Source organism: Salmo trutta, chromosome 39 (assembly GCF_901001165.1).
Source record: "Salmo trutta chromosome 39, fSalTru1.1, whole genome shotgun sequence".
NCBI lineage: Eukaryota > Metazoa > Chordata > Actinopteri > Salmoniformes > Salmonidae > Salmo > Salmo trutta.
In genome coordinates this window covers 17,771,099-17,892,994 of record NC_042995.1, presented here as the reverse complement: position 1 = coordinate 17,892,994, position 121,896 = coordinate 17,771,099, and the positions used below count along the sequence as shown (strand labels likewise).

The following is a 121,896-nucleotide window of genomic DNA, read 5'->3' as shown; positions in this document are numbered from 1 at the left end:
AATACACCTACATGTTTTGGAGTGGTGCAGGGGTCTGCCACACTGGGCACTCAGGGGGCTGTTGTTGTGGGGGAGGGGGTTAAGTGCCTTGCTCAATGGCACAATGGCATCTAGGATTTGATTCCAGCAACCCTCCGGTTACCAACTCACTTCCCGACAGATTTTTCCTGCCAGACACGGGATTGGAACTGGCAACCCTCTGGTTCCTGGCTCACCTCTATAACCAGGTTACCTGCTGCCCAGAACTGATTTCAAACATTTACCTTTTTAGACTTTTGGAATTAAAAAGACCAGTAACCATCAATCCCAGCACATGAGTAAGAAATAAACATTGTCAAGGAATACCATACTATTGTACGGGAAGTGGGGCCTGAGAACAAGCTTGGTTGAAAACATACACACACCACTAAAGCTACAGCCCAGATGTGTAAGTACTGTTTGGGCAAATATGAAAATAACGTTAGACTTCTGAACCAACACAGCACTGTCCCATTGAGGAAAAACCCTGTTAATGATCGAATTATAAAACCTATACTTCACAATAAGAATATATATCATTTGTATTGGAATTAACTACCTGAAATGTCAAGTCACCTGTAAATATTTAATAGGCTACAATAAATTACTAAAAACATCTTTCAAACACACATTATTAAAACAGAGACGCTCCGCCTCGTCTTGGGAATCATTTGAGAGCGTAGGCCTTACCGTGAGGCCTCACCAACATCCCTGAATCAAACACATTTAGTAAAGCAAGTTTCATCGATCTTAATTCATTTCCTCTAAGGAGCTACTTTAAATCCAGAAACGGGGTGTTTCTTCAGCACAGAAAAACAGCTCCTGTCTGTACTGTGGAACTGAAATGTAACAGGCTTCAAGTCAGTCAGTCAACTACAACAAAGCACACAGAAAATACTCCATCATATTCAAGTCCAACAGCGCCTCTCTGGGGCCCTCTAGTGGCCAGTCTGCGTCAGTACACCACATCGCCACTGTGGCCATTGTCAGAAGGAATAGACGAAATGAGACCCTTGGGACGTTCCAACTCTGATGTCACCCTATTGAATTTGAAAGGTTAGGGTAGGGGTTAAGGTTAGGGAAGGGGTTAAGGTATGGACATCCCAAGGATCTCGGATTGCACTAACAATCGTCAGAACAGCAGCCTCTGCTCCAACAAACTATCCAGCAGACATTTCAGCTGCTCCTCTCCCAGTTTGATCTTGTCCTCTAGCTTGCGCTGCTCAATGATGAGGGCTGACTTCATCTTGACAAAGTGCTGGTAGTCTGCCAGGCTCTCGTGGCTGAGGTGAGCAGCCATGATGCTGTAAACCAGACGCTCCCGCCGGTCAAGGTTCTCCTTGAGCTCTTTGGCGTCTTCGTGTTGTCTGATCAACAGCTTCCTCTTCTCTGACAGGGTGCGCTGAGAGAGGGAGGGCAGACAGAGGGGGCAGATCAGTAGGAGGGATACTAACAAATGCAGGCAAGCAACTTCCTGATTAACTTACAGTACACACATCAATTAATGTTGAACATGAATATTGTAAGTTGGTAAATGCAAACATCCCTTTACTCTAGTTTGTAATACCACTATAGCTTTGAGCTAATGCGGATGAGTGTTAACCAGCTAATCCTGCCTCACGAGTAGTGTGGAGAGTGAGCAATGTCTTGCCTTAACCTCCACCCTAACCCCTACCTTCTCTTCTGGTGTGGTGTCTTCCTCCAGACTGTTGAGAGCGTTCTCCACCCTGGCCAGTCGGCCGGACAGGGAGAGAAGCAAACTGACCACCTTGTCCAGATCTCCCACGAACATCCTGAACTTGTCCAGCTCGTTGGGCTTGCAAACCCTCTGCACCATGGCCTCCACCTCGTCCCCCAGAGAGTTGTTATCGTGGACGTCCTCCTGAAGGCTCTCCCTGGCCTCGCGCAGCACCTGCAGCTTCTTACCCAGGCTGTCAATCAGCTCTTGCTGTGGGGAGAAAGACAGGGACAGAAGAGGAGATGACATTCAAGAGAGCCATTTCACATACTGGATAGTACTTGAAGCACGATCAGACCTGCTAACCCTGTCCAACTTAGACAGGGTTAGCAGTGTAGAATGGAGATAATTATCTATAACTTTTTTCTTAGCACATGCCCCCAAGGTTAGTCTCTACAGTAGAGGAACTCTTGTCACCTTTCAAACTGGGCCAACCACTCGGGCCAGCTCACAAGTATGGCTTTTTAGACACGGTTCCTAGTCAACAGTAAAATCCTTTTGAAAAAAACAAATGATCGCACAGACCGCAAACCGACTACACAAAGCTTAAGTAGGCTACCGCAAAGGGAATCTGAACGCTGTTCTCTAGAAGAGTCCGCTGTTTCAGTGCCTATTGTATTTCTTTGCAGTGCATACATTTCAGATTTTTGTAATTGATAAAATCTCAAATTTAGTGCAAAGGCATTTTAGAAGCATTGCTTCTATAGCTAATACTGGACACTCATTCATTTTTCATCGAGCAGTCTTCTAATCTCCCGACTCCATTTAATGCCAAGATGTTTATATTTATTTTTTATTATACTTTTGTAATTCTTTTTGTGACGTGGATCATAATTACAGTCTATCAGGTTGCGTGATCCTCGTCATGTTACGTGTAAAATACAACTAATGGGACGCAGAATTAAATGTACATCACATTCGCACAAATGCGACCAGTTACTTTTCGTATTTGCATTTCATTTCTTTCACTAGCAAATGAACTGCTGGCACTTCAGAGCCCACTGAATGTCCATCTTATGTTCTCTAACGTTAGCTTGAAACCATTAGTGTTTACCTTCCCACAACACACGGAGTCCAAAAGGGATTTGTCCATGTGTTTACGTACAGCTGCCAGTCGGAGGGGCAGACACCGGGTAGCTACGTCCAATAATGATGTATTACTCTCCATGTCCGTTGACACAAACTCTGTACGTCTGTGTGTTGCAGCTCGAGAATTGGGATGTTAGTGGATATATCTTTATTAAAATGTAAATAAAATCAGGCCCTATTCATTACCTGCGTACACGGACGGAGAATTGCGTAGTTGGTACGCAAAATGCGTGCATGTTGGCAGGTCTGCACTATTCCTTAATCCTGGTCCTGGAGAGCTGCAGAACGGCAGGTTTTTGTCTTGGCTCAGCAGTGAACCACATTCAACTAACCAAAGTGTTGAAGATCACTTGAATCGTGTATTACGATGCTAAACTTGGGGAAAAGCTGCAGTCCTGTGACTCTCCAGGAGCTGGATTGATGATCAGTGATTGATATGGCATGAAACAGTCAGTAATAATAATAATGTTTTATTGTCACATACACCAGACAGCTGCAGTGAAATGTGTTGTTTTAGAGCAGGGCTCTTCAATCTTGTTCCTGGAGAGCTACTGTCCTGTAGGTTTTCACTCCAATCTTAATCTAGCAGACCTGATTCAATAATTACCTGGTTGATTAGATGAAATCAGGTTAGTTACAGCTGGGGTTGGAGCAAAAACCTACCGGAGGATAGCTCTCCAGGAACAGGGTTGGAGAAACCGGTTTTACAGGGTCAGTATACTACGCTGTGTCTCTGTACCTTCTTGCTGGCCAGGTCGATGTCCAGTTCGTCCTCTGAGTCTTGCTCCAGCTCCTCCAGCTCGTCCTCCTGCATGTCCTTCATCTTGTTGAGCAGCTCAGCCTTGGGGGCAGATGTACTGTAGTAGGTGGAGCTGGTCACCAGGGACCCTGTAGCAGCAGACATGCCCCCCTCCTCTCTCCTGGAAGGGATGGAGACAGACAGAAAGCAGAGGGTTATTTAACCAATAAGGCCCAAGAAGGTGTGGTATATGGCCAATATACCACGCCTAAGGGCTGTTCTTATGCACAACCCGAAGCAGAGTCCCTGGATACAGCCCTTAGCCGTGGTATATTGGCCATATACTCCAGAGGTGCCTTATTGCTATTATAAACCGGTTACCAACATAAATATAAAAGTCGTTTTGCGTCATTATTATCTGATACACACATCTGGAATTCTGTTTTAGCCAATCAGCATTCAGGACTCAAACTACCCAGTTTATAATTTTAGTTATTAGTACTACTGCAATTACTATCCTCCCGGCCGGCTCGGTCCTCCCCTCCTGCTCTGTGGCTTGACGACTCATTGCGAGCTCACAGAACAGGGTTCCGGGCAGCCGAGTGGAAATGGAGGAAAACTAGCCTCCCTGTGGACCTGGCACCTTTTCACTCCCTCCTCTCCACATTTTCTTCCTCTGTTTCTGCTGCTAAAGCCACTTTCTACCACTCTAAATTCCAAGCATCTGCCTCTAACCCTAGGAAGCTCTTTGCCACCTTCTCCTCCCTCCTGAATCCCCCCCCCCCCTCCCTCTCTGCGGATGACTTCGTCAACCATTTTGAAAAGAAGGTTGACGACATTCGATCCTCGTTTGTTAAGTCAAACGACACCGCTGGTCCTGCTCACATTGCCCTACCCTATGCTTTGACCTCTTTCTCCCCTCTCTCTCCAGAAGAAATCTTGCGACTTGTGACGGCCGGCCGCCCAACAACCTGCCCGCTTGACCCTATCCCCTCCTCTCTTCTCCAGCCCATTTCCGGAGACCTTCTCCCTTACCTCACCTCGCTCATCAACTCATCCTTGACCGCTGGCTACGTCTCTTCCGTCTTCAAGAGAGCGAGAGTTGCACCCCTTCTCAAAAAACCTACACTCGATCCCTCCGATGTCAACAACTACAGACCAGTATCCCTTCTTTCTTTCCTCTCCAAAACTCTTGAGCGTGCCGTCCTTGGCCAGCTCTCTTGCTATCTCTCTCAGAACGACCTTCTTGATCCTAATCAGTCAGGTTTCAAGACTGGTCATTCAACTGAGACTGCTCTTCTCTGTGTCACGGAGGCTCTCCACACTGCTAAAGCTAACTCTCTCTCCTCTGCTCTCATCCTTCTAGACCTATCTGCTGCCTTTGATACTGTGAACCATCAGATCCTCCTCTCCACCCTCTCCGAGTTGGGCATCTCCGGCGCGGCTCACTCTTGGATTGCGTCCTACCTGACAGGTCTCTCCTACCAGGTGGCGTGGCGAGAATCCATCTCCGCACCACGTGCTCTCACCACTGGTGTCCCCCAGGGCTCAGTTCTAGGCCCTCTCCTATTCTCGCTATACACCAAGTCACTTGGCTCTGTCATATCCTCACATGGTCTCTCCTATCATTGCTACGCAGACGACACACAACTAATCTTCTCCTTTCCCCCTTCTGATAACCAGGTGGCAAATCGCATCTCTGCATGTCTGGCAGTGTGGATGACGGATCACCATCTCAAGCTGAACCTCGGCAAGACGGAGCTGCTCTTCCTCCCGGGGAAGGACTGCCCGTTCCATGATCTCGCCATCACGGTTGACAACTCCATTGTGTCCTCCTCCCAGAGTGCTAAGAGCCTTGGCGTGACCTGGACAACACCCTGTCGTTCTCCGCTAACATCAAGGCGGTGACCCGATCCTGTAGGTTCATGCTCTACAACATTCGCAGAGTACGACCCTGCCTCACACAGGAGGTCCTAATCCAGGCACTTGTTATCTCCCGTCTGGATTACTGCAACTCGCTGTTGGCGGGGCTCCCTGCCTGCGCCATTAAACCCCTACAACTCATCCAGAACGCCGCAGCCCGTCTGGTGTTCAACCTTCCCAAGTTCTCTCACGTCACCCCGCTCCTCCGCTCTCTCCACTGGCTTCCAGTTGAAGCTCGCATCCACTACAAGTCCATGGTGCTTGCCTACGGAGCTGTGAGGGGAACGGCACCTCCGTACCGTCAGGCTCTGATCAGGCCCTACACCCAAACAAGGGCACTGCGTTCATCCACCTCTGGCCTGCTCGCCTCCCTACCTCTGAGGAAGCACAGTTCCCGCTCAGCCCAGTCAAAACTGTTCGCTGCTCTGGCACCCCAATGGTGGAACAAGCTCCCTCACGACGCCAGGACAGCGGAGTCAATCACCACCTTCCGGAGACACCTGAAACCCCACCTCTTTAAGGAATACCTGGGATAGGATAAAGTAATCCTTCTAACCCCCCCCCCTAAAAGATTTAGATGCACTATTGTAAAGTGGTTGTTCCACTGGATATCATAAGGTGAATGCACCAATTTGTAAGTCGCTCTGGATAAGAGCGTCTGCTAAATGACTTAAATGTAAATGTATGTACAACTCATCCAGAACGCCGCAGCCCGTCTGGTGTTCAACCTTCCCAAGTTCTCTCACGTCACCCCGCTCCTCCGCACACTCCACTGGCTTCCAGTTGAAGCTCGCATCTGCTACAAGACCATGGTGCTTGCCTACGGAGCTGTGAGGGGGACGGCACCTCCGTACCTTCAGGCTCTGATCAGTCCCTACACCCAAACAAGGGCACTGCGTTCATCCACCTCTGGCCTGCTGGCCCCCCTACCTCTGCGGAAGCACAGTTCCCGCTCAGCCCAGTCAAAACTGTTCGCTGCTCTGGCTCCCCAATGGTGGAACAAGCTCCCTCACGACGCCAGGACAGCGGAGTCAATCACCACCTTCCAGAGACACCCGAAACCCCACCTCTTTAAGGAATACCTGGGATAGGATTAAGTAATCCTTCTAACCCCCCCCCAAAAAAAGATATAGATGTACTATTGTAAAGTGGTTCTTCCACTGGATATCATAAGAGCGTCTGCTAAAATGACGTAAATGTGAGTAGAAAGTAGGCAATAGGATGTCAAGTGAAATGCAGGAGGTGACAGCTCAGTATCGATGGGCCAGAACAGCTCCTACAGTTGTAAAATCTCAGAGAGGTCGGTTCAAAATGCAGGTAAAATGGAAGGTTTATGCCCCTCATGCATTGTATTCAGTTGTAGTCTGTGATTTAATATAGTGCCAACAGGGGGCATCTGTGTAAAGTGTTTAGAATTGAAATAACGTGTTTTTGTCATGTATACATTTCCCTCTACTCATCCTCTCAATGGGAAGAAATATTAAACGCAATACCATAATGTGTTTTTTTTAACTCATCTGAACAAACACCTCTGAAGTGGGAGAGGAAGTCAGTCTGATAAAAATGTAACTACACAAAAATACACAGCACCATGTGTGATTATCTAGATGATGTTATGACTACCAGCTCAGTTCATTTGTTCATAAATGTTATATTTCTGGACTGCCAGGTCCCATTCCCAGTCAGCTCACCTGTCATCCATGCCCCTGGGCGGCAAACCCTGTTTGGGGGAGATTTTCCTCCTCTGGTGCCCCCCATCCAAGATCTGCTCCCCGTGGGGGAAGATCCCCTCCATCATGTCCATGGTGGTCTTCATCTTACTCTGGTCCAAGATGTCCACCAGGGACCTATCCTTGTCCATGATGTCTCTGGCCAGCTCCTCTCTCTTCACATCCTCCTCCGAGTTACTCTTCTGAGGCTGCTGGGGACCCATGACGGAGGTACCGGAGGGGCCGTTGGTCTGAGACCGCCCATGGGACAGGGCCTCTTCGGGGGCTACAGTGAGGGTTGGGTCCCTGGGGGGACTCTGGGGCCCATGGCGTGTGTAGGGGGTGTAGGCACGGAACAGGGAGTAGGGCTGCGGCTCAGGGGAGGGCAGGCTGGTCGGTAAGGGCGGGGGAAAGTCGGGCCCCTCTGAAACTCCAGGGGCCCCATTTCTCTCACTGTGCAGCAGGTACTGGCGGCTCTCCCTCTCTGTGGTGCTCTCAGCATGGACGATCTTCACAGGGACCTTCTTCCCTACACTGCTCATCTCCATCACAGCGTTTGTCCTGTTCTCTGGCCTGTAGAGACAACAGTAACTAGTCTTAACTTACAGTTAACCAATGTATTATGAGAAAAATTAGTGATAGATGTCACTTAAAATGACACAAATGATTATGAACACTTTCTTTAACCTTTAGTCTAATTTACAGCTCAGTTTACTGAAACAGAAATAGGATTTTATGTCAGGAACAAGGAGTGAGTCACATCTACCATATACAAGCTTACAGTCCATGTTACTGACTGACAGTGGACAGGTTGAGTCAACGGTAATTAAAGGGATGGAACGGCGCCGTTGCCAGAAAGGTCATGCAGTCAGTTACTCATATGACCAAATAAGATGACAGCCTTCTGCCCCCAGGCTTAATGTCCTGGCTACTGTAGCAAGAATACTGTGTGTGCCCCAATGCTGAGCAGCTGAAACCAAATCATTGGGAAATGGATCATAGGAAAACTCGAAACCATTGCATTCTGGTCTGTGGCACATCATACCATGTAATTCCAAACAATCTACCATAGCCTCCTCTATCAATGTGCTGCTACTACGACAAAGAAATGAGACTTCAAATCGAGCTGCCTCACGCTACAGAATCAGGAGATAGGCTCCTGCAACTAGGGGCTGTTCTGGCTCGGACAAGGCTTACTTACTGGAAGTAAAGCAACACGACACAGGACAACAATCCCCAGTTAGTTACGTAAGGCTGTACAGTAGTTTGAGGGAAGCTGAGGAGACAGGCATGAGAATGCCAGTTAAGTTGCTTAACGCTTACCTGATCTGGGCTTCATCCTGCATAGACACAGAGACAGGGGGCTGGTCCGTCAGCCTCTGTGGAGCAAACTGAGGAGAGGGAGAACAAGTCCCACATGAAGAGGGAACCGTCAAACTGGCAGGCTGGTAGGAGAAAAAAGGAGAGTGGGAAGAGGAGGAGGAGGGCGGCGGCTCTAGTGTTGAATCAGCTGCTCCCTCCTCCGTGTCCAGTCCAGCGGTTCTCCCAGGGGATGGAGAGGGAAGCTGGGTGGAGCCCAAGGAGCAGGCTTGGTTTGGGGCAGGATCCAGCTCTGTGCCATGGGGAGAGCAGCTGCTGCTGGATGATGGATCTACTGGGTCAGCCTGATGGGTGCAAGGGCCAGGCAGGAATTCCTGGGAAGACAGTCCGTAGGTGGAGGATGTGGTTGAGGGGGTTTCCAGGCCTAGGAGAGGCCAATGTGGCATGATGATGAGGCCTGTATTCTGGGGCTTGGGAGCCGGCGTTGGATGTGGTAGTGGTTGCTCAGACACAGAGCTGTGGGTGTGGTTGGAGGGGTACGGGGGGAGAGCGGGGAAGTTGTGGGCGGGGTCCGCAGAATCACATTTGTATCTGTGGTCGGAGGGGTGAGGGAGAGGGAGGGGGGCGGCCATGTCTCTGCTGCTGTGTGGCTCTGTGTCGGTCAGTCTTGGAATAGACGGTTGTGGAGGCTGTGGGAAGTGGTCGAGCTGGGCTGGCTGCTCTCGGCTCTCGCTCGGCCCTCTGGAAAACAGAACAGGAGAGGCAAATATAACACAACACACTCACACGAAGCACATATTCAACTGAAATGAGGAGCAGAGGCCTTGCTGAATTGATTTATTCACAAATTCAGCACTTACTGTACATTAAAATAAAAACATTTAAAGATCAACTAATCTCTGTAATAACACCCAGGGAGCAGCGAGTGGGTTTACAACCTGAGACCGGAGTTGAATGTGATAGGCTGAAACAGGATTGGTTTACACTTTTACCTGTAGCTTTACCTGGGCAGGGAAGTTCCCTCCCAAACCCTGACAACTACACCTGGGCTGAACTCAAACTGATATTGTTATTATACTGTAGTACACACTCATGTACATGTGAGTGTGCGTTACTGCACCGTCAGCAGATAAGTATCACCTTGAAATGTGTTCCAACAATAGGTGGATAGGTTACAACTGATCTGAGAGCAGAAACTAGAGCGGAGAAGAGAATAATGTGGAATGCTCACCTGGTGGTGTAACTGCCTCCTTGCTGGTCCTGTCTGTGATCCAGATTTACGTTTTCAACAGAGTCTCTTAATGGCACAGGGATCTTCTGAAAGAAAATGAAGAATACACTGAATTACCATAATACAACGCAGACTTTTATATCTTTAAACAAACTCATGCATGTCTGTGCATGTCTGTGCTAACGTAAAAGGAAGTCACGCAGATCACTTTACTACCACTACACTAAGAACCATTCGATGGAAACGCTCACCTGTGTGTAGACGTCTTGTGAGGGAGAAGATCTGGACCTCTCGTGGACACAGACAGACGTCTCCTCTGTTCCCTGGTCCAGGATGTTGTCAGCAGAGTGGTACCTCCCCTGGGGCTTTGTGTCTGAAGCCTTCCTCTGCATGTTCCAGGTGACCTGGTACTCAGTGAAGGTCCCCAGCCTCTGCTGCTCCAGTAGGGCCTGTCTGCCTGCGGGGCTGAGGGGGTCTGGGTGGTGGTCACTGGAGGTCTCACTGGCCAGGCCCGGCCTCCAGCACTCCTCAGTTTCTCCTGAGTGGGCTCTCCCTCTGGCTTTGCCCTCTCCATGCTCCAAAGTGCTGGAGGTGGTGCTGGAGCTCTGCTGGCCTGATTTGTGGATGGTTGAGACGGGTCTGCAGAAAGCAGGTTTAGCAGCCATTTCAAAGAACTTCCGCCGGTCTACAAATGACCGTGCTGTTCCAACAGGATGTTCTCCCTCACCCTCCACTCCCAGCTTGTTGATCTTGTCTGGCTCGGAGAACGAGTGGACCCTCTTGTTCAGAGGGAAACGCTTGCGGCCGCCAATGCGGGAGACTATGTGTGAGTTGGGTTTGGTTAACGGAGCCTCCGACCCTGACCCGGGAGGTTCTAGGTCTCTCCTCCTAAAGGAGGTTGCCTGGAGGACCCTAGCCTGAGCCTCCTTGAGGTGGTCCTTGTAGGAGGAGGAAAAGGAGCCGTCGGAGGAGGTGGACTTCCACCCCCCCGGGTCTGTCTCCTCCTCTGGCTCCTCCGTCTCGCTGGGGCAGGTCAGGGTGGCAGCGCTCCGGCTTTTCTGCAGCTGGGCCCTCTTTAGCTGGATCTCGTTGCGGAGGGTGGTGGCGTATCGGTCGCTGCGTCTCGCCAGTTTGCCCGTTGCCGTGTTGTCCATTAAAGCCTCCTGTATGGCGTGGTTGGCGTCTCCCCCGCCGTTGGATGGTGGTGGTGGTGCCGTAACAGGGTGATTCTTCTCCACCAGGCTCCTACTCTCCTGAGCCAGACTGTGGAGCATGGGTGTCTTTTGAGAAGAGATCTTATGGTTCTCCTGAGAGAGCCACGGGTATTCTTCTCTCAGCGGTGCCGCCTTGTGGTCCTTGGGCGGACTGGGAGAGTAAGAGCTTCTAAGCTGGGCCTCTGTAGAAGGTCTCTGGCCCTCACTCCTCCTCTCCCTCTCCTCAGTGGTAGGTTTACCAGATGAGGATAAGGAATTAGAGGCTGTGTGCTCGTAAAGCAGAACGTTGGCCGGTTTGACATTTCCATTCCGCTCCTTGCTGTTGGCGTAAGGTGGCTGAGGATGATACTTGACCTTGTTGGTCTTGTGGGAGGAACTTGTGGAGGCCCTGTCGTTGGAGCCCTTAGCTAGCTCCATGTCAGCCATCCAGACCTCTGATTTGCTCTGTCTAACACGGGTCTCAGGCTGGCCTGGCTGCTTGGTTGTGATGCAGTAGTACCGGATGTGTCCTCCGCCGTCATAGTTCTGGTCGATGGTCGAGGTGGACAGGGACGTGGTGGAGGACCTCACGTGGTTCCTGCTGTTACTGCGGTTGGTAGGGAGCTCCTGGAGGCTGTGGTAGTAGCTACCGACGCTCTGCGGCTTCGGTGGATGTGGGGCGGATCTGGTCTGCAGGTAGAAAGTGCTTTCGTCGCTGTACTGCCGCTGGTGGTTGGGCAGGCAAGCGAAGGGAGACTGACTCTGTCTCACGTCCTGGCTAGACAGCGAGAACAGTTTGCTTGGGTTGCTGAGCTGGTTGTGGTTGTAGTCAGGTGCTCCTGCTGCTATGTTTGGGTGGAGGAAGTCTTTCTTGTGAGGTGGAGGGTTGTAACTGCACCTGGGGTCTGGCCCGTTCTCATCGTGAGAGATATGTTTGCCCCGGCCTCTGTAGCTGCTGTTCTCTGGGGCCTCAGCCAGCCTGTCCACCCCTCGTTCCTGGGCCTTCATCTGGCCGTGGTGTGGAGCTCCAGGCCCCTCTGTGTAGGCAGGGTACACCTTGGTGGCAGCAAAGCTGTCACTGCGCAGGGGAGGAGGAGGAGGAGGAGATGGGGGGGCTGCTACCTTCCTCCTCTCTGGGACGTGCCACACAGGGCCTATGTGCGATCTGCCAGAGCCTGAGCTGGAGTAGCGGGAGTCAGGCTGCTCCTCTGGGGCTGTCCTGGGGCTCTCTGAGCCTCCGTCCCCCTGGGGCAGCTGGAGGTACCGACTGTGGCGCTGCTCACCCTGCCTTCCGACCTCACTGGTCTGAGTCTGGACCCCCTTATAGAACACGCTGCCCTCAGTCGCCGCAGTGTTGGTGAGGGCCAGCGCAGGCTCCGGGGGAGGGCTGGTAGAGGACAGGCAACTGAAGGCTGATTCGCTCTTCCCACCAGACCCTCCACTGCCAGGGAGAGGCTCAGCACTGCGGTGGTACCTGCTGGGGGAGAGGCATCCTGGTGGGTAGGGGTGTGAGGGACGCTCTACTCTCTCCATATTCCCCACGGAGCTGAACTGGCTGGATAACTGGCGTAGATTCGAGTCGTGGTCCCCGCAGCTGGAAAGGTCTTTTGTGGATGCACTAGAAATCAATACAAGAAATTGTGTTAATAATCTGGTTAGCAGTAGCTAAATTAGATATCTATTAGGTATTATTATCCATTTATTATGCCTTTATTATGCCTTCAGTGATTTCTTGTTCTTTGATAACTGACCTACTTTTATATACAATGAGTGGAGATGAGAACCAAATAAGAATAATGTCTGCCCCTACCTCTGAGGAGATGGAGTAACCATAAACTCTCTGAATGTAGCTCAGACACATTCTCTAGGAACTGGGACGACCCTAACGGGCAGTGTCTGAGTAACACTGGCACTAGGAGAAGGAGGTCATAGATTCTTCCAGCAGCTCACCTGACTTCATGTTTGACCTGCCACACAGGTGGAGGTGGGGGTGGAGGCTCGTTGTGACTCTCTGTGGGGTCGGGCTGGTCTCCTGTGAACTTGGAGGAGTGCCATGAATGGGGCCGGGAGACTGGCTCATTCCTCCTACGGAGAGAAGGTTAAGGAAAGCATGTTATTGAAATGCAACTAATTAAAAATAGAAGGTAAAAGAAAAACAATTCTTTCTCATTTCATTCTCACCCCTTGAAGCGGTTCTTCCTGATATGCATGTTGGCGAGAGGTAACAAAAATATCTAATTCAGTAAAAAAAAAAAAAAAATACACTACAAAAAACTTCTGATGTGGATTTTTTTATTTTACATTCATTGTGTAGAAGATATGAATCAAATTAATGAAATATAGACCTAGACAGATGAGACACAATGTGAAGCTTTCACTGAACAAATCTGACACATACAAGGACCACAGACAACTATAGTACTATACGCCATGTAATGTTGGAAGCAGGATGCAATGTTGTTGATGTCACCCAGAATGGGGTTGGGTTCAAACATTGAAAGTCACAAGAGATCACTGAAGGATGGATTTGGGATAGCTAGTGTACTGGAGGAGGTTGCTATTCCACAATACCTCATTGAACTTCGTAATATCTTGGTGAGAAAGTTCCTGGCCACATGTTTGTCAGTTTCTGATTCTGATGGCATGGTGGTCTGTGAGACAATATCCACCATTTTCATTTTCCTGTGGCACGCAGCAGAGGAACACATACAATATTGTCAAAAAATAAATAAAAATCACAAAAACAAATTCCTGGTCACTATCATTTTACATTTTAGTCATTTAGCAGACGCTCTCATCCAGAGCAACTTACAATAGTGAGCACATACATTTTCATACAGGCCTACCAACTGAGCTACAAAGGACAGAAGCTCCTAAGTATACTGTTAGTGACTGACCAACGAGAACAGTGCACCCCCTTCTGGCCAATAAGAGATTTATACTTTATAGTCATTGTATGATATGTAACACGGGTGACAGACCTTAATAATCAGTAGTTAATTTGGTCAACTAAGAGGTTCGATGAATCAGTCCTCAAACGCAAGAGGAAGCCGCCATTGCAGTAGTAATCTATGAGAAATATCTGTTATTTAGAAGAACAACACTGAGACAGAATAGAAATTACCTTTAACATGGTCTGTCTGGTGGTCATCCCACTGCCATATGGCTGTACGGCGACAGACAGAGAGAGATCCCTTGAGTGTAAACAGCATGGTGTAGGCGGGGGCTTAGCCTTTTGAATCAGTTAGAAAGATGAGATCAGTGGTTTCACACTATGTCCAAGCTGGCGTCTGTTCAACACAAACCTGGGTTCAAATGTTATTTGAAATATTTCAAATACATTTAGTGTTTGCTTCAACCTGCCTGGAGTGCTGGATGGGTGGGATTTGCACTTTTACAGCTATTCCATTGGTTCCATTGTGCCGGGAAAGCTCAGTCAAGCCCAGATAATGAATGTGAAATGATATTAAATAGTATTTGAAGCCAGGTATGGTCGAACAGGGCATTTTCAGTCCCTTTTCTTCCCCCTGACAAACACCTAGTTCACTCGACCAGAATGTACTAGACAAGACAAGAGCGACACATTGTGCACTACAGATACTGTATAAGCATAAGGCTAAGAGCCACCCACTCAAATCCTTAACCTCTCTGATCTACAATACAAGACTCCTACATTCCATCATGGGGCCAAAGGAATGTGAAGATGCGTTTTGATTGGCAGTCAGCCCCACAGGAGCTCAGTCTGAAGTGGGACATCAACGTTGGCAATCTTCCAAAAGTTCAGGCACTTGGCTCATGGAGTCAAGCTAATTTATGGGAGGGAGTCTGAGGGCAACCTGAGAAGCTCTCCTCCTCAATAAGAAGCATAAAAAGACAGAGAGCGTCACACACACACTAAGACAGACCACGTAGGCACGCACGCACACCGACACTCCCTCCCTTCCTCCTCCAGTCAGTCAGTGGTCCTGAGAGTGGTATGCTGCCCTAACAGAGCTCACAATGGAAATGCAAATAGTTTCTAGTCAGGAGTCCTTATTGTCAGGGTTACAGCTGAACTGCCACAGCTACCCAGAGGGGAGGAGGAGGAGACGGGGATAGTTTCAGAAAATCCTCCTCCGGTTTCTGTGAAAACGACATTCGAAAACAAACAGTAGCGAAACTGACCCAATTGGGTGTGAATATCTAGGCTATGCGGGCAGCAAGTGTGAAAAGTGTAACCTAAACTGTAGGCTTAGATAAAAACAGAATAAATCAAAAGGAAAGCTTTGTAAATATACATGGAGAGAATTAGCATTTCAAACTGAAAGAAGAGATTTATTGAAACCCAATTTTAAGTTGCTCGGCGTGGAGTTGACACAGCATTAGGTAGGGAGACGGATGAGAGAGGGAAGTCCAATGAGCTTAATAAGAAGAAATCAAAGTAAACTTACCAAAGAATTAGCAATCTCGCTGTGGCATTTCAGATGCGCTCTTTTGTCGTCAAGTTCTCTTTTATCAAATAACAGCGTCTCAGAGAGCACTGATAAAGCAGGCTGAAAATGACTGCTCCTCTCCTCAGAGCCTTTCTACGCAGTGCATTCCTTTGAGACACTTCAATGATCGACAAGGCACATCTACAGACCCTGGTCAGATTTTACAGCTTCTTTGGCAAAGGAACTATCTGTGCAAAGGAATTCTCCACATCCATAACTTCTGCTGTATCAGTCCAATCACAGAGCTCTCAAACACAGACAGAGAGCTCTTCTACCCTGCTCTTCACACAAACACTGACTGACACTTCATCTTGGTGTGGCTCCAACAAGTGTGTCCTCCCAGTGTTGTTGTCAATGGGATATTTCCTAGGGGATTGTGGGGATTTACCTCGGGAGGGGAGGGGCCAGGGTTATTGTCATGCCCAGTGTCCTTGCTGTAGATCAGTCTACGGCCCATTAACCACTGGAGTAGAGTTGAAAAAGTAAGATTGCTTGCATGGTCAGTCAGCACACACTCGATATTAGTCACGCACGGAATCCTGGCATGAGACAATCAATAGGGTTTCACCTAATTGCAGTTAGCTTGGACATGTAGATTAGTTCTAAACAGTTCCAATTCCAGAGGAATCTGTAAAGCCGATTTGAAGAAGGCATTACAAAAACAGGTCACTGGCAACCAACCAACGCGCACCACACAGTTGGCGTTGGGATGTACGCTATATCGTAGTGACCAGACAGAGACCTCCACTTAATTAACGGAGTCATAGGTCAGCTGACCATGGAGAGAAGATCACAGAAAAACAACTGATCGTACTCTCTCTTGTTAGTGAACACCGCAATGACCTTGATGGCAGAAAGACAAGGTAACTAACTACTTGACTTCTCTATCTGAATGATATCAGTCATGTTGGAAAACACAGGAACTTGATACAGACGTCCAGTGGAGATGGTTTAGTCCTGCAGTCAAAGAACAAGCGTCATTGGCAGGTACTCCGCCATTACATTCCAGAATGGCGAGGGGTTGGCGGTTGATGTATGTAAACCAAACACTGCAAGTCCCTAGACACAAATCGATCCCCGTTTAAAATAACAGTAAACATTTCTAAGAGAAGAGCTATTTCCGACTGGTTCAGATAACCAGTGACTCTAATAAGGAAATAGAACTGTTGAATCACCACCTTGCTGGACAGAAGAACCAAAACCCAAACAGAATCAGGCAGTGTGCCCTGCTACGCCCAGGTCCACTGAGCCCTGCTGCCTGGTGCCTGCTTTTTAAAAATGGGGGCTGAATGAAACAAGCGACACAATAGAAAAGTGCCAGCGTAATCACAGCTGGGCTTATCGCCTAACGGCTGGTTACAGAGAGGAGACCTCAGCATCAGGCTCCACACCCACGTTACATGCCGTTCTGTTCCTACAGGGTTCAGATACCAGCTGGTAAAATAGTGGGTATAGCATGTGGCATAGGGACGACGGTCAGTCCCCTTTACCCTCATTCTATAAAGACATCTGGAAGAACAAACTGATGGCCTAAGTCCTAACCCAGATCTGATACAGTCACCCCAAAAATATCAAGTGTCTGTCTCAGAGTATATGCTTACTCTAGAGTAGAACAGTTTGTCTTTGTGTGGGAGTGGAGGTAGAGGGGAGAAGAGGCCCTCACTGTCATGTTAACGGATCAGTGTTAATCCAGGGCATTGCCTGAGGATGAGAGACTCCCTGCCTGACAAGAGTAAACACTACAGGATCTTCCTCTCCCTCCTCACATGTTTAGGTTGACTATACAATACCCCATAAAGGACCATTTAACCACACAGCCCAATTCAATTAAAAGTTGTGGAAAAGTTGAAAAGACATGCCTTGTTTTATTTTGGCTGTCAGCAACCCCGTTTTCAAATCTGATAATGGAAGAAGACAAAACTACAGTGACATATCTAAGAATAAAGCAATATAGACAATTGTCATTGTGCAGCAAGATACACCACCAAAAATAACTATTTTTGAAACACTAAGAGTCCGACAAGACAACCTTTACAGCAGATAAAGGTGCAGTGCCCTCCTTGTCCTGTGAGTCTCACTTCTGGATAACTCTTTACCATTAAAGTGAATAACAGAGAAAAGCATACCTGAAATGATGTCTTCAGTGAATTCCTACCCTCAATCCAGGCATATCAAGGGAGATACAATAGCAACCACCCCCAGAGCCTGGCTGTCCTCATTTGACTACACTGCCTTCCCAAAGCAGAGCGAATGAAAACAATGAGCTCTAGTGAGACAACCTATCCCAACTAGCAATGTCAACTCACCTAGGCAACATGGAACATTCCACTTTCCAAACCAAGCGGGGGAGGCTAAATCTACAACACATTTAAAAAATAAATAAATAGTTAATACAGTAAAAGACACTCTATCCAGATACTCCAAACTATGGAGTCTACACCAGGAATAAAGCATATTTTACACTGGTTCGTATAGGATTTGCATAAGATTTAACCGTTTTTTTTACAGTGTTTACTACTTTGCCCTCTCTCTAAGCTGTGTGAGTTCATGCCTGTGGCTTTACAAGATGTAATAGGATTCAGGCATTAAGACGCTGGAGCCAGTCAGCAGGGACCTTGTATGATGTTATGAGGCAAGAGTTTACACTAAATTACTGTAAACATATTTAATTGGATTCAGATTCAATTTTTTATCAGTTTTATGCAAGTATATGCTTCAAGTATGGCCTACTAAATCACTAAAGCTGGAGACTCATATCTCCCTCACTAGCTTTAAGCACCAGCTGTCAGAGCAGCTCACAGATCACTGCACCTGTACATAGCCCATCTGTAAATAGCCCATCCAACTACCTCATCCCCTTACTGTATTTATTTATCTTGCTCCTTTGCACCGCAGTAGCTCTACTTGCACATTCATCTTCTGCACATTCTACCATTCCAGTGTTTAATTTCTATATTGTAATTACTTCGCCACCATGGCCTATTTATTGCCTTACCTCCCTTATCCTACTTCATTTGCACATGCTGTATATATACACACACACTTTTTCTACTGTATTATTGACTGTGTTTGTTTTTTCCATGTGTAACTCTGTGATGTTGTATGTGTCGAACTGCTTTGCTTTATCTTGGCCAGATCGCAGTTGTAAATGAGAACTTGTTCTCAACTAGCCTACCTGGTTAAATAATGGTGAAATTAATTTTAAAAAATACTATACTACAACACACTTGAACAGAAGAAACATGTTTATACGAACACAAAAAACACAGAGAGAAATTCAACAACATATAAAAAACATTCAGATTTTCATAGAGTACTGGGAGTTACGTGAATTCACGTGGCTTATATTACATAGAAAAAAGCAACTTTGTCCACTAGATGGCATGTTGTTGTGCCTCTTCTACTGATCCCATCCTTTCTGCAGTTGTTTGTTCTGGTTAGCAGCAGGGAGTTTGGAAGACCAGAGTCCGGAGAGATGAAATCACATTAACAGCAGAATACAACACAGAGGTGTGAATGTCGGATTGAGGAAATTCAATACTGGATGCCTAAATAAAATCAGGGTTGATCCATCATTGGCCCCCATTCAATTCACTGTGTGTGTGAGAGAGTTAAAGTCTCAAATCCACGGGGGGGGGGGGGGGTTCACAAAGAATTCACCTAAGAATACTCAGCATGCCTTCTAGACCAGCATATGGTCATTAGCTAGTTACTGGTGGTGCCAAAATGCAGCGGGTTGGCAGTTCGGCCGTGGTCTATTCACACACACAGTGGTCTTTTCACACACAGGGGCCCTGCCTGTTGAGTGGTGACAGTCCCCTACCACCACCAGCTGTCTCAGTCTATCTACGTCAGGGACAGCCAACGACACCGCCACAGCCAGGCAGCTAGACCAGCCAGCCAGGACCCTGGAATTCAGACAAAGCCCCTGGGACAGAGCGCTAGTTGGCCCTGGCTCCCCAGACAATGGCCCTAACTGGCCCTCTTTGTGTGATTGACAGGGTGCACTCACATGGAAAAATGGTTCCCCTTTTGTTCCGTGGTCCCGTCTCTAATGGTGTCATAAGGCTAGCTAGTGTATCACCCACACGTTTGTGGCCGACTGATAAACTAGATGACCGTCTCAAGTAGCATCATTGATTTACGTAAACTGAGGTTTACTTTCAATTGCCAAGTCATCTCAGAAAACCTTGGCATTGAAAGGGTAACATTCCTGAGTAATGAATGAGTCATAATGAGGAAGGGTTTGACCTGTAGTGGGGCAGTCGGAGCTGAAAGTCAGAATGATCAAGGGTCTGTCAATGGGATTTAAAAGTGTAAGAAGCATATGGGAAACAGAACCGATGGGTGTCTCTGGACAGAGTGATGTCTGGTGATGACAGAGAGCCGAGGTGAAGTGGGCTAAAGGTCTCCCATGTTCCGAAACTTGGCATATATCTCGCTCTCTCTGCCCCTACCCTCGCCCCCTACTCCCCAGATACTCCTCTGTGCCATTTAAGAGTCATTATCTAACCTGAAATAACAACCGTGACACAGAGAGAGAAGTCTGGACAATGGGTCCATTGTCTTCCTCAGCCAATGAGCAGGGAGGCCCAGTCAGTCTCTAAATGACATGCAGCCCCCCTGCCTAAGTCATGACATCGGCAGTATATTTCTGCTGTATACAACCTATATACATTCCAAACGGCACCCTATTCCCTATATAGTGCACTACTTTTGACCAGAGCCCTATAGGCCCTCGTGAAAAGTATTGCACTATAGAATAGGTTGCCATTTGGGACACAGACCCAGACAGCCAGCCAGAGGAGCATGAGAAAAACCACAACACTGGGGCTGTAAAAGTCTGGCTTTTCTAGTGTAAATATACACTCCAAGGCACTAGATATTAGTGCTGCACTGTATACCGAAAGTTCTGTACTTTTTCAATATTAGAACATGAAAAATGGTTTGGTACTAGAATTTGTTATTTTCGGTACTTCTGTCAAATATCAGCGTAGCCAAACCAAACGAGTGTGCTTGCATACTCCCTTAAAAAGACTAGAAAAAAAGCGGCAATAGTACTGTTTCTCCATTTTGAGCCGGCGTAGCCAGTAATACACTTCATCAAAATATTCAGTTAATCTAACTCAAGAAATCTGTCATTCATCTGATGGGGGGGGGGGGGGGTCCAAAGAGAGCTTAGTTGTGCAATTTTACATCTAACTAAGTATTTTCTGTGAAAAAATGTGCATGAAAACGAGTCAACTCTCTTTGTTGCTATTCAAAGACTTTATTGAAGAATCCCTGCAGTTGACCAATCGCCGATGAAGGGGCATAGACTTCAGCTCCGAACTTCGACTGGCCTCCAGAAAAAATGTTGTGCCCGAACAGCCTTAAAAAAAAATGTTTTAACTTGTCGAAGTCCAAAACGTCATCATAATACATGCACGAACTCTACCGAGCGGTTTCGGCTGTGAAGCATGCGGACGCCTTTATAACGCGAGCACACCGTGTCTGCTCTATAGCTTGCACTGGGAGTCTGGGCTGTTAGCTCATGTTAGCTCCCCACTCATGATGCATAGAAGTTTACACACTTGAATAATGTGACACGGCATGTAGAAATGTTGAAACGGTTAATTACTGTTCACAACACAATCTCCATACAGGCTATACAACACTTTACAATGCAAGAAGAAACCAGTAGCTTCCAGCTTTGACGTCTAACTTCCCTTTCTAGCTTACAACTGAAGCTAATGTCAATTCACTACTCTCTGGTACTTTGTTTGAGGAACCATAATGCAAAATATGCTGATTTCAAAGCAGATTGCCACCAAAACTTAATTCATTCACTTAAATCAAAGTCTCTCCCAGAGACAATCTATTCTGTCTCAGTTTATTGACTGAGTGTGAGAGAGAATAGGGCTCTCTCTTGCCTAATGAATGACGTCATTACTGGTTAAAGAGACTTTTAAAGAGCACTTGAATAAAATAAGTTACTTCTATGCAAATGTTGTTGATCAGTACAATAAATGGAAGGGAAACAGATGGTCATCTGTAGCCCGATGAAATCAGCCATAACAAGCTCAATCTTGACTTACCCAGTTTATCAAGAGATTTACCATTCAAATAAGTTCTGTAGTCAAACAAAGTCAAAATTATTGTATCATTTATTAATTAATGCATACATGGCCTTCTCTGAAACATTTACATACATAAGTGCCATTCTGTGACTTTGGCTAAAATGCCTTATTTTTTTTAATGTGGTATTGTTTTGGTATCGAGTATCATTATAGTATCAAGTAGGGTTGTGCCCAGTAGTCGGACAAAATGAGTATCGTAACGGATATGGGAAATTTTCCTGATACGATTATGATCCCAGTATTTTTTGTTATTATGTGTGATCTAAATAAATAAATAAATAAATATAAATATATATATATATATATATATATATATGGGTGGCAGCACGCATCTTTCAATCAAGTGCAAGGTACTATGTGGTCTAAATACCTCAACTGGATAGTTTGCCTGTCTGTGAAGAGAAGGGCGGGCTGTACATTGATCCTGTATTTCTCCATCCACTCGCTTCACTTCATAATTCCATCTGATCACTTCTCCTCGCATGTTTCGGTATGATCATTTAGATTGCTGCTGCCTCCCGTTTGCCTGCTACTATGATAAATCAGATGGCCGAGGACGTTTGCTAGCCAGCAAGCTATCAATGTGCATAATATCTAACAAGCGGCCGAGGGTAGAGAAAAAAGATGAACCGCCGATGCTCATTCTCTGACTGAATGACAGCAAACTTTTCTGCCTGTTGCAAGTTGAGGAAACAGACACACTTGATTGGTCTATAAACGTACAGGGAGATAAGTAGGATGTCAAAATACCTAGGCATATTAAAACACTTCCGTTTTTTGCCGATCTGACTATTAACTGTCAATTTACAGATACGATTAGGAATATGAGTACGGCCAGGTCGGCACACCACTAGTATGGAGTATTGTGATACTAAACCTGGTATGGAAGTCAACATTCTGGTGACAACACTACTAGATGTACACTCTCACAGGCCTAGACACCTCCACCCATCCTCCCACAGCTTTAAACCGCGTATCTGCTTTTCCTTCTTCACGTCACCCATCGGTGGTTGTTTAACAGCGTTTGGAGCTCAGACAATACATTTTACACCTAAGTCATTTAGCAGATGTTCTTATCCAGAGCGACTTACAGTAGTGAGTGCATGCATTTTCATATTTTGTTTTTACTTGTCCCCCCATGGGAATCGAACCCACAACCCTGGTGTTGCAAGTGCCATGCTCTAGCAACTGAACCACACGGGACCATAATGAGATTAAACACATCACATCCCACCCCATACTCTCTGGGCCTCCCATTCGCTATTGAGCAGTCTAGTCGTAAATGAACGAAGGAGATATTTGCTGGCATTGACACTTTCACACCTACCAGAGAATGTGTGAGAATGTGTTTTATGAACACGCCACGAAGTTCAGAGCATTCCTTCCCCTATAGGGCGGTCTTCAATGTTCTCTACACTGGCTTTCTCTACACTGTTGTGTGAAGAGCTTAGTTTGCTCACATCATTTAAAGGCATGTACTGCATCCCTTCCCTGTTGGGTAGATATCATAGATATCTGTAAAAAATGTAACTTCAAACTGCTTTACTAAGCATAGTAGATATCACGGATGAAAGAGTGTAAAAAAAAAGTGAAGTTCGTACCTCATCCTAGTGTAATCATAACAAGCTGTGGCCTTGCCCTTCGCGGTTTAGTAATGATCAGTTAGCATTCCACTCCTACAGTTCAAACTAAGGTATACTGTACTTTATGACCAAGCAATATTCTAAAAATGACATGCGTCTAGTATAATGACAGTCCAGTCTATGCATGTCAGTGGTTAGAGTTGCACCAATATACAGTCTCTGAGGCCATAAACATTGTCTTCACAAATACAGTACCAGTCAAAAGTTGGTTTGGGCTTAGTGGGACTATTGTTTGTTTTTCAACAGGACAATGACCCAAAACACACCTCCAGGCTGAGTACGGGCTATTTGACTAATTAGGATAATGATGGGGTGCTGCATCAGATAACCTGGCTTCCACAATCACCCGATCTCAACCCAATTGAGATGGTTTGGGATGAGTTGGACCACAGAGTGAAGGAAAAGCAGCCAACAAGGAACTCCTTCAAGACTGTTGGAAGAACATTCCAGGTGAAGCTGGTTGAGAGAATGCCAAGCGTGTGCCAAGCTGTCATCAAGGCAAAGGGTGGCTACTTTGAAGAAACTAAAATATATTGATTTGTTGAACACTTTTTTGGTTACTACATGATTCCATATGTGTAATTTCATAGTTGTGATGTCTTCACTATTATTCTACAATGTAGAAAATAGTAAAAATAAAGGAAAACCCTGGAATGAGTAGGTGTGTCTAAACCTTTGACTGGAACTGTACATAAAATATTCCCACCTGTTAACAAACCCCAGCAAAGGGCAATGTGTGGTTGCTTTACGTTTCATCCCAGCAGGTGAAAGTGGGTGAACTGATACACCTCCAGCTGGTTCTGAAATTCCCTTTCTGAATGCACCGACTACATTACACAGGACTCCTCGTTTCCAAGATAGTGTCTTTGTGGGTTAAGGTTAGCTTGTTTGACACTTTGCAGACACTTGAGTCCAGAGTGAAAGTCATTTGTACAAAAAAAACGTTCTTCCTGATATGCCCAACTCTGGTATGTCAGTTTCAGATAAAACAATATATTAATGTACATCCGTAAGTTTAATGTATACCATTTTAAACACAGGGCACTTCTTCTCAGCACAATGGGAGAGATGGTACGCAGCAATCACTCTATGATAGTACCCATTGAGACATCCTGTATTCAATGTCTGTCATATTCAATTCAATAGAAATGTATTGTGCCTGAGTGTAAGGGCAATTTAGTTGCAGCTCATAGCCCACCTTCTGACAACCAGGGCGAGGGTCTTGTGGGAGCTTTTGACCAGACAGATGGCCTCCTGTCTGGATCCACTGATGGGAACTGTGTTGATGTTGACGATCTCATCTCCCACCTGCAGGCTGACGGTCGCTGCCTTGCTGCCCTCCTCCACCTGAATCACACAACAGGAATGTTTAATTAAAGGTGTTAATAAGTAGTTTATACATCCTTAATAAAACAGCTATAACATACTGGGGAACATTGAGATTTTGGGACTGTTAACATTTCTGAAGTGAAGAGTATAAGAAAACAATTGCACACAGATAGTGTTGGCAGGGGAAAAGGGGCCCAGTCAAGGGGATGCTGTCTGATAGTTATGTGGATAAAATAACATCTTACAGACTTAATGTCTCTTAGTGAAGTATATTTTAATAACAGTTCACTTTCCATAGTTCATCAGTTTAGAAGAATATCACATTCCATCCACAGACTGTGTTGACAGGACCCTCTCTTCAACCCTGCCATGCTGGCATTGAGTCAACTTCATTAAAAAATGGTTCTATCATATCCACCCTTCCAAATCCCCTCTCTCCAGCCCCGTCTCAACGTTCAGAGGGGGACTAGCCTACTATTGACAAGCAAATGAAGCAAGTCAAAGTTCTATGAGATGTATGCTTTTGTAAATTATATCAATCTAAAATTAACAGAATGGATTGTTATTTCGTGTAGCTTCTGAAAGTGGCGACCTGAGAGCTCTGATAAAAAAATGGAACCATAAGCAACTTGAGAACGATTGGAGCAGACTTGTTGCACATTCCATCACTTATTCTCTACACATACAGGAGCACAGGAGAGGGGAATGGAAACAGAACGGAGAGCAGCATTGACTGAGCCAATCCTGGTTAGCCACTGCCAAACACACATTATCTTCACTTCTGCATTCCTAAACGGTTCCTGGTACTGCTGTGATGAGCATGGAAGACAGCCCCCCCACCCCCAAACACACATAGAACAAAACTTGTGGTGACTAGTAGAGATGTGCTCAAGACATTGGCCAGGGCAGAAGTTTAAATGTGAAAATATGCAACATACCAAAGGGAATAAAGGCATGGGAACAGCCCCAACTATTTCCGGACTGAGAAAACATGAGTGTTGGAAGAAACACACACAGTTAACCAATCAGGAAACTACAGTGATGTTACAGCTTTATTTTCATATCAGGGGAAACAGGAAAGGTGAAACCCACCCATGACAGTGGAGAAATAATTACATTTAAATTGTTTTTATTTGCACGATTGATCTATGGTACTTGTTATTGTTGTTTATTTGCACATCTGTTGTTAACTAGCGTGGCTAAAGTTAAGTCAATAAGGGTTCTCTGTATTTATCTTTCTTCATCCTAATCATTCATAGATAGATAGATAGATAGATAGATAGATAGATAGATAGATAGATAGATAGATAGATAGATAGATAGATAGATAGATAGATAGATAGATAGATAGATAGATAGATAGATAGATAGATAGATAGATAGATAGATAGATAGATAGATAGATAGGATACCTTGGTTATGCGCAGTGGTTCCCGGTGCTCCAGACCCCCTCTCAGAGTGAACCCCCAAGGCGCCCCACCAAACAGCAGGACATCCACAAATCTATATTCAACATCATCCCGAATCCCGTCCCCGAGACCCGTGAATCTGTCCGCGTCTAGGAAGGCTTTGACTTCTCTGGCTGACATCCTTAACTCGCTTCTGTAGTCGACGACGTACATAGTGTTGAAGAGGGATGGGAACTCTTGACAATCAGAAGTTCCCGATTAGCCCCCGTTTTATTTCACAAGAGAATGATCAACTAACTAGTCACTAGAATTTGCTGTCATATGTGAACACCTGCCATACTCCATACGCGATAATGCGTTTAGCTGATAAATAACGACTACCCTCAGCTTGTACAGTTGTCGTTTATCCCGGTAAGACGGCGAATCGATATCAATTGTCCTCTTTCTTTCCTTATGTTTTCCATCACGGACATCTTTACCCCGTCACTCATAGTAACCAACGGTGACGAAAAAAACATAGGCCTGCCCTCCTCTCCAACTGTGTCTATTCAACAGGCATAATTTGATACCTCACGCATCGTTTTCAACCAGCTGGCTTCTCTTTAAGCAGACAACAATCCAAAGTTTTGACACGTCTGAAAAAGACATGGTTAATGTTTTAGAAAGCAAAAAAAATATATACTAAAACAAATAGTTTAGGCAAGCCTACTTGAGGAGAACAGGAAAAGAATACGAAGTCAAGTGAAAACCCAGTGTTGAAGGTCTGTACTGGACAGGCACCTGCGATGAGACACCTGCATCGACAGAAATAGTAATGGCGTCTTTTTGTAGGCACTATAATCCCCCATGGTTCGTTCGACAAAGCCTATGGAGAAAATTAATGGCGTTTTTGGATAAACGCCGAAAATAAAGTGTGGTAAACACGGGTTTAGGCCATTTTATAGGTTTTATTCTATAAAATAATCTTCATCAGCTAACGTCACTTTGTGAGTTTTGACGAATTTATGTTTTTTTTTTAAACCCCACAAAGGCTTCATAATTCGCTGAAGTAATGTTAACTGAATGCTACCATATCATAGAACAAAACGTATAAACTCTCCTGTGTTAAACGCAGACTTTATTTTTGACGTTTATTCCAAAACTTTAATATTTCGTCATTCATTTTTCCCAGAGGAATGGCTAAACGAAGCAGGGTTGTAAGACCACAAGCTGGCGAGCCGCTCGACCGCCTCGAACTTGACTAACATTATTAATGATTATGATCTCTTGAGTTTCTCTCATGTGCAACATTTAATTAACAATTTTTATTCCATATGATAAACGCCTCTCTGCCACTAAATATATTTTTGAGATTGTACTGCCCCCCAGTGGGGAGGGAAAAAAACCGTTCAGGAACGTTTCTAAAACCGTGTCGGTTCTTGAATGCAGCCTATACGGCTGAAATCACTCATGTGACCAGTTCGGGATGTTTTGTATTTAGCAACGTCATTGTAATCAGACGCCACACGAAGACTTTCCTGCAGAAGGTGATTGTCGCTTGGTCTAACGTTTACATTTAAAAAATGGTGAAAGTAACATTTAACTCGTCCTTTGGACAACGGGATTTGAAGAAGGCATGCAATGCCGAAGCGCTTATTCCGGAGGAGAGGGTGAGTTGAGCTGAACTTAACCAATGTGGTTAATATTTGTTGCGAAGGCTGTTCGATGTGGATGACGTAACTTTGTAACAGTTTAAACAATGTAGAAACATAACTGAAACAAAGTAACGTCGATTAGAAACATGTATAGAGTCTTGATAATTCAAGCCGTGACCCGAGCGACGTCGGAAAATGTCTGTTAAGCGATTTTTTTTCGGTAGGCTTAGTGGTGTTCGCAGTTGCTGGCCTGGACAGAACCGTGCTAGCTTTCTGTTTCGGTGTTGATTTAGTAGAGGCCTGTAACTGAAATGCGTGAAGATCATTCAGGTCGTCTTTCCTATTCATTCGAATAATAATGTTTGTGTTGGGTGTGTTTTTTGGTTCTGAAGAGTAAAAAGTAAATGCGTTTTATATAGACGCCATACACAAAGTATTGATCAAATTAAGTGTATTGGTGTCGAAGGTCGGTGTGAGGTTGTTCCTCCTGATAAAGCAATGAGAGGGAACTTTTGATAACAAAATGCATGCTGTGTACAGACATTTTGTTTTTGTTAACCTATCAACTGTCAGTTAGTAGATGCTGTGTCCGTAATAAGAAGCCTGTAAGTCCAAACATCACAAGAGCCCGGATTCATGTCTGTAAATCGACGGTTGGCGCAGGGTAGTAATTGCATGGCCGGGCCGGGCCAATAAGCGCGCAGTTACACACTAAATAAAAATGCAGTTTGAGTGCCCATAAAGGTAATGCATTCGGAAGGTATTCAGACCCTTTAACTTTTTTCCACATTTTGTTACATTACAGCCTTATTCAAAAATCAATTCAACAAAAAAATGTACTCCTCAATCTACACACAATACCCCATAATGACAGTGAAAAAAGGTTTTAGAAATGTTAGAGGACTTCTGAGTGGTGCAGCATACTAAGGCACTGTATAGAAGTGCTTGAGGTGTCACTACAGACCCGGGTTCGATCCCAGGCTGTGTCATAACCAGCCGTGACCATGATGTCCCATAGGACGGCGCACAATTGGCCCAGCATTGTCTGGGTTAGGGGAGGGTTTGGCCAGGGGGGCTTTACTTGGCTCATTGCGCTCTAGCGACTCCTTGTGGCGGCCCGGGCGCCTGCAGGCTGACCTCAGTCGTCAGGTGAACGGTGTTAACTCCGACACTGGTGCAGCTGCCTTCTGGGTTAAGAGGGCAGGTGTTAAGAAGCACAGTTTGGTGGGTCATGTTTCAGACACACATGCCTCGACCTTTCCGAGGCCGTTGGGAAGTTGCAGCGATGAGACAAGATCACAATTGGGTATCACGAAAAAGGGGGTAAAATACAAAAAAACAGATACCTTATTTACATAAGTATTCGTACCCTTTGCTATGAGACCTGAAATTGAGCTTGGGTGCATCCTGCTTCCATTGATCCTCCTTGAGATGTTTCTACAACTTGATTGGAGTCCATCTGTGGTAAATTCAATTGATTCGACATGATTTGGAAAGGCACATACCTGTCTGTATAAGGTCCCACAGTTGATAGTCCATGTCTGAGCAGAAATCAAGCCATGAGGTCGAAGGAATTGTTTCTAGAGCTCTGAGACAGGATTGTGTCGAGGCACAGATCTGGGGAAGGGTACCAAAAAATGTCTGCAGCATTGAAGGTCCCCACAGTACCCGCCATCGTTCTGGAAGAAGTTTGGAACCACCAAGACTGTTCCTAGAGCTGGCTACCCGGCCAAACTGAGCAATTGGGGGAGAAGGGCCTTGATCAGGGCGGTGATGGTCAGTCTGACAGAGCTCCAGAGTTCCTCTGTGGAGATGGGAGAACCTTCCAGGAGGACAACCATCTCTGCAGTACCTTTTATGCGTGAGTGGCCAGACTGAAGTCACTCCTCAGTAAAAGCACATGACAGCCCACTTGGAGTTGGCCAAAAGGCACCTAAAGGACTCTGACCCAGAGAAACAAGATTTTCTGATCTGATGAAACCAAGATGAACTCTTTGGCCTGAATGCCTAGTGTCACATCTGGAGGTAACGAGGCACCGCTCATCACCTGGCCCATACCATCCCTACGGTGAAGCGTGATGGTGGCAGCATCATGCTGTGGGGATGTTTTTCAGCTGCACAGACTGGGAGACTAGTCAGGATTGAGGGAAAGATGTACAGAGAGATCCTTGATGAAAACCTGCTCAGGATCTCAGAATGGGGATGTTAAACTTCAAACAGGACAACAACCCTGTGCACACAGCCAAAACATCGCAGGAGTGGCTTCAGGACAAGCCTCTGAATGGCCCAGCCAGAGCCTGGACTTGAACCCGATTGAACATATCTAGAGTGACCTAAAAATAGCTGTGCAGCGACGTTCCCCATTCAACCTGACAGAGCTTGAGAGGATCTGCAGAGAAGAACCAGAATTTCCCAAATACATGTGCCGAGCTTGTAGCGCCATACCCAAGAAGACTCGAGGCTGTAATCACTGCTTTTCACTGTATCTGGGTGGATACATAGTTCCATTGGAAATAGAGTACAGGTGAGATTACAAGTCTATAGAGAATTCATTCACTATAGAGAATCTGAGTGAGTTGAGGAATGCAGCAGCCAGGGACAGACCTGGGGAGAAAATGCCACTGCATAGAAAGACCTGGAAATCATGTCTGTTTCACCAGTAGGAGAGCAGTTTGGACAGTCAAGACAGTTGATTAAATGCTAATGTCCTGGATAAGGCATCAGAGGCTAGTGGAGGTCTGTGATCTGACCAGACACAGCATGGTCCACGAAGACCAGCCATGAGCCACCTCCTTATTCCTGACCTTTAGCCATGTTAATAAGCTAACCTGAAATGATTAGAGTGAGACGAGCATGGCCATCATTCAATAGCCCCTGTGTCTGTTGCAAATTTTGAATTCCTGAAAATATGCACCTTGGTTTACCTCAAGCACGTCTCTCGTTGGGACTATCGACAGTGGACTAATGGGGTGGGGGAAAACAATGTTCTTCCACTAAAGTACGAGCATGAGGATCTCTCAGATCAGATGAGGAAAACAAAGAAAAAAAACTGATCTCCAGAGAGCTGTTGACATCCACTCTTTTGTTTCAATACGAACCCCACCCCAACTCTGCATAAACAACCAAGATCAGCGAGTTCAGGAAAAGGGCCTGCCACCAAGTTACATGTGCCTCTCAACTCCATAATATTAAAGTGAGGGAGCAAAACAACAGCGATGATTGATGGAGAGGGCTAAAAGATAAGGCAGTGAATGAATAATGGTTAGAAAGAATGTCTTGAAGTAGATGAAAGCATGATGGAAAGGAGGTGAAAGGTCACAGGGGGGGTTGGGGAGAAAGGGAGGGAAGATTGGCTGTGTTTGAATTGTACGTAACATCTCTCTATCACTACTACCATACTCCAACTGATGTCAACAGAACACACCACAGCTGTATTGTGACTAAGCAGCACTCTATTTGAATCACACAGTTTGGCTACGTTGTGTTGGAGCGAATTATTTTTAAAATTATTTTTTTAAATATATATATATATATATATTATTTTTTTAACAATAAATAGGATTTATAGAGGTCAGTTTCCTTAATGTTAGCCATGATTAATCTGGGCTGATATACTGTTAATTGAGACAGGTTGATGAACCAATATTATGTAATGAAACAAACAGGCAGACCAGCTGTATTTAGGCCTTAATCTGTATGTTATAGAGGACCACAATGTGGGGGGGGGGGGGGGTCTTCAGGCTTTTTTTTTTGTGTATGTATCTGCTGCAGTTTTTAATATAGGCCTATGCACTGTATCTGTTGCCTGGTGTAATGTATTTTAAATGATCAAATGTGCATGTAATGTTTTAGCTCTGTTTGTCTTCTCTCTCAGGACCTGGAGGATGGCATGCGGGTGCGTCGGCAGTCCAAGGTGTGGTGCTGGTGCATGTGTCTGGGCCTGGCTCTCATGCTGTCTGGTGTGGTGGTGGGAGGGGCCTACCTCTACAAGTCCTACATACTGCAGGTGAGATGGACTGTTGATTAGACCCCTCTAATTCTATAGGCTAAACTATATATACTGAACAAAAATATAAATGTAAGAATTTCAACAATTTTACTGAGTTACAGTTCATATAAGTGAATTGGTCAATTTAAATAAATTCACTAGGCCCTAATCTGTGGATTTCAGGGGCGCAGCCATGGGTGGGCCAGTCAATCAAAATGTGTTTTCCCCCACAAAAGGGGCTTTATTGCAGACAGAAATACTCCTCGGTTTCATCAACTGTCTGGGTGGCTGGTCTCAGGCGATCCCCCAGGTGAAGAAGCCAGATGTGGAGGTCCTGGGCTGATGTGGTTTCACGTGGTCTGCGGTTGTCATGCCAGTTAGACGTACTGCCAAATTCTCTAAAATGACATTGGAGGTGGCTTGTGGTAGAGAAATGAACATTCAATTCTTTGGCAAAAACTGTGGTGGACATTCTTGCAGTCAACATGCCAATTGCACACTCACTCAACTTGAGACATCGGTGGCGTTGTGACAAAACTGTACATTTTAGAGTGGCCTTTTATTGTCCCCAACACTGTGTAATGATAATGCTGTTTAATCAGCTTCTGGATATGCCACACCTGTCAGGTGGTTGGAATATTTTGGCAAAGGAGAAATGCGAACAGGGATGTAAACAAATTTGAGAGAAATAAGCTTTTTGTGTTTATGGAACATTTCTGGGATATTTGATTTCAGCTCATTTAAACATGGGACCAATACTTTACATATTTTGTTCAGTATAGTTAAAGCTTCCTTTCCTTGGTTAGAGGACACATTTGCACACGCTGTGGGCTGGTTTCCCAGACACAGATTAAGCTTAGTCTTGGACTAAGAAGCACTTTGAATGAACCCCTAATCAGAAGATATTTCTGAAAACCAACCCAGAGTGTGCTAGCTAACTATCTACAGTGTTGGTAAGGTAGAGAGAGTCAGGGTGAGAAGTCCTCACTGTCGTTGTCTTCCTCAGGAGGACCGGGTGTATTTCTGTGGGGTGGACTACCGTGAGCGGGACTACATGGTTCAGGACGAGGACGAGGTGGCCCTGCCCTCTGCTCTGAGACACATCCAGGAGAGCGTCCGTGTGCTGGAGGAGGTGGAGCTAATCAACGTGCCCGTGCCTGAGTTCTCAGACAGCGACCCGGCCGACATCGTCCATGACTTCAAAAGCGTGAGAGGAGAACACTGCTACACACACACACACACACACACACCAGGTTTCCATCCAACCTTTTTATGCGAGTAAAGAGCATGTCGGATAAAAAGTCACAACAGGCCTAAACAGAACATTTGTCGGTAAACTTTCCAAATGCCGACAACACTAAATACGCTAGACATGGTGAGCTCTTTTTGTGTTATGCAAGAAATGTCGGTGGAAATATTGATAACGTCATATCGAAGTAAACTTGGGGTCACGCGATGACATGCACCTCCCACTGACTTGTTGGGGAAGCATGCAGTTTATTAGGCTACAGATGAAGTAAGTTTTGAACTTCAGTGGCGAACTTGCACGGTAATGAACTTCGTGCTCCTTTCCAATTAATATCCAGGGTCTTATTCTGGTGACATGATCATCAATGCTTGACTGCCGTTTGACAAATCAAAATAATCTTTCCCTTTTTTCCATAATCTTATCATGTAGGCTATACTCCCATATGTATCTGTTAGCTAGAGCGCATGTGGCAATACCAGAGTGGGCACTCGCTATTTAACGGTCTATTTTTGGTGTGTGAGAACCATCCGAGTTGAAAATCTGATGGAAACCCATTTAACTTGTGTTTTTATTTGGTACATTGGAATTTAACCGCAAAAAGTATTTTTATGTGCACTAAATCATCAAGCATGGCCTTTTATCCGCAATAAGTCAATTTGATGAAATGCATCTCTTGATGGGAAAATGTGGATTTTAGAATATTCACAAAGTCTGTACATTTATTTTGGGGTGGCAGGTAGCCTAGTGGTTAGCGCGTTGGGCCAGTAACCGTAAGGTTGCTGGATCGAATCCCCAAGCTGACAAGGTAAAAATATGTCATTCTGCCCCTGGACAAGGCGGTTAACCCGCTGTTCCCCGGTAGGCTGTCCATTGTAAATAAGAATTTGTTCTTAACTGACTATCCTAATTAAATAAATAATTGGATGGAAACCTGATTTGTCAAACTGATTTGTTGTCTAGATATACAGACTGATGTCACATGCTATCTAGCTGCTACCATTCATTTACGGCTCAGAGGAAGGCCATTCCTCCAGCGTATTAGCCGTCAAACTCCTATTTTTAGAAACTGGTAAGTGTTCAATACTGTTTTAATGAAACACGTGCTGAATTGACGTTGTTGAATGTAATCGTGATCTGAGGTCTGAATGTAAAGTACCTCTGGGTGTTTTTGTAGTGTTGGATCTAATACCTTTCCTCCTCCTCAGAGGCTGACAGCCTACCTGGACCTGAGCCTGAACAAGTGCTACGTCATCCCCCTCAACACCTCCATCGTCATGCCTCCCAAGGACTTGCTGGAGCTGCTCATCAACATCAAGGTATCTGTAACTAACACACACACAGATGACTGGAGCTGTTTATATGCATTTCAATTATCAAATAAAATCAATCAAATATTGGAGGACATTATGTTAATTAAGTGTGTGATTTGCCCCATAGGCTGGTACCTACCTTCCCCAGTCCTACCTGGTCCATGAGCAGATGATGGTGACTGAGCGTCTGGAGAACGTAGACCAGCTGGGATACTTCATCTACAGCCTCTGCAAGGGCAGAGACACTTACAAGCTGGAACGCAGAGAGACCATACTGGGTTAGTACTGCTCACACACACACACACCATACTGGGTTAGTACTGCTCACACACACACACACCATACTGGGTTAGTACTGCTCACACACACACACCACACCATACTGGGTTAGTACTGCTCACACACCACTCTACTGGGTAGTACGGGTTAGTACTGCTCACACACACACCATACTGGGTTAGTACTGCTCACACACACACCATACTGGGTTAGTACTGCTCACACACACACCATACTGGGTTAGTACTGCTCACACACACACCATACTGGGTTAGTACTGCTCACACACACACACACACCATACTGGGTTAGTACTGCTCACACACACACACCATACTGGGGTTTAGTACTGCTCCACACACACACCACCATACTGGTTAGTACTGCTCACACACACACACACACCATACTGGGTTAGTACTGCTCACACACACACACACACCCATACTGGGTTAGTACTGCTCACACACACACACACACCATACTGGGTTAGTACTGCTCACACACACACACACACCATACTGGGTTAGTACTGCTCACACACACACACACACACCATACTGGGTTAGTACTGCTCACACACACACACACCACATACTGGGTTAGTACTGCTCACACCACACACACACACACCATACTGGGTTAGTACTGCTCACTACACACACACACACACCATACTGGGTTAGTACTGCTCACACACACACACACACACCATACTGGGTTAGTACTGCTCACACACACACCACACACCATACTGGGTTAGTACTGCTCACACACACACACACACACCATACTGGGTTAGTACTGCTCACACACACACCACACCCTACTGGGTTAGTACTGCTCACCACACACACACACCATACTGGGTTAGTACTGCTCACACACACACACACACACCATACTGGGTTAGTACTGCTCACACACACACACACACCATACTGGGTTAGTACTGCTCACACACACACACACCATACTGGGTTAGTACTGCTCACACACACACACCATACTGGGTTAGTACTGCTCCACACACACACCACCATACTGGGTTAGTACTGCTCACACACACACACACCATACTGGGTTAGTACTGCTCCACACCACACACACCATACTGGGTTAGTACTGCTCACACACACACAACACCATACTGGGTTAGTACTGCTTCACACAAAACACCACACAGCCATACTGGGTTAGTACTGCTCACACACACACACACCATACTGGGTTAGTACTGCTCACACACACACACACCATACTGGGTTAGTACTGCTCACACACACACACACCATACTGTGAGTATGCTCACACACACACACCATACTGGGTTAGTACTGCTCACACACACACACACCCATACTGGGTAGTACTGCTCACACACACACACACACCATACTGGGTTAGTACTGCTCACACACACACACACCATACTGGGTTAGTACTGCTCACACACACACACACCATACTGGGTAGTACTGCTCACACACACACACACCATACTGGGTTAGTACTGCTCACACACACACACCACCATACTGGGTTAGTACTGCTCACACACACACACACCATACTGGGTTAGTACTGCTCACACACACACACACCATACTGGGTTAGTACTGCTCACACACACACACACCATACTGGGTTAGTACTGCTCACACACACACACACCATACTGGGTTAGTACTGCTCACACACACACACCATACTGGGTTAGTACTGCTCACACACACACACCATACTGGGTTAGTACTGCTCACACACACACACCATACTGGGTTAGTACTGCTCACACACACACACCATACTGGGTTAGTACTGCTCACACCACACACCCATACTGGGTTAGTACTGCTCACCACACACTACCATACTGGGTTAGTACTGCTCACACACACACACCATACTGGGTTAGTACTGCTCACACACACACACTATACTGGGTTAGTACTGCTCACACACACACCATACTGGGTTAGTACTGCTCACACACACACACATACTGGGTTAGTACTGCTCACACACACACACACACACTATACTGGGTTAGTACTGCTCTCACACACACACACACTATACTGGGTTGTACTGCTTCTCACACACACACACACTATACTGGGTTAGTACTGCTCTGCACACACACACACCTATACTGGGTTAGTACTGCTCTCACACCACACACACAACCATACTGGTTAGTACTTGTCCTTGCTCTCACACACACACACCATACTGGGTTAGTACTGCTCACACATACACACCATACTGGGTTAGTACTGCTCACACACACACACCATACTGGGTTAGTACTGCTCACACACACACACCATACTGGGTTAGTACTGCTCACACACACACACCATACTGGGTTAGTACTGCTCACACACACACACCATACTGGGTTAGTACTGCTCACACACACACACACACTATACTGGGTTAGTACTGCTCACACACACACACACACTATACTGGGTTAGTACTGCTCACACACACACACACACTATACTGGGTTAGTACTGCTCACACACACACTATACTGGGTTAGTACTGCTCACACACACACCATACTGGGTTAGTACTGCTCACACACACACACACTATACTGGGTTAGTACTGCTCACACACACACACTATACTGGGTTAGTACTGCTCACACACACACACCATACTGGGTTAGTACTGCTCACACACACACGCCATACTGGGTTAGTACTGCTCACACACACACACACACACTATACTGGGTTAGTACTGCTCACACACACACGCCATACTGGGTTAGTACTGCTCACACACACGCCATACTGGGTTAGTACTGCTCACACACACACCATACTGGGTTAGTACTGCTCACACACACACCATACTGGGTTAGTACTGCTCACACACACACCATACTGGGTTAGTACTGCTCACACACACACACCATACTGGGTTAGTACTGCTCACACACACACACCATACTGGGTTAGTACTGCTCACACACACACACCATACTGGGTTAGTACTGCTCACACACACACACCATACTGGGTTAGTACTGCTCACACACACACACCATACTGGGTTAGTACTGGCTCACACACACACACCATACTGGGTTAGTACTGCTCACACACACACACCATACTGGGTTAGTACTGCTCACACACACACACCATACTGGGTTAGTACTGCTCACACACACACACCATACTGGGTTAGTACTGCTCACACACACACACTATACTGGGTTAGTACTGCTCACACACACACCATACTGGGTTAGTACTGCTCACACACACACCATACTGGGTTAGTACTGCTCACACACACACACACACACTATACTGGGTTAGTACTGCTCTCACACACACACACACTATACTGGGTTAGTACTGCTCTCACACACACACACACTATACTGGGTTAGTACTGCTCTCACACACACACACACTATACTGGGTTAGTACTGCTCTCACACACACACACCATACTGGGTTAGTACTGCTCTCACACACACACACCATACTGGGTTAGTACTGCTCACACACACACACCATACTGGGTTAGTACTGCTCACACATACACACCATACTGGGTTAGTACTGCTCACACATACACACCATACTGGGTTAGTACTGCTCACACACACACACCATACTGGGTTAGTACTGCTCACACACACACACCATACTGGGTTAGTACTGCTCACACACACACCATACTGGGTTAGTACTGCTCACACACACACACCATACTGGGTTAGTACTGCTCACACACACACACACACTATACTGGGTTAGTACTGCTCACACACACACACACACTATACTGGGTTAGTACTGCTCACACACACACACACACTATACTGGGTTAGTACTGCTCACACACACACACACACTATACTGGGTTAGTACTGCTCACACACACACCATACTGGGTTAGTACTGCTCACACACACACACACTATACTGGGTTAGTACTGCTCACACACACACACTATACTGGGTTAGTACTGCTCACACACACACACCATACTGGGTTAGTACTGCTCACACACACACGCCATACTGGGTTAGTACTGCTCACACACACACACACACGATACTGGGTTAGTACTGCCTCACACACACACACGCATACTGGGTTAGTACCGCTCACACACACGCCATACTGGGTTAGTACTGCTCACACACACACCATACTGGGTTAGTACTGCTCACACACACCACACACCATACTGGGTTAGTACTGCTCACACACACACCATACTGGGTTAGTACTGCTCACACACACACACCATACTGGGTTAGTACTGCTCACACACACACACCATACTGGGTTAGTACTGCTCACACACACACACCATACTGGGTTAGTACTGCTCACACACACACACCATACTGGGTTAGTACTGCTCACACACACACACCATACTGGGTTAGTACTGCTCACACACACACCATACTGGGTTAGTACTGCTCACACACACACACCATACTGGGTTAGTACTCTGCTCACACACACACACCTACTGGGTTAGTACTGCTCACACAACACACCATACTGGGTTAGTACTGCTCACACACACACCATACTGGGTTAGTACTGCTCACACACACACACACGCCATACTGGGTTAGTACTGCTCACACACACACACCATACTGGGTTAGTACTGCTCACACACACACACGCCATACTGGGTTAGTACTGCTCACACACACACACGCCATACTGGGTTAGTACTGCTCACACACACACCATACTGGGTTAGTACTGCTCACACACACACACACGCCATACTGGGTTAGTACTGCTCACACACACACACACACCATACTGGGTTAGTACTGCTCTCACACACACACACCATACTGGGTTAGTACTGCTCACACACACACACGCCATACTGGGTTAGTACTGCTCACACACACACGCCATACTGGGTTAGTACTGCTCACACACACACCATACTGGGTTAGTACTGCTCACACACACACCATACTGGGTTAGTACTGCTCACACACACACCATACTGGTTAGTACTGCTCACACACACACCATACTGGGTTAGTACTGCTCCACACAACACACCATACGGGTATCCACACACACCATACTGGGTTAGTACTGCTCACACACCACACCATACTGGGTTAGTACTGCTCACACACACACACACCATACTGGGTTAGTACTGCTCACACACACACACACATACTGGGTTAGTACTGCTCACACACACACACACCATACTGGGTTAGTACTGCTCACACACACACACACCATACTGGGTTAGTACTGCTCACACACACACACACACCATACTGGGTTAGTACTGCTCACACACACACACACCATACTGGGTTAGTACTGCTCACACACACACACACCATACTGGGTTAGTACTGCTCACACACACACCATACTGGGTTAGTACTGCTCACACACACACCATACTGGGTTAGTACTGCTCACACACACACACACCATACTGGGTTAGTACTGCTCACACACACACACACCATACTGGGTTAGTACTGCTCACACACACACACACCATACTGGGTTAGTACTGCTCACACACACACACGCCATACTGGGTTAGTACTGCTCACACACACACACACACACCATACTGGGTTAGTACTGCTCACACACACACACACACACCATACTGGGTTAGTACTGCTCACACACACACACACACCATACTGGGTCAGTACTGCTCACACACACACACGCCATACTGGGTTAGTACTGCTCACACACACACACGCCATACTGGGTTAGTACTGCTCACACACACACACGCCATACTGGGTTAGTACTGCTCACACACACACACGCCATACTGGGTTAGTACTGCTCACACACACACACACCATACTGGGTTAGTACTGCTCACACACACACACACACCATACTGGGTTAGTACTGCTCACACACACACACACACCATACTGGGTTAGTACTGCTCACACACACACACACACACCATACTGGGTTAGTACTGCTCACACACACACACACACACCATACTGGGTCAGTACTGCTCACACACACACGCCATACTGGGTCAGTACTGCTCACACACACACACGCCATACTGGGTTAGTACTGCTCACACACACACACGCCATACTGGGTTAGTACTGCTCACACACACACACGCCATACTGGGTTAGTACTGCTCACACACACACACCCATACTGGGTTAGTACTGCTCACACACACACACACACCATACTGGGTTAGTACTGCTCACACACACACACACACCATACTGGGTTAGTACTGCTCACACACACACCATACTGGGTTAGTACTGCTCACACACACACCATACTGGGTTAGTACTGCTCACACACACACCATACTGGGTTAGTACTGCTCACACACACACCATACTGGGTTAGTACTGCTCACACACACACACCATACTGGGTTAGTACTGCTCCCACACACACACCATACTGGGTTAGTACTGCTCACACACACACACACCATACTGGGTTAGTACTGCTCACACACACACACACACCATACTGGGTTAGTACTGCTCACACACCCACATACTGGGTTAGTACTGCTCACACACACACACACCATACTGGGTTAGTACTGCTCACACACACACACACATACTGGGTTAGTACTGCTCACACCACACAACCATACTGGGTTAGTACTGCTCACACACACACACACCATACTGGGTAGTACTGCTCACACACACACACACCATACTGGGTTAGTACTGCTCACACACACACACACCATACTGGGTTAGTACTGCTCACACACACACACACCATACTGGGTTAGTACTGCTCACACACACACACACCATACTGGGTTAGTACTGCTCACACACACACGCCATACTGGGTTAGTACTGCTCACACAACACACACACACACACCATACTGGGTTAGTACTGCTCACACACACACACACACACCATACTGGGTTAGTACTGCTCACACACACACACACACCATACTGGGTCAGTACTGCTCACACACACACACGCCATACTGGGTTAGTACTGCTCACACACACACGCCATACTGGGTTAGTACTGCTCACACACACACACGCCATACTGGGTTAGTACTGCTCACACACACACACACCATACTGGGTAGTACTGCTCACACACACACACACCATACTGGGTTAGTACTGCTCACACACACCATACTGGGTTAGTACTGCTCACACACACACACACACCATACTGGGTTAGTACTGCTCACACACACACACACACACCATACTGGGTTAGTACTGCTCACACACACACACACACCATACTGGGTCAGTACTGCTCACACACACACGCCATACTGGGTCAGTACTGCTCACACACACACACGCCATACTGGGTTAGTACTGCTCCACACACACACACGCCATACTGGGTTAGTACTGCTCACACACACACACGCCATACTGGGTTAGTACTGCTCACACACACACACACCATACTGGGTTTAGTACTGCTCACACACACACACACACCATACTGGGTTAGTACTGCTCACACACCCACACACACCATACTGGGTTAGTACTGCTCACACACACACACCATACTGGGTTAGTACTGCTCACACACACACCATACTGGGTTAGTACTGCTCACACACACCACCATAACCTGGGTTAGTACTGCTCACACCACACACCATACTGGGTTAGTACTGCTCACACACACACACCATACTGGGTTAGTACTGCCTCACACACACACACCATACTGGGTTAGTACTGCTCACACACACACACACACCATACTGGGTTAGTACTGCTCCACACCACACACACCCATACTGGGTTAGTACTGCTCACACACACACCACCATACTGGGTTAGTACTGCTCACACACACACACACCTACTGGGTTAGTACTGCTCACACACACACACGCCATACTGGGTTAGTACTGCTCACACACACACACGCCATACTGGGTTAGTACTGCTCACACACACACACGCCATACTGGGTTAGTACTGCTCACACACACACACGCCATACTGGGTTAGTACTGCTCACACACACACACGCCATACTGGGTTAGTACTGCTCACACACACACACACACCATACTGGGTTAGTACTGCTCACACACACACACCATACTGGGTTAGTACTGCTCACACACACACACACACCATACTGGGTTAGTACTGCTCACACACACACACACACCATACTGGGTTAGTACTGCTCACACACACACACGCCATACTGGTTTAGTAATGCTCACACACACACAGCGCCTACTGGGTTAGTACTGCCACACACACACACACCACACCATACTGGGGGTAGTACTGCTCACCACACACCACACAGCCATACTGGGTTAGTACTGCCGCCACACACACCACGCCATACTGGGTTAGTACTGCTCACAGACACACACACACCATACGGGGTTAGTGACTGCTCACACACACACACACGTCATACTGGTTAGTACTTGCTCAAAACACACAACCCATACTGGGTTAGTACTGCTCTACACCACACCACCCATAACTGGGTTTATTACTTGCTCACACACACACTACCCTAACTGGTTAGTACTGCTCACACACACACCAACGCCATACTGGAGATTTAGTACTCTGGTGGCTCACACACACACGCATACTGGGTTAGTACTGCTCACACACACACACGCAGACTGGGTTAGTACTGCTCACACCACACCATCACAGCCATACCTGGGTTAGTACTGCTTCACACACACACACACAGCACATACTGGGTTAGTACTGCTCACACACACACACACCATACTGGGTTAGTACTGCTCACACAACACACACACCATACTGGGTTAGTACTGCTCACACACACACACCACCATCTGGGTTAGTACTGCTCACAACACACAAACACACCATACTGGGTTAGTACGCTCACACACACACACACACACCATACTGGGTCAGTACTGCTCACACACACAACACACCATACTGGGTAGTACTGCTCACACACACACACGCCCATACTGGGTGTACGTACTGCTCACACACACACACACAGCCATACTGGGTTAGTACTGCTCACACACCCACACCATACTGGGTTAGTACTGCTCACACAGACACACACACACACCATACTGGGTTCGTACTAGCTCACACACACACACACACCATACTGGTTCAGTACTGCTCACACACACACACACACACCATACTGGGTTAGTACTGCTCACACACACACACACCATACTGGGTTAGTACTGCTCACACACACACACACCATACTGGGTTAGTACTGCTCCCACACACACACACCATACTGGGTTAGTACTGCTACACACCACACACACCATACTGGGTTAGTACTGCTCACAACACACACCACCATACTGGGTTAGTACTGCTCACACACACACACACCATACTGGGTTAGTACTGCTCACACACACACACCATACTGGGTTAGTACTGCTCACACACACACACACCATACTGGGTCGTACTGCTCACACACACACACCCCATACGGGTTAGTACTGCTCACACACACACACACCATACTGGGTTAGTACTGCTCACACACACACACACACACACCATACTGGGTAGTACTGCTCACACACACACACACCATACTGGGTTAGTACTGCTCACACACACACACACAATACTGGGTTAGTACTGCTCACACACACACCACACCATACTGGGTTAGTACTGCTCACACACACACCATACTGGGTAGTACTGCTCACACACACACCATACTGGGTTAAGTATGCTCACACACACACCATACTGGTTAGTACTGCTCACACACACACCATACTGGGTTAGTACTGCTCACACACACGCCATACTGGGTTAGTACTGCTCACACACACGCCATACTGGGTTAGTACTGCTCACACACACGCCATACTGGGTTAGTACTGCTCACACACACACACACGCCATACTGGGTTAGTACTGCTCACACACACACACACACACCATACTGGGTTAGTACTGCTCACACACACACACACACACCATACTGGGTTAGTACTGCTCACACACACACACACACACCATACTGGGTTAGTACTGCTCACACACACACACACACCATACTGGGTTAGTACTGCTCACACACACACACCATACTGGGTTAGTACTGCTCACACACACACACACACACCATACTGGGTTAGTACTGCTCACACACACACACACACACCATACTGGGTTAGTACTGCTCACACACACACACGCCATACTGGGTTAGTACTGCTCTCACACACACGCCATACTGGGTTAGTACTGCTCACACACACACGCCATACTGGGTTAGTACTGCTCACACACACACACCATACTGGGTTAGTACTGCTCACACACACACACCATACTGGGTTAGTACTGCTCACACACACACACCATACTGGGTTAGTACTGCTCACACACACGCCATACTGGGTTAGTACTGCTCACACACACACACACCATACTGGGTTAGTACTGCTCTCACACACACACACACCATACTGGGTTAGTACTGCTCTCACACACACACACACCATACTGGGTTAGTACTGCTCACACACACACACGCCATACTGGGTTAGTACTGCTCACACACACACACCATACTGGGTTAGTACTGCTCACACACACACACCATACTGGGTTAGTACTGCTCTCACACACACACGCCATACTGGGTTAGTACTGCTCACACACACACACACCATACTGGGTTAGTACTGCTCACACACACACCATACTGGGTTAGTACTGCTCACACACACACCATACTGGGTTAGTACTGCTCACACACACACCCATACTGGGTTAGTACTGCTCACACACACACCATACTGGGTTAGTACTGCTCACACACACACCATACTGGGTTAGTACTGCTCACACACACACCATACTGGGTTAGTACTGCTCACACACACACCATACTGGGTTAGTACTGCTCACACACACACCATACTGGGTTAGTACTGCTCACACACACACCATACTGGGTTAGTACTGCTCACACACACGCCATACTGGGTTAGTACTGCTCACACACACGCCATACTGGGTTAGTACTGCTCACACACACACACACACACCATACTGGGTTAGTACTGCTCACACACACCATACTGGGTTAGTACTGCTCACACACACACACACACCATACTGGGTTAGTACTGCTCACACACACACACCACACACCATACTGGGTTAGTACTGCTCACACACACACTACACCCACATACTGGGTTATACTGCTCACACACACACACCACACCATACTGGGTTAGTACTGCTCACACACACACACACACACCATACTGGGTTAGTACTGCTCACACACACACACACACACCATACTGGGTTAGTACTGCTCACACACACACACACACCATACTGGGTTAGTACTGCTCACACACACACACACACACCATACTGGGTTAGTACTGCTCACACACACACACACACACCATACTGGGTTAGTACTGCTCACACACACCACACACACCCATACTGGGTTAGTACTGCTCACACACACACACACCACCATACTGGGTTAGTACTGCTCACACACACACACACACCATACTGGGTTAGTACTGCTCACACACACACACACCATACTGGGTTAGTACTGCTCACACACACACACGCCATACTGGGTTAGTACTGCTCACACACACACACCATACTGGGTTAGTACTGCTCACACACACACACACCATACTGGGTTAGTACTGCTCACACACACACACACCATACTGGGTTAGTACTGCTCACACACACACACACACCATACTGGGTTAGTACTGCTCACACACACACACACACCATACTGGGTTAGTACTGCTCACACACACACACACACCATACTGGGTTAGTACTGCTCACACACACACACACACACCATACTGGGTTAGTACTGCTCACACACACACACACGCCATACTGGGTTAGTACTGCTCACACACACACACACCATACTGGGTTAGTACTGCTCACACACACACCATACTGGGTCAGTACTGCACACACACACACGCCATACTGGGTCAGTACTGCTCACACACACACGCCATACTGGGTCAGTACTGGCACAAGCTTTTTAAGATGTACCCTGAATAGTCATGTAATGACCATTTTGTGAAATTCCTTGGTGGACCTGAGAACACACAGCATTGTACTCTGGCCAATGAACAGGTGCTATAGCATATGTTTATATAGGCCTACATGCCCATTTTGATACATCCTTCTTCATCTGTACCTTGCAGGTAGGGAAAAGCGTGAAGCCCTGAACTGCAGGACAATCCGCCACTTTGAGAACAAGTTTGTGGTCGAGACAGTCATCTGTGAGCCTTAGACGGGAGAGGGGACCGGCTGCTTCAGACAACCAATGTATAGTTTCACTCGCTGTCTACAGTGAGATTTTTAACCTTTCTCTCTCTCTCCCGTATCACCCCTCATAGATCCTGTACTGCTGGTAGTTTTGAGGGAGAGTTGTCAAGATGATTCCAAGTCGATACTGTTGTATAAGGTGTAAAACTAATGAATTTTCCACTTTGTGTAAAGTACCATTTCATTTGGGGTCAACTCTTCAAAGAATAAGATGTGTTCAGCTTTTCTATATTTTGTTGGAATTGTTTTCTATCTTTACTCTGGGGTTTAATGTTAAAGAAACTAAGTGTTTAAACAGACACTTAAGCCAGTTAATTACACTTAAGGTATATAACTAGATTGATGAAATATAAACTCAATGAGAGTATGCATACTTTAGCATAGAAAATGAATGATTTTTGTATCAGCTGTCACCAGTACAGTGCGATGAAACAAAAGGAATCTCGCACCACAGGTCCGTCTGAAAACGGACTGTGTGGTAACTAACTTGTGTATATAGTCTGTAAAAAGGAAGATTAATACCACAATAAATCTTAATCGTTTTATTGTTTTTTGTTCTCATTGTTTTACAAATATGATATTTCTAAAGTTAAACTTTTTTTTTTACTGTGCAACACAATGGCATTATGGACTGTTTTACTTGACATCCAAAGAGATCTTGGGCTGAGGGAATAGAACACTTGTTCTTACACAATGATATTCTCCATTTACACACTAAATGAATGGTTCCTCCTGGAGTAGTCGAATCCCAGAACTTTATTGATCTTCAGACGTTGGGATAAAAGTTGACATGGATTTAGCTTACACGTTAGTCTTTGGATGAGGCTGGTTTAGTAGTACCTGGGGTTGCATTTAGCGTTGCACAGCGTTGTGGAACATTGCAGATAGGAATGTCCTGAATAGAGCTGACATGAGTCCTTATGCTACATGTCAGAGGCATGTTTATTCTACATAACATATCTGAATATTCAAAAAGGTTGTGCTCTGCTGACTGTGCCCCTAGGGTCCAGTTCTGGGGCTGCCTTGAAGGGCCAACTGGGTTTCAGACACCACTACAGTATTAAGAAAAAGGGCATGCAAGACTCAAGAACAGACCCACTTTTAATAAAAAATAAATGATTTGACTGACAGACAAGCACAGAGCCCTCAGACACGGCCAAGCACATTGGAAATAATACTTGTACCTCTATAGAGAATATATAAACACACTCAATGCATCAGTTTCAGTATGATGGAGTCATTGAAAGGTTTTGGTGCCGGTTTGTTGGATCATTTCTACAATCAACAGCTGGCTTTTATGCTCATTTTAATATTAGTCCTCTGAGGCAATAATACAGCTTATTTTAAATGTAATTTCAGTAACGATTCACTCTTACTACAAATGTGCTTTCAATCCCAAACTCAAAAGATCTACATTTTCAAACCCATCCCACTGGCTTTATTGCAAATGGAAGTGACACCTACACACACACACACTTCAATATGGCACAAGCTTCCTTTATCACCTATTAAATGCATCATGAAACCCTACCTGTCAATGGGTGAATATTTAAAACCAAACCAATAACCACACCATATCTAAAATATTAAGACAGGAATAATATAGCAGAAAAGGAGACTAATGAATCATTTTTTTCAAAAGCATGCCGTCTGCCACGCTTTGGTGAAGACCCACTACAATAAGAACGAATAAGCATCAAATATTGAAATCTTTGATGCAAATGAGTGGCCAGAGTATTTATCTACCTAAGAGGCTCCCAGACAGTCCCTCTACCAAGACAGAATAGATTGACTTTGCCTGTCTTGACAAGGTAAGGCAGAGACTTAAGACTCACTAATTTTGCAATTTGAGTCATCCTTCCACTTTGGGCCAGATGGCTGTGTTTCTCAAACTTGTTTTGTGCCATGGAAGCCAACGTCTTCCCTTAGACCACTTCAATTAAAACTAGAACCGACCAAAAGGTTGAGAAAGACTGCACTATCTATCCTGATACTAGAACTGGCCTGTGAAGTGAGGCAAGTGAAGTAGTGACTGAGCATGCTCTAAGCCCTAGTGTTCTAAGCTGCCATAGCTAGCCTTGGGCCAGAACCAATTCATTAACTACTGAATCCAAACTGAAGAGTTTCAAAATGGGTGTTCAGGTGAGTTGAAAACAAATCAGTTTCAGTCTTTTCCCCATTCTTACCCACCACTGTAATATCTAGCTGTTATAGTCTATATTTTGTCAAATGTAGATACAGTATGTGCTTGTCTTGTCAGTGACTGTCAGCTTTGTTATGTCACCAAACGTGACATTGTATAAAGTTCAAGCGCAACAGTCCATCTCATCCCACTAACCAATAGGAGCTCCTTCTGGTTTTAAATAAAAGAAAATCTGAGTCTAGAAAGGCTCGGTGAGTGGCAGGAGAGAAACTATTGGAAAAAGCATTCTCATCTAGAGTCTTCTCTTGGGCTGAGAGTAGAGAACTTCATCAGGATTATCTGACATCTATCACTATCCTTAATCAGCAGCCCTGGTCACCGTACCATCCCTCCCTATATAATGCATGGTCCAAATAAATACAACTTTAAAGTAAGGGCAAAAGGAAATGAGAAAAATAGTTTTTTTAAATCACAATAATCCTTGTGGCCTTCCTTATAATAATAGTAAAGACAAAATGAAGCCCTAATAGTACATACAAACCCACCACCATACAGTCTCCTCATATCATTCAAAAACACAGGGAATATCTACAAGTGGCCGGTGTACTTCATCTGGTAGACCGGTTGAGGATAGTTGTGTACTCTTCATGAACCCTCGTCTCTTCCTCGTCAACTTCCACAATGTGATCATGCTCTGCCTAACAAAGTCTTTGACCTTCCTATACCTCTCCTCTTCCTCAGTCGGCGTAGTGCATGATGGACTCGACGTAGTTCCCGGGGAAGAGGCCGGTGGTGCCACTCATCGTTCCTTCGTACCAGCCGTCGTCGTTCTTCTTGATGACGTAGATGATGGCGCCCTCGTTGAAGGACAGCTCGTCCTCCTTGTCCGCCGCGTAGTCGTAGATCGCCACCACTGTCCACCAATGAGAGAGGAGGATGTTAGAGGAGCGAAGAGGACAGGAGATGGCTAGAGCACAAGGGAGGGCGAATGAAAGAAGAACAGGAGAAGTGGATAGGGCATGTTTAGATCAGGGTGGAAGAGAGAATCACTCGCTACCTTTCTCCATGTAGGTGCGTGGGGCCCACGGGGGGTCCTCCTCTGCGTAGGGATCACTGTACTCCACCACGGCCGACTCTTCCTCCTCCTCCTCATCATCATCCTCATAGTCCTCTGGAGGTGGAGGGGGCGGGGTGGGTTCCTCAAACACAGCTTCTTCTACAGGGGGCGGGGGAGGGGGCACGTCTGAGACTGGGGGGGACACAACACACAGTCAGGAACCGTGTCTACATTCCACTGGTTGGTTAGTTGCATGTGGATTGACACTGGCATTCCCATGCATGTGGCGGTAGGGCTGGAGTGGTTGTTTGGGTATCCATGCTGAAAGTGTATGAAGACAAACTGAGAATTCTGGGGGAAAGGAGAACACAATACCAACGCACACAGGTGGGAAGTTTATTTCAGACAGGTAAATCGAAGTCGATGGATAGTTCAGCTTTGAAGTAAAGACAAAAATAGACTCACGTCATGAGGAACATAAACACATGCACGACGGAGCCGCTGCGAAGACCAGGCAACAAGGCGGAGGAGCTAAAAGCCACTTACTGGTCTCCTGTACCCGAGCCACAAAGCCCATCAGAGGGAGCTGAGGAGTGATCTGCATGGAGGGGGGAGGGGGGGCAACAAGAGGACCTGCTATACACACACCACAGGAGAAGCAGAGAGAGAGCGAGAGAGGAGAAAGAAAGAGGGAAGAAAAAGAGGAGCAGATTGTAATTAGGAAAGAAAGGAAGGCAGAAAGAGAGATGCGGTGGAATTAGAATTTAGAACATGATAGAAGCCAGATAGATCAGTAGGCAGACTAGGCATTAAAATGGCTAAATCAAGAGCGGGAATCCTTTCACACAAAAAAAGACAGCGAGCTGCCGAGACCTAGGTGCTTTGTGCCTTCCCATAGGTTCGCCTGTCTGCTGAAATGAAATGGGAGTTTTCATGTATGAATTCAACAATCTAGTGAGGTTCTGGGAACTCACAAAATGACAGTTTGCTTCCACAAGAACTGAACATTTTTGTCAGAAAGCTTTAAAGAGGCAGACTCAATCTAAATGAGAAATATCTCTAAACACAAAAGCCCATTTGAGTTCTGGTAGGAGTGATCGTGTTGCTGGTCAGGGCTGTTACCTGGGACCTGGTTGAAGTGGGGTCCTCCGTTGGGCTGGTTCAGGGCCAGGGGCATGTTGGAGTTGGGCTGGCCCGTCAATGACGCGGGCCGGCGGTACGGCAGAGACCCCCCCACCGCAGGAGGGTTCTGTGGTTGCACCGGTCGGTTCATGCTGAAGAACTGGGGGGCACCTGGGGTACAGACAGCAAGGGGAACCAGAGAGAGATTTTGGTATGGTGTAGCTATGTCACTGAACTTCTGTTTCCCATCATGATGCACGTCATTCATGGGATCGATGTAAGCACTTTTGGTATTCAGATGTCTTATCATCATGGCACATTTCAAGTCAAAGACCCTTTTCAACATCACATACTGTAAGAACACAAGGACAATTTAACTCATGCACAAGGGGTGATGATGGCATGCAGGTGGTAACTGGGGGCGATGGGAGAGAGTTGCCCTAAGAAGGGAATGAGAAAGAGACGCCCAAAGGAAAAAGGAAAAGACAGTGACAGATCAGACAGTGAGAGAGAGGGTGATGGAGAAACTCTGATGATGCATGGGTGGAGAACAAACAGCCCACGTGACAACATGCCCGCTGGTACACAGACAGATACAGGTCCTGGGATGATGGGAGAGATGGACGTGATGCAAGGGTGAGGGTGGTGGGGGGGGGCACTCACCTTGTGCGGGAGTGCTGAAAGCAGCAGGGCCGGTGCTAGTGACGGAAGTGGGGAGCTGGGGTGGGGGAGGGGGCACGGGTGGACCCTCAGGAGGGGGGGTGGGGGAGGGGTTAGGAGCTAGAGAGAGTACAGGGAGGCCATCAGGTGGGACGGGAGTAGTGGTGGTAGTGGGAGGTGGCTTAGCAGGGTTGGGAAGGGCAGGGGCGGTACCTGCACCATCAGCAGGTGGGAAAGGGAGGAAAGCAGTGGAAAGGAAAGAAGGAAAGACAGGAGAGGGAGATAAAGACAGGTGCTCAGACACTATCAAGGGGGAAGGAAGGAGAGAGTTTAAAGCAGTCTGACAGACAGTATTGCTCCTTAGAGAGCTAGTAGGTGGAGCTTAGACAGTGGACAGGGCCAGACCTTACCTGGGAATGCTGTGGGGGGCGGGGCAGGCGTTGGCACGGCGATAGGCAAACCCACGGAGCCGCTGCCGCTATTCTCTCTGCTGCTGCTGCGGCTGCTGCTGCTGGGGTGGCTGCCTCCACTGCTGCCACTGCTAGTGATGTTACACAGCCCATCACAAAACCCAGTCAACACCCGCTGGCATTAAGTCATTTATCGTCTAGATTAGAGGTTATATACTTTGTAGGGCCAGTTCCCCAGATACAGATTAAGCCTACTACTGGACTAAAAAGTACTGTGATTTTTTTTGTCCAGCGCTAGGTTTAATCTGTGGTGCAGGAAACCGGCCCTTAGGGCCCTATTGGTATCAGAGGACCTGCAAGCACAACCTACCAAACCAAGGTCTCTCCTGGCCCAAAATCCTGCCCCCCACCTACCTAGCACTGAACGGATTTAAATGAACAGCTCTGCTTTGAGATGACATGTACAGCAATAAAGAAATGAATAAAACGTCACAAATTACAACATGACATTTAGCGGTGGTCGACTAGTGAGACATGACGTGACAAAGACAGAGGCGCGACAAAGCTGGAGGCATCTGAAGAAAATCAAGGCGAGCAGAAAAGAGGAGGAGACTGGAGACAGGGAATGAGTGAGAAACTGGATGGATGGAAGAAAGGACCAACGCATAGACAGGTTGAGCTGAAAGAACTGTCTTGTTTAATTTAAGCCAAGGTCAATCATTGCTACTATTAGTTTTGACGTCAGTTTCAAACGTAATAATGTGCTCAGAAGGAAATAGAGAAGGGACTGACGGAGAAAAGGGATCAGCTGTATTCTCTAGTGGCAGATACTCTGTCATGTAGTCCTAAAGATCTTGTTCTCACTGCCTGGTAGGAGCCTCAGTGACACCCAGAGCTGCTCATGCTTATCTGATCTCAATTTCCTCTGCTGTTACGCAGGTGATAAAAATACATTACTTGGAAACAAGAAACATATTTGAATACATGTCTATCTGAGCTGTACATTCGTTCTGTGTGCTTGGTGTAGTGCCTATTCAAAGTGTTTCAGACCAGTTTTTTTAGTGATATTATTATATTAAGCCCTGTGGGTAGGGTTGGGAAAAAAGTAGTTTAGTAGCATCTAGCTACAGTGTCTGATCTATTGCAGCAGATCTTTACTACAGGGCAGTTGAATCTAAGCGGTTCTGTTCAGTGAGTCCAGGGCCGCTCGAAGTGTGTTCTAGACGTGTTTTTAGCTAGCGGTGTGCTGGGAGCATGCGGGGCGGGGTACCTGTACGTGCGGTTCCTCTGATTAACAGACGCAGTGCGTGCAGGGCTCTGCTGTGGGGGCGCCATGTTGCCATGGCGCGTCGGGCTCGAGACGTAGTCGTTAGGGACAACGGGAGGACGCACCGGCTCGAGTGTCCTATAGGGGGAGTGGCGCCTGCGAGGGGAGGGGTATGAGAGGAGTTTAACATCCACAAGTGAAGGGGGGGGGGACAAGAAAAGGAGGACAAACATGGGAACCAAAATAAATAAAAGAGAACCAGTGCAAACTCAAAATGGGGTGTAGGTGGGATAAGGCATTAAATCCATCAGTCGTATCCACAGCTGCTGCTGCTTCAGTTCTTACACAGCCCAACATCAACCGAGGATAGTGATGTCTATTGATGTGCTTCAGTGGAATAAAAAGCCTCAAAACTATGGATGAGCAGCCAAGTATATTCTCCCCCTGTGATTGTGTAAGGCATGGAGCTTTGAGCGTTGTTGCCATGGAGAGCATGAACAGCCCGAATTAGAGTTGAGGGGGGAGGAGTCACATGACATCACCCATATGGGGGTGGAGAGGGGGGGGGGGGACACAAAAGCAACCAAAACACCACAGACAGAGATGCCTCCTCTACACCAGACTGGACTAGAGCAGTGTGTCATGGACGACCGACATGCGTCTCGTTTCAGGGGGGACATGTTTGAAGGTCACACACACACCCACACAGCGCTTAAACATTAGAAGAGACATAAAAACAATGTTATAAACCATTACATACATTACTGTTATGGACAGGTCTGTAGAGGGGGATACAAACTGGACAGGGACACATAACAGGACAGAGCAACAATAACAGTAGCCCATAACGTCAATAAACAGATTTGAAGATATCCATTCACTGGAACGACCACACACCTGAAGAAATTAGGTATGCACATTCATTATATCATCAAACAGCATATCATGTGCCACAGGCTAGCTTTGACCTTTTCACAAAAGAGGTCTGCTCCAAACCTTAAATAAATGTCACTGAAGGTCGTTGCTGGGTGGTGAGGGGGTAGCCTGGTCCCTAGCCCACCATATGGGGCTTAGGAGGAGCAGAGGGACACCACAGCAATCTGTAGCACAAAGGGACACCTGGTGCCTGCAGGATCAGATCTTGTCCATTGATGAACATGTTTTAGATGTCTGATCATGGTTGGCTGAGACTAAAAGCATGTTTTTCTCAAGGACATGAGCAGCATGGACAGGAGTTGTGGCACCTGCCACGTTTACATACCCAATGGTTCCCTTCCCTGACATGGGTGGGCTGGGCGGCTTCTGTGTGGGTGGGTTGGTGCGAGGGAGACCTGCGGCTCCGGCCTTCGTGTTCTGAGCACTGGCCTATAGGACACGGTGAGAGAGGTTACAAAAACAACAACACGGAAGTACTAGTCAACAGAGCAACACAACATAACCTGGGATCAGACAAAACACACTCTGGTCTTACACGCACACCAACTTTGTTTTTACGCTTTACATTTCGTTAGAAATCCTTACCTTAAACCTTAGCAACCACTAGGTTCATTTTAAAGGCAAATAAGTGATGCAAAGAGAGAGAAAGAGAAAGGAGGATTAGTGACTAATAGCGAGAGAATGCACAGAAACACATGTAGCAACGTTATAGGCCTACAGTCCACAGATGGTGTTAGGGAAACAGCGAACAAGTCACACACTGTCCTAGACAAAGTGACTCACACCATTACCACCACGCCCTTGTGCTTATCCCAAGGGCCTACTACTGTCTTTGTACCAAACAGGGGGGAGTTCCCCAAAACTATTGTCGCACTAAGATCAGTGTTTGTCCATGATCTTAGTGCCACAAAAGTTTGATGAAAACTCACTCCAGTACAAAAATAAAAATGTACTACTATCATCAGAAATCCAGTCGGTAAACGTCAATGCTCCCTGCTCCCTACCTTGACTCCGTGGCCCATGTCATCTAGCAGGCTGTAGTCAATTGGCTTGCGGATATAACGCACCGGCCTCTCCGGATTGGCCGGGGCAATGATCTTATGTGTGCGAGAGGTGTTCTTATTGGTGGTCAGGATGCCAATCTCCCGCCTGGCCACTTTCTCTTTGTGGATGTCCACTGTCTGGGGCCGCACAAGGGGCAGAAATACAAGAAATAGACTTGAACAAAACAGCTTTTTGAACTAGGCCTATCAAGTAATTTTTAGGCTATATGGATGTGTGTGTGTGTGTGTGTGAGTGTATTTCGCCACACGTGCACCCACGTCCAGGCAGCCGTACCTGTGAGATGTGGTTGATGGAGGACTCCATGCGGCGGAGCTGGGAGGCCTGAATGTCAAGCATCTGCAGGACATTGTTGGCCAAGGTGTTGATCAGGTAGGCTACGCTGGCCAGGGACTGGGTGGTGTAGTTTTTAGTCTCCTCCAACGCTCTGTGCTTATCTGGTGACTGAGGAGGGAGAGTGCGAGAGTCAGTGAGAGAGAGGATGAACAGATAGACATCAGTAACAGAGAAGCGAGAGTAGAGAGGCAATAACAAAACAACAAAGCCAGGCAGCATAAAAAGGAGAGCATCGATATCATATAAATAAGATCTTGCAGGGGCTGAAGGATGACAAGGCAAGCCCATATGTTTTCAGAGGGAAAAAGAGTTTCCTGGAGATTAATCAATCCTGACCACAACTTCCCTTGTTGACAGTATGTACTGTACAACATTACTTTTCTCAAAAGGACAACCCTATACCCTCCCCATCTGCCCTGAATTCCATGGACGGTGTGTTAAAGACCGACTGAATGCAGGGATTCAGGCATGCGTTTCTCTGCTGCTCTTTAAGAAAAAAACGAGTTCTCAGGCTTGGGGGTGTGGTTCGATGTGGCAGTTACTGATGTTTGTCCCCCATGAGACACCATAGGAACAAAGCCAGTATTACTTCTTCAAAATAGTCAATGATTCTAAGAACTCAAGAAATATGGAATTAATTGAGCTTTTAGTTGTGCAGTTTTACATCTAGTTAAGGTGTTTGGTGCAGTATTTCTCAAGTAAAAAAAAAAGAAAATGTGCGACGTGTTATCTCACGTAAACAAAGTCAGATCCGTTGCACTGACGGGGAGGTCTGTCTCACTGTCTGCGGTACGATTGGATAGAGTGCAATCACAGCAGCTGTGTATCCCGTGTCAGAGGGCAGGTGAGCATTGTCGAAATCAAAACCCAACCCTCAAGTCATGACGAACTCACTTACAAAACTCCTTTTGGACAAGACTGACTTCATGAACAAAATGATCCTAGTTCCACTTTGTAGTCAATGTTGACACTAGAACTAATGTGTCTGACTAATATCGATGCCACATAGGCCGTTTTCTATCAGAGAAGATGTTCATTGCCTTCAGATGCGCTTTAATAGTGAAAACTAGGCAGCCTCAGTCACGAATTCCACAAATACACACGCATGCCTTACGGGGAGTCAAGAGCACCACTAAGGAATTACATCCATTCTCAAGCATGAAGACAAACAGGTTGTCAGTAATCAAAGAAAGGTGCAGCTGTAGTGCACTGGGATGACAAGAGCACACAACCTCTCAAACTTGTAGCAGTCTCAAGATCAACTGACAGCATTCTTCAGATCATTTTTTATTTATAGCCAACCTGCAATTAACTCTGACGAAAACAGGTTTAACTCATACAATCCGCTCAAACTTCAGCAAAAAAATAACTGACAAATAGGCCTACATCAGGTAGACCAGAGCACTTCAATCGAACCTCTTCCTAACTGCGTGGCTTCACACAGTTCCAACTCCATCAAGTTGGCTGACTACACGACAGTTGTAGGCCTGATTACCAACAACGACGAGACGGCCTACAGAGAGGTAGGCACTCAGGTAAACTCAGGTAAACAACCTCTCCCTCAACGTCAGCAAAACAAAGGAGCCGATTGTGGACTTCAGGAGGAACCAGGCTGTCCTCATCAATGTTGACAGTCAAAAACTTACATTTTCTCGTCGTACACATCTCAGAGGAACTGAAATGGTCAAACTACACGGATACCGTGGTGAAAAAGGTACGACAGCGACTCTTCTACCTCAGGAAGCTGAAGAAATCCGGCCTGTCCCAGAGGACCCTCAGTGTTCTACAGGAGTACCATCGACATCCTACTGTCGGCCCTCCCACAACGGACATTTACCCTGCCCCCACCCCCAATGGACATGTATCCTTACTACAGTTGTAAATATGTATAATAACAATTGTATTGTTATTATTGTTTCATTGACCTCTCTTTTTGACCTGCACAGTTAGTGCTCAGAGCTTAAGAATTTCACTGTACCCTGTAATTACTTCTGCGACCCTGTGTATGTGGCTAATCTAAAACAGAAGAGCAGTGATCCATTCTGTGACTAACTATATAGGCAAGTCCTATTGGGGAACCAGCAGACTTTTATTGAACGATCTCAGATTAGCCTAATTAAATATCTTGAGTCCTGGATGGCACAGCGGTCAAAAGCACTGGAGTTCTGAGGCGAGTCACAACCTGCTGTGACTGGGAGCCCCATAAGAGGGCGCACAATTGGCCCAGCGGTTTCCGGGGTAGGGGAGGTTTTGGCTGGTGGGGCTTTCCTTGGCTAATCGCGCTCTAACGCCTCCGGTCGGCAGTTGAACGGTGTTTCCTCTGACACATGTGTGTCTGACATCCGGGTTAAGCGAGCAGTGTGATAAGTAGGCGGTTGAAGGGCGCATGACTTGACCTTCGCCTCTCTCAAGTCCATTGAGGAGTTGCAGAGAAGGGACCTAATTCAGGGAGACTAATTCAGGGAGAAATTGTTTAAAAAAATATGCTTGTGGCCATACCACCCTGAACATGCCTGTTCAGGTTCGGGTCTGGTTAGTACTGGGGCGGGAGACTTCCTGGGAATACCAGGTGCCGTAAACTCCCTATTTGTTTTAATAAATACCAGTATGGAGTCCATGCTTGAGTCGTGTGTGTGAGGATGACAGTCATGATCACAGCTGGGCAGAAGCAAGATCACAGGTCAAGACATCTTCATGCTAATTTTCTTTTCCTTATCTTTTAAAAATATATATATTTTACCCCCTTTTCTTGGTATCCAATTGGTAGTAGTTAATATCTTGTCTCATCGCTGCAACTCCCGTACGGACTCAGGAGAGGCGAAGGTCGAGAGCCACGCGTCCTCTGAAACACAACCCAACCAAGCCGCACTGTTTGTTGACACAGTCCGGCACATCCAACCCGGAAGCCAGCCGCACCAATGTGTCGGAGGAAACACCGTACACCTAGCAACCTGGTCAGCGTGCACTGCACCCGGCCTGCCACAGGAGTTGCTAGTGCACGATGAGAGCGTCGTCCCTAACCCAGACGAGGCTGGGCCAATTGTGCGCCGCCCCATGGGCCTCCCGGTAGCACCCGGCTGCGGCAGAGCCTGGGCTTGAACCCAGAATCTCTGGTAGCACAGCTAGCACAGCGATGCAGTGCCTTAGACCATTGTGCCACCCGGGAGGCCCAGTCATGTTAATTATTAACTAAACCCAATAATGTCATTGCGCATTCAGTGCCAGGACGTTTGAACACTGGTCACTTTAATATTTACATACCGTTTTACCCACTTCATATGTATATACTGTATTCTACTCAAGGTTCATCCAATATAACTACTGCTGTACACACCTTTCCTATTCATATACTGTCCATACAAACCATTACACATAGGATTTATATACATATACACCGGACTCTGACAATGCTCATTCTGATATTTCTTAATAAAAATGTTGGGGATGTGTGTGTACCATTTTGTGTTGTTAGGTAAACTGCACTGTTGGAGCTAGAAACATAAGCATTTCGCTTCCTTGCGATAACATCTGCAAAATACACAGTGGCCAGTTTATTAGGTAAACCACCTCGTTCACGAAAATGGTTCGCTCCTACAGACAGTGAGTCACGTGGCCATGGCTTGCTATATAATGTAGGCACAGACAATCGAGGTATTCAGTTACTGTTCGATTGAACTTTAGAATGGGCAAAACAAGTGACCTAAGCAACTGAGCGTGCCAGGCACGCCGGTTCTGGTATCTCAGAAACGTCTGGCCTCCTGGGCTTTTCACACACGACAGTGTCTAGGGTTTACCGAGAAGTGTACGACAAACAAAAAACAAACAGTCAGCGGCAGTCCTGTGGGCGAAAACAGCTGGTTGATGAGAGGTTGAGAGGCAACAATCGTGCAAGCAAACAGGCGGTCCACAATCAGGCAAATAACGGTGCAGTACAACAGTGTGCAGAAAGGCATCTCGGGAATGAACAACTCGTCGGTCCTTGTCACGGATGGGCTATAGCAGCAGACGACCAAACTGGGTTCCACTCCTATCAGGTAAAAACAAGAAGAAGAGGCTCCAGTGGGCACACGATCACCAACACTGAACAATTGAGGAGTGAAAAAACCTTGCCTGGTCCAACGAATCCCGGTTCCTGTTGCGTCATGCTGATGGAAGAGTCAGGATATGGTATAACCAGCATGAGCCCATGGTCCCATCCTGCGTGGTGTCAATTGTACAGGCTGGTGGCTGTGGTGTAATGTTTTCCTGGTACATGTTAGGTCCCTTGATACAAACTGAGCAATGTTTACATTCCCCCAAAGAAGTCCAGTTGTTCTGGAGGAAAAGGGGGGTCCAACCCAGTACTAGATGGGAGTACCTAATAAACTGGCAACTGAGTGTAAGTGTACACGACCAATACAATGAGATTTGACAGAATTAAAAGTTAAAGGATAGGTTACAACGACCAACAGCCAACTTGCTACTTAATATTCTGAATGGAGTTATTTGTAACTGTAGGATGAGAAAGTGCATGCACTGCAGCCTCTTTTAGCCTAGCTAGCTAACGTTAGCTAGCTTCTCCCGGTTTTATGCAGTCCTAGACAGGTACTACATAATCATATCTGATGATAAATAACCAAGCTATGGCAGCTATTAGTATACTATAGGGCGAGTAGGCTTGGATGGTTGCTGTCTCATCTCTCCCTCCCCATGTCACTTGCTCAAAGTATGGCCCCTCCCCCGCATACTATAGCAGCACCTCTTGGCTTTATCAGCTCCATCACTCGGATCGGATTGATTCGACCGGGTCTATATGGAATGGGTCTAGTTGTCCTCGGGTCCGCTCAGAACGGGTCTCTATATTTAAAAATCAATTGATGCATATCGGGTCAGGGTGGGAAAGCCCAGATCCATTTCGGAACCCACCCAACTTTTTGGACCCGTATAGACCTCTAGTTCCAGAGCAGTGGCACTATTGACAAACGTTTCACACTCGGTGTCAGAACCTCACTTTATATTAGGAAAAACGTACTTCATGGCATGACTAACGTTATGAACAATTAAGCTTGTTCTGCCACTGCCAGATCCACCAGTAGTCTATGAAACACAGATGTATTTTCCTACTCTACAGTCAGTAGTACAAGAAGTTCGGCATTGATGATACAGGGTGTCCTATCCAATCTGCAGTGACTTGCTTTGGCACACATAAGGCTGTAACATTAACGCTAAATATTGGCAGGAGAAAAACGCTTACAAGTGCCACACATGGTATATATATTTTCTTCACGACCAATGTTAACAGCTAGCTAATGTTGACATGAGTTGGGAATTTCAAACCCGTACAACTGGAGAATTTGACAGCAATGGCAGCTAGCAGTGCAGCTAACTAGAAACCGTGGCTAGTTGGAATTAGCTAGCTCGTTTGCTATAGTCCTAATTCGTTTACTTGTGGCTCATTTGGTTCTCTTCTGGTATCAGAACGTGTCCCATCATTTGATATCCAATTAAATTCCTTACTTATTTACCTTAGCTGAATACCTTGTGTACCCCGTCACGACACTGTCAATCATGAAACCAGCTGTGCCCAGATAATTCGTGCTAGCTCAGCTAGTTAGCACGCTAACTAGCAAGCATTATTTGGTTGGATGTAAACAGCTAACGAAGTCAAGTTAGTACAAATACTAACAACTACATAAACGCGAGAAATTACGATACATGTATGACGGTTGGAGAACGGCAACCAATGTTTTCAAATTAGGAAAACCATAGCTAGCTACGTTCCGCACGAAGTAGCTAACTAAGGTTAGCTAGTTATCTATAGCCTAGCTTGATAGCAGGAGCACCCTTGCAGTTGAGTCGCTGCACCTCATCCGCAAAGCTCGTAGCCATCACTTCGCCCACCGTCAAAGATTATACTTGTAGAATATATAATGTTATAAAATTAGCATTACCTGAACATAGTTGCTTTCGCAATACTCGGCAACTCTTTCCAAATTGGTAAAACTATCTAATAAAGCACTACGTCCAGCTGGAATCTCCTCTTCCAAAAGCATTTGTAACTCCGCCATTTTCACATCTTTAGCAATCAATGCATGCCAGATCACAGCCTCTCCAACGCTCATGCAGAGGTGGCGTTGGGCATCCCAAGTATGACGGAGTGTATGACAATCTGTGACAAATTTAAGTGGATATGATACCTCGATCTTTGCTCTTTCAATTCCTTGTCAATTTACATTGTGACTGGTTTAAATTATGAGAAAACCTCAAGATTCTGTTTTGAAAGGAAACAATACCACCTGGAAAAAGGCTGTTAATAAATCCAGAAGTTACGGATATGATTTTTATTTTCAACAATTAAACAACCAATGCTAATATAGCGATACAGGGGAAACAGGGCTGGGGATTGAACCGGAGACCCTGCAGATACAGAGTGAGCACTTGTTGATAATAATGGCCAAGATGTCTTGACAGTAGCAAGATATGCTCACAACAGTGGGGCTGCAACAAATGTGCAAAATATTATATTCCTAACACACGAGTAGTGTAAACTTTATTCAAAAATGAACTGTCAAAAATGCCATGTATCTGGGGGAGTGGGGACCACGTGTTTTGGAAGGCAGTTCAGCTGGAATGTTGGTTTAAGGCAAGGTTTATGACAATACATCAATGATCATGTAGCTTGAAAAGATAGGTACTGAACCTCATATTGAAATAGGCGGAACAAAAAGCTACTTCAGGTGGTAGCTCAAATGACCGAGTAGCCATTGGCAATGACTTGAGCTAATCAAAACCATGTTCAAGAGCTGACTGACAAATAGCCCTACAAAGCTCGCCCTCATGTTTAAAGTTATTTTAACAGTTCCACTCGGTCTAGAATCTAGGCTAACTGACAAGCACCTTCCCAGATAACACAGTTCCTCTTCCACAGATGGAGTTTGAGACAAATGTCCACTGTTAGTTTAGCTTCTTCTGCTCACAGTGATCCATGTGTCATCTTTAGGCGTTGACACCAGCTCAGATCTGGCCTCTACCACCTGTCCCTTTACCTGATGCAGCTTCAGTTGGCGCACTACAGTGCTGAGGACGACAGTGGCCACTGTGTACGCAAACCTGAAAGGTGGCAAAATGGTGGTATAAAAAGTTAGTAACAAGCCCACATCCTTCTTCTTTGCCTGGTAGTGACAGTCCCTCTCCATTTCCTTTCCTTTGATGTTGTAGAAGAAATATGGTAAAACTGTATAAGAAGTTTATCCTGTGTAATTACAGGTAGAAAATGCCCTAGCCCCTTGGTTAATCTCAAGTGCACGCCACTATCCTTTCCCATCCCCGTTACCTCAGCTCAGGACAGGCCTGGTTCCCTGAGAATCCAAGCAGAGAGAAGCTTTTCCTGGCAGAATCTTCTGTGAATCGGTCTGGGTCAAACCTGGATGGACAAAGTGCAAGAATTCAAACTCGGTACCAAAAAATCCAGCAAAAATGTCCTCTTTAGGTGGCAAAAAGTTCAAAGGAAAATACATATGGACAGACTTGTAGGGATGGCTCCAGGTGTCTGCATCCTGTAGGACTACCCCAAGGGCATAGATCACCAGTGTCTAAAATAAACATAGGAATAAAGTGTTTTAATTATTCACTTTAAACTTCAAAATTCTGTTCATTTTACATCCACAAGCACTTGCTGACTGTGACAGTGAGATGTGGATAATAAAGGGACTAAGTAGAGAAGAGGAGAATAAGATACCTCTTTAGGAATAATGTGCTGATCGACTTTCCCTTCATTTTCCTGGAGCTGGGCTGCGATGGGCGTCAGTTTGGCTGTCCGCACAGTCTCGTTCAAAACCTGCTGGAAGTACCTATAGTATAGAAGATGCATTTGATAGGCATGATAAAATGCATCGATAAATATACCTTGAAGACAAGCCACCATGAGGATACCTGCCCGTTCTGCTGTGACCGACCAGGGTTCAAACCCAGGTGTCATGTGGACCACAAGGCTGTTAGCCCCTGTTAGCTTAGGCATTAGCTCAGGAAGCTCACGCCAGTCTTCAGGTCTCATATAAAGGTACTCGTCATGCAAGAGTGGATCTGAAACACCTCTATTACACTGCATCACATCGTTGATGTTATTTGGCTGTCAGACAGAGTCAGAGGTCACCTGAGCTGTGGGATCTTATCCAGAGAAACAGGCTCAGAGCCCAGAACATCCTCCAGCTCCTGATGCAGCTTCTCCTGAACTTCCTCTGACGTGGACAGGAAGTGTACTGCCCAGATGCACACTGGGAAAATATTACAACCACAAAGAGAAACATCAACACTTTGTGAGAGAGATTTTCTGACAGAATACTAACCAAATGTATGAATTTATTTGTTCAGAAAGAATTGACGATTGGATACACCTTAAAATCTGCAAGTTCTAACGTAGATAGGCATAATCTATTTGTTAATAGTACTCACAATTAGCTGTGATGACACAACCTGCCAGTGTGAATACCATGCTGTCCTCCATCACCTACAAAAGAGAAACAATGAAAACAAGCATTTATTAAAACAAAAGTGGGAAGGAAGTTTTATTTTCCTCTACACGTGAGTAACAGCAACAGGAGGCTCTCTGCTCTGCCCAATGAGTCAATTCTCCTTATAATCAAGGAATCTGTGCATCACCTGTCTCTCTGTGAGGTTGGACTGGAGAAGAGCATCCACAAACGCTGTCTGGCTCCTTTGTCCTTTCCTGTCTTTAGCCACAGACATCAGCACTGTTTCCATTTCTGCCAGCGCTGTAAACAAACATAATGTACTTAGCATGAGGACAGAGAATTTATACACATAGGGAGATACTCTGACAATCTCTTTTTTATTTCAGATACATTCAGTAAGAAAGTGGAAGTTCTCTTAATGCTGAGATGTACAGGTAACGCATATGATCCATAGCAGTGAACTAGTTATCACTCACCGCTCTCATAGTGTTCCTTTCTGATGGAGCTCTTCTCCATGGAACCGTCCAAATAGCCTTTTCCGATCTCCGACCATATCTGACAAGTAAAGGGAATTATCAGTGAAAATCTGCAAACAACACCGGTCGTAATGGGCATCTTTTCACCAGAAACGGTGACTTTAAATGTGACTGCTCACTCACTGCCTCATGGTTCTTTCGGAAGCCGATGACTTCAGCATCATTCCGGAAACGGTCACCCAGAGCGAGTTGAGTGACAGCCTTCATGGCCAATCCTAGCAGATGGGCACAGAGGGGTGTGTGCTGGTCCTTAGGGAAAGACTTCCACTTCCCCACTAACTCCTCCACCAGCTAGAACAGGACAAAAGGGGAGGGAGGGAGACAGAGAGTGTGTGTCAATGGGAAATGTGTCTTCCGCATTTAACCCAACCCCTCTGAATCAGAGTGGTGTGGGGGGGCTGCCTTAATCGACATCCATGTCTTCGGCGCTCGGGCAGAACGACAGATTTTTACCTTGTTGCTGGATCGAATCCCCGAGCTGACCTTCCAGTTACTGGCCCAACAATCTAACCATTAGGCTACCAAACTATAACATCCCAGGGAAGTGAGCACAAATAGCTTTTTAGTAAACAAATACTAATGGATACACAAAAACATAAGAAAGTATTGTAAAATACCACAGCCAAATATAAAAAACTGCCAATGAGCCATTGTGTAAGAGGCAAACCTTCAGCAGCAGGGGAAAGTTTTCCTCCAGGGTGTTGTTGACGGCACTCTCATACAACTTCTTCCTCATTACAGCCTCTGTGGCCCCTCCACCCATTCCTGACTGGTACCCTAGCAACGACTTCAGCATTGTCTCAAATGAGTCCGCTACAAGTAAGGATAGAAGATGTCACAGTGGCAAACATGTTACTGTTTCTTCATTTCAAAACAACACTGTACATGTAAAACAGAAATCACCTGAATCTGTTACAACGTCTATCTATACCTGCATTCCACTTATAAATGGTGCAATCTTTTAAGCATGCATTTTAAGTGGTATGTTAGTAGGGACGGAGCACCTGTTTCCCTTTCCTCCCAATAGTTTCCCTCCCTCCCCAGTACTCACTAGTCCTGTTGGGGTTGATGTGCTGCCGTAGCTGGTCCACTGAACCCAAGCTGACCACAGGGCGTCCTCCAAACCAGAAGGATGCCACAGGACCAAACTGTCCATGTAGACTAGCCAGGAACTCATGCAGACTGCCTCGGTTCACTATGTCTTGTAGATTTCCATCCCTAGATTAAGAGAATGAGACAAATAAACCAATATGAACCTAGGTCAGGCCAGGGCCCGTATCCAGAAAGCTTCTCAGTGTATGCGTGCTAATCTAGGATCAGTTTTGCCTTTTATATGGAGTTGAATAGACATGGGGATCTGATTCTGGATCAGTACTCCTACAGAGACGAGAATATAAATACAGGCTCAGGTCAAGTGTGGTGACCTTACCTGAGTGCTAAAGAGAGACAGTACTTAGAAAGTTGTAAAACCCATCTGGTCATAGGCTACTCACATCTCTTCTGTAGGGTTGAGACCTGGTATACCAGAAGCACTTCTTGATGACTTGATTAAAAAAAAATGAATCAAGCATGTTACATTCAGTTTCAAGAGAGACATATCATAAATTAAACATGACAAGAAATGGTGTGGGGTTTACATATTCTAAATCCATGGCAGTAACCTCTAAAAACTTGAGCTTTGAAAAAAATATTTCTGCACTACTTTGCCATATGTTCTACAATTCACTTATACTGCTGAAACGTTTGAGTACTAAAGGTAGATGCATAAAAAAAATCCAGGGATTTTTTAACTGTCATGTCACTGTAAAACTGTGGACAAAGTTAGCAGCTTACACGTAGCTAGTAATGACATTGGTGAATATACGATGTTGCAAATATTGGCTAATATAAGCACAGGCATTGACTTACTGGATACAAATAGAGGACTGCGCCGACCAGAATGATGACAAAAGTCACTGCAAATATCGCAAAGTCCAGCATGTTTGCTGGTGTTACTCAAAAAAACGTTTAGATAGATAGCTAAAGAAATACTATACATACGGTATAGCGACCACGTCTACGGCAACATCACCACTCCGTGTTCTACTGCAAAGCCTGCGCAGTCAGTGAGGCCAGAGCAATGCATCTCAGAGCGCATGGCTAAATCAGAACGCACAGAAGCAGATCAAATCTAACTACAAAATGTTACTAGCTACTTGATCTGGCATAGCACAATTGGTCAAATCAATTCAGTAGAAAGCTGAATTTTTACCTATCCAGATAACTTAGTGATTGGTCCTAGCCAGGCCTACTTAGACCTAGGCAAGGGAACAAGCAATGGTCCATTTCCCAAAAATATTAACAGCACACTTATATTCTGGGCAATGACAAAAGTGTCGGTAGATCATAAATACAAGAGCAGATAGAGGAGAGCAAATACAGTTTTAGCGTCTTAATTTTTAAAAAGGCTTCTGAAGTTTGTAATTTTTCCACTTTAAAATTTCTGACTTGATTTTCCCTTACAATAAAAAATAAAATAAATAAACCCCTACACAAATTCCCATTAATTATAATCCACATCAGTGGCGATTTTAGCATGTAAATCTCGGTGGGGCAAAAAAAAATATATGTGGGATGCATGCCAGCAAAGCCGCTACACAACACAACACTAAACAGTACATTGATCGCACTGTACAACTGCTAAGCCTAATCAGGCAGCGAAACAGTTCTTTCAGCCTCATTTATTGCCTTTAAAAAAAACATAGCTGTTATGGCTCACTTGCTTAAACAAATGTGGTTCTACTGACAACTATGGCATAAGAGGCAATCCGTAATTTCGATTAAGACGTTAATGAGCGAGCTAGGACTGACGTAGTCATTATAACTATTTGTTCAGCACTTTTGGAAATGTACAGTGACAGATTCAAAACATGGGCCATTCTTACAGTGTTCTCCCTGTACACCAAGTCAGAACCTGCAGGATAAGTAAAGGGGGCATATAAGCAGACAATGAAAGCTCTTACAATATTTGATGATTACATTTCTCAAAAACAGGTTAGAGGCTACATGTGCACCACCAAATCAGAACAGCAGGCGAAATTAAGGTGAAAAGAGGCCAAATTATTAGGGTGGGCTACTTAACAGCTTACTACACAACATGCACTTAGTATATTACTTTCTTAGCTACAGTATACATATCTCCCTGGCATATTGCATAATTTATGCAGCAGCATACAATACATTTTTGGACTCGCCTTGTAAATCCGGAATTGTAAATCCGGCCTCTTTGTCGTTCTTTGATGACAAAATTTGCCCACGAAGGACCGCTGCACCACCTTCCTGTTCAAGTGAGCACATCACAACAAGGTGAGTCCAAAAATGTCTTATATGCTGCTGCATAAATTATGTAATATACCAGGGAGATATGTATACTGTAGCTAAGAAAGTAATATTAAGTGTATGTTGTGTAGTAAGCTGTTAGTAGCCCATGTGCCTCACCCTAATAATTTGGTATATTTTCAACTCTTAATTTAGATGAAATTTACTGTTCTGACTCGGTGGTGCACATGTAGCCTATAACCTGTTTTTGAGAAATGTAATCATCGAATATTGTAAGGGCTTTCATTGTCTGCTTATATGCCCCCTTTATTTATCCTACAGGTCTGACTTGGTATTCAGGGGAAACACAACGGCCCATGTTCTGAACTCTGTCACTGTACATTTCAAAAGTGCTGAACAAATAGTTATAATGACATAATGACTAAGTTTGTCCTGGCTCGCTCATTAATGTCTCAATCGAAATCATGGATTTCCTTTTATCCGCTTGTTGTCCCCTTATGCCATAGTTTGTACATCTCAAATGTCAGTAGAAACCACATTTGTTTAAGCAAGTCAGCCATATCAGCTGTTTTTTTAAAAGGCAGTAAATGAGGCTGAATGAACTGTTTCCCTGCCAGACAAGGCTCCACTGATAGCTAGGTGTAGCTGGTGTTGGGACTGCTGTTGGGACAGCTTTATGTAGGCCCTAACCGTTTGTGGGCACTGTTTGTCACTGTTAAAGTGTAATTCATGTATTGTTTAGTGTTGCGTTGCGTAGCGTAGTGACTGCTGGCATGTATTCCACTTTTTTTATTGCCCCACCTTGATTTACATGCTAAACTCGCCACTGTACGACATACCTCATACATACAACACATCTCAAAAACGAATGGTTTTGATCCTGGAACTTTTGGAAAATAAGCTTCTTTCCACCATGCTGTTCTGTTCATAAAACGATTACTAACTTTACCCTCATTTAATAATGAAGAACTGCTATTGGGTAAACAATCTACTTGTGAATAAAGTTTAATCCCCCGTCCTACAATGAATGTCAAGACGATTATGACAAAAACAATTTTCAAATGTCACGGTTATTGTCCAACATTGTCGGTTACACAACTATACGATTATTGTTCCAGCCTTAGTTCCAGTGCAACACATTTCACAGGATTTGATTTAACAGTGTGGTAATGGTCTGGTTTAATTGTGTGGTATACAGAGCTTTCAGAATGTATTTTTCCAAAATAAATTGTGTTACAGCCTGCATTTAAAATCGATTAAGTTTAGAGGTTTCTGTGTCCCTGGCCTACACACAATAGCCTATAATGTCAACGTGGAATTACATTTTTTTAAATGTGTACTAATTAATAAAAATTGAAAAGCTGTAGTGTCTTGAGTCAGTAAGTATTCAACCCCTTTGTTATGGCAAGCCTAAATAAGTTCAGGAGTAAAAATCAGCTTAAGTCACATAAGTTGCATGGATTCTGTGTGCAATAAGTGTTTAACATGATTTCTGAATGACTACCTCATCTCTATATCCCACACATACAATTATCTGTAAGGTCCCTCAGTCAAGCAGTGAATTTCAAACACAGATTCAATCACAATGACCAGGGAGGTTTTCCAATGGCTCGCAAAGAAGGGCACCTATTGGTAGATGATAGGTATAAATAAAAAGCAGACATTGAATATCCCTTTGCACATGGTGAAGTTATTAATTGTAATTTGGCTGGTGTACCAATACACCCAGTCACTATAAAGATGCAGGCGTCCTTACTAACTCAGTTGCCAGAGAGGAAGGAAACCTCTCAGGGATTTCACCATGAGGCCAATAGTGACTTTAAAACAGTTTGAATTTAATGGCTGTGATAGAAAACTGAGAATGGATCAACACTGTAGTTACTCCACAATACTAACCTAATTGACAGTGAAAAGAAGGAAACCTGTACAGAATACAAGTATTCCAAACATGCATCCAGTTTGCAACAAGGCACTAAAGTAATACTGCAAGAAATGTGGCAAAGCAATTCACTTTTTGTCCTGAATACAAAGTGTTGTGTTTGGGGCAAATCGGCAAAATTGTAGAAAGAAAAACTGATTTCAATCTGCTTTCCACCACACTGGGAGATTAATTCACCTTTCAGCAGGACAATAACCTAAAACATAAGGCCAAATCTACACTGGAGTTGCTTACCAAGGAGACAGTGAATGTTCCTAGGTGGCTGAGTTACAGTTGAATACTTTCTGAAGGCACTCTATTTAATGGTGTGGTATATAACAAGACACAGCCATGCTGTTTCAGGTCAATACACTACAAATGGTATGTTTGGTTTAATGTCCCCAAAATGACATTTAGAAGCATCTCAGTGGGATAACATGTTTATTATTTCCAATGGTAATCAATACATTTGACAAAACAAGCACACATTCGGGTCATACAAAAATAAACTGATTATTGCCACAAACAACGTGTACATTTTGTGTTGGCTGATAAAATACGGTACAAAAAAAGATGTGCGAGCAAAAATTGAAAAGAATATTCCTCAAGTAGACATTTCTGATTTCTCCTCTGGTCTCAAGGACTCGATCTCCATAGCCATTAGGAACCCTGGTTTGGAGATAGATAGAGTGATTGGAAGCCCATGTTATTTCTAAAGGCAACTGACATACAAAGCTTTTATACACATGAAAAATGAAAACACATCTCTGAAGGGACTTTAACATGTGTGTCATTCGGTAAGGTTGCTGAGTGTGTGTGTACAATCCAGTGAAATTGCTGTGGTCTATCTGAGGTGCTTTGTCCCTTCTAGTAATTATATATCTATGGTGTATACAAAACATATTAAACAATATATATAGATAAGTATTGAGACCGTGGTAACATATAGGACTGAGCGTGTCAACAAGTGTCTGTCGCAATTTATGTACGCCTGAGTAGGTGGTGTTGTTTTTAGTAGTCTTTTTTCGTTTGTCTCTGTTTATTGTGACTGTTGTGCAGTAAGTCTTGGTCAATGTCATGTGGAACTACGTCTGTGGAAATATTAAGTTGCTGTTTGTTTAATAAAATCTACAAAAACGAAATAAATTAAAAACACAACAACTTCAGCCTCACCTTCGGTGTAGTCCATCTCAGGCCTGGCAGAGATGAAGATCCAGGCCATTCCCACCAGCACAGCCACCACCAGGTTCACTATGATCCACGGGTTCAGGATCTGGTGCTCTGACCCAGGAGGCCTGGAGAGGGGAGGGGGTTGAAAAAGTCACAATGCTTTTTTGTTTGTTTGGCTGGAGTCAGAGTCTCTCTGACTCCCAACAGTGATTCTGCTGAGTAGGATAATCAATATACAAGATCTAACTTAGAACTACATGTTAATATCAAGATAATAAGAACAGTTAGTTAGCACACCATAAGGTCTCGTTAGCACTGGGGTACAGGTTGATGCGGTCACTGGTCATCTGCTGGCTGAGAGAGAGGACCAGAGCTGAGAAGTACACTAAAGGAGGAGAGGGATAGTTACTTCAGTGAAATGACCGTTTGCCAAGGCCAGAGAGACAAAGTGCTTGCTGGGCTGGCTGCATCATATACAGATAGGCTCCGCCTGTCCTGAATGAATTGAGTAACATGCTGTAAAGATGTTTTCACTCACAGAAAGAGGCTAGAGCAACTGGGTCCAGGGTGACAAACTCTCTCATAGCCATGGCGCCTTTGGCCAGATTCACCCTGAAATGGAAAGAGAATGAGTCTCCACACACACACTGGGGAGGGACGGGGCACACTGGGGTTTGTTGTAACATGTGCCAGCCTGTAGCTAGAGAAAGGAGATGTGTGTCTGTGTATGTGTTTTTGTTTGGGTCCATTGATGGAACAGAATGACAGCGTGTTGTATACATACACACACAAACACCTCCTAGCTCTAGCCACAGGCTTCCATATTTTCACAACAACGGCCACATTTATTTTGGGCCTGACCCAAAATAACAACAATGTGCCACACAGACACCCACCTCCTTACCTGTCAAAGGCTGACACGGTGCTTATAGCCAGTAGCAGGTAGAAGAGAGACTGTGCAGGGTAGGCCAGGCTGTGGTACTGCTGCAGTAGGTTAGGCAGAGTAGTGAGATGTTTTCCTGCCAGGGCATAGATCACTATGATGTTCCACACTGCATAGCCTGCTAGGAAGCCGTGGCAGAACAGCCCAATCCCCCTGTATATTATAGAGATAGAGAGATGTGATATAGAGGGAACATTCACACACACACACACACACACACACACACACACACACACACACACACACACAGTCTTTCAAACAGACACCTGCACACACACACCTGAAGCCACTATGGACCCTAACAGACACATCCTTGGTGGTCCACATCTGCTGGATGTCCATTAAGTTGTCCACCTGATCGCTGGGCTTCGGTCTGTCTGACCGATCGGCCGCTTGAAACCTCTCTGAAAGTTAAACAACACATCGTTAACACATCGTTATCCAACATAGAAGACAGGACACACAAGGACGTCCAAAGAATTCATATAAGGCCAATTTTTCCAGACACAGAAACAAGACTAGTTCTCGACCAAGTAAGGCTTCCAATAGAGGTTTTCCATTGCAATTGTTTCATAGTCCAGGACTAGGTTAATTCATCTGTGTCCTGGAAACGAACCTATACTCTTAAACTCTACCATGTACAGCTAACATAAAATAACAGAAGGAAGGGGGACACTCACTGCTCCTCTCTACAAACACCTTCCCCACAGGCTGGCTTTGTCCCAGGGGAGCAGAGAACAGGGAATGCTGGGGGATGGGTGGCTGAGCGTCTGTGATGATGTCATCGTCCTCTACATCAAGCTCGTTGACGTACTGCGTCTCTGACACTTTCGACTTCCTAGGGAGTGACCACGAAGAAAGAAAGAGAAACTGAGCTCATTAAAAGAGCAAAGGATCTATCATAATAGAACCATATAAGTGAAAACACATTTTACTCTACTTTCAACACCATTGATCAATCAAATTTGATTTGTCACATACACGTGATTAGCAGATGTTATTGCGGGTGTAGCGAAATGCTTGTGCTTCTAGCTCCGACAGTGCAGTAATATTTAACAAGTAATATCTAACAAATTACACAACATATACCCAATACACACAAATCTAAGTAGGAATGAATTAAGACTATATACATATGGACGAGCGATGTCAGAGCGGAACAGACTAAGATACCGTAGAACAGTATAGAATACAGTGTATACATATGAGATGAGTAATGCCAGATGTGTAAACATTAAGTGACTAAGATACTGTAGAATAGATAGTACATATTTTAGTGTCTCTTACTTCTTCCTTTTGGGTTTTTTGGTCACTTCTTCCCCTGCCTCGGCTGTGTTCTGGACCAGTCCATCCCCGTTCACCAGGTCAGCCTGGTCATCCTCCAGGTCTGAGGCACAAACAAGCGAATGAACAACGCTCAACATGTAACTTAATACATTTCACAAATACAGTAAGTACAACTATGACATATAGCCTATAAATGGTTATGGTAAAACAGAACGGAATGTATTGAATATAATCTTAACCATGCAGAAGTGATAGAATAAATAATACACAAACAAGATAATGTTTGAGTTACAAATGTAGGAAGAGTACGTATATGGTTCCCCCGAGGCATGTTGTTTACCTATAGTCAGGCATGTTGTTTACCTATAGTCAGGCCTGCTGTTTACCTATAGTCAGGCCTGCTGTTTACCTATAGTCAGGCCTGCTGTTTACCTATAGTCAGGCCTGCTGTTTACCTATAGTCAGGCCTGCTGTTTACCTATAGTCAGGCCTGCTGTTTACCTATAGTCAGGCCTGCTGTTTACCTATAGTCAGGCCTGCTGTTTACCTATAGTCAGGCCTGTTGTTTACCTATAGTCAGGCCTGTTGTTTACCTATAGTCAGGCCTGTTGTTTACCTATAGTCAGGCCTGCTGTTTACCTATAGTCAGGCCTGTTGTTTACCTATAGTCAGGCCTGCTGTTTACCTATAGTCAGGCCTGTTGTTTACCTATAGTCAGGCCTGTTGTTTACCTATAGTCAGGCCTGTTGTTTACCTATAGTCAGGCCTGCTGTTTACCTATAGTCAGGCCTGTTGTTTACCTATAGTCAGGCCTGCTGTTTACCTATAGTCAGGCCTGCTGTTTACCTATAGTCAGGCCTGTTGTTTACCTATAGTCAGGCCTGTTGTTTACCTATAGTCAGGCCTGTTGTTTACCTATAGTCAGGCATGTTGTTCACGTAGTCAGATATGTTGTTTACCTACGGTTGCTGCCTTTTTCTTCTTCTTCCTTCTCTGTGGTGCAGCTTCCTGCGACTCGGGGGTCAAGGCCTGGATGACCTCAGATGACCTGCGACTGCTCAGACCCCCCATCTGGGCCATCTCCATCCCTGGGTCTGCTGCACATACAAACAACACAACTCTCTTATTATATACTTGAGGTGTACTTACTATGTGGTTCAAGTCATTACTAGTACTTCAACAGTTAATACATTATTATTTGACAGTAGAATGCAAGCTTTATAATTAATTGATAGCTTGAAACTTAAAGGCAAGGTGCCTCCAAAATCTGGAACAACGCTGTTCACCAGCAGTTCAAAAGAAGGAGCTCCCGAGAACTATTCCTTGGAACTATTCCTTTTCCACCCACCCTCTGGGCTTTCTACACCATCCACCTGACTCTTCGACTTCTTCCTCTTGCTTTTAGGGACCGGCATCTCGTCTACATAGGAGACAAAACAGGTTAAGAAAACTATATCCAAGCCAGCAGCATCAACCTAAATTCAATAGTTAAATGATCTATTACAACATCCTTCTGAAGGCAACTCACCACCTGTATCTTGACTTCATGAAGTTGTTCAAATGCCATACATAAAAAAGGGAAAGAGAGAGCGTGAGAGAGAGAGATGTTCTGCTGGGATAAATGAGTTGAAACAGTATCACAACAGCATAAGGAGGCTAGACTCACCTTGACATGGGGGGCAGGGCACGCTGTCCACGCTAAAGAGGACAAGGAAGAAGAGAATGAGGCTTGGCCAACATCTTACATAACACTCCTTAAAGATTAGTTCATATACTTCATTATTTCAAAAAAAATGTTACCTTTATTTAACTAGGCAAGTTAGTTAAGAACAAATTCTTATTTACAATGACTGCCTACACCCCTGGCCGAACCCTCCCCCAACCCGGACGACGCTGGGCCAATTGTGCGCCGCCCTATGGGACTCCCGATCACGGCCGGTTGTGACACAGCCTGGGAACGAACCAGGGTCTGTAGTGATGCCTCTAGCACTGCAGTGCCTTAGACCGCTGCGCTCTCGGGAGGCCCTCAATCCATACATGCCAAGAGATAGGAACAGAGGGGAACCAAGGAACAACGGAACCAAGCAAGTGGTTGTACAAAGCTCTCTCCAAAACTTGCTTTCAAAGTAGATAACACTCCCAGTCTCAAACAGTACATTTCTCCAATTGATCTTAACAATAAAATCCTCCAAAACTCAACAACCTGGACTCAGAAAAGAGAGTCCTTTTCATACAGTGAGAAGATCCAATAGTACCATGGCCCGGTTTCCCAAAACTAGGCCCAGGACTGTGTATGAGAGAGAGCTTACCGTGAGTTGTTTTCTCACCATTACATCCAAGAATCAGGAAGGGCTCTGAGGATATTCCTGTGCCACAGCCTTGGTGACACTGCCTAATCCTCAGCTAAATCTGCAGTAGGCATCTGCCAAGGTACTGGAATACCAACCAATCAAAGCATAGATCAGATAAGACTATTCAGACCTAAGGGATTTGACCCCTTGAGGTATGAAGTGAAGAAGACCCTCAACAAAAATAGCCTACACCAAACTACACCTTTATTGATGTAATAATTTGGTGTAAGAACAATGTTGATGATTATTAGGGCCATATTTTATTTCCCTCCCATATTGGGCCGCCGTTTTGAAGTGACATTAGCTTTATCCACCTCTTCATGGGGTTGTTGACCTTTGCTCCTAATGCTGTATGGTTCTGCAGCAAGGTCCCCATCATACCCTCTCTGCTTTGTTGTTGTTGAGCCCTCTTCAGGTTGCTGAGTGCAGAAACTAGAGAGACCTATGGAAACTGGCTGTCTGAGAGCAGTCTTTTGACTGGGCATGTGATCACAAGCTACCAGTGTGCTGCATATCAGCTAGTTACAAGTCGAATTACACCTAAGATGTATGATATGGATGGTCGTGTAAGTGTAGCGGCGCATGCGCGGCTAATGGTACCTGTGGAAGAGGCGGGAGGTCCCTCCGTCGCGTGTTTTGTACCTAAATAAATATTTTTTGATTAAAAAACAAACTGCACACACTGGGCAACTGGAATATGGAGAGAAAAAAAATCACTCGTTATAACGAATTTATAGATAAATAGTTATAACTAAGTAAGCTATAGCAAAACTATAACTAGCTAACGTTAGTCGGCTAAATGAGCTAGCACATTTAAGCTAGAGCATCCTTGTGTTCCGACCTTTACAAGATTAGCTAGCTAGCTAAACTAGCTAGCTACATACCTGGAATCCTCCGGTGTCCATTTCTGCCCTTTAGAACAGAACCCCGATAAGAACTAGCTAGTTAGCTACCTAGCTGTTAAACTGTTTTGGACTTGTATCGTCTGCATGTTGGTTGCCACGCTGTTTACAGTCGTTGCCTTGCCATGACAGTGATTTCCAGCTGAGGACACAAGAAGGAACTTCCTGTTTTCAAAATAAAAGCCTTCTGTCTTCTGCACTTGTTGACACAGAAAGCCACACAAACACATATTCAAAAACACGTGTTCACACACAAAATTGTATTTTTAAAATTAGTAACAGTATACGTCACATATTTTAGCATTATTCCAAATTCCATTATGTTACACTCTCAAAAAATATTCGGAATAATAATAGCCTGGAATTACAGACTGTGCTGAAGGTATCCTTCAGTATTGTAAACTATAAAAATAGAGTCGCACACTCCGTATATAAACTCCCAGTAATTTATTGGGTAAATCACCAACCTTTCGGCACCACTGTGCCTTCTTCAGGGTGAATTTACTTTTTATAGTTTATTCGCCGTTACTCTGGGTGTGTGCCAGCTCATGTTTTGTATTCTGTTTTTTACCCTTCAGTATTATGAAAACATTGTGTTCAAATGGTGAGCACACAACTCCACTTCCTTGCTCACCTTCATACTGAAACATAGTACCAATCTTGAGCACTTGAATTTACATTCTTTGGCATTAACATTATTTTTATTAAACAAAATAAAAACATTAAGAAAATACAGAAATTCAGCATCGACAATTATTTGCTCTAATTGTAAACGAAAGATGAGAGGTTAACCTACAACCTCTCATAGCATGCCTGTGTAGCACATCAATACATGATCTCCAACTACGCACACAATTTTTGAAAAAAACAGACACATGATTTTTGGTTTAACCCAGCTCCATAGCCTTGAATATGCTAATTATTCAACAACAGATTAAAGCAGACACAAGGACAGTATCTGTATGAGTCTCTCAAACTCACCACTAAACAAAACTATAAATCCAATCCAAAACAAATTCCACTGGAGAGCAAATGGTATGTTCAGAAGTAGCAGCCAAAGGTTACAGCCACTCCTCATCCATGTTGTTCTCCATTCCCTCTTTTACGATGCCCTGCCCTCCATCTGTTTGTTATCCTTTTATGTCCTCTCCTCCCCCTCATCAAAACTCCTCTGTGGGTCGTATCCAGTTGGCAGGAACCCACTGTGGCTCATCCTGAGCCCTCCTCACAGCCCTCAGTAGCTGAACACAGGAGTCTTGCAGCCCGTCGTTCACCATCACAGAGTCAAAGAACTGGCAGTACTGAGACTCCATCTTTCTGGCTGCCTCCTCCATCTCCTGGAAGTCTTCCTCCTGTTGGGAACAGAATAATATGACAGTTGGTCACTATCTTAACTATGGCATGATGGTCAGTATTTCAACCATTTGATCACCATAGGGATGGTGTATTATTACCAGGTCTCTTTGTAAAAAGAGGTTCAAACTGTGAGAGACTTCCTGGTCAATTAAACAATTGAGAAATGATAATAAAACCATAAGAGTGCTTACTTTGAAAGGTCTGTTGACATAGTAATTGGTGGTGATCTGAGCGTCCTTTCTGGTCTCCTTCATGCGTTCTGCGGTGGGCGGCTTCACATAGATGATGTAGGCCTTGAGCTCATGTGTCCTCACTGACTGGATGGCCTGGAAGGAGACAGTCATCATACATGGGTCAATTGAGAACTAATTCTCATTGACAATGAAGACCTGGCCAAGATGCAACTGAGGTCAACACAGAGCTAACTCCACAATAGGGGCAAGTCAATGATGAAGCCCCACTGATAAGAACCCCAGGAGGACTCACATGAGGCTCGATGTCGATGACACAGATCCTTCCACTGTTCAAAACATCCTTCACAGCATCAAGACTAGTGCCGTAGAAATGACCTTTGTACGCCCCGTATTCCAGAAACCTGGTTTTAAAAAAACGCAACACAAAACCCTGGCTTATAATCAGGTGGTCCACATCAATGTTATTAACTTACTTAATCCTCTTTGTCCCCATTAGGACATAAGGCCACGAGTCACATTCATGTTGTGACAGTTGATTTAACAAGATGTGTTCGTGAGAGGAAAGTGAGCAGCTGTTATTCAATGAGTACCTACCTGTTGCTGTAAACCATGTTCTCAAACAGTTCCCTGTTGATGAAGTGATACTCTTTACCAGACTCCTCATAGCTCCTAGCGGCTCGTGTCGTGTCTGGAGGAAGAAGGGAAAATATGTCAGATGACATCATCGGAAGACAAGCCGTCATATACGACATTGATGGTATCCACATCAACAATGGAAGAAAGTCATGTAGGCTGACACCACTTAGGCGGTGTACTCACGAGCCACTGCCCCTTGAAAGGTCACTGGGTTGATTTCGATTAAGCGTCTGCGAAGTTCGTTCACTCCAACGCCGGAGGGACCTGAGAGAGAAGAACACACTTGTGAGGTCTCCGTCATGTCATCACACATATTTTGTGTCAATACAAGCAGAGACACACTGTACATGTACAAAAAACAGTAACGTAGCGTGTGTCATACTGTCTCTGCATTATTGGCCACAGAACCATATACACATTAGTACATATTCATGACAGTCAATACATATATGAATCTTCTGCCAATCTATTTGTGTTGCTGGTTAGTGCCGGACTGGTGTCTTACCCACGAGGGCGACCAGGCGGTGTTTGTCCTGCGGGTTGCGCTGGTATCGTACCACCTCTTCGTATGGGTTGTTGAGGGCACCGTAGCCGCTGCCGGAACAGCGTGTGTGGAAGGACTGCTGACTGGAGCCTGTGCTTAGGGACTGCCGCCGACACAGACGCAGGCTACGTCTGAACCCAGTTAGATAGATCCCCTCGATGTTAGTGCTGAACTCACCCTCCTCTAGGAGCGGGGGGAACAGGGAGGGGGAGAGCATGATAATGGGATGAATGTGTGTGTGTGTCACCAGACAGGGTGTTGGAGTTGATTCTAATTGAGATCAAAGGAGAGCTCAGTAGAGCAGGTCATGCTCACCTTCTCTTAGCTCCTCTCACATTCCAAATTGGAATTCAGAAATGATTGCGATAAAGAAAACAGGGTTATAGTTGAGTGATACTGTATTTTGTACAGGCTGCATGATCAACTAACTTCAACAAAGACTTACCTACCAGATTCAAAAGCTTCCTCATCTGTTAGAAAATAGAAAATAAACATTCAAAATAATCCACCAAAGTCATTTTGCAGTAAACAAATGAGAGAAACAATATGATTTATTGTAGAGGAAATTAGGGAAATCGTACCAGCTTCAACACACTTTTCATCAATCAGGTCTTCCTCTGAAAGAGCAAAGTATGACAGGCAGTGATGTAAAATACTTAAAAGTACTACTTAAGTCATTTTTGGGGTATCTGTACTTTACTTTACTATTAATATTTTTGACAAGTTTTACTTCACTACATTCCCAAAGAAAAGTATGTACTTTTCACTCCATACATTTTCCCTGACACCCAAAAGTACTAGTAACATTTTGAATGCTTAGTATGACAGTAAAATGGTCAAATTAACACACTTATCAAGAGAACATCCCTGGTCATCCCTACTGCCTCTGATCTGGCAGACTCACTAAACACATGCTTCGTTTGTAAATTATGTGTGAGTTGGAGCATGCCCCTGGCTATCCGTAAACTAGAAAATGTGGCCATCTGCTTTGCTTAATATAAGGAATTTGAAATTATTTATACTTGTACTTTTACTTTTGATACTTAAGTACATTTTAGCAATTACATTTACTTTTGATACTTAATTATATTTAAAACCAAATACTTTTACTCAAGTAGTATTTTACTGGGTGACTTTCACTTTTACTTGAGTCTTTTTCTATTAAGATATCTTTACTTTTACTCAAATAAGACAATTGGGTACTTTTTCCACCACTGATGACAGGTCAGTGCAAAGTCAATAATGATATATACTATATACTATATATAAAGTATGTGGACACCTTCAAATTAGTGGATTCGGCTATTCCAACCACACCGGTTGCTGACCGGTGTATAAAATCGAGCACACAGCCATGCAATCTCCATACACAAACATAAGCAGTAGAATGGCCTTACTGACGAGCTCTGTTACTTTCAACGTGGCACCGTCATAGGATGCCACCTTTCCAACAAGTCAGTTCGTCAAATTTCTGCCCTGCTAGAGCTGCCGTGGTCAACTCTAAGTGCTGTTATTGTAAAGTGGAAATGTCCAGGAGCAACAACGGCTCAGCCACAAAGCGGTAGGCCACACAAGCTCACAGAACGAGATGCCCTAGTGCTGAAGCGTGTAAAAATTGTCTGTCCTCTGTTGCAACACTCATTACCAAGTTCGAAACTTCCTCTGGAAGAAATGTCAGCACAATAATTGTTCGTCGGGAGTTTCATGAAATTAGTTTCCAAGGTTGAGCAGCCGCACACAAGCCTAAGATCACCATGCGCCAAGTGTCGGCTGTAAAGCTCGCTGCCATTGGACCCTGGAGCAGTGGAAACGCATTCTCTGACGGACAAATCTGGGTTTGACGGATACCAGGAGAACACTACCTGCTCCAATGTATAGTGCAAACTGTAAAGTTTGGTGGAGGAGGAATAATGGTCTGGGGCTGTTTTTCATGGTACGGGCTAGGCCCCTTAGTTCCAGTGAAGGGAAATCTTAACGCTACAGCATAGAATGACATTCCAGATGGTTCTGTGCTTCCAACTTTGTGGCAACAGTTTGGAAAAGGCCCTTTCCTGTTTCAGCATTACAGTGCCCCCATGCCGAAAGCCAGGTCCATACAGAAATGGTTGTTCAAGATCGGTGTGGAAGAACTTGACTGGCTTGCACAGAGCCCTGACCTCAACCCCATCGAACACCTTTGGGATGAATTGGAATGCAGACTGCGAGCCAGGCCTAATCGCCCAACATCAATGCCCAACCTCACTAATGCTGTTGTGGCTGAATGTTCCAACATCTAGTGGAAAGCCTTCCCAGAAGAGTGGAGGCTGTTATAGCAGCAAAAGGGGAACCAACTCCATATTTAATACCCATGATTTTGACAAGCAGGTGTCCACATACTTTTGGTCATGTAGTGTAACAAAAACTGCCTCTCATTGAAAACTGGCACCATAAAAAAGGATCATAGTTCTTACCTTCATTCACAGTGCTCACTTCAGGCAAGCAAGAGGAATAAGAGAATTGTCATTTGTTACTGTTATGGATATACAGTAATACTTGTTACCAGGTGCTTATAATTTGGTGTAAAAGAGCTGACAAGCCAGACGTAAAGGAGAGACTGTACTCTACTCACAGGGTATGATGCAGGTGTGAGGCTGGTAGGGCTGAGACCACCAGAACTCTTTCTGTTTCCTCCTGAGCAGGTTGGTGGAGGGGATAAGGCCAGCACAGGCCGAGGTGCTGGGTAGTTTCTTGGCCTGCCACCAGAGGGTGTCTGACTGGTCCACGATCTCCAGCAGGTCTCCCTTCCTGAAGTCCATACCTGCCTCGGCGCAGGGGATGGCCGGGTCCTGCTGGGGACTGTAGTCTGCCATGGCACGCACATACAGCTGGGACACCAGGAGACACAATACAAGAGACAACAAGAGACAAGGACAATGCAATGAAAAAGATCTTTACTACAACACTGAAGACAGGAACTGAACCATAGGTTTTCTTGGTAATAGTAACCTCCTATTGTCAAGAGAAAGACTTTGGTTTTGGTGCCATTATGGTTCAATCAGCTGACATGACTTGTCTGACACCCTTTCCAGGGAAGGGTAGCTCGGTAAACATGCCATTACTCACTATCGTCTGGTTGTTGACTGGTCTATCTGTGATGGGAACCACTTTGAACATGAGGGTGCCTTGAGACCGGGCCTGTGGGTCCAAAGACAGATAAACACCCATGTACATCACTGGTGGATAAAAACTTACTACAGACACCATTTGTGATGACTGTGTGAAATGTGTGGATTTTTGGGCAGCCACGCAGTGTTCTGCTGGTAGACTCACCAGTCTCTCAATGACCTGCTCAGGCTCCAGGCCATCTACAGAGTAACCATTCACCTCAGTGATCCTGTCCCCTGCATGCAGCAGACCTAGAGAGAGAGGGGGGAGGGGGCACACATGAGAAAGAAGAAACAGATTAGAGAGAGAGAGAGAGAGAGAGAGAGAGGTGGTCTCACCGCTGCGGTCTGCCAGTCCTCCATGGATCACCCGTGCCACAAAGATCTCCCCTGTTATCCCATTTCGCTTTATCGTGGCTCCCTAAGAGAGAGAGACAGAGAGAGAGGGGACATGAATCCAGGGTTAAAACATTGTCCTGTAACTCTCACACATAGTGAGCTCCAAAAGTATTTGGACTTTGAAGAATGTTTAGTTGCTTTGGCTCTGTACTCCAGCACTTTGGATTTTAAATGATGCAATGATTGTGAGGTTAAAGTGCAGACTGTCAGCTTTAATTTAAAGATGCACAAATATCACCCCCCCCCCCTTTCTCACTCATCATTATTCACGATTCATTCAGGATTATCTGTAATCATGGTAGCATCCACATTAATGTAGAAGAGTTTAAAAACATGATATACTTATTTACAATAAAAGTGACTCCAAAATGACACAATACATGATTTACCATTCTTCTATTGGGCACAAAATAATCTGAAACACAAACAAAACAAACAGGAAATGCATCCAACACATGTGTAGACTCGCAAGCTTGATGTAGCCATTGTGTGCTATGAATATGGGACCAAATACTTAACTTTTTACAACTTTAATACACAAGTAGATTCATCACTGGGGTGGAACAGCAACAATGACACATTTGGCCTATTACAGGTTATGGAGGGTGTCATGTGATATGAGGTGAAAACATCATGAGTCAAAAATAAACAATGGACATGCTATATTTACAATTACAAAATGAAATCTTGTGAAAATAACAGATGACATTCGGGAAACACAGAGTTGCATGAAACACAGATGGACGGCTTGAGGATGGAAACACAACAATGGGCATAGCCAACACATCACAATTGCGGAATGAATGGTGGGCGACATGGTGACGAAGATAACAGAAGAAAGGATAAATGCCTTTTGAAGCCGAGATCTCTGAGGGAATCTTGAGGAGAGGACCATTCCCTGAAGCAGAGGAATAGAAGGTCTCCTGAAGACATGAGAGCACCACTGTCCTCCTGGCTGGTTCACTTCTTCTTCTTCTTCTTCTTCCCCTGGCTGGAGCAGCAGCCAGTCTTGTTGTGGTTGGGGCCAAGCGGGGCAGGTGGTGGAGGTGTTGAGAGGCTGTTGTAGAGGTGGGGTTGCTGGAGCTGGGGTTCCACATGCTTCTTTTTAGATGTGGGGGAAGCACCAACATGCTTTTTGGGAGACATGGGCGGAATCCTGGTCTTCAACCCTGCCTTGGGTGACCCATTGCAGGCTGGGGACTGAGGCTGAGAGATCTTCCCCTGGGATGTGGATATGCTGTCCATAGGGCCAGTGAAGGAGCTGGAGGATGAGGAAGAGGAGGAGGAAGAGGAGGACAGGGAGCATACTCTGGACTGGTGTGAAAGGGATGTCTGAGTCTTCAAGCTGCTGGCTGTGTGTTCTTGTTCGCTGGCTGATATGTTGACTGGTGGGATACTGCTGCTGGTTCCTCTATGTGGTTCTGGTGTATCTGCTACCGTCCTGCTGGCAGCGGTGAGTGTCTGCAGTCTGCTCACCACCTGGGTCAGCAGCGTCAGGGCCTGGGCATTCTCCTGGACACTCTCAGACATGCGCTCTGTGGCGGCGGCCATCTTCTGCCCCAGCAGCCGGACGTCATTGGTGCTGCACTCCATAGAGCTAGCAGCCTGCTGCACCGTGGACCTCAACTCATCCAGGCTCTCCTGCTTAGCCAGCTCCACAGGGGGGTTGCGAGGCATCTCATCTACCTGCCGATGCTGCATGGTGCTGGGGGGAGCCGTGCGGATCCGGGGGCTGACGCTGTAGCTCCGGAACCGCGGTGGAGTTCCGGGGGGATGGTGGTATGCAGCCATGCAGGGAGGGGTGAGAGTCCAGGGCTGGAGGGGTGGAGCATGGTGTGGGAGAGGGGACAGGGTGTTGGCTGACTCTCTGTCTTCGTCGCTGTCTAGCTCCTCGATCACATTATCTCCAGAAGCAGGGAGGAGAGAGAGGTTGGAAAAAGGTAATCTATTAGCCTGAGTAAGAGTAGAAGTTCCATTGTGTTGCATTATAATGTACTGAACTGATATGTATTGCAGTGTACAGCACTGTACTACTCATGGCAGTAGATACAGTATTGAATCATATTGTTTTCAGGGTCTTTTCAACTGTAATTAGTTCTTACCAATCAGGACAGAGTTACAGACCGAGGGGGCAGAGCGATTAAGACCTTCTTCTTTCCAGAGTGCATCAGTCTGGCACATTCTACAGTTACTCATTGGCTTAAAACGTGGCGGAGGGCGGGACTTGCCCAGGGGTGGAGGACCCGCAGAAGATAGCAACTCAGCTGGTGGGTAGCTGACTCCTTGTGCTGGGCATGACTGGTCGCTCCCCGGGCACTACGGCCCCCAGAGCCCCCATACCGTGCCAGGGGCCCTCCACCGCCCTGGCCCCACCGTGGATCAGCCTTCGGCAGGTCATCTTCCTCAGGGTGTCCCAGCGACTGCGGATCCCCCCTCCTGAGCTCCTCTTTCAGGGGGAGAGACAGGGCTAGACAAGATTACCTCTGTCTGAGACCACAGATTCCTCTATAGCCCTGAAATAGAGATCTGGGTACACAGGGTACTGCTAAAACTGTCTGACACCAGGATTGGATTTAGATTTGTTCCAAACGGGTTCCAAAAGAGGTTGCAATGTCAGATGTGGATGGGTAGGAGCTTCCGAGTATATACAGCTTAATAACTATGGGAACATTTTTGGGTTCAAACTGAGTGACTGGAAATTGTATATTTGGTGTCCAAAACTGACCCATCGTGACACTAATCATAAGCCATCCTGGAATTTTGAAGTATTAAAACCATCTCTACTACGATTACTCTGATTGAAATCATCTGTCACACAATTTAACAATCAAACTAATAACATGTTTTTTATTTTTATTTTTTACTTATAACATGTTATGAAAGCATCATCTGCCCTTTCTTACAGCTTCTGTCAGGTCCTCAGGAGTTGCTGCTTTGTATTCGGTGTGAATAAAATACAACATTTCTGTAACCTTGCATGGAGGAAAAAGTGTGAAAGTACTAAAAGTGTGTTTTTGGTATCCACGTTAGAACATAGCAAGGTGTAAAAGATTGTACCCTTGATGATACTTCTAATCTAGTATTTTTGTTGTTGTTGCTTTAAGCCTTCCTCCTTAAAAACAAACAGTTGTATCCATGACTCACCAGCTGCTGCTTGTTCTTCACCAGACAGACAATCCTCATGGCCTCCTCATCGTCAGGTAGGTTGTCAGGGATAGGAGGCAGCACAGGCTCATAATCCTTCTGGGCCACCGTATCATGGGCTGATATCAGAGCCTAGGACAGAGCACAACTATTAAGTCAATTCATGCATTTAGGCGGACTCAACACACATAAATAACTCACACAACCCAGAATAACTTAGTTACTGCAACAACAGATACAAAGGTTAGGATCATAGGAGCCCTTTTTGCCTCAGGATCTCTCACCTGGAGGTGTGGTCCCCTGAGGAGACTGTAAAGCTCCCTGGCCTCAGCAGAAGTGTTCGGAACTGTTCTCATGTCCGTCAGAATCTAGAAGAGAAGCAGAAAGGCGGGTTGAGTGGACACAGGACAGGACTGACACCACTGACACTTCTGACAAGCCAATGACGGAAGAGGGCAAAGCAGTAGAGGGAAAGGTCCTACCTGTTGGATGAGCTGTGTTGTGTATGGTAGGAAAGGAGCAGGGGGCTCTCTCTGGTGCTGCCGCAGACGCTCATACACCTGGGTGGAGAAGAGACAGAGAAGAGGTTAAACCTACACCTAGAACAAGACAAAACTATGGATAAACACAAATCAAAGACACCCTCCACTCACTGGGTGGAGCAGAGACCGAGAGAAAGTAGAGATAAAGTGAAACACAGCCTTTATAAACCCCAGTTGAGAGTATATCACAGACTAGACTCCCAGACTAACTTTGAGCAGAGACTTGAGCCAGGGGGCGTTGAGGAGGCTGTATAGGAGCTCTGCCCCGTTGATTTCCTTATCGATGGAATGTTTCACCTCCTCTACCACGTCAGACAGGATCTGCCTTAGGCCTGGAGGACAACACCAACATAATCATAAAGATAAACAACCATAGGATTATCACAACATACAGGAGAGAAGTGCATTGCCATCAGCTAGAGGTTGAGAGAGAAGCTGTTTCCTTTTACTGACCATGGTCACTCAGTCTAGGGGACGACATCGCCACCTCGGCTTCCACGGCCTGCCTCATGGTGATCACCCAGCACTGACTGCTGGAAATTCGCCCCAACCCAAACCTTGGAAAGAGAGAAATTCAATAAAAATATATTCTTGCTTAGTAGTTCATCTAAAAGCTGAATGATAACATCTAATCTTCTTACACATTTTAGATAACAATAACATAACATTAATCCAGATTAATACAACTCTGACCTCTATATACATAGTCATCAGTTCTGCTATGATGGATGTCAACTGGGTGTCAAATAACTTCCCAGGTAAAAACAGCCTCCACTGTCACACGTTAAAAGCCCTAAGGGTCATTTAATGCCCTGTGTGTGAAATAAGCTCAGGGTTCAAAAGTCAATGGCCCACTTAAACACAGTCTCTTCTAATTCCGTATTCTACGTGCTACCATGTCCTTGTGTCGGTCAACGTCACCCATTCAACAGAAAGACAAAACAATACTGGTGATGTAGTGTTACATCTTAAACAGAAGTATGGGGATTAGATTGAGGGATGGGTAAGTCAATTGACTCTAATATGTAGTAATACTTGGATTAAAAACAGTGGATCCCTTGGTGGGAAAACCATTATAAAAATCCTGAAAACTAGAAGAGCCCAATCCCACCTCCTCAACAATCAGAGTGAGAGTCTACTGTATCTGGGCTCGGAGCCAACTGTAAAAGACTTAACACATTCCTGCGTGCTCACTACTTACCTCTGTGGTCTCTTTTCTTCCAGTCCCTTTGACCCGCTTCCTCAACCCTTAATACTTAGCTCCAGAGGAGGATTTGTCATCTGTGTAACACAGTTGACCAATTTTTGCCGCAGAGTGAGAGTCCCCAGGGGATTCGCTGGTAACAGGTCTGTGCTTTTACTATGGAGCGAACTGGAAAGAAAGAAGAGAAGAGTGTAATCCTCTCTCTATCCCAGTTAATCCTGGGCAAGTGAGCCGTTGTCTCTCTCTCGCCGGAAGTGACAGAAGCGTGCCGAACCTGCTGCTGGCCTGTCCAAGACTATCCTACAGCTCTGCTCCCAAAGCTTCTTAACTCTTTCTGCTTTTAAAACCCGCCAGACCGTGGCCCGATAAAGCTTGTGCCCTAAATGGCACCCTATTCCCGATACAGTGCACTACTTTTTACCAGAGCCCTATGGGCCCTGGAGGGCTCTGGTCAAAAGTTGTGCCCTATATAGGGAATAGAGTGCATTTTGGGACGCACCCATGGCCACACAGCTACTCTGTGTTGAATAGAGGGAAAAGAGGGGATAGCCCACAGTGTGTAATTAAACACATCACTGTACTGAGCTCCCAACAGCTGGAGGAGATAGGGACAGAACATGATGATGATTAAGTCATTATGTAGCGTAGTACCCTACTACACATTCTGCTTCTCTAACCATACAAATGAAAATGTAAGTCTGTCGCACACTCGTCTCCTTGCTGTGGACTTATTTGACCAATGTTTCACCAAACACAATCAGAAACTGGGGGTCGATGGTGATTTATGAAGTAATCTGTCGGGGAAAAAATATGATTTCATGTTGTGGACAATACAGAATATAAGTTTAGAGATCAACTTTAACCTAAGATTATCTTGAGGCTGTCACGCCCTGACCTGAGAGCGACGGTTTGTTTCTCTATGTGGTTAGGTCAGGGTGTGGGGTGGGCATTCTATGGTATCTATTTCTTTCTGTTGAGCCAAGTATGGTTCATAATCAGAGGCAGCTGTCTATCGTTGTCTCTGATTAGGAATCATACTTAAGCAGCCTTTCCCCCCACCTGTAGTTGTGGGATCTTATTTTTGTACTGCTTGTTAAGCCTGCAAGATGTGACGGTCGTGATCATTGTTTATTATTTTGTTTGTAGTGTTCTGATTTAAAATAAATACAAAGATGAACACTCACTACGCTGCACCTTGGTCTACTCCTTTTGACGATCGCGACAGAGGCGCTGTAAAAAGCTTTGGCTTTAAATTCTTATTTTTGTATTGTCATTAATTTACCCTCCCTCTGTGTAGCTTTTTAGGTATAGAAATAGGACAAAGCTTAGAGAATTATCAGCAGCACCAGAGATATTTACGAAACAGTAACCTTTGACCTCTAACGTGACTGTTAAAACCAAAGCATTATTATTACGTTTATTTGTCAGGGATCATGTACAACATTGTGGAGCACCAGATTTAGCTAGATAGCAAATTGCCATCTGTATATATATACTGCTCAAAAAAATAAAGGGAACACTTAAACAACACAATGTAACTCCAAGTCAATCACACTTCTGTGAAATCAAACTGTCCACTTAGGAAGCAACACTGATTGACAATACATTTCACATGCTGTTGTGCAAATGGAATAGACAACAGGTGGAAATTATAGGCAATAAGCAAGACACCCCCAATAAAGGAGTGGTTCTGCAGGTGGAGACCACAGACCACTTCTCAGTTCCTATGCTTCCTGGCTGATGTTTTGGTCACTTTTGAATGCTGGCGGTGCTTTCACTCTAGTGGTAGCATGAGACGGAGTCTACAACCCACACAAGTGGCTCAGGTAGTGCAGCTCATCCATCCATGGCACATCAATGCGAGCTGTGGCAAGAAGGTTTGTAGTGTCCAGAGCATGGAGGCGCTACCAGGAGACAGGCCAGTACATCAGGAGATGTGGAGGAGGCCGTAGGAGGGCAACAACCCAGCAACAGGACCGCTACCTCCGCCTTTGTGCAAGGAGGAGCAGAAGGAGCACTGCCAGAGCCCTGTAAAATGACCTCCAGCAGGCCACAAATGTGCATGTGTCTGCTCAAACGGTCAGAAACAGACTTCATGAGGGTGGTATGAGGGCCCGACGTCCACAGGTGGGGGTTGTGCTTACAGCCCAACACCGTGCAGGACGTTTGGCATTTGCCAGAGAACACCAAGATTGGCAAATTCGCCACTGGCGCCCTGTGCTCTTCACAGATGAAAGCAGGTTCACACTGAGCACATGTGACAGACGTGACAGAGTCTGGAAACGCCGTGGAGAACGTTCTGCTGCCTGCAACATCCTCCAGCATGACCGGTTTGGCGGTGGGTCAGTCATGGTGTGGGGTGGCATTTCTTTGGGGGGCCGCACAGCCCTCCATGTGCTCGCCAGAGGTAGCCTGACTGCCATTAGGTACCGAGATGAGATCCTCAGACCCCTTGTGAGACCATATGCTGGTGCGGTTGGCCCTGGGTTCCTCCTAATGCAAGACAATGCTAGACCTCATGTGGCTGGAGTGTGTCAGCAGTTCCTGCAAGAGGAAGGCATTGATGCTATGGACTGGCCCGCCCGTTCCCCAGACCTGAATCCAATTGAGCACATCTGGGACATCATGTCTCGCTCCATCCACCAACGCCACGTTGCACCACAGACTGTCCAGGAGTTGGCGGATGCTTTAGTCCAGGTCTGGGAGGAGATCCCTCAGGAGACCATCCGCCACCTCATCAGGAGCATGCCCAGGCGTTGTAGGGAGGTCATACAGGGACGTGGAGGACACACACACTACTGAGCCTCATTTTGACTTGTTTTAAGGACATTACATCAAAGTTGGATCAGCCTGTAGTGTGGTTTTCCACTTTAATTTTGAGTGTGGCTCCAAATCCAGACCTCCATGGGTTGATAAATTGGATTTCCATTGATAATTTTTGTGTGATTTTGTTGTCAGCACATTCAACTATGTAAAGAAAAAAGTATTTAATAAGATTATTTCTTTCATTCAGATCTAGGATGTGTTGTTTAAGTGTTCCCTTTATTTTTTTGAGCAGTGTATATATATATACACACAGTACCAGTCAAAGGTTTGGACACACCTACTCATTCCAGGGTTTTTCTTCATGTTTACTATTTTCTACATTGTAGAATAATACTGAAGACATCAAAACTATGAAATAACACTTATGGCATCATGTAGTAACCAAAAAAGTGTTAAACAAATGAAAACATATTTTAGATTCTTCAAAGTAGCCAACCTTTGCCTTGATGAAAGCTTTGCACTCTTGGCATTCTCTCAACCAGCTTCATGAGGAATGTTTTTCCAAAAGTCTTGAAGGAGTTCCCACATATGCTGAGCACTTGTTGGCTGCTTTTCCCTCACTCTGCGGTCCAACTCATCCAAAACCATCTCAACTGGGTTGAGGTCGGGTGATTGTGGAGGCCAGGTCATCTGATGCAGCACTCCATCACTCTTCTTCTGGGTCAAATAGCCTTTACACAGCCTGGAGGTGTGTTGGGTCATTGTCCTGTTGAAAAACAAATGATAGTCCCACTAAGCGCAAACCAGATGGGATGTCATATCGCTGGGGAATGCTGTGGTAGCCATGCTGGTTAAGTGTGCCTTGAATTCTAAATAAATCACTGACTGTGTCACCAGTAATGCACCCCCACACCCACAAAGGACCACCGCGCCACCTTCCACCTTGTCACACACCACATCTGTTGGATTGTGTTGTGTGACAAACTGCACATTTTAGATTGGCCTTTTATAGTCAAGACTTTCGTGTTTTTAACATAAAATGTTCTTGTTGTACTGTATGTGTGTTTATAGTTTTGTTTAATGTTGTGTTAGTGTATGTAAGTTGTGTTGTCTGAAATGTTGTTCCCTCTGCTGCTATTGGACCAGGTCTCTCTTAGAAAAGAGATGTTATCTCAATGAGAAAAACCTGTATAAATAAAGGTAAAATAAAATGTAAAAATGTAAATTGTCCTCAGCACAAGGTGCACCTGTGTAATGATCATGCTGTTTAATCAGCTTCTTGATATGCCACACCTGTCAGGTGGATGGATTATCTTGGCAAAGGGGAAATGCTCACTAACAGGGATGGAAACAAATGTGTGCACAACATTTGAGAGAAATATGCTTTTAGTGCATATGAAACATTTCTGGGATCTTTTATTTCAGCTCATGAAACATTGGACTAACACTTGACATTTTTCATTTATATTTTTGTTCAGTGTGTATAAAAATGGGTTCTTGCTAGAATATCAAGACAGCTGGAACGTTTGATAGCAATATTAGGACCTTTCAGATTCCATGAGAGTAGCTATTTATGCCATTATTTTTCTAAAACGTAATTTCTATAGTGTTAATAAGCCCATGGATAGGGCTGTTTTGGTGACCGTATTACCGCCACACCGGTGGTCACGAGTCATAATCGCAGTCAAATTCCAACAGTGATGGCCGGTTCCCCTCTCTCCACTGGGATTCTCCGGGATTTTCTGCCTCTAACCCTATTACAGGGGTTGAGTCACTGGCTTACTGGTGCTCTTCCATGCCGTCCCTAGGAGGGGTACGTCACTTGAGTGGATTGAGTCACTGACTTGATCTTCCTGTCCGGGTTCGCGCCCCCCCTCAGGTTTGTGCCGTAGGGGAGATCGTTGTGGGCTATACTCGGCCATGTCTCAAGATAGTAAGTTGGTGGTTTGAAGATATCCCTCTAGTGGTGTGGGGGCTGTGCTTTGGCAAAATGGGTGGGGTTATATCCTGCTTGTTTGTCCCTGTCCGGAGGCATCGTCAGACGGGGCCACAGTTTCTCCCGACCCCTCCTGTCTCAGCCTCCAGTATTTATGCTGCAATAGTTTATGTGTCAGGGGGCTAGGATAAGTCTATTATATGTAGAGTATTTCTCCTGTATTATCCGGTGTCCTGTGTGAATTTAAGTATGCTCCCTCTAACTCTCTCTCTCTTCTCTCGGAGGCCCGGAACCCTAGGACCATGCCTCAGGACTACCTGGCCTGATGACTCCTTGCTGTCCCCAGTCCACCTGGTCGTGCTGCTGCTCCAGATTCAACTGTTCTGCCTGCGGCTATGGAACCCTGACCTGTTCACCGGACGTGCTGTTTTCGACTCTCTCTCTCTACCACACCTACTGTCTCTAACTCTGAATGATCGGCTATGAAAAGCCAACTGACATTTACTCCCGAGGTGCTGACCTGGTGCACCCTCTACAACCACTGTGATTATTATTATTTGACCCTGCTGGTCATCTATGAACGTTTGAACATATTGGCCATGTAATGTTATAATCTCCACCCGGCACAGCCAGAAGAGGACTGGCCATCCTCTCTAGGTTTCTCCTGAGGTTCCTGCCTTTCTAGGGAGATTTTCCTAGCCACCGTGCTTCTACATCTGCATTGCTTGCTGTTTGGGGTTTTAGGCTGGGTTTCTGTATAGCACTTTGCGACATTGGCTGATGTAAAAAGGGTTTTATAAATAAATTTGATTGATTAAAAAGAAGAGGATCCCATCAGCTTTCTATAGGCTAGGCCTACTAAATGTATTTCATTTCCTAATATTAAGCACATTGCTTCGCTTTACAACAGGAGAATAGCATTCCTGGCTGGCATAGAAATGAACAGGAAAAGCGTCCTCCATTTGCTATTTTGCATAGTTGACATGTATTTTGTTCACGTTTCACACATATATTATTTAGTATATGTAAAGACAACATTAAATTAAGAATAGTCTGATGGGTGACAGTATGAGCCTATCACTTGTGAATGATATATTATCACTTGTGATTGATTCCCAGTGTGTGCAGTGAGGCAAGAAACAGCGCATGCCTTTTTTTGCAACTTTTTAAAATCATAGTCACACATAGGGTTGCCAACTTTCTCACTACCAAATAAGAGCCAAAAGGTGGTGTGCCAGTGCACGGTGCCACGGCGGTGTGGGTATGGTGTTGTGTGAATGAATATACAGTGTATATTCATACTCTTATTTAATTGTAAAGGCAAAACATTTTAATATTCCATTTAGCCTATAGCTTTACTAAAACTGTATCATTATGTAAACTTATGTGAATAAACCTCAATATAAATGAAAGAAATCACAATTTGGACCTTTACAGCGAAAAAAACAAAAAAACATTTCAAATGCATGCAAAAGAGGAAAAGAGGGGCATGAGTCACTCACCTAGTCTACTTTTTCCATGGATATTTTTTGCTCCTCTTGACTGATTCAAGCAGTCCTTTGTCCTTTTGCAAAGCCAGAGAGAAGTCCTTACATGACAAGTCACAGTTCACAGATATTTGAGGTTCATTTTTGATCAGCTCTGTCACTGTGCTGCATCTGTTTCTTGAGTGTGGCCATTTAATGGTCATGAGAGAGAAAAATCCTCTCTACAAAGGCATTTGAGCCTGGCACACTGAGGACAAATTAGACAATCCTGAACATGTTGATCAAGTTGGCTTTCCCTAGGGTTTGGAATAATGCCACCCACTTCTCACTGCTGGATTTTGTGGTATCCTGTCTAGAGGTTGATCGATTAATCGGAATGGCCGATTAATTAGGGCCGATTTCAAGTTTTCCGATAACAATTGGTAATCGGCATTTTTGGACACCGATTATGGCCGATTACATTGCACTCCACAAGGAGACTGCATGGCAGGCTGACTACCTGTTATGCGAGTGCAGCAAGGAGCCAAGGTAAGGTGCTAGCTAGCATTAAACTTATCTTATAAAAAACAATCACTCTTAACATAATCACCAGTTAACTACACATGGTTGATGATATTACTAGTTTATCTAGCTTGTCCTGCATTGCATATAATCGATGCGGTGCCTGTTAATTTATCATCGAATCACAGCCTACTTCGCCAAACGGGTGATTTAACAAGCGCAATCGCGAAAAAAGCACTGTCGTTGCACCAATGTGAACCTAACCATAAACATCAATGCCTTTCTTAAAATCAATACACAGGTATATATTTTTAAACCTGCATATTTAGTTAATATTGCCTGCTAACATGAATTTCTTTTAACTAGGGAAATTGTGTCACTTCGCTTGTGTTCTGTGCAAGCAGAGTCAGGTTATATGCAGCAGTTTGGGCCGCCTGGCTCATTGCGAACTGTGTGAAGACCATTTCTTCCTAACAAAGACCGTAATTAATTTGCCAGAATTGTACATAATTATGACATAACATTGAAGGTTGTGCAATGTAACAGCAATATTTAGACTTAGGGATGCCACCCGTTAGATAAAATACGGAACGGTTCCAGGGGCGGAAATCCCGGGGGGGACGGGGGGACACGACCCCCCCATCCTGGGAAAAATATGATTTGTCCCCCCCAATATATCACTGAAACATAACTATGTAATTTAAATAATATTAATAATACGCAATGAAAGCAATTGTGCTGATTATAGACACTTAATAGCGCGTTTTTAAGTTTCAAAAGATTGCAACCCCCCCACCCTTTGCCTCACAATGGTTTGATCCACTGCCAGTTCCTTAGTTGGCAAGGTAACAGAGGGGTCGTGTCTACTGTCTGAAAGGCACTCAATGAACGTAACTGACTTAAGGTTAATCCAGTCAATCGCGCACACACACTAGCTGAATATGCAGAGCTAGCGCACAAATATTAACTATTAAGCTAGCTAGTACCTATTCCATTTATGTGGCGTCGTCAAAGATGGAATCTTTGCTATCGTCAATTTATTCCAAGATCAGCATGCAGATGTTAGTGCTTCAAAGTCCCTGTGATAAGGTTAGCGATAAACTGAAGTCCAAACTGAACAGAATTCTTCTACCATTTTCTTTAATATATTTAATGGTCTCGTTGCAAAAGCTAAATTGTCGCAAGGGAACTTTTATTTATTTATTTTATTTCACCTTTATTTAACCCGGGTAGCAAAGATTATAGCAAACACCACTGAAACGGAATTGGTGCTCGCTAGCTTTGCAAATTCATCTATTGTTGGAAGCCAGCCAATATGAAACAAACTATTAAAATTACAAAAGGTTGCAGCATATGTTGTGTAAATGGTGAACTCATACAGCTGTCAACTCTTGTCATTTTAATCCGTTTCACATTTGCTAGCTACCTTTTAGATCGAAGCCCAAATAGAATGATAAAAGATAAGATGATAGAAGCCCGTCTCCTACTGTAAATAACCTACACACTGTGTGTGTGCGTGTAGCCAGCCAGCCAGCCAGCCAGCCAGGTAGAAAAATGGCAGAAAAATAAAAGACGGACATCAGAGTATTTTTCAGTACACCAAAAACGCAAAGTAAGAACCCTAGTAGCCTAATATCTCAAAGACTAGTTGATAAAATGTTCATAAGAAAGAAATGAAATTCTAATGGAAATGTTTCACAATGATGTCATTAGGCAGAGCAGGCAACAGATGGCACACAGACAGCAGAGTTGGGGACAGATATGCAGGGACAGACTGGCAGAGACAGGGAGTCTCAGGTAAGTTTGTTGAGTCTTTGTTTGGCAACATTATGAAAGGTTCTCAATTTTTTTGACTTGTAAAATAGGAACATAATTGGAAAATGCCATGGATACCCCCACTCTCAACTTAAACTGGTGACTGAACTAAGATTTGTTAAAGGCAATGGTATTGCTGTTGTGATTAGTTGTGTAGTTTTGTGTACCGGTAGTTAGGAGTACGGCAAACACCTTATTTCTTTGGTTCCTCAATATACATTTACCATATTACAATGTAGGCTATGTGTTACAGCACTACTTTTGGTGTCCCCCTCAGGAATTGCTCTTGAGAAAATTTCATGTAATTGTCCCCTCCAAAGTTGATATCAGATTTTCGCCCCTGAACGGTTCCGTATTTCACTGAAAGAATAAACGTTTTGTTTTCTAAATTATAGTTTCCGGATTTGACCATATAAATGACCTAAGGCTTGTATTTCTGTGTGTTATTATATTATAATTAAGTCTATGATTTAATAGAGTAGTCTGACAGCGGTTGTAGGCAGCAGCAGGCTTGTAAGCATTCATTCAAACTGCACTTTCCTGCATTTGCCAGCAGCTCTTCGCTGTGCTTCAAGCATTGTGCCGTTTATGACTTTAAGCCTGTCAACTCCCGAGATTAGGCTGGTAATACTAAAGTACCAATTAGAACATCCAATAGTCAAAGGTATATGAAATACAAATGGTATAGAGAGAAATAGTCCTATAATAACTACAACCTAAAACTTCTTACCTGGGAATATTGAAGACTCATGTTAAAAGGAACCACCGGCTTTCATATGTTCTGAGCAAGGAACTTAAACGTTAGCTTTTTGACACGGCACATATTGCACTTTTACTTTCTTCTCCAACACTTTGTTTTTGCATTCTTTAAACCAAATTGAACATGTTTCATTATTTATTTGAGACTAAATTGATTTTATTGATGTATTATATTAAGTTAAAATAAGTGTTCATTCACTATTGTTGTAATTGTCATTATTACAAATATATATATAAATATAAATTGTGTATATATATATATATATATATATATATATATATAGACACCGATTATGGCCGATTACATTGCACTCCACAAGGATAAAAATGATTTGGTCCTCCAATAATCGATATTGGTATCGGTGTTGAAAAATCATAATTGGTCGACCTCTAATCCTGTCTGGCTTTTTGTATTTCCTCCCGGCTAGCACAAAACTCTTCATAGAGTTGGTCCATACTGACTGTCTGTCATTTTGAGGGCAACCACCACCTGCTCCAGGTCAGTGAAGGAGAGCTCCTCATAGAGGCACATCAGTTTCACCATTACATTTTCTGGTGAGAAATTAAACCATTTGTCAATGTATGTAATGACAGTGTAATAGAACTTCACAAAATCCTGTTGCTGCTTGGACCATTGTGCTGACAATTGTTTGTCCATCAGCTGCTTGGTCTGTTTCCAATGAAGCATCTTCATTTTGAACTTTTGGACTTCCTTGTAAACATCTGTGATGCAGAGCGTTGTTTCCTCCAGCTTTTTTACGAGTTGGTCAAAAACAACCTACGTTGTGGAAAAAGCACAGATAAATCTCAGCAGCTTCTGTTTATTCTTCATACTCATAAATACTCTTCAGTGCCACAGGACAGGTCTCCCCAAGGGACCTGAAGTATGAAGTAAGAGCTGGCCAGCTTCGCAGGAGACGATCGACAGCTGGATGAAGAGCGAGCCATCGTGCGCAAACATGTCGCAGAATTTCACGCCACTCAATGTCAACAAAGGCAACAAAAAAATGCACACAGTTCCTCTCTTCGGGAAGCAGATACTGAGAAGTGGCTGTAGATCTGTAAAACAATTGTCTCAATATCCACTGACAGCTGATCGCAGGCATTATGAGCTGGGCAATTAGCTTTCAGAATGCGATTGTTGGCACTGCTCAATAACTGGTAAACGGAGTGGTGTTTTCCAAAGTTGACATTGGCATTATCTGCTGCATAGGCTGGGATGTGTCTAATATCCAGTTCCTGCCTTTCTAGACAGTTCGTCAGAGCTTGTTGTATGCCATTTGCAGTTTCATCACTGTCTTCATAAAAGTCAAGTAACTTGTACTGCACTCCATCAGACACAGAGAAATATCTCACGCACACTGGACACATTTTTCTATTTCCCTTGTTTGAGGCATCACTGTCAACTGAGAAATACACGGCCTTGCCTTCGGTCGGGGACAGATCATCCAAAATATCCTGCACAGTCTTTGGTTCTAAAACATTCATTGTAATCATCTCAGCTTTCGTTCTTCCCAAGTGTATCTTCTTCACAACATTTGAGTCATGAAACAAAGCACAGTTGAGCTTAATAACCTCTTAGTGACCCCTTAACACGCGAATCCCGTTAGCGGGATCGATTTGACAACAGCCAGTGAAATAGCACAGCGCCAAATTAAAAAAAAAAATCTCATAATTCTAATTTCTCACACATACAAGTATTATACATCATTTTAAAGATACGATTCTCGTTAATCTAACCACAGTGTCCGATTTCAAAAAGGCTTTACGGCGAAAGCAAAACATTACATTATGTTAGCACATCACCTAAACAAGAAAAGCCAAACAGACATTTTGCAAGTAAGGAGAGGTGTCACAAAAACCACAGCTAAAATTAAATACTAACCTTTGACGATCTTCATCAGATGACACTCCCAGGACTCAATGTTAGACAATACATGTATGTTTTGTTAGATAAAGTTTATATTTATATCCAAAAACCCCATTTTACATTGGCGCGTGATGTTCAGAAAATGTATTGCCACCCAAAACTTCCAGTGAATGAGCACATCAATTTACAAAAATACTCATCATAAACGTTGATAAACCTTACAACAGTTATTGAAAGAATTATAGATATACTACTCCTTAATGCAACCGCTGTGTCAGATTTTAAAATAGCTTTTCGGCGAAAGCACATTTTTCAATATTCTGAGTACAGAGCTCACCATCAAAGCAAGCTATACAGATACCAGCAAAGTTCTGGAGTCAACTAAACTCAGAATTAGTATTATAAATATTCACTTACCTTTGCTGATCTTCGTCAGAATGCACTCCCAGGACTCCTACTTCCACAAGAAATGTTTGTTTTGTTCGAAATACTCCATATTTATGTCCAACTACCTCCGTTTTGTTCGTGCGTTCAGATCACTATCCAAAGGCATAACGCACGAGCGTAAATCCAGACTCGAAAAGTAAAAATGTTCCATTACCGTTCGTAGAAACATGTCAAACGTTGTTTACAATCAATCCTTAGGGTCTTTTTAACATAAAACATCGATAATATTCCAACCGGACAATAGCGTATTTATTCAAGAAGAAAAAGAAGGAACGGCGCACTCACGGGCTTGCGCATAACCAAGTCCTTTGTCCTTAGGCAGTCCACTGATTGACTGAGCTCCTATTTTCTGCCCAGTAACAGTAGAAGGATGAAACAAGTTTCTAAAGGCTGTTGACAGCCAATGGAAGCCTTAGGAAGTGCAACGTGACCCCACAGACACTGTAGTTTCGATAGGGATTCAAAAGAAGAACTACATTCTCAGATTTCCCACTTCCTGGTTGGATTTTTCTCAGGTTTTTGCCTGCCATATGAGTTATGTTATACTCACAGACATCATTCAAACGTTTTTAGAAACTTCAGAGTGTTTTCTATCCAAATCTACTAATAATATGCATATCCTACCTTCTGAGTCTGAGTAGGAGGCAGTTTAATTTGGGCACGTTTTTCATCCGAACGTGAAAATACTGCCCCCTATCCTTAACAGGTTTTAACAAGACAGTCGGTGCTGTTGTAGCTTGTACCATACGGTGTTTAACTGTATGGTACATATACGAGGCTTCACTTGTCGCGATTTTGTCATTTTTCGCAGTCGACCTAACGGTTAATGACTGAGGTAAAGACAGTTTCAGGTTGGTTATTTGGCGGATATTCGCGCTTTCAAACCTCAATAGCTTTCAAACCACTTGAGCCACAGACTCCAAATAAGTGTCATGATGTTGGAAAAATTGCGCACAACATTGCACAGGTCTTATTTTCACGATTTGGACCTTAATTCGCTTTTCAAAGCTAATAAACATGTGGAAATGTGAGCAGCATTTTGAATTCCTAGTTGAATTAGTTAGGGAGCGTAAACAAAGTACACTTTTTTACATTTGAATTTCAATAGCTCATCTGACCTACTGACTTCAAACAAGGTTCAGAATGTACCCTCATTGGGCCTACACACTGCACACCCTTTAGTTTGTCCATTTTCATCTCATACGATTTTACATTAATTTGCCTGCTCTGCCCCCCTGAAGGACAGCATCACTCACATACCTATTCACTTGGGCCTTCTCCCTGGGGCCTTCCTGACCTCCAGGCAGACCCCCATTGACCTGGTGACCTCTGACTCCTGGCCTCTAGGCCTACACTCCCTGCCTGCCTGCCCTCTCCCTGGGCCTGAGAGTGTATAGCTTACTCCCTGGAACTACAGACCTCCAAGCCTCCACACCTACTCTCCCTACCCTGGTCAACACCCCTGTCCCTTGGCATTAGAGTATAGCTTACTCCCTGGAATTACAAAGACCTCTATAGTCCCACTGTCAGGAACCTCGTGCACCTGGTAACCCGTAACAGGCTCTGTGCACGTGATAATTCGAAACAGGCTCTGTGCTCCTGGTGACTCGCCTGCTTTTTTCTGCTCACAGACTAAGTCCCCACTCCAACCTCCATGGCCTGAGTGCTGCCCCCAGCACCCGAGTCCAGCCGCCCCTGCTTGGACTCGGAGTGCCCCCCGTCTTGATGGGGGGCAAACTACAGGGTGTGCAATATAGAAGGATAGTCAGTGGACATTCTGAACCTTGTTTGAGGTCAGTAGGTCACATGACCAAGGAGCTATTGAAAATTGAAACATTCTAAAACATTGAAAATTCATGTAAATTCAGTGAGATGAAAATGGACAAACTAAAGGGTGTGCAATGTGTAGGGCCACTGAGTGTTCATGACCAAGGAGCTATTGAAATTCAAATATTTAAATAAATAATTTAAAATAGTGTGATATGTAAATCGACAAAAAAAAGTGTGTGCAATGTGTGTCTATGCCATCGGGTTAGCTAGAACCAGTTTTGAAAGTTTTAGGAGTAATGGTTAAATAGCTATTGAAATTTGAACATTTTGATTTGTCACTATGTTGACGGTCCCTAACTGCTGTTGGTGGACGTAAGGAAAACTACAGGCGAATATCCATTGAATATCCAACCTGAATCTGTCTGGTCGAAGAATGCACCAATATTGCTAGCACCTTTAGCTAGCGTGGCCTTCTTGTGCATTTCTGTGGATGCATGCTGAGTTAGGTCATTCTCCCCTCCATGGCCTATTGAGAATTCTCAACGGCATAAAGTACAGAAACCTTTTGTTGAGTCACCACTGATGGGCTTAACCCACGTCTTTTTTGCCTCCCATTGTTTGTTGTAGCTGCAAAGTCTTTTCTTTTTTGCAGGTTTATTCATATTTCCTGATATGCCAAACCGACCGAAAAACAACAGAAATAACTTTGCAGGAATTGGCGCGTTTACACTATACTGTGATTGGATGAATATACGGGACAAGGGAGGTCCCGTATGGACAAACCAATTTAGCCCAATATAAGTGACATCCGGCTAATACGGGACAGTTGGCAACCCTGGCATACACCTCAAGTAGCCTAGCTCATAGCCTATCCCATAGGCCTATATGTTTTGATACGTTTTATATCACAACTAAATAACTTATTAAAATTAAGCACATTAATCCGCATCCATAGACGGCCTATGAGTTTCAAGTTTGGGGAAGGTAGTTTTCACCATAAAAATGCACCTTTATAATATAGCATTACATGCATAATTGCATTTTCTAATTGATTGCATTTTGGAACATTTGCGCTTATAGCCTACTGCAGTGTGCTCATTGCTGCGCCTCTAATGTGAAGAAATAGCCCAATAGCTTATCAACTTTTAAAGCTAAACATTCTGTTCTATTGCATCATTCTCATTGCTTTTACACGTTTTTTATGCGAGTGGTTGCATTACTTTGGGATCTATTGCAACCCACAACTGTCCCAGAGTATGTTTGGAATATTCATTTCTTGCACAGAAGGACAAGGTGACCAATAGAATATATCAACTTTTATACTATGGGGGATAGTAGATTGACATAGCTTTTGCTGTTCGTTAGGCCTACTCATCTTGGTTGCTGACGAAAGGTAAATGTGGACAGTTCTTCTAACATCTTCACTATGCGCCTTGGAATTCGATAAGAGGGACGGGTGCAGTTGCGTCCCAGATGTGTCTGTCTTCACTTGTAGCCTGTGAGAAGGACCCGATCATGTGACAGGCATTGACTAATAAGAATTGAGATATGGGAGTGAGAGGTGCTTCGGGAAGCATGGCAGCCAGTAGAAGGGAATTATAATTGTTATATTCAGGCCAAGGGCACAACAGCCGCAAAATACATGTTTTTTTAGGGGGCATTATGGCCACATAAGGGGGATGCCGCAGGGAAATTTGAGGCCAGGTTAGAATTTTATCAAGTGGTTGTGAATGAGAGACTGATGAAGGGGGTGCAGCCTGCACAATAAACAAATCAGAGCTAATGCCTTTCATGCAACTTCTTTAAAATCATCATTAGAGTCACATCATGCAGCATTAGAATGTATTAAAAATCAAAACATATAGCCCAACATTTGTATCACAACTAAAGTTGCATAAACAACTCTAAATTAAGCATATGGGAGGACTTGTTTCTTTGTTAACCGCTCAACACAAAATAGTCATGTGTGCACACTCCCTCAAAGTGTTTGAAGAAAAAAACGTTGGGCTTCCAGTGGGGAGACCTGAGGTCAACCTACCCCGCTCCCCTCCCCATCTCCTACTTCTGAGTGGGAGACCTTCCCAGGCAGTAGCCTGCCTAGCTCACAAACTAGAATCAGGGGGCCAACTCCGACAAGGTTAATTGACCCACAGTCCCACACGGTGACATGATATCTTCCCCGGCAAGATGCCGCCCTGGGCGGCTGCCCATGTCGCCTATACCTAAATCTGCCACTGGGTGGGGGTGTGTGTCTATTTGTCAATAACAGCTGGTGCGCTTTGTCTAATGTTAAATAAGTCTTGGCTCCTTAACAGCTTCTACCCCCAAGCCATAAGACTGCTAAACAATGAATCGAGTGAAAAGGCCACCCGGACTATTTCCATTGACCCCCCCCTCCCCCCCTGCTGCTACTCGCTGTTTATTATTTATGCATAGTAACTTTACCCCTACCTGCATATACAAATCACCTTGACTAACCTATTGACACATTGACTTGGTACCGCCCTCTGTATATAGCCTCATTATTGTTATGTACTCTTATAGTGTTTTATAAATGTTTTTACTTTCGTATATTTAGAAGATATTTTCTTAACTATTTTTTGAACTGCATTGTTGGTTAGTAAGCATTTCACGGTAAGGTCTACTACACCTGTTGTATTCGGCGCATGTGACAGATACATTTTGAATTAAATTATAGAGGAACTTTTCATGCACAGTGGGAAGTTGCAATGAACAATAGTAGCTTTGCTGTGCAGTCTGGAGTTCATCCACGATATGTCATGTCAGAATAACTGCAATCGAAGCCAATTTAATTAATCTGTCAATGGAATTATACAAAAGAGAAAAATAGTTTAACCAGCACAAATTATTGTACAGATTTTATTTTCCATTGACAGATTAATTACGTTGGCTTCGATGCAGTTTTCCAAACACATTCATTATCAGTTACTCACATAACATATGTAGTTAAAAGACAAGTTAATAAATACGTGGCGTCATTTCATAGCCAATGTGCCATTAAAGAAAAAGTCAGTTTAGAATAAAAAAATGATCCACACAAACTAATGGTGAAAAGTGATCATCACACCATCTCTATCTGATACATGTTGTATCTATTAGCTCACTCACACAGAACCATCAGACTTCATTGTTTTTAGTGACGGACACCGACAAGTAAAGTCTATATCATTTTATTTTGTTTTATCTGATGTGTGGACTTCACTTCCACAGCTTTGTCCAGACAACTGCATGCTGATTATCCATTGGGCCAAGTATGAATGTTCTGGGGTCGAACCTCTCCAACCAGTGTGAATACAATGGGAACAGTTGATGGCCCATCAGCAGCCAGTTAAGTAAGCTTTATCAAACCATATCTACATCATATCGAGTCATTGATTATGGTTCCAGCCACTTATTGTTTTCAACAAGAGAAACCTCACAGAGGGTATTCAACCCTAAGGGCAAATCCAAGGCCATCTCAATATCTTTACAGTAGAAAAAAATTGTGTCCTACGCTTTCTTCATTTGAACCAATTAACTGTTACCACAGTTAATTGGTTCAACAACTTTTATCTTAGCTGGTCTGAGAGAACTGATGAGGCTTCTCTCCTGTGTGTAAACATTGGTGCTTTTTAAAGTTGCCCAGTTGAGAGAAACTCTTCCTACAGTCAGAACAGGAGTACAGCTTCTCTCCTGTGTGTACACGCTGGTGTGTTTTAAAGATGCCCAGTTGAGAGAAACTCACCCCAAAGTCAGCAGGAGAATGGCTTCTCTTCAGTGTGCACTCTCCGATTAACTGTTAGAGCCCTTGATGTTGTGAAGTCAATGCAGGAATACAGATTTGTTCCTGTGTGAACAACATCGGATGAACAAGTCAGTTGGTGTGATATACGACTTCATACGTCTGCATTCAGAAAGTATTCAGACCCCATGACTTTTCCCACATTTTATCTAAAATTGTTGCAGTCTACAAACAATACCCCATAATGAAAAACAAAAAGAGGCTTTTAGAATTTTTTTGCAAATGTATTACAAATAAAAAACTGAAATGTCACATTTACATAAGTATCCAGACCCTACTCAGTACTTTGTTGAAGCACCATTGGCAGCGATTACAGCCTCAAGTCTTCTCGGGTATGACACTACAAGCTTGGCCAACCTGTATTTGCGGAGTTTCTCCCATTCTTCTCTGCAGATCCTCTCAAGCTCTGTCAGGTTGGATGGGGAGCATTGCTGCACAGCTATTTTCAGGTCTCTCTAGAGATGTTCAATCGGGTTCAAGTCCGGGCTCTCAAGGACTCAAGGACATTCAGAGGCTTGTCCTGAAGCCACTTCTGCGTTGTCTGTGTGCTTAGGGCTGTTGTCCTGTTGGAAGGTGAACCTTCGCCCAGTCTGAGGTCCTGAGCACTCTGGAGCAGGTTTTCTTCAAGGATCTCTCTGTACTTTGCTCTGTTCATCTCTCCCTCAATCCTGACTAGTCTCCCAGTACCTGCCGCTGAAAAACATCCCCACAGCATGATGCTGCCACCACCATGCTTCACCGTAGAGATGGTGCCAGGTTTCCTCCAGACGTGACGCTTGGCATTCAGGCCAAATAGTTCAATCTTGGTTTCATCAGACCAGAGAATCTTGTTTATCATGGTCTGAGAGTCCTGTAGGTGCCTTTTGGCAAACTCCAATCTTGCTGTCATGTGCCTTTTACTGAGGAGTGGCTTCCGTCTGACCACTCTACCATAAAGGCCTGATTGGTGGAGAGCTGGTTGTCCTTCTGGAAGTTTGAGAGTGACCATCACCTCCCTGACCAAGGCCCTTCTCCCCCCCTGATAGCTCAGTTTGGCCGGGCAGCCAGCTCTAGGAAGGGTCTTGGTGGTTCCAAACTTCTTCCATTTAAGAATGACTGAGGCCACTGTGTTCTTGGGGACCTTCAATGTTGCAGACATTTTTTGGTACCCTTCCCCAGATCTGTGCCTCAACACAATCCTGTATCGGAGCTTTACAGATCATTTCTTTGACCTCATAGCTTGGTTTTTGCTCTGACATGCACTGTCAATTGTGGGACCTTATATAGACAGGTGTGTGCCTTTCCAAATCATGTCCAATAAATTTAATTCACCACAGGTGGACTCCAATGAAGTTGTAGAAACATTTCAAGGGTGATCAAAGGATGATTCTCAAAGCTGCTCCTGAGAACATTTATGACCTTGTACCTAGCCGGTGGGGTACCCCCACCCAGGTAGCGACAGTGCTGGGAACACTGGCTGCAGCAACCCATGGGGAGTGAACCTGTTGGCACAAAATAATCAAAGGTCTGATTGCACAGAGATGCTTGGTAAAATGGTCACAAAGGGCGACCAGTGTGTGTGTGTGTGTGTATCTGATCTCTATCACCTAGGACTTGACATTGGTTACAGTTTTTTCCAACTGCTTGCACACGTTTTCAAAACTGTCTCCTTTTTTCAAAACTCTACACACAATTCCCAAAACTGCACACACAAAATGCAAAATGCCTCACATCTCCTTCAAAATGTAACACTGCATTCAAAATGCCATAAACACATGTCAGAATGAAGCATTTGCATCAAATGGCAAACGCTGCTTTCATAATAGTACATTTTTGGATATACCATGTAAACACTGTTGTTCTGAATCTAAAGCTCTTTGGTCTTTCATAGGCTTATATCTACATTTCAATACAATGTTCTACAGTGAAAGTAATCTGCTGAGAGGTTCTGCACTTTGAGTGAGAGGTTTCAAAAATCGTGTGACATGAAAAGATTTTGTGTGTCAGCAGTTGGAAAAAACTAATCAAATGTCCCTATTTTTGTCGATGTTTCTCAATCTTGCATGCTTTCTCAAACAGCTGTAACTGTATATGCATTCATAAATCAGGTCCTTTCTTGAGTTGGGCTCTGGGATATAGCAACTGTTGAGCATCTGAGTTTGTGGTTGATTGTGGGCTAAATGTGTTGAGTGTGTGTGTGTGTGTGTATCTCACATCTGTTGCTAGGGGGTAAGGATGTTAAGGACAATATAAGATGAATCACAATAAGTGTTTGCTAAAATAATAATTGCTTGACAAAAATGTAATGCAATGGCAATCCTGGTTATTGGTAGCAATCCTGGTTATTGGTAGCAATCCTGATTATTGGTAACAATCCTGGTTACTGGTTATTGGTAACAATCCTGGTTACTGGTTATTGGTAACAATCCTGGTTATTGGTAACAATCCTTTGCATGAACTGTCAACATTATTACGCACATTCATTGTTAATTATGGAAATTAAGATATGCAAGATTTTTGAATATATGTAGTTTTTGAATAGCTATATATAAAGCAAATTGAGGTGAGAGCATTGGAAATGCTTTTAGTGGTTGATCTGCTTCTGTCCGTGGGTGGCACTGTGTGCTATTTTGGAAGGATGGGTCCTGCCCTCTGGGGGGGCCTAGGGATCCGGGGATCGTGTGCCGGTCACTGGGATAACATCCCAACTTGGGATGGGGAGGGGCTTTAGCGGGTGAAATATGCCACACCCCTCCCTTTGTACTGTATGTATGAACACATTTTGAAGGATGGCTGCCTTAAATGCTGCGGTGCTTACTAACACAATAGGAAAGGTTGTGGTAGACATGAGCCATCACAGGTGAGTTCACAGCTCTTTCACTCTGAACATGCATGTCAATGAATCAACCTCAAATTAACCATCCATACCAGTTCTACCAGACTATTAACATCATCAACAGGGCATTTCAACAGCCTGACCCTCAATAGTCCTGGGAAGATATTAAGCTCTAACAATGGGGCGTGAAAGGGTCTGTTGAAATCAATACTGTAGTGGTGTGAGAAAGGTCATTTAATTAGAAAACATTTGCAGTCTACGTTTTTTATGCTGCAAAACATATATTTGTATGCATTGTAGAAAATACTGGGGGCAAGCAAATGGGCTTGTCTCAATGGTGATGTGTAGAGGTGTAGTGACATGTTTTGAGTAGATAAATATAAATATTGTTTTGAATGCCTTGAATTAAACAAAAACATTATATTTTTCATTTTGCAAATGATTCAATAGATGAATAAAGCTGTGGTTTTAACAGGTCTCAAAGCTGCTGTTTCTGGAAAAACCATGTTAGAGCATTGATCATATTTAGCTTTGTGATAGTCAATTGAACTTCCTGTCTCTTTCAGCCTCAGAATTTTTTTTTTGTATGTCACTTAAAACGTCGTTTTTTGTGTTTAATTTTATATGAGAGAAGAAGAGTTGCACACGTTTATTTGATCATTGGCAACTTCTTGTCTTTTTTAGCTTCGATCAAACACTAAATGATTCACTTAAAACATTTTAAAAAATGTTTTAAGTGACCAATCAACCATCAGACTTAATTGTTTTTTAGTGATGGGCACCAACATGTAAAATCTATACTCTGTCTTCATTTAATCCAATTCACTGGTTGCAATTTCATAAGATGAGAATGAAGTGATGGAGTGACTTGTGGTAGTTAATTTCTTTACTTTCAAAGGAGGAGAGACAAACATATCACACAAGTCAGAGTTATACTTAAACTAAATCTTTATTCACTCATTAATAAGGGAGCAGGTTAATACAACACACAAATCGATTGAGTGCGCTACGATAATGATGGATGGTCGACGAATCACCCTCAGATGATTCGTTGAGAGCCCCGAGACAAAAGCACAAAGGTCTTTTATAGCCAAGATACACCCTCTTCAGTCTACATGAAAAACAACAGATGTATGGAATGGGTCACAAGGTTAAGATTAGAATGAAAGATAATTATAATTCACAGCAGACAGTATCTGCTGTAAAAACAGTTATATTTGTATGGAGACTAAGGTCTAGCCCTGGGGTCATCTCTCCCTGGTGCCTTATAGAACAGAAACAATAACTTATGCTCTGGATTGCGGTATCACCCAAAGACATTACAAATCTTCCATAGGCCCACCCTCAGTAGAACACACACAAATGAGCATTCTAACAACCCCTTATTCTATTGCATAAACAACTATTTGATGCAATAACATAACATAATCTTGTAATTTCTGTCCTGACAAACGTAAATCTTAGCATGTCTGAGAGAACTGATGATGCTTCTCTCCTGTGTGCATCCGTTGGTGTGTTTTTAAGTGGCTCTGTTGAGAGAAACTCTTCCCACAGTCAGAGCAATGAAATGGCTTCTCTCCTGTGTGTGTTCTCAGATGAAGCCTTACCTCAAATGATGTTGTGAAGCATTTTCCACAGTCAGAGCAGAAGTAAGGCTTTACTCCTGTGTGCATTCTCTGATGAACTGTCAGATTCCCTGAGGTTTTGAGGCTTTTCCCACAGTCAGTGCAGGAGTATGGCTTCTCTCCTGTGTGTATACGCTGGTGTATTTTAAAGCAGCTTTGATGAGAGAAACTCTTCCCACAGTCAGTGCAGGAGTATGGCTTCTCTCCAGTGTGCCCTCTGATGAACTGTCAGATAAGATGATGTTGTGAAGCTCTTCCCACAGTCAGTGCAGGAGTATGGCCTCTCTCCTGTGTGTACATGCTGGTGCATGTTTAAGTATCTCCGACGAGAGAAACTCTTCCCACAGTCAGTGCAGGAGTATGGCTTCTCTCCTGTGTGCACTTTCTGATGAGCTGTCAGAGAATATGATGTTGTGAAGCTCTTCCCACAGTCAGTGCAGGAATACAGATTCTCTCCTGTGTGTATTTTTTGGTGTATTTTTAGCTTTGATAGGAATGGGAAAGTCTCCTCACAATGTGGGCAGGGGTGAGACCTCTTATCTCTGTGATCTTCCTGCTGTTGCTCTCTGGATGTAGAGAATGTTTCAACACTGTCTCCTGTGTGAACAACATCAGATGAACCAAGTCAGTTGGTGTGATATACATATGACATGATATAAGTAGGTTGGACAATACAACAGTGGAATAAAATGAGTACTAAAGTAAGGCAAAATAAGCAACAACAACAAAAATACTATGAGCCCATACCATACCAGGATTATGGTCAATTCCATTTAAACTCTGTCAAGTTATTTTATTTTATTTTACCAAATTCCAAATGTTCCTAATTGAAAAGCATTGAAGAGCATTTGAATTGGAATGTCAGTATACTTTCTGAATTGACTGGAATTGAAATGGATTTGACACCCCAAACGTGGTACGCACACAGACTCATTTTATAGAACTTCAAAACACTGGCAGTTTGTCTACTTCATTTCTTCTAGCTGGAGGGGTGCTCTCATCTTATCTACGAACATAGACAGGGCTCTAACTCCTCTAGCCCCACAATGAAATAGGGTGCAGGCCAGGCAACAGGCTGTTAGCCAGCCTGCCAGCTTAGTGGAGTCTGCCACGAGCACAGTTAGCGTAGTCAGCTCAGCTTTCCCCATTGAGACCGTGTCTGTGCCTCGATCTTGGTTGGGCAAAATTAAAAATGGCGGTGTTCGCTTCAGTAATCTTACTAGTATAAAGACCTCCTCCATTCCTGCCATTATTGAAAGAGATTGTGATACTTCACATCTCAAAATTGGGTTACTTAATGTTAGATCCCTCACTTCCAAGGCAGTTATAGTCAATGAACTAATCACTGATCATAATCTTGATGTGATTGGCCTGACTGAAACATGGCTTAAGCCTGATGAATTTACTGTGATAAATGAGGCCTCACCCCCTGGTTACACTAGTGACCAAACCCCCCGTGCATCCGGCAAAGGCGGAGGTGTTGCTAACATTTACGATAGCAAATTTCAATTTACAAAAAAAAAACAATGACGTTTTCGTCTTTTGAGCTTCTAGTCATGAAATCTATGCAGCCTACTCAATCACTTTTTATAGCTACTGTTTACAGGCCTCCTGGGCCATATGCAGTGTTCCTTACTGAGTTCCCTGAATTCCTATCGGATCTTGTAGTCATAGCAGATAATATTCTAATTTTTGGTGACTTTAACATTCACATGGAAAAGTCCACAGACCCACTCCAAAAGGCTTTCGGAGCCATCATCGACTCAGTGGGTTTTGTCCAACATGTCTCTGGACCTACTCACTGCCACAGTCATACTCTGGACCTAGTTTTGTCCCATGGAATAAATGTTGTGGATCTTAATGTTTTTCCTCATAATCCTGGATTATCGGACCACCATTTTATTGCGTTTACAATTGCAACAAATAATCTGCTCAAACCCCAACCAAGGAAGATTAAAAGTCGTGCTATAAATTCTCAGACAACCCAAAGATTCCTTGATGCCCTTCCAGACTCCCTCTGCCTACCCAAGGACGTCAGAGGACAAGAATCAGTTAACCACCTAACCGAGGAACTCAATTCAACCTTGCGCAATACCCTAGATGCAGTTGCACCCCTAAAAATTAAAAACATCTGTCATAAGAAACTAGCTCCCTGGTATACAGAAAATACACGAGCTCTGAAGCAAGCTTCCAGAAAATTGGAACGGAAATGGCGCCACACTAAACTGGAAGTCTTCCGACTAGCTTGGAAAGACAGTACCGTGCAGTATCGAAGAGCCCTCACTGCTGCACGATCATCCTATTTTTCCAACTTAATTGAGGAAAATAAGAACAATCCGAAATTTCTTTTTGACACTGTCGCAAAGCTAACTAAAAAGCAGCATTCGCAAATGGAGGATGGCTTTCACTTCAGCAGTAATAAATTTATGAACTTTTTTGAGGAAAAGATCATGATCATTAGAAAGCAAATTACGGACTCCTCTTTAAATCTGGGTATTCCTCCAGGGCTTCATTGTCCAGAGTCTGCACAACTCTGCCAGGACCTTGGCTCAAGGGAGATACTAAAGTGTTTTAGTACTATATCTCTTGACACAATGATGAAAATAATCATGGCCTCCAAACCCTCAAGCTGCATACTGGACCCTATTCCAACTAAACTACTGAAAGAGCTGCTTCCTGTGCTTGGCCCTCCTATGTTGAACATAATAAACGGCTCTCTATCCACCGGATGTGTACCAAGCTCACTAAAAGTGGCAGTAATAAAGCCTCTCTTGAAAAAGCCGAATCTTGACCCAGAAATTATAAAAAACTATCGGCCTATATCGAATCTTCCATTCCTCTCAAAAATTTTAGAAAAAGTTGTTGCGCAGCAACTCACTGCCTTCCTGAAGACAAACAATGTATACGAAACGCTTCAGTCTGGTTTTAGACCCCATCATAGCACTGAGACTGCACTTGTGAAGGTGGTAAATGACCTTTTAATGACGTCAGACCGAGGCTCTGCATCTGTCCTCATGCTCCTAGATCTTAGTGCCGCTTTTGATACCATCGATCACCACATTCTTTTGGAGAGATTGGAAACCCAAATTGGTCTACATGGACAAGTTCTGGCCTGGTTTAGATCTTATCTGTCGGAAAGATATCAGTTTGTCTCTGTGAATGGTTCGTCCTCTGACAAATCAATTGTAAATTTCGGTGTTCCTCAAGGTTCCGTTCTAGGACAACTATTGTTTTCACTATATATTTTACCTCTTGGGGATGTCATTCGAAAACATAATGTTAAATTTCACTGCTATGCGGACGACACACAGCTGTACATTTCAATGAAACATGGTGAAGCCCCAAAATTGCTCTCGCTAGAAGCCTGTGTTTCAGACATAAGGAAGTGGATGGCTGCAAATTTTCTACTTTTAAACTCGGACAAAACAGAGATGCTTGTCCTAGGTCCCAAGAAACAAAGAGATCTTCTGTTGAATCTGACAATTAATCTGGATGGTTGTACAGTCGTCTCAAATAAAACTGTGAAGGACCTCGGCGTTACTCTGGACCCTGATCTCTCTTTTGAAGAACATATCAAGACTGCTTCAAGGACAGCTTTTTTCCATCTACGTAACATTGCAAAAATCAGAAACTTTCTGTCCAAAAATGACGCAGAAAAATTAATCCATGCTTTTGTTACTTCTAGGCTCGACTACTGCAATGCTCTACTTTCCGGCTACCCGGATAAAGCACTAAACAAACTTCAGTTAGTGCTAAATACGGCTGCTAGAATCCTGACTAGAACCAAAAAAACAATTTGATCATATTACTCCAGTGCTAGCTTCCCTACACTGGCTTCCTGTTAAGGCAAGGGCTGATTTCAAGGTTTTACTGCTAACCTACAAAGCATTACATGGGCTTGCTCCTACCTATCTTTCCGATTTGGTCCTGCCGTACATACCTACACGTACGCTACGGTCACAAGACGCAGGCCTCCTAATTGTCCCTAGAATTTCTAAGCAAACGGCTGGAGGTAGGGCTTTCTCCTATAGAGCTCCATTTTTATGGAATGGTCTGCCTACCCATGTGAGAGACGCAGACTCAGTCTCAACCTTTAAGTCTTTACTGAAGACTTATCTCTTCAGTAGGTCCTATGATTAAGTATAGTCTGGCCCAGGAGTGTGAAGGTGAACGGAAAGGCTGGAGCAACGAACCGCCCTTGCTGTCTCTGCCTTGTCGGTTCCCCTCTTCCCACTGGGATTCTCTGCCTCTAACCCTTTTACAGGGGCTGAGTCACTGACTTACTGGTGTTCTTCCATGCCGTCCATGGGAGGGGTGCGTCACTTGAGTAGGTTGAGCCACTGACGTGGTCTTCCTGTCTGGGTTGGCGCCCCCCCCTTGGGTTGTGCCGTGGCGGACATCTTTGTGGGCTATACTCGGCCTTGTCTTCGGACGGTAAGTTGGTGGTTGTAGATATCCCTCTAGTGGTGTACATGGTTTATTAATTGATACGTAAAACGACGTCGGAATCAAAACTTCACATTTTTCAATTTAAATGATTATACAAAAATCTTGCAACCAATATACGGTGTAAAGTACTGAAGTAAAAAATCCTTTGAAGTACTACTTGTTTCGTTTTTTGGGGTATCTGTACATAACTATTTATATTTTTGACAACTTTTACTTTTACTCCACTACATTACTAAAGAAAATAAAGTACTTTTTACTCCTTTCATTTTCCCTGACACCCAAAAGTACTCGTTACATTTTGAATGCTAAGCAGCACAGAAAAATTGTCTAATTCAGTCACTTACCAAGAGAACATCCATGGTCAACCCTACTGCCTCTGATCTGGTGGACTCACTAAACACAAATGCTTCATTTGTAAATTATATCTGAGTGTTGAACTGTGCACCTGGCTATCCGTAATGTTTTTTTTTTAAGTATGAAAATTGGCTACTTTTTCCACCACTGCCAATAGAATGCTGTGTATATGGGGGATACAACATTCCCAGCTCTGCAGATTTTGCTGTGAAGAGACAGAATCATTAGATCATTTGTTTTGGTCACAGGTCCAGGAATGGCTGAAGAATTGCAACATTTACCTGGAGCTAACTCTACAGATAGCACTACTGGGTGATCTGAAAAGTCATTCAATCGATCAATAATATAATACTATTAGCAAAACGGTTTATTTTTCATTTACAATCTGTAAAAATCGAGAATAGAAAGATTCAGAACATTTGCGAATCATCACAGCACAGTTGAAAAATATATGGCAAACAGAAATCCAATATGGATGGTGTTAAGAGATAGATGGGAGGGGTTGAACAGAGATGAAGGTTGGGACTAAAAACAAGATAACTAATGTTAAACATACTGTGTCCGTAAAAGGTATATAGGTTCAGAGCTGTTGTGAAATAAATAGATGGGAGAGGTTGAGCTTAGAGGAAGGACAGGAGTAAAACAAACAAAATATAACAATTGTAAAATAGACAGTGTCTGTAAAATGTATATAATATGTCTAAGATGGAAGTAGAAGCCTAAGTGTTGTTGTTCACTAGTTTACTCCAATTAGGGGAGGGATGGTAGGGTTAGAAAGTAATACAGGAACATATATTTAAACGTTTGGACACACCTACTCATTCAAGAGTTTTTCTTTAGTTTGACGATTTTCTACATTGTAGAATAATAGTGAAGACATCAAAACTATGAAATAACACATATGGAATCAAGTGGTAACCAAAAAAGTGTTAAACAAATCAAAATATAGTTTATATTTGAGATTCTTCAAAGTAGCCACCTTGACGGCAGCTTTGCACTCTTGGCATTCTCTCAACCAGCTTCACCTGGAATGCTTTTCCAAAAGTCTTGAAGGAGTTCCCACATATGCTGAGCACTTGTTGGCTGATTTTCCTTCAATCTGCGGTCCAAATCATTCCAAACCATCTCAATTGGGTTGAGGTCGGGTGATTGTGGAGGTCAGGTCATCTGATGCAGCACTCCATCACACTCCTTCTTGGTCAAATAGCCCTTACACAGCCTGGAGGTATGTTGGGTCATTGTCCTGTTGAAAAGTGAATGATAGTCCCACTAAGCGCAAACCAGATGGGGTGGTGTATCACTGCAGAATGCTGTGGTAGCCATGCTGGTTAAGTGTGCCTAGAATAAATAAATCACTGACAGTGTCACCAGCATCTCCTTAACATGAACCTATTTACCAATGTTTCATCAAATACCATCTGAAACTGGTTGTTTATGGTGATTTATAAAGTAATTTATTTTTGTTGCTGAACTTTTAGCTAAGATTATCTTGCTGCAATGTAAAAAGTATTGGCTTTAAAAAAAGTTATTTTTGTATTGTCATTAATTTACCCTCTGCCTCTGTAGTTTTTTAGAAATGGGATAAAGCTTAGTGGATTGTTAGCAGCACTACAAATATTTACAAAACAGTCACCTTTGACCTCTAATCTGACTGCTAAAACCAAAGTACAGTTGAAGATGGAAGTTTACATACACCTTAGCCAAATACATTTAAACTCAATTTTTCACAATTCCTGACATTTAATCCTAGTAAAAATCCCTGTTTTAGGTCAGTTAGGACCACCACTTCATTTTAAGAATGTGAAATGTCAGAATAATAGTAGAGAGTGATTTATTTCTGCTTTTATTTCTTTCATCACATTCGCAGTGGGTCAGAAGTTTAGATACACTCAATTAGTATTTGGTAGCATTACCTTTCAATTGTTTAACTTGGGTCAAATGTTTCAGGTAGCCTTCAACAAGCTTCCCACAATAAGTTGAGTGAATTTTGGCCCATTCCTCCTGACAGAGCTGGTGTAACTGAGTCAGGTTTGTAGGCCTCCTTGCTCCCACACGCTTTTTCAGTTCTGCCCACAAATGTTCTGTAGGATTGAGGTCAGGGCTTTGTGATGGCCACTCCAATACCTTGACTTTGTTGTCCTTAAGCCATTTTGCCACCACTTTGGAAGTATGCTTGGGGTCATTGTCCTTTTGGAAGACCCATTTGCGACCAAGCTCTAACTTCCTGTCTGATGTCTTGAAATGTTGCTTCAATATATCGACATAGATGGCTTCATGAGGAAAAAAATACAATTTTTTAAAGTGCACCAGTCCTCCTGCAGCAAAGCACCCCCACAACATGATGCTGCCATCCCAGTGCTTCACAGTTGGGATGGTGTTCATTGGCTTGCAAGACTCCCCCTTTTTCCTCCAATCACAACAATGGTCATTATGGCCAAACAGTTCTATTTTTGTTTCATCAGACCAGAGGACATTTCTCCAAAAAGTACGATCTTTGTCCCCATGCGCAGTTGCAAACCGTAGTCTAACTGTTTTATGGCGGTTTTGGAGCAGTGGCTTCTTCCTTGCTGAGCGGCCTTTCAGGTTATGTCGATATAGGACTGGTTTTACTGTGGATATAGATACTTTTGTACCTGTTTCCTCCAGCATCTTCACAAGGTCCTTTGCTGTTGTTCTGGGATTGATTTGCACTTTTCGCACCAAAGTACGTTCATCTCTAGGAGACAGAACACGTCTCCTTCCTGAGCCATACGAGGGCTGCATGGTCCCATGGTGTTTATACTTGCGTACTATTGTTTGTACAGATGAACGTGGTACCTTCAGGCGTTTGGAAATAGCTCCCAAGGATGAATCAGACTTGTGGAGGTCTACAATGTTTTTACTGAGGTCTTCGCAGATTTTTTTGATTTTACCATGTCAAGCGAAGAGGCAATGAGTTTGAAGATAGGCCTTGAAATACATGCACAGGTACACTGTCAATTGACTCAAATTATGTCAATTAGCCTATCAGACGCTTCTAAAGCCATGACATCATTTTCTGGAATTTTCCAAGCTGTTTAAAGGCACAGTAAACTTAGTGTATGTAAACTTCTGACCCACTGGAATTGTGATGCAGTGAATTATAAGTGAAATAATCTATCTGTAAACAATTGTTGAAAAAATTACTTGTGTCATGCACAAAGTAGATGTCTTAACCTACTTGCCAGAACTATAGTTTGTTAACAAGAAATGTGTGGAGTGGTTGAAAACAAGTTTTAATGACTCCAACTCCAAGTAAACTTCCGACTTCAACTGTAGATATTCCATTAAACCAAAGTAACAGGGAACATACGGTTTGTAATTTAAGACAAACTAGTACAGAGGCAAATTTTATTTAAAGGTTACTTTCTGTCAGTTGGCTTTATTGCCCTTTGTTTACATTAAGATATGTACATTAGACAAAATGCTGACATCATTCCCCTAAAAAGGACAAACGTGACAACATACAGAGAACTCTATCCAATGGAACACACCTTAACCTGGAAGTACACTCCCGAGTGGTGCAGTGGTCTAAGGCACTGCATCTCAGCGCTAGAGGTGTCTCTACAGACACCCTGGTTCGAATCCAGGCTGTATCATAAACGGCCGTGATTGGGAGTCCAATAGGTCGGCATCGTCTGGGTTTGGCCGTCATTGTAAATAAGAATTTGTTCTTAACTGACTCGCCTAGTTAAATAAAGTTTCAAAAAACTTTAAAAAAAACAAGCTGTCAGATCTTCCGTCATAGATCAAACTGTATGTTATGCAGTCTATGGGTCAAACACTGTATAGATATCACATCATGCAGCACCTCATGTGTTTCAGGTGTAAACAGATATACAGTTAAATAATCAGTCCTTTCCAAAGGAAGTATGGGGGGAAATGGAGGTAAACCTTGGCATGACCATACAAATTATAAACAAGCTCAATAAAGAACTAACCAAATACCAGGTTATAATCAAATTCTGTTTAAAATATAGATTCTTACATACTGCATGTCCCATCAAACAATCAATTAAGAGTTGTAACAAATTCTATTCTCCACATGAATAATTCTGCCCAGAATAAAGATATAGATTTTTAAAGAACATTGTTGCAACAGGAAGAATTTCTTTTGGTAAACTTCAATGTCACTGTATAACCACTGTCTAACCATCATATTGCCATTACAACATGATCAGACCACAATGAGGAATAGAGACAGTTTCTTCAGTGTAGTGATTGCCTTGCAGGTACAAATACTGCATAATACTGTCATAAGTCTGTCTGCATGACAGGAGCACACCAAACACAAACAATATTGCTTCCTAGTAAAAGTCTTCATCTGATTTGAAGAACCAAAAACATGAATATTTCATTAGCTACATTGCAGGAAAGGTTTTATAACAGAAAATAAAACAGTCTTCTATGGGTTACACATTAAGTGTCAACACTTATGAGGTTTTAGCTGAGGTTTTAGCTCTGGTGTAGAATAAAGTGACCTGAAAGAACCACCTTGTAGCACATTATAAATACTGTGCAAACAGAGAGGTTATAAATACAAATAATACCGTATGAAGTGAAATGTTTTAAAGGCTAGCAGGTGAGGTGCACATTAGCTGGCTGTCGTTTACATGAACATGAAATACTGCATTACATGAGAAACAGAGCGCCTCCCAACATCACATCTCAAATCCCCTGAACACAGAGCTGTATATTCAAGATTTTTCTGAAGAATGAATACTACAATAACAGCGAAACTGTATGGAGTGTGCATTTCACATTTCACCCACAAAACAAGTTCACCTGGTGTTGGTCTGAGTGAGCGTAGGCTAGCGCTCGGTGGACACAGACGTCACTGCATCTGTGAGGTTCAACCCTTTCCTTGTTCTAAGTGACATCAATGTGATGTACCGTGTTGGTCCATTAAATAACGTGCTTTGAGGGCTGAGGTCCGATGGAAGCAACAGGGGGCCATGTGATGACTTGTTGCCACCTCATACATACAAGATGGCCTCTTGTTATTAGACAGGCTCCACGTTAAGGGCGAGTCTCACTTGGATTTTAAGTTCCTCTTCATAGACTTCCATTTCACTACCAGCGCTGGGTGACAAGAGGCAGTTCTCTGCCACTACTATAGCGTGTATAGTAAATAGCCAGTCATATTCACAACAGTTCACGATAAGGCTGAAACTCCACAGGCCCTGCCCACATAACAGTAAGCCCCTATTCCAGACGGCTCAAGAAGCAGGTTCCTTCATTCAGGGGCTAAGGTGTCACAAAGCCTATGGACAGATAAACTGGCCAAACTGCCAAAACAGTTTTATAACACCTTGGGTTTACAGAGGTCATCCTGATGAATCAAGTAGGTGTATGAGCCTGATGACACGGTCACCACTAGGCAGTGGGTAGAGCGGGGAGCTTTGTAGTGTCTGTGTGTTTTCGTATGTGTGTGTAAGCGCATGCGTCAGTGTGTGTGTGTGTGTGTGTGTAAGGGGGAGGGGGTCCTGCTACGGGGGAGCAGATGGACAGTCAGCAGCCTGTCTGTCAATCATCCCGACCCTCCTGTGACGACCCTGACACAGCATCACTCAAAACCTCTCCAATCCCTTCCCTCTGAATCGGCTGTGTGTCTGACTGCCACTTTACACAGAGCTGCTGCAGAGCACAGTACAGAGATTCTCGGCGGTTCTTATGTGGTCTTCTCATGCTGGATCTGATAGTAACACGCCTGACAGACAAAGGGAAATAAAACCAATATATTATACAGATAGTTACAGCTTCATTTATTCCCTACGACGCGGTGTGTTTAAGCGTGCAACGATCACATGAATATGTTATGAGTATCTGAATAAGTTGCGAGCGCGAGTGCCTGTATTTGGATGCTATCTGCCATAGAATGTATGCTATGAGTGTACCTTGAGAGTGGTGAACATGATGCCGTGTTCTCCGTGCTGTACACAGGGGTCCATCAGGTCCTCTATCAGACTCACCTCTGACCCCAGGTTCCTGATCCTGAAGAGAAACACAGCCTTGGTTAACACACATATATTAGTACCAGTCAAAAGTTTTAGAACACCTACTCATTCAAGGGTTTTTCTTTATTTGTACTATTTTCTACATTGTAGAATAATAGTGAAGACATCAAAACTATAAAATAACACATATGGAATCATGTAGTAACCAAAAAGTGTTCAATAAATCAAAACAGTTTATATGGAGATTCTAGCCACCCTTTGCCTTGATGACAGCTTTGCACACTCTTGGCATTCTCTCAACCAGCTTCATGAGGAATGCTTTTCCAACAGTCTTGAAGGAGTTCCCACATAAGCTGAGCACTTGTTGGCTGCTTTTCCTTCACTCTGTGGTCCAACTCATTCCAAACCATCTCAATTGGGTTGAGGTTGGTTGATTGTGGATGCCAGGTCATCTGATGCAGCACTCCATCACTCTCCTCCTTGGTCAAATAGTCTTACACAGCCTGAAGGTGTGTTGGGTCATTGTCCTGTTGAGAAACAAATGATAGTCCCACTAAGCGCAAACCAGATGGGATGGCGTATCGCTGCAGGATGCTGTGGTAGCCATGCTGGTTAAGTGTGCCTTGAATTCTAAATAAATCACAGAGTGTCCCCACCAACCCCACACCATCACACCTCCATGCTTCACGGTGGGAACCACACATGCGGAGACCATCAGTTCACCTACTCTGCATCTCACAAAGACTCAGCGGTTGGAACCAAAAATCTCAACTTTGGACTCAGACCAATGGACAGATTTCCACTTGTCTAATGTCCATTGCTCATGTTTCTTGGCCCAAGCAAGTCTCTTCTTCTTATTGGTGTCTTTTAGTAGTGGTTTCTTTGCAGCAATTCAACCATGAAGGCCTGATTCACGCAGTCTCCTCTGAACAGTTGATGTTGAGATGTGTCTGTTACTTGAACTCTGTGAAGCATTTATTTGGGCTGCAATCTGAGGTGCAGTTAACTCTAATGAACTTCTCCTGTGCAGCAGAGGTAACTATGGGTCTTCCTTTACTGTGGCAGTCCTCATGAGAGCCAGTTTCATCATAGCGCTTGATGGCTTTTGCGACTGCACTTGAAGAAACTTCAAGTTCTTGAAATTTTCAGGATTGACTGACCTTCATGTCTTAAAGTAATGATGGACTGTCATTTCTCTTTGCTTATTTGAGCTGTTCTTGCAATAGTATGAACTTAGCCCTATTTGGTAAAAGACCGTCTTCTGTATACCAACCCTACCTTGTCACTACACAACTGACTGGCTCAAACACATTAAGAAGGAAATAAATTCCACAAATTGACTTTTAACAAGGCACACCTGTTAATTGAAATGCATTCCAGGTGACTACCTCATGAAGCTGGTTGAGAGAATGCCAAGAGTGTGCAAAGCTGTCATCAAGGAAAAGGGTGGCTACTTTGAAGAATCTCAAATAGATCTGATGTCTTCACTATTATTCTACGATGTAGAAAATAGTAAAATAAAGAAAAACACTGGATGAGTAGGTGTCCAAACTTTTGACCGGTACTGTAAATAGATGTGTAGTTCTGATTCTAAAATTGGAGAAAAATCACAGATTTCTGTGCATCTCTAAGGAACATAGAGACGTGTGTGTGTGTTCTCATCAACTCACCGGGCGCGCAGTACCACG

At 44.4% G+C, this 121,896-nt stretch overlaps 7 protein-coding genes across 29 annotated transcripts in view; 1 reads left to right on the top strand and 6 right to left on the bottom strand.

The window, feature by feature from the left end:
• Positions 1-487: 487 nt before the first annotated feature.
• shroom2b (shroom family member 2b) lies at positions 488-26,720 on the bottom strand. 4 transcript variants are annotated; one of them, XM_029741555.1, is made up of 10 exons: positions 25,936-26,720; positions 24,393-24,541; positions 12,911-13,045; positions 10,019-12,578; positions 9,768-9,853; positions 8,540-9,277; positions 7,199-7,789; positions 3,585-3,765; positions 1,694-1,966; positions 488-1,420 (listed from the first exon to the last, which is right to left on the bottom strand). In XM_029741555.1, the coding sequence occupies exons 1-10, from the start codon at positions 26,143-26,145 to the stop codon at positions 1,151-1,153; spliced, it is 5,193 nt and encodes a 1,730-aa protein (XP_029597415.1). In that variant the 5' UTR covers positions 26,146-26,720; the 3' UTR covers positions 488-1,150. The 4 variants fall into 4 exon arrangements, with proteins under 4 accessions (XP_029597415.1, XP_029597417.1, XP_029597418.1 ...); XM_029741557.1 differs by having other exon boundaries at positions 9,768-9,850; XM_029741558.1 differs by lacking the exons at positions 24,393-24,541; positions 25,936-26,720 and adding an exon at positions 17,559-17,697.
• Positions 26,721-27,402: 682 nt separating this feature from the next.
• LOC115179796 (integral membrane protein 2B) lies at positions 27,403-47,350 on the top strand. Its single transcript, XM_029741574.1, has 6 exons — positions 27,403-27,581; positions 31,441-31,572; positions 32,561-32,761; positions 34,009-34,119; positions 34,241-34,391; positions 46,684-47,350. The coding sequence occupies exons 1-6, from the start codon at positions 27,495-27,497 to the stop codon at positions 46,770-46,772; spliced, it is 771 nt and encodes a 256-aa protein (XP_029597434.1). The 5' UTR covers positions 27,403-27,494; the 3' UTR covers positions 46,773-47,350.
• Positions 47,351-47,890: 540 nt separating this feature from the next.
• LOC115179793 (abl interactor 2) lies at positions 47,891-61,938 on the bottom strand. Of its 12 annotated transcripts, none has more exons than XM_029741561.1 (12): positions 61,731-61,937; positions 55,741-55,908; positions 55,407-55,583; positions 54,988-55,005; positions 54,728-54,831; positions 53,470-53,622; positions 52,200-52,330; positions 51,793-52,011; positions 51,130-51,300; positions 50,554-50,640; positions 50,008-50,199; positions 47,891-49,863 (listed from the first exon to the last, which is right to left on the bottom strand). In XM_029741561.1, the coding sequence occupies exons 1-12, from the start codon at positions 61,899-61,901 to the stop codon at positions 49,688-49,690; spliced, it is 1,767 nt and encodes a 588-aa protein (XP_029597421.1). In that variant the 5' UTR covers positions 61,902-61,937; the 3' UTR covers positions 47,891-49,687. The 12 variants fall into 12 exon arrangements, with proteins under 12 accessions (XP_029597421.1, XP_029597420.1, XP_029597422.1 ...); XM_029741560.1 differs by having other exon boundaries at positions 50,554-50,643; positions 61,731-61,936; XM_029741562.1 differs by having other exon boundaries at positions 50,554-50,643; positions 51,793-52,002; positions 61,731-61,936.
• Positions 61,939-62,084: 146 nt separating this feature from the next.
• LOC115179795 (cytochrome P450 20A1) lies at positions 62,085-66,887 on the bottom strand. The gene is made up of 13 exons (XM_029741573.1): positions 66,695-66,887; positions 66,280-66,329; positions 65,838-66,004; positions 65,454-65,599; positions 64,910-65,077; positions 64,727-64,805; positions 64,438-64,550; positions 64,231-64,285; positions 63,932-64,052; positions 63,518-63,629; positions 63,307-63,371; positions 63,113-63,202; positions 62,085-62,889 (listed from the first exon to the last, which is right to left on the bottom strand). Exons 1-13 carry the CDS (start codon positions 66,764-66,766, stop codon positions 62,739-62,741), a joined length of 1,389 nt encoding a protein of 462 aa, XP_029597433.1. The 5' UTR covers positions 66,767-66,887; the 3' UTR covers positions 62,085-62,738.
• A 3,559-nt stretch (positions 66,888-70,446) lies between these two features.
• Positions 70,447-76,842, bottom strand: LOC115179360 (transmembrane protein 237B). 2 transcript variants are annotated; one of them, XM_029740795.1, is made up of 14 exons: positions 76,658-76,842; positions 76,374-76,415; positions 75,089-75,120; positions 74,951-74,964; positions 74,771-74,842; positions 74,382-74,519; positions 73,423-73,522; positions 72,816-72,973; positions 72,416-72,539; positions 72,097-72,288; positions 71,731-71,804; positions 71,490-71,577; positions 71,196-71,317; positions 70,447-70,691 (listed from the first exon to the last, which is right to left on the bottom strand). In XM_029740795.1, exons 1-14 carry the CDS (start codon positions 76,676-76,678, stop codon positions 70,627-70,629), a joined length of 1,242 nt encoding a protein of 413 aa, XP_029596655.1. In that variant the 5' UTR covers positions 76,679-76,842; the 3' UTR covers positions 70,447-70,626. The 2 variants fall into 2 exon arrangements, with proteins under 2 accessions (XP_029596655.1, XP_029596656.1); XM_029740796.1 differs by having other exon boundaries at positions 74,382-74,516.
• A 78-nt stretch (positions 76,843-76,920) lies between these two features.
• LOC115179738 (MAGUK p55 subfamily member 4) lies at positions 76,921-87,895 on the bottom strand. The gene is made up of 20 exons (XM_029741444.1): positions 87,835-87,895; positions 87,087-87,190; positions 86,844-86,965; positions 86,574-86,651; positions 86,376-86,459; positions 86,092-86,223; positions 82,888-82,969; positions 82,715-82,800; positions 82,508-82,579; positions 82,014-82,269; positions 81,856-81,873; positions 79,987-80,022; positions 79,855-79,875; positions 79,721-79,735; positions 79,367-79,588; positions 79,045-79,125; positions 78,820-78,913; positions 78,518-78,626; positions 78,223-78,357; positions 76,921-78,027 (listed from the first exon to the last, which is right to left on the bottom strand). Exons 2-20 carry the CDS (start codon positions 87,142-87,144, stop codon positions 77,836-77,838), a joined length of 1,893 nt encoding a protein of 630 aa, XP_029597304.1. The 5' UTR covers positions 87,145-87,190; positions 87,835-87,895; the 3' UTR covers positions 76,921-77,835.
• Positions 87,896-117,588: 29,693 nt separating this feature from the next.
• The window catches only part of LOC115179869 (alsin-like), a 20,678-nt gene continuing 16,370 nt past the window's right edge, over positions 117,589-121,896 (bottom strand). For 7 of the 8 annotated variants that reach the window (XM_029741743.1, XM_029741745.1, XM_029741749.1 and 4 more), the window contains 3 exons: positions 121,879-121,896; positions 120,149-120,245; positions 117,589-119,961 (listed from right to left, as the gene is read on the bottom strand). The exon at positions 121,879-121,896 is cut by the window's right edge. In XM_029741743.1, the coding sequence (XP_029597603.1) occupies positions 119,923-119,961; positions 120,149-120,245; positions 121,879-121,896 (154 nt within the window). In that variant the 3' untranslated portion in view covers positions 117,589-119,922. Of the gene's footprint in view, positions 119,962-120,148; positions 120,246-121,878 lie in introns of those variants that run through there. The other variant, XR_003873008.1, reaches the window with a different exon arrangement.

Excerpts from the sequence above, each read along its gene's own strand:
- LOC115179738 (XM_029741444.1), bottom strand. The coding sequence starts at position 87,144 with ATGAGGCAGGCCGTGGAAGCCGAGGTGGCGATGTCGTCCCCTAGACTG. Across the intron at positions 86,966-87,086 it reads CCCTAGACTGAGTGACCATG|GCCTAAGGCAGATCCTGTCT; the intron begins GTCAGTAAAAGG and ends GTTGTCCTCCAG. Across the intron at positions 79,876-79,986 it reads TGAAAAGTGTGTTGAAGCTG|ATGAGGAAGCTTTTGAATCT; the intron begins GTACGATTTCCC and ends ATTTTCTAACAG.
- LOC115179360 (XM_029740795.1), bottom strand. The coding sequence starts at position 76,678 with ATGGACACCGGAGGATTCCAG. Across the intron at positions 72,540-72,815 it reads GGTGTTTGTAGAGAGGAGCA|AGAGGTTTCAAGCGGCCGAT; the intron begins GTGAGTGTCCCC and ends TTTAACTTTCAG. Across the intron at positions 71,578-71,730 it reads AGTTGCTCTAGCCTCTTTCT|TGTACTTCTCAGCTCTGGTC; the intron begins GTGAGTGAAAAC and ends CTCCTCCTTTAG.
- LOC115179795 (XM_029741573.1), bottom strand. The coding sequence starts at position 66,766 with ATGCTGGACTTTGCGATATTTGCAGTGACTTTTGTCATCATTCTGGTC. Across the intron at positions 65,600-65,837 it reads CATCAACCCCAACAGGACTA|CGGACTCATTTGAGACAATG; the intron begins GTGAGTACTGGG and ends CCTTACTTGTAG. Across the intron at positions 64,551-64,726 it reads AAAGGAACACTATGAGAGCG|CGCTGGCAGAAATGGAAACA; the intron begins GTGAGTGATAAC and ends GTTTGTTTACAG.
- LOC115179796 (XM_029741574.1), top strand. The coding sequence starts at position 27,495 with ATGGTGAAAGTAACATTTAACTCGTCCTTTGGACAACGGGATTTGAAG. Across the intron at positions 34,120-34,240 it reads AGCTGCTCATCAACATCAAG|GCTGGTACCTACCTTCCCCA; the intron begins GTATCTGTAACT and ends TTTGCCCCATAG. Across the intron at positions 34,392-46,683 it reads ACGCAGAGAGACCATACTGG|GTAGGGAAAAGCGTGAAGCC; the intron begins GTTAGTACTGCT and ends TGTACCTTGCAG.
- LOC115179793 (XM_029741560.1), bottom strand. The coding sequence starts at position 61,901 with ATGAGCGTTGGAGAGGCTGTGATCTGGCATGCATTGATTGCTAAAGAT. Across the intron at positions 52,012-52,199 it reads GCCCCCCACAGCATTCCCAG|ATGGTGCAGGTACCGCCCCT; the intron begins GTAAGGTCTGGC and ends TCCCACCTGCTG. Across the intron at positions 50,200-50,553 it reads GGCTCGGGTACAGGAGACCA|TCTCAGACGTGCCCCCTCCC; the intron begins GTAAGTGGCTTT and ends TGTCCCCCCCAG.
- shroom2b (XM_029741555.1), bottom strand. The coding sequence starts at position 26,145 with ATGTACGTCGTCGACTACAGAAGCGAGTTAAGGATGTCAGCCAGAGAA. Across the intron at positions 24,542-25,935 it reads AACCACTGCGCATAACCAAG|GTGGAGGAGGGCAGCAAGGC; the intron begins GTATCCTATCTA and ends TGTGTGATTCAG. Across the intron at positions 13,046-24,392 it reads CTCGCCCTGGTTGTCAGAAG|GAGGAATGAGCCAGTCTCCC; the intron begins GTGGGCTATGAG and ends TTCTCTCCGTAG.